The sequence below is a fragment of the Dasypus novemcinctus genome, chromosome X (genome assembly GCF_030445035.2).
Source record: "Dasypus novemcinctus isolate mDasNov1 chromosome X, mDasNov1.1.hap2, whole genome shotgun sequence".
NCBI lineage: Eukaryota > Metazoa > Chordata > Mammalia > Cingulata > Dasypodidae > Dasypus > Dasypus novemcinctus.
Window position 1 is genome coordinate 124,811,807 of NC_080704.1, and position 144,179 is coordinate 124,955,985.

The 144,179-nt window shown below is 39.1% G+C and overlaps 1 long non-coding RNA gene across 1 annotated transcript; it reads left to right on the forward strand.

The window, feature by feature from the left end:
• Window positions 1-19,275: 19,275 nt before the first annotated feature.
• On the forward strand, window positions 19,276-106,538 carry LOC139438043 (uncharacterized). The gene is made up of 3 exons (XR_011647914.1): window positions 19,276-19,591; window positions 101,476-101,576; window positions 105,255-106,538. It is a non-coding gene; the product is annotated as an uncharacterized lncRNA (long non-coding RNA).
• Window positions 106,539-144,179: the final 37,641 nt, after the last annotated feature.

Below are 144,179 nucleotides of genomic sequence, written 5' to 3' on the forward strand. Positions count from 1 at the left end.
GCGGCCCACACGCCAGAGACTCACACCTCTTGAGGCCTTAATACCTCAGACTGTCCATCCCTGAATCCACCACGCCCTGAGGTTCATCTGACATCTGAGGCCCTTGAATATCCTAGCCCTCAAAGTTTGCATTTTTTCTTCTTTGTTTTACTTTGTTTTGTTTTTATTTTTATTCTATTTCTATTTTTTTTTATTCCAGTTTTTTAATGTTCTGATTCCTGGCATTGCATTATCCCCTAGTCTTTTCTCCCAGCGTATCCCCCAAAGTCTCTTTTTCTCTCTCTTTTTTTTAATCCTCTCTTTCTTGTCCCCGAGCTTCTTATTATTCTATTTTATCTTAACAATACAATAGGTCCTGCAGGAAACACCTCACATTTGCAGGGTTTCCTCATTCTCCACTGCCTCATTTCTCTGTGAATAGATTTAGGTTACCTACACTATCCCCTTTCCCCTACAACTTGATATCCTCCACCATCTGCTATCTCTCCTACATTCCACCTCCCTTTCTTTGATCCACTAAGCATCTAACCCTTAATTTCTAATACCTTTGTTTATTTTTCCATCTGGTATCCGCCCTTGAAACTATTACCTTTCTTTTGTCTTTCCCTCTCTCACGAAAACAATAGCTTCTTAGTACGTACCATATCCCTCCCATATTCATTCGTCTACCTCATTATAGGTACTTTCCTACTACTATAACTCTACACAATTTACATTATCTAACCTCCATCCTCCCAGAACTCATATTGATGCTTTGTTAACATATATCACCAATACTGCTTTACACTTTTTCCTTCCTTACACAATTGCCTTTCCCCAGCACTAATACTTTCCTTTAAAGTGAACTTAACCAGCAATAAGTAATTGGAATAGGAAGAACAAAGTGACAAAGAGAAGATATAACACTTATACAAAAACAACAGTTAATTAATCTCCAAGACTAGACAAAGAAGCTAAGGAACTGATTAAACCCGTCAAGATAAAATGATGACAAGACAGCAACAAAAATCTACAAACCAAACCAGTAATCAGGAAAACATGGCTGAATCCAATCAACAAACTAAAAATCAGGAAGGGGAGCAGAACTTCGCACAAGCAATGAAAGATCTCAGAACATTTATCACCGACAAATTTGACGAAGCAATGAAAGAGGTTAACAACATGAAGACATCACTTGGAGGGGAAATTGCAGACATGAGCAAAAAAATAACAGATATGATGGAAATGAACACCACAATTCAAGAAATCAAAAATACACTTGCAGCAAATATCAGCAGACTAGAAGAGGAAGAGCAGAGAATTAGTGATGTGGAAGACAGTACATCGAAAATCAAACAGATAGTAGAAGTGGTCAATAAAAAGGTAGAAAAAATCCAGATAGGACTTAGGGACCTGAATGATAATGCAAAACACTCAAACATACGTATTATAGGCATTCCAGAAGGAGAAGAGAAGGGAAAGGGGTCAGAAGGAGTGTTGCAGGAAATAATGACTGAAAACTTCCCAAATCTACTGAAAGAGACAGATGTACATATCCAAGAAGCACAGCACACTCCACTGGTCATAACCCCCAACAGGCCCACCCCAAGACATATACTTGTCAAATTATCCAATGCTCAAGACAAAGAGAAAATTCTAAAAGCAGCAAGAGAAAAGAAAACCATCACATACAAGGGAAGCTCCATAAGATTAAGTGCTGATTTCTCATCTGAAACGATGGAGGCAAGAAGGCAGTGGTATGATATAGTCAAGATACTAAAGGAAAAAGTTTTCCAACCAAGAATACTCTATCCAGCTAAACTAGCATTCAAAAATGATGGAGAGTTCAAAATATTCACACATAAACAGAAACTGAAAGAGTATATCAACAAGAAACCTCCCCTTCAAGAAATTCTTAAGGAAGTTCTGCAGGAAGAAAGGAAAAAACAGGACAGTCAGAGATGGAGGAGAGTGTAAGATCAACAAAAAAGACAAAAATAGAAGGGGAAAATAAAATAATACAAACAAAATATAACAAACACAAACCCAACCAAAATATGGCTACCACAAATAATTCTCTGAACGTAATAACACTGAATGTCAACGGATTAAACTCACCTATCAAAAGATTCAGACTGGGACACTGGATAAGGAAATATGACCCATCTATATGCTGTCTACAAGAGACACATCTTAGACACAGAGACGCATGGAGATTGAAAGTGAATGGCTGGAAAACAATCATACAAGCAAACAAGAACCAAAAAAAGGCAGGAGTACCTATATTAATATCAGACAAAATAGACTTTAAATGCGAAACAATTGTGAGAGACAAAGAAGGATACTACATTTTAGTGAAAGGGACAATCTGTCAAGAAGATCGAACAATCATAAATATTTATGCTCCTAACAAGGGTGCCTCTAAATACGTGAGACAAACGCTGGAAAAACTAAGTGAAAAAATAGATGCATCTACAATTACAGTGGGGGATTTTAATACACCACTATCAACTCTGGACAGAACATCTCAAAAGAGAATCACTAAAGAAACAAAACATTTGAACAGTATATTAGAAGAGCTGGATCTAGTAGACATATATAGATCATTACACCCAAACACAGCAGGATATACATTTTTCTCAAGCGCACATGGAACATTATCCAAGGTAGACCATATGCTAGGCCACAAAGAAAGGCTTAATGAATTCAGAAAGATTGAAATCATACAAAACAATATCTCTGACCACAGTGGAGTGAAGCTGGAAATTCACAGGGGACAGAGGCTCAGACTTCACACCACAATTTGGAAATTAAACAGCACACTCTTAGAAAAACAGTGGGTCAAAGAGGAAATCTCAAAAGAAATCAATGACTACCTTGAAACAAATGATAATGAGAACACAACATACCAAACTTTATGGGGTGCACCAAAAGCAGTACTGAGAGAGAAATTTATAGCGATAAATTCACATATCAAAAAAGAAGAAAGAGCAAAAATTGAAGAACTAACTGCACTTTTGACGGAATTAGAAAAACAGCAACAAAGTAACCCAACAAGAAGAAGAAGGAAGGAAATAACAAAGACAAGAGCAGAACTAAATGAAATAGAAAATAAGAAAGCACTTGAAAAAATAAACAAGACCAAGAGCTGTTTTTTTGAGAAGATCAACAAAATTGACAAACCTTTAGCGAGACTAACAAAGAAAAAAAGAGAGAAGATGCAAATACACAAAATAAGAAAAGAGAAAGGTGATATCACCACTGAACCCACAGAAATAAAGACTATCATAAGAGGATACTTTGAAAAACTATATTCCAACAAAAATGACAATTCAGAGGAAATGGACAAATTCCTAGAAACACATAAGCAGCCCATATTGACGAAAGAAGAAATTAATGATCTTAACAAACCAATCACAAGCAAAGAGATAGAATCAGTCATTAAAAATCTCCCAACTAAAAAGAGCCCAGGGCCAGACGGCTTCACAGGTGAATTCTACAAAACATTCCGGAAAGAACTAACACCAATCCTATTGAAACTATTCCAAAAAATCAAAACAGAAGGAACATTGCCGAACTCCTTCTATGATGCCAACATTATCCTAGTACCAAAGCCAAACAAAGACACCACAAGAAAGGAAAATTACAGACCAATTTCTCTAATGAACCTAGACGCAAAAATACTTAACAAAATACTTGCTAATCGTATTCAGCAACACATTAAATGAATTATACACCATGACCAAGTGGGATTTATTCCAGGTATGCAAGGATGGTTCAACATAAGAAAATCAATCAATGTGATACACCATATAAACAGATTCAAGGGAAAAAAATCACATGATTATATCTATAGATGCAGAAAAGGCATTTGACAAAATACAGCACCCCTTCTTGATAAAAACACTCCAAAAGATCGGAATACAAGGAAACTTTTTGAACATGATAAAGAGTATAGATGAAAAACCTACAGCCAACATTGTTTACAATGGCGAAATCCTGAAATCCTTCCCTCTAAACTCAGGAACAAGACAAGGATGCTCATTGTCTCCCCTTCTATTTAACATTGTCTTGGAAGTACTTGCTCGAGCACTGAGGCAAGAACCAGATATAAAAGGTATTCAAATTGGAAGGGAAGAAGTCAAAATTTCATTATTTGCAGATGACATGATCCTATATATAGAAAACCCTGAGAGATCTACAACAAAGCTTCTAGAAGTCATGAGTTTAATGAAGTTTAATATGAGTTTAATAAAGTCACAGGTTATAAGATCAATGTGCAAAAATCAGAAGCATTTCTGTACACCAATAATGACCAAGATCAGGAGGAAATCAAGAAACAAATACCATTCACAATAGTAAATATAAAAATCAAATACTTAGGAATAAATTTAACTAAAGAGGTAAAAAACTTACACACCGAGAACTATACAAGACTGTTCAAGGAAATCAAATAAGACCTAAATAAATGGAAGAATATTCCTTGTTCATGGATAGGAAGACTGAATATTATTAAGATGTCTATCCTACCAAAATTGATCTATACATTCAATGCAATCCCAATAAAAATCAACACAGCCTTCTTTAAGGAACTAGAAAAACTAACTATGAAATTTATTTGGAAAAGAAAGAGGCCCCGAATAGCCAAAGACATATTGAAAAAGAAAAACGAAATAGGAGGAATCACACTTCCTAACTTCAAAACATACTACAAAGCTACAGTAGTGAAAACAGCATGGTATTGGCATAAGGAGAGACACACAGACCAATGGAATTGAATTGAAAGTTCAGATATAGAACCTCATATATATCGCCATATAATATTCGATAAAGCCATCAAACCCTCTCAACTGGGAGAGAATGGCCTATTCAACAAATGGTGCCTGGAGAACTGGATAGCCATATGTAGAAGAATGAAAGAGGATTACCATCTCACACCTTATACAAAGATCAACTCAAGATGGATCAAAGACCTAAATATAAGAGCCAAGACCATAAAGATCTTGGAAAGCAGTGTAGGGAAACATCTACAGGACCTTGTAATAGGAAACGGCTTCATGAATATCATACCAAAAGCACGAGCAGCAAAAGAACAAATACATAAATGGGACTTCCTCAAAATTAAAGCCTTCTGCACCTCAAAGGAGTTTGTCAAGAAAGTAAAAAGGGCCGGCTGGCAAGATGGTGGCTGCGTGAGCTTGCCTGGTAGTGTCTCTGCAGGGGGCGGCTGGGCAGCGTTGAAGGCTCTTTAGGACCGCGCTGTTTCGGGGATTTTTGCTGGTTGGAAGGTGTCTGGACGTCAATTCAGTGGGAAGGTAACAGAGAGGATACGTCTATATTATATAAACGGAGATCCCAGCTGGGCGCGGGAAGTTCCCTCCTTGGGTGGGCGGAGCCGCGGTAGCGGGCGCTCTTGCAGCTCCGGAGCTGCGGCGGCCAGGGTTTTTGTTTTTTTTCCCTTTATCTGGAGGCTTTGCGGTGCTGAGAAATTCACGGATACTGTGCTGGCTGGTGGGGGATTGTTGGGACAAGACTCCTTGGCGGATTGATTTGGGGAGACAGACGGTGTTTTCTTGTGAAGCGGGGGACGTTTTAGTCACCGGACAGGGGGGGAAGCGCTTCCGCCTGGAGCCCCATCCCCACAGGTCCGGCTGCCGATCTGCAACGGAATTGGATTTTGAGCAACAAGGGGACACAATTGGGAGACTGTTGTAGGGTGCAGTGAGGGAGGAGGACACGTCTGGAAGCTGATTGGGGAATATTTTGCGAAGTTTGGGATTTCGGATCTTAGAGTCTGTTTTCCGCGTTTCCAGCTGAAGCCCACCCCACCCGGTGGGGCTTGGGATCTGGGTCATTGAACGGGCCGTGGTGTAGAGGCGCCCTCAAGTGGCCGTTGCGTGGGAGCACAGGGAGCGAGCTGTCCAAAGGCTGATACCCTGAGGAGTAGGTGAATTTCAGGGATTAGACATTCAATTTAGAATTCGCGGATCTGGCTTCCCCCACGGGGCTGGCACCCAGCTACGGGGATCCCTGAGGGCTGTGTTGCACTCCAGGGCTCCTAAGCTTTCCGTGGACCAGATTTGAGGTTCCCAGGTCTGGGTCCCCTGGACTCTGGCGGTCCACACCCCAGACTCACACCTCTTGAGTCTTCAGTGTCTCAGACTTTCCACCCCTGAATCCATCACGCTCTGGGGTCTACCTGGGATCCTTGAGTGCTTTGGACCTTAACGTTTGTGTTTTATCTATATTGGTTCATATTGTTTTGTTTTTATTTTCACTTTATCTTATTTTTTACTCTTTTTGATGCCCTGATTGCTAATATTGCATTATCCCCTAGTCTTTTCTCCTAGCGTGTCCCCCAAAGTTCTTTTTTTTTTTATATACAGATATTTAGGGGTTTTTTTGGTTGTTGTTTTAGATAGTGTTGCAAATGTCACACGTGTATACCTGTATCACTCTTCCCCCTATCTGTTCCCCACCGTTTGCTTATCCTCTTTTTCTTTCTTCCTTTCTTCTTGTCTTTCTTTTTTTCTTTATTATAATTAGTTTTTTTTTTCGGTTTTCTCTTTCCCTCTTGTCCCTCATTTTCCACTTATTTTATTTTAATTCAAGTACACAATAGGTGCTACAGGGAACACCTCACATTTGCTGGGTTTTCCCATCCTCCACTGCCTAATTTCTGTGTGAATTGATTTAGGTTACCTACACTATCCCCCTTCCCCTGCACCTTGATATCCACTACCATCTACTGTCTCTACTATATTCCAACCCCCACCTCCCATTCTTTGATCCACAAAGTGTCTAACTCTTAATTTCTAATACCTTTGCTCTGTTTTCTGTCTGTTATCCACTCTTGAAACTATTACCTTTCTTTTCTTTTTCCCTCTCTCATGAAAACAATAGCTTTGTAGTTCATACCATATTCCGCCCATATTCAGTCATCTACTTCATAAAAGGTACTCTACCTACAGCTATAACTCTGTACAATCTACATGAATCTAAGCTCCATCCTCCCAGATCTCATATTCTTGCTTTGTTAACATACATTACTAATACTACTTTACACTTTTCCCTTGCTGACACAATTGCCTTTCCCCAACACTAATACTTTCTTCTAAAGTGAACTTAACCAACAACAAGTAACTTGAATAAGAAGAAAAAAGTGACAAAGAGAAGATATAACATCTATGCAAAAATAACAACTAATTAACCTCCAAAAGCAGACAAAGAAGCTAAGGAACTGATTAAATTCGTCAAAATAAAGAGATGACCAGAAAGCAACAAAAATCTACAAACCAAACCAATAATCAGGAAAACATGACTGAATCCAATCAACAAATCAATAATCACGAAGGGGAGCAAAACTTGGCACAAGCAATGAAAGAACTCAGAACATTTATCACCGACAAATTTGATGCAGTAATGAAAGAGGTTAACAACATGAAAACATCACTTGGAGGGGAAATTGCAGACATACGCCAAAACATAACAGATATGATGGGAATGAACACCACAGTTCAAGAAATCAAAAATACACTTGCAGCAAATATCAGCAGACTAGAAGAGACAGAGCAGAGAATTAGTGATGTGGAAGACAGTACATCAGAAATCAAACAGATAGTAGAAGGGGTCAATAAGAAGATAGAAAAAATCCAATTAGGATTTAGGGACCTGAATGACAATGCGAAACACTCAAACATACGTATTATAGGCATTCCAGAAGGTGAAGAGAAGGGAAAGGGGTCAGAAGGAGTGTTGCAGGAAATAATGGCTGAAAACTTCCCAAATCTACTGAAAGAGACAGATGTACATATCCAAGAAGCACAGCGCACTCCACAAGTCATAAACCCCAACAGTCCCACCCCAAGACATATACTTATCAAATTATCCAAAGCTCAAGACAAAGAGAAAATCCTAAAAGCAGCAAGAGAAAAGAAAACCATCACATACAAGGGAAGCTCAATTAGATTAAATGCTGATTTCTCTTCTGAAACCATGGAGGCAAGAAGACAGTGGTATGATATAGTCAAGGTACTAAAGGAAAAAAATTTCCAACCAAGAATACTCTATCCAGCTAAACTAGCATTCAAACATGAAGGAGAGTTCAAAATATTCACAGACAAACAGAAACTGAAAGAGTATACCAACAAGAAACCTCCCCTTCAAGAAATTCTAAAGGGAGTTCTGCAGGAAGAAAGGAAAAAACAGGAAAGGCAAAGTTGGAGGAGAGTATAAGACCAACAACAACAACAAAAAAGACAAAAAAATATATACAAACAAAATATGACAAACACAAATCCAATCAAAATATGGCTAACACAAATAATTCCTTGATAGTAATAACACTGAATGTCAATGGATTAAACTCACCTATCAAAAGATTCAGACTGGGACATTCGATAAGGAAATATGACCCATCCATATGCTGTCTACAAGAGACACATCTTAGACCCAGAGACGCATGGAGATTGAAAGTGAATGGCTGGAAAACAATCATACAAGCTAACAATAACCAAAAAAAGGCAGGAGTAGCTATATTAATATCAGACAAAATAGACTTTAAATGTGAAACAATTGTGAGAGACAAAGAAGGATACTACATTTTAGTGAAAGGGAAAATCTGTCAAGAAGATTGAACAATCATAAATATCTATGCCCCTAACAAGGGTGCCTCTAAATACGTCAGGCAAACGCTGGAAAAACTAAGTGATAGAATAGATACATCTACACTTATAGTGGGGGATTTTAATACACCACTATCAACTCTGGACAGAACATCTCAAAAGAGAATCACCAAAGAAACAAAATATCTAAATAGTATATTAGAGGAGCTCGATCTAATAGACATATATAGATCGCTACACCCAAACACAGCAGGATATACATTTTTCTCAAGCGCACATGGATCATTCTCCAAGATAGATCATATGCTAGGCCACAAAGAAAGGCTGAACGAATTCAGAAAGATTGAAATCATACAAAACATTATCTCTGACCACAGTGGAGTCAAGCTGGAGATTTGCAAGGGACAGAAGCCCAGATTTCACATCACGATTTGGAAATTAAACAGCACAATCTTAGAAAAACAGTGGGTCAAAGAGGAAATCTCAAAAGAAATCAATGACTACCTTGAAACAAATGATAATGATAACACAACATACCAAAATTTATGGGATGCAGCAAAAGCAGTACTGAGAGGGAAGTTTATAGCCATAAATTCATATATCAAAAAAGAAGAAAGAGCAAAAATTGAAGAACTAACTGCACATTTGAAGGAATTAGAAAAACAACAACAAAGTAGCCCAACAGGAAGAAGAAGGAAGGAAATAACAAAGATAAGAGCAGAACTAAATGAAATAGAAAATAAGAAAGCACTTGAACAGATAAACAAGACCAAGAGCTGGTTTTTCGAGAAGATTAACAAAATTGACAAACCTTTAGCAACACTAACAAAGAAAAAAAGAGAGAAGATGCAAATACACAAAATAAGAAATGAGAAAGGCAATATCACCACTGACCCCACAGAAATAAAGACTATCATAAGAGGATATTTTGAAAAACTATATTCCAACAAAAATGACAATCTAGAGGAAATGGACAAATTCCTAGAAACACATAAACAGCCCATATTGACGAAAGAAGAAATTGATGATCTTAACAAACCAATCACAAGCAGAGAGATAGAATTGGTTATCAAAAATCTCCCAACTAAGAAGAGCCCAGGGACAGATGGCTTCACAGGTGAATTCTACAAAACATTCCGGAAAGAACTGACACCAATCCTGCTGAAACAATTCCAAAACATTGAAACGGAAAGAACATTACCCAATTCCTTCTATGATGCCAACATTACCCTAGTACCAAAGCCAAACAAAGACATCACAAGAAAGGAAAATTACAGACCAATTTCTCTAATGAACCTAGACGCAAAAATACTTAACAAAATACTTGCTAATCGTATTCAACAACACATTAAACGTATTATACACCACGACCAAGTGGGATTCATCCCAGGTATGCAAGGATGGTTCAACATAAGAAAATCAATCAACGTAATACACCATATAAACAGATTGAAGGAAAAAAATCACATGATTATATCTATTGATGCAGAAAAAGCATTTGACAAAATACAGCACCCTTTCTTGATAAAAACACTCCAAAAGATTGGAATACAAGGGAATTTTTTGAACATGATAAAGAGTATATATGAAAAACCTAAAGCCAATATTGTTTACAATGGAGAAATCCTAGACTCCTTCCCTCTAAACTCAGGAACAAGACAAGGATGCCCACTGTCTCCGCTTCTATTTAATATTGTCTTAGAAGTACTTGCACGAGCACTGAGGCAAGCACCAGAAATAAAAGGCATTCAAATTGGAAAGGAAGAAGTCAAAATTTCATTATTTGCAGATGACATGATCCTATACATAGAAAACCCTGAGAGATCTACAACGAAGATTCTAGAACTCATAAATGAGTTTAGTAAAGTCGCAGGATATAAGATCAATGCGCAAAAATCAGTAGCATTTCTGTACACCAATAATGAGCAAGATCAGGAGGAAATCAAGAAACAAATACCGTTCACAATAGTAAATAAAAAAATCAAATACTTAGGAATAAATTTAACTAAAGAGGTAAAGAACTTATACAACGAGAATTATACAAGATTGTTCAAGGAAATCAAAGAAGACCTAAATAAATGGAAGACTATTCCTTGTTCATGGATAGGAAGACTGAACATTATTAAGATGTCTATCCTACCAAAACTGATCCACACATTCAATGCAATCCCAATAAAAATCAACACAGCCTTCTTTCAGGAACTAGAAAAACTAACTATGAAATTTATTTGGAAAGGAAAGAGACCCCGAATAGCCAAAGACATACTGAAAAAGAAAAACAAAATTGGAGGAATCACACTACCTGACTTCAAAACATACTATAAAGCTACGGTGGTGAAAACAGCATGGTATTGGCATAAGGACAGACACATAGACTAATGGAATCGAATTGAAAGCTCTGATATAGAACCTCACATATACAGCCACATAATATTCGATAAAGCCACCAAACCCTCTCAATTGGGAGAGAGTGGCCTATTCAACAAATGGTTTCTGGAGAACTGGATAGCCATATGTAGAAGAATGAAAGAAGATTACCATCTCACACCTTATACAAAGATCAACTCAAGATGGATCAAAGACCTAAATATAAGAGCCAAGACCATTAAAACCTTAGAAAGCAGTGTAGGGAAACATCTACAGGACTTTGTAATAGGAAATGGATTTATGAATATCTCACCAAAAGCACGAGCAGCAAAAGAACTAATAGATAAATGGGACTTCCTCAAAATTAAAGCCTTCTGCACCTCAAATGAGTTTGTCAAGAAAGTAAAAAGGGAGCCCACACAGTGGGAGAAAATATTTGGCAATCATATATCTGATAAGAAACTTATAACTTGCATATATAAAGAACTCCTATATCTTGAAAATAAAAAGATAAACAACCCATTTAAAAAATGGGAAAAAGACTTAAACAGACACTTCTCCGAAGAAGAAATACAAATGGCAAGATAGCACATGAAAAAATGTTCCAAATCTCTAGCTATCAGGGAAATGCAAATCAAAACTACAATGAGATACCATCTTACACCCATAAGATTGGCAGCTATGGAAAAAACAGAAGAATACAAGTGCTGGAGAGGATGTGAAGGAAGGGGAACACTCATCCACTGCTGGTGGGAATGTGGAAGGATCCAACCATTCTGGAGGACAGTATGGCGGTTTCTCAAAAAACTAGCCATAGATATGCCATATGACCCAGCAATACCACTGCTGGGTATATACCCAGCAGAACTGAAAACAAGGACACAAACCGATATATGTACACCAATGTTCATAGCAGCATTGTTCACTATTGCCAAAAGTTGGAATCAACCCAAATGCCCATCAACAGATGAGTGGATCAATAAAATGTGGTATATACACACAATGGAATACTACTCGGCTGTAAGAACAAACACACTACAAACACATGTGATAACATGGATGAATCTTGAGAACCTTATGTTGAGTGAAGCAACCCAGACATTGAAGGACAAATACTACATGACCTCAATGATATGAAATAAACAAGCTGCCCTAGATAGCAAGAGACTGAACGATAGGCTTACAGGAAATCGGAGGGTGGAGGAAGGATATGAGCCGATGTCTGCAGGGGTCGAATTTAAGACGAGATGGTGGTAAGTATGAACACAAAGAAGAGATAAAATGGGGGCAAGGGGTTGCCTTTGGTTGGGGCTTTACGGGTTTGAGGGTGGCTGGGGAGGGATGGTTGGGTAACGTTGCCCAAAAGTGGGGGGAGGGTAGGGGAGCATACGAACACAGGAGAGGGTCAGGAGGTGGTGGAGAGTAAAATGCCGAGAAAATCATATCAAAATATAATAAAGAGGGTTACCTGTTTAGAATGCTCGGAGGGGAGGGTCCGATGCAGGACGGGCTCCTGGGGAATGCCTAAATGCTCATTCTGCCAGAGTGGGTGACACCATGGGGTAAAATCCCAAGTAGTGAGAGTGGGGGTGGACCCACATCCTGGGGAGGACTAATGCCACCAAATAGAGGGAACTGTATCCCTCGAGAGAAAGGGTGACTCCCAGGGCATTGGGGCAGTTGAGCAAGTTAGGCCCTGAACACTACTCCATCTATTTCTGGAAGTGGCTCCTCAGGAAACGAAGGTTGGCTGTCACTGTGGGCACCAAGGTGGAAGGGAAAATGGACGTCAAATGTGTGGAACCAAAGTAAAAGGGGGGCAAGAGAGGAGTTTTTTGAGAGTATACAAGGATGGATATAAAACATGTAATATTACACCATAACATATAGGAGATGACAGACTGATAATGTAAACCATAATGTAAAACATAGGATAACTAAAAATGTAAAGAACTGTGTATCCTAAAGTATGCACCATAATGTAAGCACAGATATTACCTTGTTAGAAAGCTAATATCTCAGACTCTGTACATCACCTTAAGTAAATATGATGTGAAAAGGGTGTAAGAGTATCGCTCTGGAAGGAAAAAGGTTTTGTGGTGGATGTATGGGAGTGCTGTATATTATATATATGCATTGCTGTGGTCTAGGACTCCTGTGAAGAAATGCTGAATAATTAGGGGGGGGAAAAAAAAAAAAAGGATAGGATGTGGAATTTTTTCAAGTCAACATTCTTTATCTAAGTTCTTTATCTAACTTTATCCAAGTTCTTTATCCATCCTTTAAACCCATCGCTATATACCATTCCCTAGTAAGGGACCATGGCATTATATTGGGCTTCAAATTTCGGGGAGTTCTGGACCACAGAGTGTTTCAACAATGGCAATGGAGGGATACTGGTATGGGATACCAATGACAGGTGATATATGGCTGACAGGGAGCTGTACAGAACATATGTCCAGGGGGAATGGTAATGATTGGATATACTCATAATGGCAACAATTAAAAACCACAGCAGGGGGGGTACTGGGTTCCTGGCCAGTGGTGCTCTGCCGCGGTCCCTAGGGGAGCAGCGACAGTCTCCCAGGTACAGCGGCGGGGACCTGGAGGGAGTGAGGGTTCAACAGTGAGCCCCTGATGCTAATGACTATGCTTGTGAGCTGATAAACCTAAAATAAGAACAAGGCCTAGAGCAACATTGTGCCTGGGAATTTCCTCCTGTCAGCCTTCATGTTACTCAAATGTGGCCAGTCTCGAAGCCAAACTCAGCATGTAAATGCAATGCCTTCCCTCCAGCGTGGGACATGACACCCGGGGACGAGCCTCCCTGGCAATGAGGGACCACTATCAAATACCAACTGATGATGCAACTGGAAAAGGACCTTATACGGAAGGTTCAATGCGGATCAGCAGAATATCCATGTCTACATAAAATAACATGACTTTAAAATGCTGTTTGACCTAAAGTAAGGGGGAAATGGAAAGGAGAAATGAGTTTATATGGCTACGAGTTTCTAAAAAAGATTCTGGAGGCTGGCAGAAGGATTGCCCTCATGCACAACTGAGCAGAGTCAGAGAGACAGATAAAGCAGATACAACCCCCAGATATTGGTTCCTTTGAAGGCTAAAGAGACCCATGAGAGTTATGGCCGTGGCCGATGGGGTTAACTACCAGGGCAGATGGCCCCTCTTTGGAACTGGTGTTTATGTGTGATGAATCCGGACTCAGATGGGATCTCCCTTCATAAGACTTTCATGCTAATGTGCTGGAGGTGCAGTTAACGTTGGGATTTAAGATATATTTAGGGGATTTGAATCTCTGGACTGACAATGTGATAGCCAGGTCCTGAACCTCAACAGACTCCAGCACCTACAATCTGATTTATTGGACTTACCACACTCAGCTAAGATGGAGTTGAAGAAGGACAATCACCACACCATGGAGCCTAGAGTGATTACAACTGAAAATGGGAGGATTGCATCCAGCATCCATGTGGAATTTGAGCCTCCTCTTGACATAGAGGTGCAATGGACACAACCAATCCAATGTCCACATAGAAGAGGTGGTATTGGATTGAGAAAAGTGGACATGGTGGACGATGGGTATGGGGAAAGGCAGGAAGAGATGAGAGGTGGAGGTGTCTTTGGGACATGGAGCTGCCCTGGATGGTGCTTCAGAGGCAATCACCGGACATTGTAAATCCTCACAGGGCCCACTGGATGGAATGGAGGAGAGTATGGGCCATGATGTGGACCATTGGCTATGAGGTGCAGAGGTGCCCAAAGATGTACTTACCAAATCCAATGGATGTGTCATGATGATGGGAACGAGTGTTGTTGGGGGGCTGAGGGGGGTGGGGGAGCGGGGTTGAATGGGACCTCACATATATATTTTTGATGTAATATTATTACAAAGTCAATAAAAAAAAAGAAAGTAAAAAGGGAACGCACACAATGGGAGAAAATATTTGGCAACCATATATCTGATAAGAGTCTTATAACTTGCATATATAAAGAACTCATATATCTTGAAAATAAAAAGATAAACAACCCATTTAAAAAATGGGAAAAAGATTTAAACAGACACTTCTCCAAAGAAGAAATACAAATGGCTAAAAAGCACATGAAAAAATCCTCCAAATCTCTAGCTATCAGGGAAATGCAAATCAAAACTACATTGAGATACCATCTTACTCCCATAAGATTGGCAGCTATGAAAAAAACAGAAGAATACAAATGCTGGAGAGGATGTAAAGAAAGGGGAACACTCATCCACTGCTGGTGGGAATGCAGAAGGATCCAACCATTCTGGAGGACAGTAGGGCGGTTTCTCAAAAAACTAGCCATAGATTTGCCATATGACCCAGCAATACCACTGCTGGGTATATACCCAGCTGAACTGAAAACAAGGACACAAACCGATATATGTACCCCAATGTTCATAGCAGCATTGTTCACTATCGCCAAAAGTTGGAATCAATCCAAATGCCCATCAACAGATGAGTGGATCAATAAAATGTGGTATATACACACAATGGAATACTACTCGACTGTTAGAACAAATACACTACAATCACACGTGATAACATGGATGAACCTTGAGAATCTTATGTTGAGTGAAGCAACCCAGGCATTGAAGGACAAATAGTACATGACCTCAATGATATGAAATAAGTAAACTGCCTCAGAGAGCTAGAGTCTGGAAAACAGGCTTACAGGAAATCAGGGGGTGGAGGAAGGATATGAGTTAACGTCTGCAGTGGTGGAATCTGTGATGAGCTGGTGGTAAGTATGAGCACAAAGAAGGGACAAAATGGGGGCAAGGGGTTGCCTTCGGATGGGGCTTTGTGGTTTTGAGGGGGGCTGGGGATGGCAAGAGGGGTAATATTGTCCAAAAATTGGGGGGAGGAAGGGGCAACATACGAACATGGGAGAGTGTCAGGTGTTAGTTGAGAACAAAATGTTGAGAAAATCGTATCAAAGTATAAGTAGGAGGGTTACCTGTTTAGGATGCTCAGGGGGTATGGTCTGATGTAAGACGGACTCTGGGGGAATAGCTGAAGGCTCGTGTTGCCAAGGTGGGTTGTACCATTGGGAAGAGACCCAAGAAGTGAGAGTTGGGATGGACCCACATCCTGGGGAGGACTAATGCCGTCAAATAGAGAGAACTGTATCTCTCGTGAGAAAGGATGGCTCCCAGGGCATTAGGGCAGTTGAGAAAGTCAGGTCCTGAATACTGCTGCAAGTATCTCTGGACATGGCTTCTTGGGAAATGGAGATTGGCTGGCATTGTGGGCCCCAAGGGGAGGGGAAAATGGATGTGGAATGGATGGAACCAAGGTAAATATGGGGGCAAGAGAGGAGTTCTGTGAGAGTACACGAGGATGAATATAAAACATGTAATATTACATCAAACACATATAGGGGACGACAGACTAATAATGTAAACCATAAGGCAAAACATAGGATAACTAAAAAATTTAGAAAACTGTACAATCTAAAGTATGGACCACATAGTAAGCACAGATGTCACCTTGTTTGAAAGCTATTGTCTTGGAATCTGTACAACAGTTTCAGGAAATATGATATGAATAAGCTAAAAGATTATCGCTGTGGAAGGGAAAAGGTTTTATGGTGGATCTGGGGAAGTACTGTATATTGTATATATGAATTTCGGTGATCTAAGACTCTTGTGAAGCTGACATTATGTTCGGATTCACTTTACAGGAAGTTTTGGATCACAGAGTGGTTCAACAATGGCAGTGGAGGAATACTGATATAGGATGTTATTAACACGATATATATGGCTGACAGGGAGTTATACAGGGCATATGCCCAGGGTATATAGTAATGTCTAGATATACTCATAGTGGAAACAATTAAAAACAACAGATGGGGGGGTACTGGGCCCCTGGCCAGGGGGTCACTGTCGTGGACCCTGGGGGAGCAGCGGCAGTCCCTCAGGTTCAATGGCAAGAACCAGGAAGGAAGGAGGGCCCAACAGTGGGCTCCTGATACTAATGGCTATGCTTTTGAGCTTATACACCTGCAATAAGAACAAGGCCTAGAGTAGCACTGTGCCTGGGAGTTTCCTCCTGATAGCCTTCATGTTACTCTAATGTGGCCACTCTCACAGCCAAACTCAGCATGTAGATGCAGTGCATTCCCCCCAGCGTGGGACATGACACCCGGGGATGAGCCTCCCTGGCACCGAGGGATCACTACCACATACCAGCTGAAGATGCAACTAGAAAATGACCTTGAATTAAAGGTTCAATACGGATCAGCAGAATATCCCTGTCTAATATATAATAATAGGACTTCAAAATGCTGTTTGACCTAATGTAAGGGGGAAATGGAAAGGAGAAATGAGATTATAAGGCTATGAGTCTCTAAAAAAGAGTCTGTAGGTTTTCAGAAGGAGTGCTCTTATGCACAACTGAGCAGAGTCTAAGAGACAGATAAAGTAGATACAACCTCAGGTATTGGTTCTTTTGAGGGATAAAGAGACCCACGGGTTCTATGGTCATGGCAGATGGGGTTCACTGCCATGGCAGATGGCCCTTCTTTGGAGCTGGTGTTTCTGCATGATGGAATTGGACTCAGAGGGGATCTCTTCTCACAAGACTTGCATGCTACTTTATTGGAATTGTAGTTGGTGCTGGGGTTTAAGATATATTTAGGGGACTTGAATCTCTGGACTGATAATATGACACTCAGGCCCAGAGCCTCAACAGACTTCAGCTCCTACACTTTGATTTATTGGACTTACCCCACTCAGCTAACATGGAGTTGAAGAAGGTCAACCACCACACCATGGAGCCTAGAGTGTCTACAACTGAAAGCAGGAGGAGTGCATCTGGTATCCATGTGGAATCTAAGCCCCCACTTGACATAGATGTGCAATGGACACAACCAATCCAATGTCCACCGAGAAAAGGTGGATTGGGTGTGGGAAGGGTAGTCTACTCATAGCCTTTTGGTCAGAACTAGTCACATGGTCCAAACCTAATTCCAAGGGAGTGTGGCAGAACAGGAATAGTTGTTTTTAAATAATTCTGCCTCTGCTACTTGTACTCATTTACATTTTTTTAGAGAGAAAGCTGAATGCTTCAGTCATGTGTGACTGTTTTACTTCTGGGACTCCTCAGCAAGTGTGCTACAAGCCTTTTGGACCCCCTGCTAAGGTCTTGTCCAGATTACAAGAGTGTGCAAGACATTAGGAAAGGATACCTGGGCTGCAGGAGGGGGTCAGGGTTGTAGATAGAATCTTGTTTATATCATTGTGAAAATATTTTTCTCCAAGTATTATATTTCCATGTTTCCATTTTTTTCTCCTCTTCATTGATCATTTTTCATAAATTAAAAAAAAATAGTGTTTAATTGGTTTATAGTTTGTATAGCTTTTTATATATTACTTCTTATAATTGGGTATTATTCTGTTGACAAATAAATTATCTTTATTTTATCTTTATTTTTTGGTTGATCCTGAAAAATACACTATCACCATCACTAAGTAACATGGGAATGATAGCTGTCTAGAGATTGTCTATTTGGCCCACCTTTTCCAGGTAGATGAGCCAAAAGTCTCTAATTACTTCCAAATCACCTTTAAACTCATAATCTTTAAACTCTTGAGCTCAGCTATGATATGTATATAACACAAAGAGTAAAGGATGTCATGTGAATAGAGGGTGTCAGAACTGAACTTGGTCAAGATGCACCTCAGTGAAGTTTATGGTTTTTGTAATTGGTTACTTCTACCTCAGGCATAGTTCTGTGTGTGTGTGTGTGTGTTTGTGTGTGAATGAGGATATGTATATCTATGTGCAATGGATGTGTGGGGGATGTGAAGGGGGGAAGAATTACATCACAATTACCTGCTTTCTACCTTTGTAATTACAGAAATAGCTGAAGCCACAATTTCAGGATTTTCAGAGAGAACTAAAAACCTTAGGTTTGCAGGATCAGTGATTTTACAGAGGACCCTAAATGTGCCTTATAATAGTACTATTTAAATAGAGAAGGAAAATATCTCCTTTTTAACATGAGGCTCAGAGAGGTTAATGCTTTGCCCAAAACCACACATCTCATAGAATATGTCTTTCTTTCCTCATCCAAGTCAGTATTGGAACAAGTGGTCATTCTCTTGTAACCCTTGTTTTGTTCCTCCTTCCCGACTTTATTGAACACACCTCTAAGAACACTGTGAAACTTCAGCGATACTGGCAGGCAGCCAAGCCTGGGATAATGTCTAACAATGATGTTCCTTTGTATTCACAGGTCTTTTTGCTTGTGGTATTAATGAGGCACCTTCCCAGACTTGTCCTGCATATAAGAAGAGTACCTTTCACAACAAGGAATTTTCCCTTTTTTCCCTTTTCCCTAATCTATTATAGCAAGGATGACCAATAAATAGTTTTCTTTCTTGAAGCCATCATCTATGGTTAACTTCTTGACCACTGACATTGGCATTTTCCTCAACTCAATCTGGTCTTTCAGTGTGAAAGGAAAAGCAGAAGACAGATGAACCAGCACTTGAATGCTGATGGCACCTTACCTTACCCTTAAGTGGCAGACTTCCTGGGCCTTCTTGGTTGATGCTCCATTAAACTGAACTGGTGAGCCAATCTTTTGCATATAACTTTCATAACTCCTCCCAGATCAACTCACAAATGTGTTCAAGAAAGCCTTGCTTTGTTTTGTTCTGTTGTTTTTCTTCTCAAGTTGGTGTGTCTGTGCTGGAGCTGCCTCTTCTATCTTCATCTTTATTTTGTGGAAATATGATTATTTATTATTTTATACAGATTCAAAGCCTCTATCCAAATGTCAACTCTGATTTCTATCTTCTTACAGTCTGTTGTAGTACATCAATAGATGTATTAGAACACCTAGTGGGATTTCCATTATTGTTTTTTTCTGTTTATAGATGGATATATTAATTTTGCAGTGCAGGAGGAAAGGATCAGTGTGGATGTGCGGAGAGGCTAAGTGGATGGTCAATTAGTAGAAAGTCTGGATGTGGATCCTGGAGTCTCCTATAGGTACTGGTAGATGGAATGCCTCTATCAGACTTCCATTTCTAACATCGAAGTTTTAAAAACTCTGTCCTTCTTTGGTAATTGATCTCTACTCGTTTGCTCTCAACTATTAATGGACTACTTATATAAGTATCTCTTCTTCTCTATTTGTACTGAAAAGTCCACTCTCCCTCTTTTTTTAAATTTATTTTTTATTTCTCTCCCCTTCCCCCTCCCTGCAGTTGTCTGCTCTCTGTGTTCATTAGTTGTGTGTTCTTCTGTGACCGCTTCTATCCTTATCAGCAGCACCGGGAATCTGTGTTTCTTTTTGTTGCATCATCTTGTTGTTGTGTCAGCTTTGTGTGTGTGTGGTGCCATTCTTGGGCAGGCTGCACTTTCGCGCCGGGCAGCTCTCCTTATAGGGTGCACTCCTTGTGCATGGGGCTCCCCTATGCGGGGGACACCCCTGCATGGCACAGCACTCCTTGCATGCATCAGCACTGCACATGAGCCAGCTCCACATGGGTCAAGGAGGCCTGGGGTTTGAACTGTGGACCTCCCATGTGGTAGGTGGATGCCCTATCCATTGGGTCAAGTCCTCTTCCCCCATTCTCTCTTAAATATCTGTAAATATCTTGGTAGGAGTGGTTGTAAGATAAGACTAGATCCAACTCCCATGCTAATACCCACGCTCGTAAGTTTTTATCCTAGATAGAATTCTGGGACTGCCTCTCTTTTCAATGGCATACAGCAGTCCCAATGCAGCCACAAAAAATGGCAAGACTGGTGAATATGAGTTCAGGTGATTCTCAGCCAGAATACTGATTGTCCCAAGAATTAGAGGAATGATCAAATTAGGATCTTTAGAAGCTCTGACTAGCATCGTAGTATGATGACTCAGTGAGAGTACACTGGGTTCTGGAGCCAACTTTTGGGAAGTTGAAGAATAAGACTGGGTGGAAAGAGTAAAGACTCAGGACCCACAATTTGTGAGCTAAAGCAGTCATTTGCTACAGTGCATATTTTTCAGCTGCAGTAATATGTTGGTGGTGGCAGCAAGCTACCTTTCTCTTCTAATTGGCAGAGAAAACATCAAAGAACAATTAAATATCACCAGACTAGTTTGGAACTTGCTGAGCAGGAATGGCCCAAAAAAGTGGCAAAGAAAGAAGACAATGTTTCACTCAATTAATTCCCTGCAATATTACTGTATGTCCTGGTGGGCAATATCAGTGTAGTAGGTATGGAAATGGATTGTTCAGAATGGCATGTTGCACATGGAGATAGAGTGAGACTCCTCTAATTGAGGATTAAGTCAGCATTAATTAAAAACCATTGTTTAATCAAGCATTCTTTTTTAGCTGAAAAAAAAAAATCTGTGCCACTGCCAAAGAGTTGTTAAATACATACACCTGTCCTGCTGGCGAATGACGCAAATCAGGATGTAGTGCTAAGCTTCCAACTAATTTAACCCATGATAGAGCTGACAGGGGCAGAATCATGGCCGAATGGGAAGACAGAGATATTGGATTTTATCCATATTGATAGTCCCAACTAACTAAATAATTTGTTTTGCAAATAAGTTTAGTTTGTACTATCTTAGTGGCCAAATGTTTGCTTCAAAAAAAGTGCACTTCATTGAGTCATGGTTAAGGAATATAATAACTATTTCCTTTATAGTTATTAAAATAAACATATCTTTATAGTGCAGCTGTTAAAACAGCCAGATACTTTCAGAACATTTCTGCTTGACTTTCAGGTGGAAAAGACTCCAGTCAAAATAAAATACACAAAACTTTGCCCATTTCAAATATGATAAAATTGGGATTACAGTTGGGTGGTAGTAAAGGGGTATTTCACTTTGTTTTAAATACTTCTTTCCTGTTTTAATCTTTACAATGAGCATATACTATATTTGAAATTTAGCTAAAGATATACATACAGATATAGTTATAGATGCAGATAAACTTACACTGAGTCAATAAGTGTAGTAGTTAATAGCAAGTCATGTGGAATCTGACAGACCTTGGTTCATATTTCACCTCTGCTATTTATTAATTATATGGCCTTGGGCAAATTTCCTAACCTCTTTCATAAAATGCAGATAATAATACATACCTTGGAAGATTACTGAGAGGTTGATATATGAAAATGCGTGCAAAGTGCTTAGTGCAGTGCCTAATGCAAAAATGTATCTGATTAATGAGCATTATTATTTGTTTTATTATTAATTACATAGTGCTTTAAGCTTTTCTAACTTTTTTTTTAATCAGCATCAATAGTAGATGGAATAGAAAAATAACCAAAAGGGGGAAATGACCAAAAGGGGGAAAGGGTAAAGACAAATGAGTTTATATGGCTAAGAGACTTCAATGTGAGTTGGGAGGTCATTCCAGAAATTAAATTTTTTCACATCTTAGCAGGATCTCACTAACTGCCAAAGTGAATATTGCCTCGAATAGCAGGGCTCCTGAGGATGTGGAGAGATAGGAATGCTTATTCACTGATGGTGAGAACGTAGAATGGAATAGCCACTGTGGAGGACTGTTTGGCAGTTCCTAAGGAAGTTGAATATAGACTTGCCATGGAATCTGGCAATACCATTACTAGGTATATACCCAGAAGAACTCAGAGCAGTGACAATAGATATCTCCATAATGATGTTCATAGCGACGTTATTTATGATTGCCAAATGTTGGAAACAACTCAGGTGTCCATCAACTGATGAATGGATAAACAAATTGTTATGTATACACATGATGGAATATTATGCAGCAGTAAGAAGAAATTAAGTCATAAAGCATGTATCAACATGTACCAACCTGGAGGACATTTGTTGATTGAAGGAAGCCAGACACAAAAGGACAAATACTGTGTGATTGTACTATTGTGAACTAAATATATTATGTAAACTCATAAAATTAATAATTAGAATATAGGTCATCAGAAAGGAGAATGAGGGTAGAGAATGAAAAGCTGATTGTTAATCTGAGGAGAATTTTTTAAAAGGTTGCTTATAAATCTTTGGAAATGAATGGAAATGGTGAGGAAATATCATTGTGTTCATGGCTAGCAGAGCTATTATATGGGTATGAGAGTGCTCCAAAGAGAAAGTCTAAGGACTGTATATTACTAGAAGGAAAGATAAAAACTGAAAAAAGGGACGGTATAACACAGTGAAATCTCATGTAAAATACAAATATGGGTGATGTTGCATGTGAAAGACTATTTTATAAAATACAAATACAAATATACTAGAGAGTAGGAAGCAGAATAGCAACTATGTACAGAAAGGGAAGCAGAGAGATTGAAAGGTGATGAGTTTTGTTTTATTTTGTTCATTTATGTTTTTTATTATTATCACTGGAAAAATGAAAATTCTTTAAAATGACTGAAATGATGAGTGCACAACTGTGTGATTATGCCAAATAAATTGACTGTACACTTTCTTTGGTTGGATTTATGTTTTAATAAATCAGATTTTTTTTTAAAATGTCTAAGATTTTTTAAAATGTCTAAGATGTCTAAAAAATGTCTAAGATTTTAATCTTAGAGGTTGCTGCCATGGCCTAAATCAATAAAAAGATTATAAGTTAATAATAAAATAAGTTGATAAGTTGAGTGGCAAGAGGGTGTCCACCTTGTTGGTTTTCAACCTGTGGAACCTGGAAACCACAAGACTATCTGTAGGTAGATGCTGTCATCATTAATAAAACATTAATCAATTTTAAAGTATTACTAAATTTATTTAAACTTTTTTCATATTATTTTTCATCTCCTGGATACTGGAAGCTCACTACAGTGATATGGGGTTCCCGGAAATTTTGATGTGCAAAGAGGATCCTAATATTTTAAAAGTTTGAGGGATTTCCTATCTAGTCCAAGTTCTTCAGTTCACAAATAAGATAAAAAACATCGTTGAATGAGGTTATCAAAGTTCAGAGAGGAGAGGTAAATTTCTTGAGATCTCCTGATTGCTAATATGTGTATATATACATATTTCTATACACATTCATCTATGCACATCTCAGTACTGGCATGTGCTCAATACTGAGCTAAGCACTTAGGATGGTGGTGGGGGGATACATTTAAGTAGAAGGAGAAATGGTACTTGTCTGTAGGAGCTCACATTTCTAGTTTTCATATAAGATCCTTATATTATATTATCACTGTGTGATGCAGACTGCAATGTTTTAGGACTTCACAGTCCACAAATTTGAGGAGCTAGGATTTCAAATCTGATCTGCAATGGGGCAGCATAAGATAGTGTTTAAAAGCTTAATCGCCCAGTTGGGACCACAAACTGTGAACCTGTCCTGTGGTAGATCCTCCATCACAAACATGGCCTGGGAGGATTACATCTGGATCCAGGCACCAGTGATGCTTAAAGGCTTCCACAAGTGAATGAGAGTGCTTCTTCATCATGAAAACACAATGGATAATATAGTTTTCTCCCCATGGCACCAAGTCACCCATCTCTTGCTTAGAGCTGGAGCTGCTTCTTTGTGAGGGAGGGAGGAAAATTTGAGTCTTTTGGATTCCTGTCTCCCTTCTTTAGACTTACCAGTGGGTGCATGGTGTAGCTTGGCTGTAATAATCTTTGAACAGTATGTCTTTGAATCTCAATGTTGATTTTCCCAGAGGGCATTGGGTCAGTTATACGTTTGGGAGTTGGATAGCAGACATGGGCCCATCAACATGCCCATGATGTTAGCCCATTTTTGCTTCTTGCTGTGGCCTTTCAGAATTTTTATCAGGGAGGTAAGGGTGTGACTCATGAATTTAACTATAAAATGAATGAATTTATATTAAATTTTCCTGAAACTAAAAAAAACAAACAAAACCCCTCAAACACTAGAGTCAGACTGCCTGGCTTGAATACCATCTCTGCCACTTCTTAACTATGGGATTTTGGGGAAATAGATTCAGGCTCTCTGTGCTTCAGTTTTTTCATCTGTGAAATGGGGATGATTATATAATATTGACAATGATAATATAGCAATTTTTAGGTTTGTAATGAGGAGCATATGAGGTAATATTTGTAAAATACTTTGAAAAGTGCAGAGCACATAGTAAGGGCTATTTAAGTGCATGCTTAATAAATAAAGTGATTTCTAAAACCCTATTATTTCTATACTACTTAACTGATTCTCTAATAAAAAAGTGTTACACCTCTGCTTTGTTTATTTTTCTGTCCAAACAATGCTCTTACACCTTTGCTTTTTTTTATTACTTCTCACTTTTATCTAGTTAATACTTTTAAAATTCCAATTTCCATTGTACTTTCCTTTGCCTAACATGTATTGCTCATTTGGGAAGCAGGTAGGAGAACAGAGGGTGAAGAATAAAAAATCAATAGGACAGAAATCATAGATAATATGGCCTATATGAGACTGAGAGAATTCCCTGAGTTCTTGATTTTTTGATTTTCTGCTCTCAAGATCCACACAATACCCTTATATGCTTGCAGTAAATGTTATCATTTTTTGTTTCTGTTCTTTGAAACTAAAGGATGCCTCCTAACATATTCATAATGGTAAATCAAAGTTTTTAGTAACTGTTAATTCTATTTAAATAATCTTTACTGAGGATTTAACTTTGGAAGGCACTACAACAAATCTCTCCAATTTTTAAAAATGTTACTTAACAAGGAGCAAAAAGTCAGTAAACCATTTTCATTGAGCACCTAGTATGTACCTGACACTGCTTTATGTACTCTTCATACATTATTCTAATATTTTTTATCTGGATTTAATTTTTTTAGGATAGAACTGAATAATAATCACCAAAGGGTTATTATGGACCTATACTTAGGATAATTTTCTTACTGTGTCCTACCCAATTGAATATTTCATGAGATAATTGAGGGAAGACAGAACACAATGCATGGCAAATATTTAACACTTCATAGCTATTTGTTGAATGAATAAATGAATGTTGCAAAAGCATAATGACTTTGTAAATAGGAGTTAAACCAATTTATCAATTCAGAAAAAATATGTTTTAATATCTACACTGTGTCATGCACTATACATGCTACATGCTACAGATGTAGCATAGATACATTAGACAAAATTGATAAACTCCATGGTGTTTTCATTTTAGTAGGTGTCAACAGATAATAAAGAAATAAAGAAATATGCCAGATAATAAGTTCTACAAAGAACAATAAACCAGAATAAGGGGAAAGAAAATGACAGAGGTGGGGATGTTAGTTTATATTTGGTGTTCAGGGGAAGCCTCTCTGAGAAAGAGACATTGAATAGAATGAAGTGAAAGCATGAACCAAGAGAATGTCCTAGGGTGAGGTATTCCAAGCAATAAGATCAGCAATGTAAAGGCTCTGATATCTGCTTAGAGGGAGGAATGACATGAAGGTCATTGTGGTTAGTGAAGGCTAAACAATGAATGGGAAAAAAAAAGAATGATAGGCTATGACATAATCAGGTTAACAGATGCCAGGTCACATAGAGCATTTTAGGCTCTCAAGAAATTTTTGTGAGTGAAAGGAGACTCTTGCAATACAAACAAAAATAGACTTTTGGTCAATGGCTTGAATTTGTTGTTTTAATTAAGATGTTTGATATTTTTCAGTCACTTATTACATTGAATCCTGAAAATTTCAACATCATAAATATCCCATTTTATATCCTCCCCACCAAGGACAACTCTAGAAGAACTTTAAGATCAACATTTTGATTGCCCAATAATTTGATTAAAGACTGTCTTGTTGAGGGTGAATCAAACAGATACCATTTTCCCTAGTATGGTAGCAGTCATGCCACTGGAATTTCTTTGCTTTGCCTACCACCTTTTTTTTTTTTTTTTACTTTTGTTTGTTTTTCTCACTGTATGGCATGAATTTAACAGCTTAAAGACCTTAACTGGAATTTCTTTTTTTTCCCTACTGTATTTTTTTTCTTTTTTTTTTTTTTTGGAGCATTTATTTTCTGTTGTATTTTTTAAAGATACATAGATCACAAAAAATGTTACATTAAAATATATACAAGATTCCCATGTACCCCACACCTCACACACCCACTCCTCCCACATCAACAAGCTCCTTCATCATTGTGGCACAACCATTGCATTTGGTGAATACAGCTTGGAGTACTGCTGTACCACGTGGATTATAGTTCACATTTTAGTTTACGCTCTCCTCCAGTACATTCAGTAGGTTATGGCAGGATACAGAATGTCCAGCTTCTGTCCCTGTGATATCATTTAGGACAACTCCAAGTCCTGAAAATGCCCACACATCACATCTCTTCTCTCTCCCTGCCCTCAGCAACTACCGTGGCCACTTTCTCCACATCAATGCTACAGTTTCTTTCATTACTAGTCACAATAGTTCTATAGTAGAATACCAGTGAGTCCACTCTAACCCATATTTTATTCCTCCATCCTGTGTACCCTGGGATGGTGATGTCCGCTCCACCTCTATATTGAGAGGGCTTTAGATCCCACATGGCTGATGGATGGAATTCTCCTGCTTGTAGATGTAGACTCTCTTGGTACCTTGATGTGGTGATTGACCATCCTCATCCTTTTAACTGACCTGAGTAAGTCCAATGAAATGGAGAGTAGGAGTTGTCACTCTGCTGAGGCTCAGGGCCCAGCTGGCATATGGCCAGTCCAGAGATTCAAGTATCCTGGGTATACACCAACCCCAGCACCAACCACTGGTCCAGTAAAAGTGACAGAAGAGGCATGTGTAGAAAGGTCACTTCTGAGTCCAACTCCGTCACACTCAGGAACACAAATTCCAAAGTAGGTCCCACTGACAAGGCAGTGAACTCCAGAGTCAACTACCATGACCATAGAACCTGTGTGTTTCTGTAGCCCTCAGGAGCACCAGTACCTGGTGTTGTATCTACCTTGTCTGTCTCTGGGATCCTGCTGAGGCATGTGTAAGGACAACCACTCTGATTGCCTCCCTACTCTTTTTTGAAAACTCTTAGCCATAAAAACTCATTTGTCTTTACCATTTCCCCCTTTTATCCATGATCTTTTTCTAGTTGAATCACCAGTTAGTGATTGGTAGTAATCCCTCTGAACCAGGGAGCCTCATCCCTGGGAGTCATGTCCCATACTGGGAGGAAGGTAATGCATTCACATGCTGAGTTTGGCTTAAAAAGTGGTCACATTTGAGCAACATGGAGACTGTCCGGATGTAGCTCTTAGGCACCTTGCAGCTCTAGGCCTAGTTCATATTTCAGGCACACAGGCTCAAAAGCATAGAGACAGATAAAGTAGATATGACCCCAGGTATTGGTTCTTCTGAGGCCTACAGAGACCCACAGGTTTTATGGTCATGGCAGATGGAGTTCACTGCCATGTCAGTTGGCCCTTCTTTGCAGCTGGTGTTTCTGTGTGAACGAGCTGGACTCAGATGTGATCTCTTTTCACAAACCTTTCCTGTTACTTTACCAGAATTGTAGTTGGTGCTGGGGTTTAAGATATATCTAGGGGATCTGAATCTCTGGACTGACAATATGATAGGCAGGCCCTGAGCCTCAACAGACTTCAGCTCCTACACTCTGGTTTATTGGACTTACCCCACTCAGCTAACATTGAGTTGAAGAAGGTCAACCACCACACCATGAAGCCAAGAGTGCCTACAACTGAAAGTAGGAGGATTGCATCCAGCATCCATGTGGAATCTAAGCCCCCTCTTGATATAGATGTGGAGTGGACACAACCTACCAAAGGTCCACAGGATGGAGGAATAGAATATGGATGAGAGTGGACTTACTGGTATTCTATTCATGAACTATTTTGATTAATAATCAAAGAAAATGTGGCATTGGTGTGGAGAACATGGCCATGGTGACTGCTGGGTGTGGGGAATGGGAGAAGAGAGGCGATGTGGAGGGGTTTTTGGGACTTGGAGTTGTCCTGGGCAGTGCTGCAGAGACAATTACTGGACATTGTAGATCTTCCCATGGCCCACTGGATGGAATGTGGGAGAGTGTGGGCTATGATGTAGACCATTAACCATGAGGTGCAGCGATGCTCAGAGATGTATTCACCAAATGCAATGAATGTGTCATGATGATGGAGGAGAGGAGAATGTTGCTATGGGGCGAGTAGTGGGGTGAGGGGGATGGGGGGCACATGAGGACCTCATATTTTTTGAATGTAATATTTAAAAAATGAATTAAAAAAAGGGCTCATCATTGGACCATTCCTCTTCACTGGTCTTTGTCCTTGCACTTGGGGAATTGTTGTTTTTCCATTGGGGAATGTGACAGAGCTCCCCTGGCTAGGAACTCAGCACTTCTTCACTTGTCATTTGTAACTGTAAGTACTATGAAAATACCCAACAAATTGGAATTTCTTTTCCTAAGCAATGCCAACTGATATATTGATTTTTTCCCAGGGACATTTCCTCAAATAATGGAAGTAGAAAATTCTTTTGGGGAATTCTGACAAATTTGAAGAATTCCTGATGAGACAAAAACATACCGTGATTGAAGAAATGATGAAAATGGAATCACTTTCACTTCCAAAATTTTATTGTTTTGATGCTTATTGGTAATTTAGCATTTTTGGAAATAAAAAATAAACTGGTGAAATATAATAAAGTAGTAGTGAAAATGAACTAATATTGTAACCCCACTACAGAATGTCAAATCAAAATTGTAGTATGGATAAGATCATATCCTCTTTGTAGAAATTCCATTGAGATCAATTTAGTAGATATTTTCTATTATGTTTCTGTTAGAAAGTTAGGTACTGTGAGCAATGTGGGCAGAAATGCATTTAGGGAGAGTGGACATTCCATTAAGCAGGGCAGATGAGGTGTCTGGTTCTTCTGAAATAATTTCAGTGGAATTTTTGGCCCCAGTCTCAAGTGTTAAAAGTATTACGTAGGAGGCAACAGTGATAATCTTTCTATTACAACAGTTCTGGAGTATGATTGGGCATTTCTCCTTGCTTGCTGCATAATTATTTGCTAGTAATTTGACACCTGTACATGGTTCCTGGTCTTCCCACAGATTCTATGAGTTATCAAATATATTTTACTTAATCTCGTTCTCATTTAACTAGCTGAAGTAGATTTGGTTGTTAGTACCTAGAAACCAGATGAAAATATATGCAACCAGCCTTCATTAATTATCATATTTGTCCAAATTAACTAGTTGATATATAAGCCCCTTAGAGGATTCAGGTTAGGTAGTTTGAAAAAAAGAGGCGATAAACCCTCATGAATCTGAGGTCAGATAAATCAAGTCCAAATTCTGCTCTACCTATCTCTCTTGCCTATACCTGTATTACACCCACATTTAGATGTGGTTTCATGGTCTTGCCTACAAATGGTAGTAGATGGTGTATTAGTCAGCCAAAGGGATGCTGATGCAAAATATCAGAAATCATTTGGCTTTTATAGAGTATTTATTTGACGTAAAATCTTGCAGTTATAAGGCGCTAAAGAGTCAACTCAAGGTTGCTTTCTCACCCAAGATGGATGCTGGTCTCTGCAAGGGTTCAGCCTTCCTCTCTCTCAGGTACAGGTTGGAATAGGGCTTATCTCTCAGGGCTTCCTTTTTCTCTTAAGGTTCCATTGGTCCAGCTTCTTCACGATTTCAGCTATAAGCTATTTGGCAAATGTCTCATTTCTCTTTCTGGGGCAACAGATCAAAGGTCTCTCCTATTCTATGTCTATGGAGCTCTCTCTCTCTTCCTGTGGGTCTTCTGTGTTTTCTTGAGTGAGTGCCCATTTATATCAGCCTACCAAGGGAACAGGGACTTAACCTGGCTTACACCCTACTGATATGGTTGAATCAAATCCTCATTCTTAACATAATTTAGTCAAAGGCATCTCAGATGAATCTAATATAATCAAAGGGTATCATGCCCAGAGGAACAGACTAGTTTACAAATAAAATTCTTATCTTTTGGGGGGTTCATAAGTAATCTCAAACTGCCACAGATGGCTAGACTAGTTATAGGCATTCTTCATCAAATTTATAACTGACCCAGTTATGCCACTTTGAGGGTAGTACTCAACTCTATGCAGACTATGAAACCAAACTATGAAAAAGTTGGAAAAGTTAGTCCCTTTCAGAGAAATTTCTAACCTGCTACTTATATCAAGAAATAACTTACAGGCTTATCTGTATGCTGAAAGGACTGACAGTCCTTAGATACCCTTAGATCATATGCAGGGGATATATAATCATCATTGACATCATCATCATCTTAGCTTCAAAAATTTTAAAATATTTTTCCAGGACCCAAATCCCTCCTTAAAGGATGTGGATATTTTCTTATTTTGTAAATTCAAAGAGTATACCATAAGAACTTCTGTACATCAAATGATACATTAAGAGAATGAATGGACAAGCTAAAGTGTGGTACAAGGTAGATATGGTACATTAATCTGACAAATAATTTATGTCCATAATATATAAAGATCTTCAACATATCAATAAGGAAAAGAGAAGACAGCAATTTTTAAGATGGGAAAAGGAACTTGTAGCAGTTTGATATGGCTATGAATTCCAAAAATAGATACTGGATTATGTTTGTAATCTGGTCTGTACCTGGGCATGATTAAGTTATGATTAGGGTTTTGATTGGGCCACATCATTAGGGCATTGAGTCCCCACCCCTTGGAGGATGGGGCCTCACAGATAAAAGATATGGCAAAGGACAGAGTTGGAGTTCTTAATGTTGGAGTTTTAATGTTGGGTTTGATGCTGAAATCTTAAGCTGGAGTCCCAGTGAGAGAGACAGAGATGTTTGCCTGATAGTCCACAGATGACCTTGTGGAGCAAACGGAGGAGCTGAGCCCAGAGGAAGCCAGGAAGCCTGAACCCTCACAGACATCAGCAGCCATCTTGCTCCAACAGGTGGAAATAGACTTTGAGGAGGGAAGTAAATTATGCTTTATGGCATGGTATCTGTAAGCTCCTACCCCAAATAAATACCCTTTATAAAAAGCAATGAATTTCTGGTATTTTGCATCCATGCCCCTTTGGCTGACTAATACAGGACTTCTGGGAAAATGGTGATGGAGTAATAAGGCAGAGTCTGACCCTCTCATCAAACAGTGGAGAGAAGACAAGTACCTATCCAAAGGAGGTATGTTGGATATATATAGAATATGAGGATGCTCTGAGTCATCTATGTGGGTTCTGGAAAGATAAAGAAGAAAACCATGAGTTGATTACCCCTGTGGCTATAAATGGCACATATACCTTCTTTCAGGACAAGTAGCCTTGATGCCACTGGGTGCTGCTGCAAGGGACTAGGAGGGGTCATTCCCTGGGAGGAAGAGGGTTCTGGCAGAGGGTGGAGAATGGTTTCTTTGTGGTGAATTTGGCCAGCTGAGCCCCTGTGAATCTTTGAAGGGACACCAGACTGATGGGGAGAGAGGAGTGGTGATCCACTCAGGGAGGCTGTAACACTCAGCCACCTGCCCAGGAGAGAAAGCAATTATATTAGAGAGGGAGTGGGGCAAGGTGCCTAAACTGTAGGATTCTAGCAAGCTATAGAAGCCTATAAATAGATGGGAGAAAGGAGGCAGATAGCTCTTTGAAGACCATTTAACCAAAGGAGAAAATTTAGCTAGTAGAATAATTCCATCCTTGTATATATGAGGCCCTGGTTTGATTTCCAGGTCGGCCAAGAGAGTGATCCCCCTGGTTATCAGGCATCCAGCTGATACTTTATGACAGGGAACATACTTAGACATTCTTTTTGTTTTAGGCTGTTTAAATTTACTTTTTTATTTTATTTTTAAAATTTTAATCTCTAAAAACTGATAAATCACCAGCAGAGGGCAAGCTGCAGGAAGATTTATTGATAATCACCAGCAGCCTGAGAAACACCTTAGGGGCCTATAGGGAAGGCTGATATTACGTGGCTGTTTTTGTGTGTGTGTTTTTGTGCTGTTGATCCTGCTGCTTTGCTCCTTGTTTTCTGTATTTCCCCTTTCTTTGTTTCTCTCCTTTCATTTCTTTTACTGATTTTTTCTACCTACAGTATTAATTTATTACCTTCATTTTTCTATCTTCTGTTTTCCATTGTTCTTCATTAATTCTATCACTATTTGTTTGGTCTTCAGTTTTTAAAAGATTTTATTTCTCTCACTCTTTTATTCTGTTTTCTTTGCTTTTCTTCTCTTTTTAGTCTTTTCTTTTTTTCTTTTCCTCTTCTCATCATTCCAATCGTTTAATTCATTCCATGTATTTTTCTCTATTGTGTTTCTCATTTCAGTTTTAAAATATCATTCCTCTTTACTACTTTTTCAGACTTTTTTATTATCTCTTTTTAAAGATACATAAATCACTCAAAATATTACATTAAAAATATAGGAGAAGCTCCCATATATCCCACTCCCCATACCCGCACTCCTCCCCCATCGACAACTTCTTTCATTAGTGTGGTATATTCATTGCGTCTGATGAGTACATTTCAGAGCATTGCTACGCAGCATGGATTATAGTTTATGCTGTAGTTTACACTCTCTCCCAATTCAGTCAGTGGGTTATGGTAGGGTGCGGTCACCCCTCCGGCTGAAGTGTGGTTTGCTGGCCTGGCAGGGGAGCGGCCGCAGTAGGCCTAATTCCGCTGCCCCCATAATAGGGTGGCTGGTCGGGCCCACCGCTACCCCTGAAGGAAGCTCGGCATGGGCGCAGAGTGCCCTCGGGTCTCCCCTTCTCGGCAGCCATGCTTCCGCGGCTGCCCCTCCTCCCAGATGGCGCCACCCGATGCCTTGTGGGGCGGCACCCTTCTTCTTCCTTCTCCCTGCGCAGGCGCAGGGCAGAAAATTCCAGTCTGCCCTTTTCCCTTCCCCCGACAGCAGCAACAGCCAGGTGTGGGCGGAAAAATCCAGCCCGCCCTTTTCCCTTCCCCCGACAGCAGCAACAGCCAGGCGTGGGCGGGAAACTCAAGTCTGCCCTCCACCCCAGCAACAGCAGCCACCAATCCCGAAACCCTGCCCCTTCCCCCAGCAACAGCGACAGCCAATCCCTAACCACCACCCCTCCCCCGCCCAGTACCGCCCACTGACCTTTCGCCGGCAACCAATCGGAACAGGGCGTGGCTTCGACCAATCAGCCTTCCCCAGCCCCTATAAAACTGTTGCCTCTCCCTCAGTAAAGTGGACTTGCGTGTTTACCTTGTCTCCGCGGTAGTTCTTCTGCCGTGCGCCCTCCAGTCCTGAGAGCCCCCGACAAGGGCCTGGCCTCCCTTGTCCCCAGTTCGTCGCCTGCTTCTCCGGGCGACCCCTTCGTCGCCGGCTTCTCCGGGCGACCCCGTCAGCCGAACCGCGCAACCCCTTGTGAGACCGATCCCTCGTCTGCTGCCGGACCGACCCCTCGTCCCAGGTGGGACCGACCCCTCATCCCAAGCGGGACCGACCCCTCGTCCAGAGCTGGACCGACCCCTCGTCCGCAGCCAGACCCCACCTCTACCGACCGAGCAAGCCGCCTCAGTAGGGTATATAATAACCTACATTTGTCCCTGCAATATCACTGAGGGCAACTCCAAGTCCCCAAAATGCCCCAATACCACACCCTTTTTTCCCTCTCCCTACCTTCAGTAACTCCCATGGCCATTGTCTCCACATCAATGATATAATTTATTCCATTGCTAGAGTCACAGTAATTCTCTAGTTAGAATACCTGTAAGTCCACTCTAATCCATATTTTATTGCTCTATCCTGTGGACCCTGGGATGGCAAAGTCCACTCCACCTATAAACTGAGAGTGGGCTTAGATTCCAAATGGCTGATGGATGGAATTCTCCTGCTTGTAGATGTAGACTCTCTTGGTTCCTTGATGTGGTGATTGACCATCCTCACCCTTTTAGCTGACTTGGGTAAGTCCAAAGAACTGGAGAGTAGGTGTTGCAACTCTGGTGAGGCTCAGGGCCCAGCTGGCACATAGGCAGTCCAGAGATTGATGTGTCCTGAGCATACACCAACCCCGGCACCAACCACACATTCAGTAATAGTGATAGAAGTATACCAGAAGTCCACTCTAATCCATATTTTATTGCTCCATCCTATATAATTATTGTGACTCTATCAGTGGAAGAAATTGTATCATTGATGTGGAGACAGTGGCTGCAGGAGTTGCTGAAGGAAGGGAGAGGGGAAAAAGAGGTGTGATACTGGGGCATTTTCAGAACTTAGCATTGCCCTGAATAATACTGCAGGGACAGATGTAGGACATTATATATCCTGCCATAACCCACTGAATGGACTGGGAGAGAGTGTAAACTACAACATAAACTATAATCCAGTCTGTGTAGCAATGCTCCAAAGTGTACTCTACAAATGCTATGAATGTACCACACTAATGAAAGAAGTCATTGATGTGGGAGGAGTGGGGTGTGTGTGTGTGTGTGGAATAGGGGTATATGGGAACCCCCTATATTTTTTACTGTAGCATTTTGTTTGATTTATGTATGTTTAAAAAATAAAATAAAGTGACAGAAGGGTCATGAATAGAGAGGTCATATCTGAGTACAGCTCCATCACACTCAGGAGCACAAATTTCAAAGTAGGGACCACTGGCAAGGTACTGAATTTCAGAGCTATCTATTATGATCATAGAACCTGGATGTTTCTTGTTTCTGTAGTCCTCAAGAGCACCACTACCTGGGGATGTATCAACTTTGGCTCTCTCCAAGTTCCTGCTGAGATGTGCATGAGCATGACTCCTTTAATGACCTCCCGACTCGTTTTGAAGTCTCTTAGCCATATGAACTCGTTTGTCTTTTCCATTTCCCCCTTTCATTCAAGGTGCTGTTCTAGTTGCATCACCAGGTGGTGCTTGGTAGCAATCCCTCAGCACCAGGGAGTCATGTCCCATGCTGGGGGTGGGGGGGAGGTAATGCATTTACATGCTGAGTTTGACTTAGAGTGTGGCCATATTTGAGCAACACGGGGGCTCTCAGAGGGTAACTCTTAGGCAAACTGAAACTCTAGGCCTAGTTGAAATTTCAAGCACACAGGCTCGTAAGCATAGTCCTCAGTATCAAGGGTCCATCATTGGACCATCCTTCACTGGTATTTGCCCTTGCACTTAGGGGACTATTGCTGCTCCACTGGGGAGTGTGACAGGGTTTCCCAGAATGGGAACTCAATAGTCCCTCAATTGTTGTGTGAAACTCAACCCCTATGTCAATACCCAATGAATCTCCGAACATATCCATATGCACTATATGCATGCCTTGGAGAACTCCCTCCCACCCATGCATCCCCCATCAATGACACCCTACAACAGTGCTCCTTCCCTGCAATAGTTGAACCCCCTTTTTTAAAATTTTATTTTATTTACTCATTTTTTTAAAAAATATTACATTAAAAAAGTATGAGGTCCCCACTCACCCCCACCGCCCCCAACCTACAACTCTCCCTACAGCAACACTCTCCCCCAATCATCATGACACATCCACTGTATCTAGTGGGCACACCCCCAGGCACCGCCGCACCCCATGGCCAGCTGTGCACACGATAGCCCATACTCTCCCATGTTCCATCCAGTGGGTCATGGGAGGACATACAATGTCCAGCAATTGTCCATGCAGCACGACCCAGGACAACTCCAAGTCCTGAAACTGCTTCCACATCTCATCTCTTCCTCCCATTCCCCACACCCAGCAGCCACCATGGCCACTTTTTCCACACCAATGTCACATTTTCTCAATTATTAACTACAATAGTTCATGAATAGAATATCATTAAGTCCACTCTAGTCCTTACTGAATTCCTCATTCCTGTGGACCTTGGCTTGGTTGTGTCCATTCCACATCTATGTCAAGAGGGGGCTTAGATTCCACATGGATACTGGATGCAATCCTCCTGCTTTCAGTTGTAGGCACTCTAGGCTCCATGGTGTGGTGGTTGACCTTCTTCAACTCCATGATAGCTGAGTGGGGTAAGTCCAATAAATCAGAGTGTAGGAGCTGAAGTCTGTTGAGGTCAGGGCCTGGCTATCATATTGTCAGTCCAGAGATTTAAATCCCCTAGATATATCTTAAGCCCTAGCATGAACTACAATTCCAGTAAAGTAGCATGAAAGTCTTGTGAAAAGAGATCCCATCTGAGCCCAGCTCCATCATGCAGAAACACCAGCTCCAAAGAGGGCCAACTGACATGTAGTATGTTTTGAAGTCCGGTAGTGTGATTCCTCCATTGTCTTTTTTCTTTTTCAATATGTCTTTGGCTATTCGGGGCCTCTTTCCTTTCCAAATAAATGTTATAGCTAGTTTCTCTAGTTCCTTAAAGAAGGCTGTGTTGATTTTTGTTGAGATTGCATTGAATGTGTAGATCAGTTTTGGTAAGATAGACAACTTAATAATATTTAGTCTTCCTATCCATGAACAGGGAATATTCTTCCATTTATTTAGGTCTTCTTTGACTTCCTTGAACAGTCTTGTATAGTTCTCGGTGTATAAATTTTTTACATCTTTAGTTAAATTTATTCCTAAATATTTGATTTTTTATTTACTATTGTGAATGGTATTCGTTTCTTGATTTCCTCATTATTGCTCATTATTGGTGTACAGAAATGCTATTCATTTTTGTGCATTGATTTTTTAACCTGCGACTTTACTAAACTCATTTATGAGTTCTAGAAACTTTGTTGTAGACTTCTCAGGGTTTTCTATGTATAGGATCATGTCATCTGCAAATAATGAAATTTTGACTTCTTCCTTTCCAATATGAATGTCTTTTATATCTGGTTCTTTCCTCAGAGCTCGAGCAAGTACTTCTAAGACAATGTTAAATAGAACGGGAGAGAGTGGGCATACTAGTCTTATTCCTGACTTTAGAGGGAAGGATTTTAGGATTTCTCCATTGTAAATGATGTTGGCTGTAGGTTTTTCATATATACTCTTTATCATGTTCAGAAAATTTCCTTGTATTCTGATCTTTTGGAGTGTTTTTATCAAGAAAGGGTGCTATATTTTGTGAAATGCTTTTTCTGCATCTATAGATATAATCATGTGATTTTTTCCTTCAATCTGTTTATATGGTGTATTACATTGATTGATTGTCTTACGTTGAAACATTCTTGCATACCTGGAATGAATCCCACTTGGTCGTGCTGTATAATTCATTTAATGTGTTGTTGAATACGATTAGCAAGTATTTTGTTAAGTATTTTTGCATCTAGGTTCATTAGAGAAATTTTTCTGTAATTTTCCTTACTTGCGGTGTCTTTGTTTGGCTTTGGTACTAGGATAATGTTGGCATCATAGAATGAGTTAGGCAATGTTCCTTCTGTTTCCATTTTTTGGAAGATTTTCAGTAGGATTGGTGTTTCTTCTTTCCAGAATGTTTTGTAGAATTCAAATGTGAAGCCGTGTGGCCCTGGGCTCTTCTTAGTTGGGAGGTTTTTCATGACTGATTCTATCTCTTTATTTGTGATTGGTTTGTGGAGATCATTAATTTCTTCTTTCTTCAATATAGGCTGCTTATGTGTTTCTAGGAATTTGTCCATTTCTTCTGAATTGTCGTTTTTGTTGGAATATAGTTTTTAAAAGTATCCTCTTATGATCTTCTTTATTTCGTGGGGTCAGTTGTGATATCTCCTTTCTCATTTCTTATTTTGTGTATTTGCATCTTCTCTCTTTTTTTTCTTGGTTAGTTTTGCTAAAGGTCTGTCAATTTTATTGATCTCAAGAAACCAGCTCTTGGTCTTGTTTAGCTTTTCAAGTGCTTTCTTATTTTCTATTTAATTTAGTTCTGCTCTTTTCGTTGTTATTTCCTTCTTTCTTCTTCCTGTTGGATTACTTTGTTGTTGTTTTTTCTAATTCCTCCAAATGTGCAGTTAGTTCTTCAATTTCTGCTCTTTCTTCTTTTTTGATATATGAATTTATGGCTATAATTTCCCTCTCAGTACTGCTTTTGCTGCATCCCATAAATTTTGGTATGTTTTGTTACCATTATCCTTTGTTTTAAGGTAGTCATTGATTTCTTTTGAGATTTCCTCTTTGACCCACTGTTTTTCTAAGAGTGTGCTGTTTAATTTCCAAATCATGGTGTGAAATCTGGGCCTCTGGCCCTTGCAGATTTCCAGCTTCACTCCACTGTGGTAGAGATATTATTTTGTATGATTTTGATCTTTCTAATTCATTAAGCCTTTCTTTGTGGCCTAGCATATGGTCTATGTTGGAGAATGATCCATGTGCACTTGCAGAAAATGTATATGCTGCTGTGTTTGGGTGTAATGATCTGTATATGTCTATTAGTTCCAGCTCCTCTAATATACTGTTCAAATATTTGGTTTCTTTAGTGATTCTCTTTTGAGATGTTCTGTCCAAGGTAGATAGTGGTGTATTAAAATCCCCCACTATAATTGTAGATGCATCTATTCTTTCACTTAATTTTTCCAGCATTTGCCTCACGTATTTAGAGGCGCCCTTGTTAGGAGCATAAATATTTTTGATTGTTCATTCTTCTTGCTGGATTGTCCCTTTCACTAATATGTAATATCCTTCTTTGTCTCTCACAATTGTTTTGCATTTAAAGTCTATTTTGTCTGATATTAATATAGCTACTCCTGCCTTTTTTTGGTTATTGTTTGCTTGTAAGATTGTTTTCCAACCATTCAGTTTCAGCCTCCATGAGTCTCTGGGTCTAAGATGTGTCTCTTGTAGACAGCATATAGATGGGTCATATTTCCTTATCCAATGTCCCAGTCTGACTCTTTTGATAGGTGAGTTTAATCCATTGACATTCAGTGTTATTACTTTCAAGGAATTATTAATGTTAGCCATATTTTGATTGGATTTGTGTTTGTCATATATTGTTTGTTTGTTTGTTTCCTTCTCTTTTTGTCTTTTTTGTTGCTCTTACAGTCTCCTCCAACTCTGCCTGTCCTTTTTTTCCCTTTCTTCATGGAGAACTCCCTTTAGAATTTCTTGAAGGGCAGGTTTCTTGTTGGCATACTCTTTCAGTTTCTGTGTATCTGTGAATATTTTGAATTCTCCATCATTTTTGAATGGTAGTTTTGCTGGATAGAGTATTCTTGGTTGGAAATTTTTTTATTTTTTTACCTTGACTATATCATACCACTGCCTTCTTGCCTCCATGGTTTCAGATGAGAAATCAGCACTTAATTTTTGGAGCTTCCCTTGTACGTGATGGTTTTCTTTTCTCTTGCTGCTTTTAGAATTTTCTCTTTGTCTTGAGCATTGGATAGTTTGACAAGTATATGTCTTGTGGTGGGCCTGTTGGGGTTTCTGATGTTTGGGGTGCGTTTTGCTTCTTGGATATGTACATCTGTCTCTTTCAGTATATTTGCGAAGTTTTCAGCCATTATTTCCTGCAACACTCCTTCTGATCCCTTTCCCTTCTCTTCTCCTTCTGGGATGCCTATAATACGTGTGTTCATGTGTTTTGCATTGTCATTCAGGTCCCTAAGTCCTAGCTGCATTTTTTCTATCTTTTTTTTTTTTTTTTTTCAAATTAAACATTTTATTGTAAATAGCTCCTCATAGGTATTCCTCGTGCTTCATTCCCCACCCACCCTTTGTTTTTTTGTTTTGAGTTTTTAAAATGATGTTTATTATCAGGACTAGTGTTTCCATGGGGTGTGGTGTTACATTAAAATGACACCCCTGCACAGCAGGGGTAGAATGTTTCATTGTAACTTTGGTTCCATGCCCAAAACACATCTCTTCTTGATCTGCTGAAACTGATTCCATTGTTGAATTTTTTTCTTTACTCAATATATGTTTATAGTTCTTTTCTTCTGGTTTGACATATACATGTTTCATTAAATGCAGCATATATTGTAGATTTTCGTTTTTCTATCTTTTTATCAATCAATTCTACTATCTGTTTGATTTCTGATGCAATGTCTTCCACATCACTAATTCTCTGCTCTGCCTCTTCTAATCTCCTGCTATTTTCTGTGAGTGTGTTTTTGATTTATTGAACTCTGGTGTTCACTCTCATCATATCTGTTATCTTTTTGCATATGTCTGCAATTTCCCCTCCAAGTGTTGTCTTCATATTTTCAACCTCTTCCTTTATTTCATTAAATTTGTCTGTGATATGTGTTCTGAGATCTTTAATTACTTGTGCGAAGTTCTGATCCCCTTCCTGGTTTTTAGTTTGTTCATTGGATTCAGCCATGTTTTCCTGATTACTGGTTTGGTTTGTAGATTTTTGTTGCTGTCTGGTCATCATTTTATCTTGACAGGTTTAATCAGTTCCTTAACTTCTTTGTCTAGTCTTGGGGATTAATTAGGTCTTATTTTTGCATAAGTGTTATATCTTCTCTTTGACACTTTTTTCTTCATATTCTAATTTCTTATTGCTGGCTGAGTTCACTCTGAAGGAAAGTATTAGGGCCAGGGAAAAGCAATTGTGTAAGAAAGGATAATGTGTAAAGTAGTATTGGTAATAAATGTTAACAGACCAACAATATGAGATCTAAGTGGATGGATATTAGATTCATGTAAGTTGTGTAGAGTTATAGCAGTAGGTCAAGTATCTATAATGAGGTAGTCGACTGAATATGGGAGGAATATGGTATGAATTAAAAAGCTAGTGTTTTCGTGAGAGAGGGAAAGAGGAAAGAAAGGCAATAGTTTCAAGAGTGGTTAAAAGACAGAAAACAAAACAAAGGTATTAGAAATTAGGAGTTAGACACTTTGGGGATCAAAGAAAGGGAGTTGGAATATAGGAGAGACAGTAGATTATGGAGGATATCAAGATTTAGGGAAAAGGGAATAGTGTAGGTAGCCAAAATCAATTCAAACCGAAATGAGGCAAGGGAGGATGAGGAAACCCAGCAAATGTGAGGTGTTCCCAGCGGCACCTATTGTATAATTAAGATAAAATAAAATAAGAAGAAAATGAGGGACAAGAGAAAAGAAAAAAAAAGAGAGAAGAAAGAACGAAAAAGGGAGGTGTGTAAAGAAAAGGGAGGGGAACAAGTAAGGAAAAGAAAAGAAGATGTAGAACACCAACAACAGAAACAACACAAAGATCCTAAATAAATGAAAAAAAAAAGACCTTGGGGGATACAATGTGAGAGAAGACTAGGAAATAATGCAGTATTCGCAACCAGGACAATAAAAAATAAAAAAAAATTAAAATTAAAATTAAAATAAAAAATTAAATGCATACGTTGAGGGCTAAGACATTCAAGGACTTCAGATGGACCTCAGGGCATGATGGATTCAGGGATGGAAAGTCTGTGATATTGCAGACTCAAGTGGTGTGAGTCTCTGGGGTTTTGGCCACCAGGGTTTTGGGGACACAGACCTGCCAACCTCAAATCCGGTTATCAGGGAGCCTGGGAGTACTGCAGTGCAACACAGCCTTCAGGGATCCCCGCAGCTAGGTGCCAGCCCTATGGGGAAGGTCACATCCGCAAACTCTGACCTGTGTCAGAAATCTCCAATTCCCCCTCTCACTAGGGTCTCTTCTGTGGCTGTATCACCAATTCAACTTCAGGACACCTCCTGCCCTGCAAGCCCCCGAAACAGCTAGTTGGGGGCACCTCTATACTGCAGCCAATTTAAGGACACTACAGATCTGCAGCCACGCCTAGGGGGCGGGGCTCTAGCCGGAAGCACTGTAACAGTGCCCAAAACCAAAAATCCCATGCCTCGCAAAAGATTCCCCTAATCGGCTTCCAGATGCCTCCCACCCTGCAAGTCCCTGAAATAGCCTTCTGGTGACATCTCTTTACTGCGAGCCATTTATGGCCGCTGCAGATCGGCAGCCGGCCTTGGGGGCTGGGCTCTAGCCAGAAGTGCTATTATTCATGTTAGAAATCAAAAATTCCCCGCCTCGCAAAAAACTCCCATATGTCTCACCAAATCGGTTTGCGAAGACCTCCTGCCCTGTAAGCCCCTTAATAGCCCACTCAGGGCTTATGAATTCCCCAGTTCCACAGAGCCTCCAGGATTCACCACTGCGGGACTTGTGCTGCAGTTCCACCCACCCCAGGGGGGAGCGTCCCCCATGCAGCCTCTAACTCTGTGTAAGAGAGCCTCAATTTTATCTTTTACACAAATTTTCTCTGTTACCTTCCCACCAAATCAATGTCCAGACACCTCCTGCCCTGCAAAATCCCAAAACAGCCTGGTCCTGAAGAATTTCTAATGCTGCCCAGCCACTTCTTTGCAGGAGAGACTATAAGGTGCACTCACTCAACCACCATCTTGCCCTGCCTCCTTCAGTTGAACCCCTTTGTGATTCAAAACTTCAAAAAATGAATTCATATATTGCCAAAGTCAATTAATAAGAAAATTAAACACTGATTATAGGTTTAAAGATTATAAATAATACATAAACATTTAGAAAAACTAAAATAAAGTAAAAATAAATTGTGGTATTAAAAATGAAAAAATCATAAATTTTTTTGACATTTTGCTTTTCATCACTGTAATAGGTGTTGCCCTGTATGTTAAGCAGCAAGGCAATTTCTTCCATTTCTTATTCAGTTTCTACACATTTTTTAAAAATATTAGGTATTCAAAAATGTTTTAGGTCACAGAAAAATCACATATAAGCTATTGGGATCTCCCATATACCCAACATCAAACATTTATACCCTTCCCTAGCAATGATCTTTTTACATGTGGATGCTACATTTGCAGAAACTGATGTACAGATATTTAAACATATCCACTAACCATGGTTCCATTATGGTTTACATTATTGTTTACATTTTAGACTACACACCTTTATATATTTTTGGTGAAATTTAACATGACCTGTATCCATCATTGCACAATCCTATGGAACACTTCCATTGCCCCTTAGACACCCCCTCTTCCAATTATTCTGTATTTCTCTCCCCCTCCCCTCATGGTCCACAGTAACAACCAAGTTTCACTGCTTGAAGTACAAGATTCATAGATACTTGCAATAATGTTGAGGATTTGACACACTAGTCTTTCTACCCTCATTGGGAGCCACCCATGCTCTTGAGAGACAAACTCTCCTCACTTAGCAAATATCAGGCTACACCAGAATGAGGTCTTAACACATTCCAGCTCATTGTCTGCGTCTGTACCCACTGATTTAACACATTAAAGCATGATAAGCACTCACACACTCCCTAGAAGCCTGTCACAGTGGCATCTTGTGCCAGATGCCCCCATCAAACCCCTTAAACTAATAATCCTTCCTTATTATATTTTCTAAAGCATTTTTCAACATTACAATTTCAACAATATACCCAACAATCTTCCACATTCACTTGCTCTCCCCCAACCTCCCCCCGATTCCTTGAACAATCTGACCCATCCTCCCAACCCAGGACCCCCTCAAGCATGCAAAGCCCAACCCAATAGTACCTCTATGTCCCTGTCTTATCATGTCACTGCACAACTACTTACTCCACTTTATCATAGGTTTTTCCCATATGGGAATTGGCTCAAAAACTTTCTCTCCCCCTATTTCTTGTAAGTCTAACATAAAGTCTCTAGCTCTCTGAGACAGCTTAAATTGCTGAATTCATATTAGAGTGGAAATGTAGTGTTTGTCCATCATTCTCTGGCTTGCTTCACTGAATGCAAGATCCTCAAGATTCATCCATGTTATCCCATTTGTTAGTACTGTATTCCTTCTTACAGCTGAGTAGTATTCCATTGTAAGTATATACCACATTTTATGTATCCATTCATCTGTTGATGGGCATTTCAGCTGATTCCAACTTTTGGCAATAGTGAATAATGCCACTATGAACATTAATGTGCACATATCTGTTCATGCCTTTGTTTTCAGTTCTCCTGGGTATATACACAGAAGTGGAATTTCTGGGTCATATGGCAAATCTATAGCTAGTTTTTTGAGGAACTGCCAAACTGTCCTCCACAATGGCTGGATTCTTCTATGTCCCACCAGCAGTGGGTGAGGGTTATCATTCTTCTACATTCTTTCCAACACTTGTAGTCCTTCTGTTTTTTAATAGCCACCAGTCTAATGGGTGTAAGTTGGTATCTCATTGTAGTTTTGATTTGCATTTCCCTAATAGCTAGTGATGTTGAGCATCTTTTCATGTGTTTTTAGCCATTTGTATTTCTTCTTTGGAGAAACATTTGTTCAGACTTCTGGCCCATTATTAAAATGGGTTTTTTGTCTTTTTATTTTCAAGATATGGAATTTCTTTTTATAGGCTGGATATTAGGCTCCTATCAGATATGTGATTACCAAATATTTTCTCCCATTAGGTGGGCTGTCTTTACCCTTTATTGATAAACTCCTTTGAGGTGCAAAAGGCTTTAATTTTGAGGAGGTTTCATTTATCTATTTTTCCTTTTCTTCTCTTGCTTTGGCTGTGAATTTTATGCAGTCATTTCCTATTACAAGGTCCTGTGGATGCTTCCTTTTATTGTCTTTCAAGGTCTTTATGGTCTTGTCTCTTATATTTAGATCTTTGAACAATCTTGAGGTTTTTTTTTAAAGGTGTAAGATGGTAATTCTTTTTCATTCTTTTGCAAATAGATATCCAATTCTCCAACCACCACTTCTTGAAGAGGCAATTCTCCCTCAGTTGAGTACTTGGTGGCCTTGTCAAATATCAGATGACTGTATATGTGAGATCTATACCAGAACTATCAATTTGGTTCCTATGGTCAGTTTGTCTATCCTTGTTCATTACCATGCTGTTTTGACCACTATAGCTTTGTAGTATGTTTTAAAGTCATGTAGAGTGAGTATTCCGATTTCATTTTTCTTTTTCAATATATCTTTGGATATTTGGGGGCTTTTTCTCTTCCAAATAAATTTCATATTTAGTTTTCCCAGTTCATTAAAAAATACTGTGTTGTTTTTTATTGGGATTGCTTTAAATCTGTAAGTCAGTTGGGTAAAATAGATATCTTAATGATATATAGTCTTCATATTCATTAACAGGGAATATTTTTCTATTTATTTAAGTTTACTTTGATTTCCTTTCATAGTTTTGTGTAGGTTTCTGTGTATAGACTTTTACATCTTTAGTTAAATTTATTCCTAGGTATTTGATATTTTAATTTAATATAGTAAATGGTATTTGCTTCTTGATTTCTTCCTCAAATTGCTCATTGCTGGAGTACAGAAATGCTACTGATTCTTGCACATTGATCATATAACCTATGACTTTACTGATCTCATTTATAAGTTCTAGAAGCATTGTTGTAGTTTTTCAGGACTTTCTATGTAAAAGATCATGTCTTCTGCAAACAATGAAATTTCGACTATTTCCTTTCCAATTTGGATGCTTTTTATATTTGTATTTTGCTTCAGTGCTTAAGCAAGTACTTCTAACACAAGGAAAAATACGAGGGGTGATAGTGGGCATTCTTGTCTTGTTCCTTATCTTAGAGGGAAAGATTTTAGAATTTCACCATTGTAAATGAGGTTATTTGTGGGTTTTTTCATATATACTCTTTTTAAAAAATATTTATTTATTTTTATTTCTTTCTTTCTCCTTCCCCACCCTCCCAGTTTTCTGCTCTGTGTCCATTTACTGTGTGTTCTTCCATTATCTACTTGTATTCTTTTCAGCAGCACCCGGAATGTGTGTCTTGTTTTTTGTTGCATCATCTTGCTGCATCAGCTCTCCATGTGTGGTGCCATTCCTGGGCAGGCTGCACTTTTTTCCCACTGGGTGGCTCTCCTTACGGGGCACACTCCTTGTGCATGGGGTTCCCGTCTGTGGGGGACACCCCTACATGGCATGGCACTTCCTGTGTACATCAGCACTGTGCATGGGCCAGCCCATCACATGGGTCAGGAGGCCCTGGGTCTGAACCCTGGACCACCCATGTGGCAGGCAGACACCCCATCCTTTGGGCCAAATCTGCTTCCCCATATATACTCTTTATCTTGTTTGGAAAGTTTCCTTCTATTCTTATATTTTGTAGTGTTTTTGTCAGGAAAGTGTCCTATATATTGTTTAAAGCTTTTTCTACATTTATAGATATGATCATGTGATTTTTTACCTTTGATCTGTTTATATGGTGTATTACATTGATTTTCTTATGTTGAATCATCCTTGCATACCAGGTATGAAACCCACTTGCTCATGGTGTATAATTCATTTCATGTGTTGATGAATATGTTTAGCATGAATTTTTTTGAGGCTTTTAGCATCTAGTTTCAATAGAGAGATTGGTCTATAACATTCCTTCCTTGTGCTGTCTTTGGCTTTGGTATTAGGTGAGGTTGGCATCATAGAATGAGTTATTCAATGTTTATTTATTCTGATTTTTTTGGAAGAGCTTAAGCAAGATTGATGTTAGTTCTTTCAGGAATGTTTGGTAGAAGGCACCTGTGAAGCTTTTTGGTTGAGGCTCTTCTTAGTTGGGAGGTTTTAATGACTGATATCTCTTTACTTGTGATTTGTTGATTGAGATAATCAATTTCTTCTTTCATCAGTTTAGGCTGCTTATGAGTTTCTAGGAATTTGTCCATTTCCTCTTAATTATCCTTCTTATTTGTATATAGTTTTTCAAAGTATCCTCTTGTTATGGTCTTTATTTCTGTGGTCAGTGGTGATACCTCCTTTCTCATTTCTTATTTTGTGTACTTGCATCTTCTCTCTTTTTGTCTTTGTTAGTTCAGTTAAGGGTTTTTCAGTTTTATTGATCTTCTCAAAGAACCAGCTCTTTCTTTTGTTTATTTTTGTTTGTGCTTTCTTATTTTCTATTTTGTTTAGTTCTGCCCTGATCTTTGCTATTTCCTTCTTTCTTCTTCTTTGGGGTTAGTTTGTTGTTTTTTACTGCAAGAGTGCAGTTACGTTTTCTATTTTAGCATTTACTTTTTTTTTTAAGATTTATTTTTTATTGATTTCTCTCCCCTTTCCCACCCTCCCACTCCCCAGTTGTCTGCTCTCTAGGTCCATTCACTGTGTGTTCTTCTGTGTCTGCTTGTATTCTTGTCAGTGTCACTGAGAATCTATTACTCTTTTCATTGTGTCACATTGCAGCATCAACTCTTCATGTGTGTGGCTCCACTTCTGTGTGGGCTGTGCTTTTTTCACGTGAGGCAGCTCTCCTTACAGGGCACACTCCTTGCGTGTGGGGCTCCCCTATGTGGGGGAAACCTCTGATGGGCATAGCACTCCTTCTGCACATCAGCACTGTGCATGGGCCAGCTTACCACACAGGTCAGGAGGCCCTGTTTTTGAACCCTGGACCTCCCATGTGGTAGGCAGCTGCTCTATCCATTGAATCAAATCCACTTTCCCTTACTTTTTTTTTTTTTTGATGGATGAATTTATGGCTATGAATTTCCCTCTCAGTATAGCATTTGTTGCTTCCCATAATTTTTGGTAAGTTGTGTTGTCATTGTCATTATTTTCAAGGTAGTTACTGATTTCTTTTGTGATTTCCTCCTTTTCCCACTGTTTGTCTAAGAGTGTGTTGCTTAATTTCCATATATTTGTGCATAATCTGGTTTTCTGGCCCTTGCATATTTCCAACGTCATTCTATTGTGTTCAGAGAAGTTATTTTGTATGATTTCAATCTTTGTGAATTCATTTAGACTTTCTCTGTGGCCTAGCATGTGGTATATTTTGGAGAATGATCCATGTGCACTTGAGAAGAATGCGTATCCTGCTATATTTGGGTACAGTGTTCTCTTAGGTCTGTTAGTGTAGATTTTCTAATATATTATTCAAAGTCTTTGTTTCTGGATTCTTTGTTGAGATGTTCTGTCTAATTGTGACAAACGTGTATTACAGTCCCCACTATATTTGTAGAAATATCTATTCCTCCACTTAGTGTTTCCTGAGTTTTCCTCACATATTTTAGAGATGCCCTGGTTAGGTGCATAAATGGTTATGATAGTTCTTCTTGAAATATTACCCCTTTTAATAATATGCAGTATTCATCTTTGTCTCTCACAATATTTTTGCATTTAAAGTCTATTTTCCTAATGCAATGAATGTCCCATGAAGATGAGATTGGGAAGAGTGGGGTGAGAGGGTGGGAGGTGTATGTGGACCTCTCATATTTTTTAAATGTAGCATTTAAAGAAAATAAAGAGAGAAAAAAATAAAGTCTATTTTTCCGATATTAATACAGCTACTCCTGGTTATTGCTTGCTTGTAGGATTGGTTTCTAGACATTCATTTTCAACCTCCCTGAACCCCTGAATCAAGGGTGGGTTTCTTATAGACAGCATATAGGTGGGTCATATTTACTTATCCATTCTGCCAGACTATGTCTCTAAAAGGTGAGTTTAATCCATTAGCATTCAGTGTAATTACTCTCAAGGAATTACTTACATTAATCATACTTTCTTTGATTTTGTGTATGTCATATGTTGTTTTTATTTCTCTTTTTGTCTATTTATCAGTTCTTACATTCTCCTCAAATTCTGTTTCTCCTGGTTTTTTTTTTCTTTCCTCCTGCAGAACTCCCTATAGTATTTCTTTTTAAAAAAATTTTTTTATTTAATTCATTTTTTAAAAAAATATTACATTCAAAAACATGAGGTCCCATTCAACCCCACCGCCCCCACCCCCCACTCCCCCCACAACAACACTCTCTCCCATCATCATGACACATCCATTGCACCTGGTAAGTACATCTCTGGGCATCGCTGTACCCCATAGTCAATGGTGCACATCATAGCCCACACTCTCCCACGTTCCATCCAATGGGCCCTGGGGGGATCTACAATGTCCCATAGTTGTCCGTGAAGCAACACCCAGGACAACTCCAAGTCCCAAAAACGCCTCCCCATCTCATCTCTTCCTCCCATTCCCCGCACCCAGCAGCCACCATGGCCACCCTTCCCACACCAATGCCACATTTTCTCTGTGGACATTGGATTGGTTGTGTCCATTGCACAACGATGTCAAGTGGGGGCTTAGATTCCACATGGATACTGGATGCAATCCTCCTGCTTTCAGTAGTAGGCACTCAAGGCTCCATGGTGTGGTGGTTGACATTCTTCAACTCCATGTTAGCTGAGTGGGGTAAGTCCAATAAATCAGAGTGTAGGAGCTGAAGTCTGTTGAGGCTCAGGGCCTGGCTATCATATTGTCAGTCCAGAGATTCAAATCCCCTAAATATATCTTAAACGTCAACACCAACTACAATTCCAGGAAAGTAGCATGAAAGGCTTGTGAAAAGAGATCCCATCTGAGTCCAGTTCCATCACGCAGAAACACCAGCTCCAAAGAAGGGCCATCTGACATGGCAGTGAACCCCATCTGCCATGACCATAGAACCCTTGGGTTTCTTTATCCCTCAGAAGAACCAATACCTGGGGTTGTATCTACTTTATCTGTCTCTGAGACTCTGCTCAGGTGTGCATAAGGGCAATCCTCTGACAACCTCCAGACTCTTTTTTAGAGACTCATAGCCATATAAACTCATTTCTCCTTTCCATTTCCCCCTTACATTAGGTCAAAGAGCATTTTAAAGTCATGTTATTATATGTAGACAGGGATATTCTGCTGATCCGCATTGAACCTTTAATTCAAGGTCATTTTCTAGTTGCATCTTCAGCTGGTATGTGGTAGTGATCCCTCGGTGCCAGGGAGGCTCATCCCGGTGTGTCATGCCCCACACTGGGGGGAATGCACTGCACCTACATGCTGAGTTTGGCTTCGAGACTGGCCACATTTGAGTAACATGAAGGCTGTCAGGAGGAAACTCCCAGGCACAATGCTGCTCTAGGCCTTGTTCTTATTGTGGGCATATAGGCTCATAAGCATAGTCATTAGTATCAGGAGCCCACTGTTGGACCCTCATTCCTTCCTGGTTCTTACTGTTGCACCTGGGGGACTGCTGCTACTCCCCTAGGGACCACGACAGAGCACCCCTGGCCAGGAACCCAGTACCCCCCCCAGCTGTTGTTTTTAATTGTTCCCACTATGAGTATATCTAAACATTACCATGCACCCTGGACATATGCCCTGTATAACTCCCTGTCAACCATATATAGCCTGTCAATAACATCCCATACCAGTATTCCTCCGCTGTCATTGTTGAACCACTCTGTGATCCATATAGTATTTCTTGAAGGGCAGGTTTCTTATTGGCATACTCTCTTAGTTTCTGTTTATCTATGAATATTTTTGCGGCGGCTTGCTCGGTCGGTAGAGGTGGGGTCTGGCTGCGGACGAGGGGCTGGTCCAGCTCTGGACGAGGGGTCGGTCCCGCTTGGGACGAGGGGTCGGTCCCACTTGGGACAAGGGGTCGGTCCGGCAGCAGACGAGGGATCGGTCTCACAAGGGGTTGCGCGGTTCGGCTGACGGGGTCGCCCGGCGAAGCCGGCGACGAAGGGGTCGCCCGGAGAAGCAGGCGACGAAGGGGTCGCCCGGAGAAGCAGGCGACGAACTGGGGACAAGGGAGGCCAGGCCCTTGTTGGGGGCTCTCAGGACTGGAGGGCACACGGCAGAAGAACTACCGCGGAGACAAGGTAAACACGCAAGTCCACTTTATTGAGGGAAAGGCAACAGTTTTATAGGGGCTGGGGAAGGCTGATTGGTCGAAGCCATGCCCTGTTCTGATTGGTTGCCGGCGAAAGGTCAGTGGGCGGTACTGGACGGGGGAGGGGTGGTGGTTAGGGATTGGCTGTCGCTGTTGCTGGGGGAAGGGGCAGGGTTTCGGGATTGGTGGCTGCTGTTGCTGGGGTGGAGGGCAGACTTGAGTTTCCCGCCCACGCCTGGCTGTTGCTGCTGTCGGGGGAAGGGAAAAGGGCAGACTGGATTTTTCCGCCCACACCTGGCTGTTGCTGCTGTCGGGGGAGGGGAAAAGGGCAGACTGGAATTTTCTGCCCTGCGCCTGCGCAGGGAGAAGGAAGAAGGGTGCCGCCCCACAAGGCATCGGGTGGCGCCATCTGGGAGGAGGGGCGGCCGCGGAAGCATGGCTGCCGAGAAGGGGAGACCCGAGGGCACTCTGCGCCCATGCCGAGCTTCCTTCAGGGGTGGCGGTGGGCCCGACCAACCACCCTATTATGGGGGCAGCGGAATTAGGCCTACCGCGGCCGCTCCCCTGCCAGGCCAGCAAACCACACTTCAGCCCGAGGGGTGACCGCATATTTTGAGCTCTCTGTTATTTTTGAATGCCAGCTTTCCTGGATAGAGTATTCCCAGATGGACATTATTTTCTTTAAGTACCTTGACTATGTCATACCACTGCCTTCTTGTCCCCATGGTTTCTGATGGGAAATCAGCATTTAATCTTTTTGAGTTTCACTTGCATGTGATGGTTTTCTTTTCTTTTGATATCTCCAATAGTTTCCCTTTGTCTCGAGCATTGGTTAATTTGACAAGTCTATCTCTTGAGATAGACTTGTTGGGATTTATACTGTTTCAGGTTCATTTTGCTTCCTGGACATGTATACCTTTCTCCCTCAATAGCTTTGGGAAATTTTCAGTCATTATTTCTTCCAACACCCCTCCTGTTCCCTTTCCCTTCTCTTCTTCTTCTGGGATGCCTATAATGCATATGTTTGTGAGTTCTGTGTTGTCATTCAATTCCCTATGTCCCTGCTGGATTTTTTTTCTTTATTTGTTTTTAATGTTACATTAAAAAAATATGAGGTCCCCATATGCTCCCCACCTCCCTCACCCTACTCGTTCCCTATCAACAACCTCTTTCATCATCATGGAACACTCATTGCATTTGGTGAATACATTTTTGAGAACTGCTGCAACACATGGATAATAGTTTATGTTATATTTTACCATTTCCCCCATTCCACCCAGTGGGCCATGGCAGGAAATTTCTTCTATCTTTTTTTTTTTTAATTTTATTTTTTAAAATTCATTTTAAAAAAATATTACATTAAAAAAATATGAGGTCCCCATTCACCTCCCACTGTACCCACCTGACCACTCCGCCCACAGCAACACTCTCCCCCATCATAATGACACATCCATTGCATTTGGTGAATACATCTCTGGGCATCGCTGCACCTCATGGTCAATGGTCCACATTATAGCACATACACTCTCAAGGTCCATCCAGTGGGCCATACGAGGATCTAAAATGTCTGGTAATTGTCACTGCAGCACCACCCAGGACAACTCCAAGTCCCGAAAATGCCTACACATCTCATCTCTTCCTCCCATTCCCCACAACCAGCAGCAATCATGGCCACTTTTTCCACACCAATGCCACATTTTGTCAATTACTAACCACAATTGTTCATGAATAGAATATCAGTAAGTCCACTCTAATCCTTAATGTATTCCTCCATCCTGTGGACCATGGATTGGTTGTGTCCATTCCAAATCTATGTCAAGAGGGGGCTTAGATTCCATATGGATACTGGATGCAATCCTCCTGCTTTCAGTTGTAGGCACTCTTGGATCCATGGTGTGGTGGTTGACATTCTTCAACTCCATGCTAGCTGAGTGGGGTAAGTCCAATAAGCCAGAGTGTAGGAGCTGAAGTCTGATGAAGCTCAGGGCCTGGTTATCATATGGTCAGTCCAGAGATTCAGATCCCCTGGGTATATATTAAAACCCAGCACCAGCTATAATTCCAGTAAAGTAGCATTAAAGGCTTGTGAAAAGAGATCCCATCTGCGTCCAGCTTCATCACGCAGAAACACCAGCTCCAAAAAGGGCCAACTGACATGGCAGTGAACCCCATCTGCCATGACCACAGAACCTGTGGGTCTCTTTAGCCCTCAAAAGAACCAATACCTGGGGTTGTATCTATTTTGTCTGTCTCTGAGATTCTGCTCAGGTGTGCATAAAGGCAATCCTTCTGATAACCTCCAGACTCTTTTTTAGAGACTCACAGCCATATAAACTCATTTGCCCTTTCCATTTTCACCTTGATTTAGGTCAAAAAGCATTTTTAACTCCTGTTATTATATGTAGACAGGGATATTCAGCTGGTTGGAGTTGAACCTTTTATTCAAGGTCATTTTCTAGTTATGACATCAGCTGGTACTTGGTAGTGATCCCTCAGTGCCAGGAGGCTCATTCACGGGTGTCATGCCCCACGCTGGGGGAAGGCATTGCATTTACATGCTGAGTTTGGCTTCAAGACTGGCCACATATGAGTAACACAGAGGCTGTCAGGAGGGAACTCTTAGGCACAGTGCTGCTCTAGGCCTTGTTCTTATATCAGGTGTATAGGCTCACAAGCATAGTCATTAGTATCAGGAGCCCACTGTTGGACCCTCATTCCTTCCTGGTCTTTACCGTTGCACTTGGGGGACTGCCGCTGCTCCCCTAGGGACCATGAAAGAGCCCCCCCAGCCAAGAACCCAGTACCCCCACAGCTGTTGTTTTTAATTGTTTCCACTATGAGTATATCCAAACATTTCCATGCACCCTGGACACATGCCCTGTATAACTCCCTGTTAACCATATATCGTCTGTCAATAACATCCCATACCAGTATTCCTCCGCTGCCATTGTTGAACCACTCTGTGACCCAAAACTTCCTGAAAAGTGAAGCCAAATATAATGTCAGGTTCCCTTCCTAGTAAAATGGAATATAGCGATGAGTTTAAAGGTTAGATATAGAATACATATTGATTTGGAAAAATTCTACAACCTATCTTTTTCTTTTCTTTTTTCCTAATTTTTGAGCTTCTCTTCAAAAGAGCCTTAGATCACAGTCATTCATCTATACAATATACAGTACTCCCACATAGCCATTATAAAACCTTTTCCCTTCCACAGCGATAATCTTTTAACTTATTCATATCATGTTTACTGAAACTGATGTACAGATATTGAGACAATAGCTTTCAAACAAGGTAACATTTGTGTTTACATTGCGGTTTATACTTTAGGCTATACAGTTTTCTAAATTTTTTAGTTATCCTATGTTTTACATTATGGTTTACATTATTAGTCTGTCGTCCCTTATATGTTTTTGGTGTAATATTACTTGTTTTATATCCATCCTGGTGAACTCTTGTGAAACACTTCTTTTGCTCTCACAGTTATTTTGGTTTCATCTATTCAATATCTATTTCCCCCTCCCCTTGGGCCCCACTGTGACAATCTTCATTTCTTGAGGAGCCATGTTCAGAGATACTTGCAACAGTGTTGAGGGCTTGACTTGCTCAACTACCCTAATGCCCTGGTAGCCACCCTTTCTCTTGAGAGTTACAGTTCCCTCTATGTGATGGCATTAGTCCTCCCCAGGATGTGGGTCTACCTTCATTCTCATTATATGGGTCTCTACCCAGTCGTATAACCCACTCTGGCAAAATGAGCATTCAGATATTCTCTAGGAGTCTGTCCTGCGTCAGATTATCCCCTTTGAGTATCTTAAACAAGTAACTTTCCTAATTATATTTTGAAAAGGTTTTCTCAGCATTTTACTTTCAACCAACAGCTGATAATCTCCTATGTTCATATGTTGCCCCTTCCTACCCCCAATTTCTTGGGCAATATTACTTATCAGCCCATCCCATCCCTAGCCCCCCTCATTCCTGCAAAGCCCTACCCAAAGGTAACCCTATGCCCCCATTTTATCCCTTCCTTGTACACATACTTACCTCCAGCTTATCATAGATTTCACCCATGTAGATGTCAGCTTACATTCTTCCTCTACCCCCCGAATTCCTGTAAGCCTATCTTCCAGTCCCTAGCTCTCTGAGGCAGCTTGCTTATTTCATATCATTGAGGTCATGTAGTATTTGTCCTTCAATGCCTGGGTGGCTTCACTCAACATAAGGTTCTCAAGATTCATCCATGTTATCACGTGTGTTTGTAGTGTATTTGTTCTTAAAGCCAATGAGTATTCCATTGTATGTATATACCACATTTTCTTGATCCACTCATCTGTGGATGGGCATTGGGGTCATTTCCAACTTTGGCAATAGTGAACAATGCTGCTATGAACATTGGTGTGCATATATCGGTTTGCGTCCTTGTTTTCAGGTCTGCTGGGTATATACCCAGCAGTGGAATTGCTGGTTCATATGGTAAATCTATGGTTAGTTTTTTGAGAAACTGCCAAACTGTCCTCCAGAATGGTTGGATCCTTCTACATTCCCACCAGCAGTGGATGAGTGTTCCCATTTCTTCACATCCTCTCCAGCATTTGTATTCTTTTTTTTTTTCATAGCTACCAATCTTATGGGAGTAAGGTGGTATCTCAGTGTTGTTTTGATTTGCATTTCCCTGATAGCTAATGATTTGGAGCATTTTTTCATGTGTTTTTTACCCATTTGTATTTCTTCTTTGGAGAAGTGTCTGTTTAGATCTTTTTCCCATTTTTCAAATGGGTTGCTTATCATTTTATTTTCAAGGTATAGGAGTTCTTTATATATGCAATTTTTAAGTCTCTTATCGAATAAATGGTTGCTAAATATTTTCTCCCATTGTGTAGGTTCCCTTTTTACTTTCTTGACAAACTCCTTTGAGGTGCAGAAGGCTCTAATTTGAGGAAGTCCCATTTATCTATTTGTTCTTTTGCTGCTCGTGCTTTTGGTGTGATATTCATGAAGCCGTTTCCTATTACAAGGTCTTGTAGATGTTTCCTTACACTGCTTTCCAAGGTCTTTATGGTCTTGGCTCTTATATTTAAGTCTTTGATCGATCTTGAGTTGATCTTTGTATAAAGTGTGAGATGTTAATCTTCTTTCATTCTTCTACATATGGATATCCAGTTCTCCAGGCACCATTTGTTGATTAGGTCATTCTCTCCCACTTGAGAGGGTTTGGTGGCTTTACGAATATTATATGGCTATAGATGAGGTTCCGTATCAGAACTTTCAATTCAATTCCATTGGTCTGTGGGTCTCTCCTTATGCCAATACCATGCTGTTTTCACTACTGTACCTTTGTAGTATATTTTGAAGTCCTGTAGTGTGATTCCTCCAATTTCGTTTTTCTTTTTCAATATGTCTTTGGCTATTCAGGGTCTCTTTCCCTTCCAAATAAATTTCATAGTTAGTTTTTCTAATTCCTTAAAGAAGGCTGTTTATTTTTATTGGGATTGTATTGAATGTGTAGATCAGTTTTGGTAGGATTGACATCTTAATAATATTTAGTCTTCCTATTCATGAACAGGGAATATTCTTCCATTTATTTAGGTCTTCTTTGATTTCCTTGAACAGTGTTGTATAGTTCTCAGTGTATAAGTTTTTTACATCTTAAGGTAAATTTATTCCTAAATTTTTGATTTTTTAATTTACTATTGTTAATGGTATTTGTTTCTTGATTTCCTCCTGATCTTGCTCATTATGGGTGTACAGAAATGCTACTGATTTTTGCGCATTCATCTTATAACCTGTGATTTTACTAAACTCATTTATGAGTTCTAGAAGCTTTGTTGTAGACCTCTCAGGTTTTCTATGTGTAGGATCATGTCATCTGCAAACAATGAAATTTTGACTTCTTCCTTTCCAATTTGAATGCCTTTTATATCTGGTTCTTGCCTCAGTGTTCGAACAAGTATTTCTAAGACAGTGTTAAATAGAAGGAGAGAGAGTGGACATCCTTGTTGTTTCTGAATTTAGAGGGTAGGATTTTAGGATTTCTCCACTGTAAACGATGTTGTGTTTGGATTATTCACATATTCTCTTTATCATGTTCAAAAAATTTCCTTGTATTCTGATCTTTTGGAGCGTTTTTATCAAGAAAGTGTACTGTATTTTGTCAAATGCTTTTTCTGTATCTATATATATTTAATCATATGATTTTTTCCTTCAATCTGTTTATATGGTGTATTACATTGATTTTCTTATGTTGAATCATCTTTGCATACCTGGAATGAATCCCACTTGGTTGTGGTGTATAATTCATTTAATGTGTTATTGAATACGATGAGCAAGTATTTTGTTAAGTATTTTTGCATCTAGGTTCATTAGAGAAATTGGTCTGTAATTTTTCTTTTTTGTGATGTCTTTTTTTGGCTTTGGTACTAGGGTAATGTTGGCATCATAGAAGGAGTTAGACAATGTTCCTTCTGTTTCGATTTTTTGGAATAGTTTCAGCAGGATTCGTGTTAGTTCTTTTCAGAATGTTTTGTAGAATTCACCTGTGAAGCAGTCTGGCCCTGGGCTCTTCTTAGTTGGGAGGTTTTTCTTGACTGATTCTATCTCTTTGCTTGTGATTGGTTTGTTAAGATCATCAATTTCTTCTTTCATCAATATGGGCTGCTTATGTCTTTCTAGGAATTTGTTCATTTCCTCTTAATTGTCATTTTTGTTGGCATATAGTTTTTCAAAGTATCCTCTTATGATAGTCTTTATTTCTGTGGGGTCAGTGGTGATATCTCCTTTCTCATTTCTTATTTTGTGTATTTGCATCTTCTCTCTTTGTTTCTTTTTTATTCTCTCTAAGAGTTTGTCAGTTTTATTGGTCTTCTCACAGAACCAGCTCTTGGTCTTGTTTGTCTTTTCAATTGCTTTCTTTTTTTCTATTTCATTTAGTTCTGCTCTTATCTTTGTTATTTCTTTCTTTCTTCTTTCTGTGGGATTACTTTGTTGTTTTTTTTTACTAATTCCTCCAAATGTGCAGTTAGTTCTTCAATTTTTGCTCTTTCTTCTTTTTTGATATATGAATTTATGGCTATAATTTTCCCTCTCAGTACTGCTTTTGCTGCATCCCATAAGTTTTGGTATATTTTGTTATTCTTATCATTTGTTTCAAGTTAGTTATTGCTTTCTTTTGGGATTTCCTCTTTGCCACACTGTTTTTCTAAGAGTGTGCTATTTAATTTCCATATCTTGGTGTGATATCTGGGCATTGGCCCTTGCAGATTTCCAGCTTGACTCCACTGTGGTCAGAGATATTATTTTGTATGATTTCAATCTTTCTGAATTCATTAAGCCTTTCTTTGTGGCCTAGCATATAGTCTATCTTGAAGAATCATCCATGTGCACTTGAGAAAATTGTATATCCTGCTGTGTTTCAGGGTAATGATCTGTATGTCTATTTGATTGAGCTCCTCTAATATACTGTACATATATTTTGTTTCTTTAGTGATTCTCTTTTGAGATGTTCTGTCCAGAGTTGATAGTGGTGTATTAAAATCCCCCACTATAATTGTAGATGCATCTATTCTTTCACTTAGTTTTTCCAGTGTTTGCCACACATATTTAGAGGTGCTCTTGTTAGGAGCATAAATATTTTTGATTGTTCGTTCTTTTTGAGAGTTTGTCCCTTTCACTAATATGTAGTATCCTTCTTTGTCTCTCACAATTGTTTCACATTTAAAGTCCATTTTGCCTGATATTAATATAGCTACTCCTGCCTTTTTTGGTTATTGTTTGTTTGTAAGATCGTTTTCCAACCATTCACTTTCAGCCTCCATGAATCTCTGGGTCTAAATGTGTCTCTTGTAGATGGCATATAGATGGGTCTTATTTCCTTATCCAATGTTCCAGTCTGAATCCTTTGATAGGTAAGTTTAATCCATTGATGTTCAGTGTTATTACTTTCAAGGAATTATTTATGTTAGCCATATTTTGATTGGACCTGTGTTTGTCATATTTTGTTTGTTAGTTTTTTCTTCTCTTTTGTCTCTTTTGTTGCTCTTACACTCTTCTCCAACTCTGCCTGTCCTGTTTTTTCATTTCTTCCTGCAGAACTTCCTTTAGAATTTCTTGAAGGGGAGGTTTCTTGTTGACATACTCTTTCAATTTTTGTTTATCTGTGAATATTTTGAACTCTCCATCATTTTTGAATGCTAGTTTAGCTGGGTAGGGTATTCCTTTTTGGAATTTTTTTCTTTTAGTTCCTTGACTATATCATACCACTGCCTTCTTGCCTCCATGGTTTCAGATGAGAAATCTGCACTTAATCTTATGGTGCCTGCCTTGTTGGTGATGGTTTTCTTTTCTCTTGCTTCTTTTAGAATTTTCTCTTTGTCTTGAGCTTTGGATAATTTGATATGTGTATGTCTTTGGATGGGCCTGTTGGGGTTTATGATGTTGTCATTCCTGGATGTGTTCATCCATGTCTCTCAGTAGATTTGGGAAGTTTTCAGCCATTATTTCCTGCAACACCCCTTCTGTCCCCTTTCTCTTCTCTTCTCCTTCTGGGATACGGATAATACATATGTTTGTGCATTTTGCTTTGTCATTCTGGTCCCTAAGTCCTAGCTGGATTTTTTCTATCTTTTTATCGATCAATTCTACTATCTGTTTGATTTCTGATGTACTCTCTCCTATGTCACTAATTCTTTCTTCTCCCTATTTTAATCTGCTTCTATTTGTTGTGAGTGTATTTTTGATTTCTTAAAATGTGGTGTTCATTCCCATCATATCTCTTATCTTTTTGCATTTGTCTGCAATTTCCTTCCAAGTGTTTTCTTCATATTGTTAAACTCTTCCTTTTCTTCATTAAGTTGGTCTCTAATATATGTCTGAGATCTTTAATTACTTGTCCGATTTTTTGTTCCTCTTCCTGGTTTTTAGTTTGTTCATTGGATTCAGCCATGTTTTCCTGATTATTGGTTTGGTTTTTAGTTTTTTTGTTGTCTGGTCATCATTTTATCGTGACGGGTTTAATCAGTTCCTTTGCTTTTTTATCTAGTCTTTGGGATTAATTACTTTTTATTCTTGTGTGTTATGTCTTATCTTTGTCACTTTGTTTTTCTTATTATAATTACTTGTTGCTCACTGAATTCACTTTGAAGGAAAATATTAGGGCCAGGGAAAGGAAATTGTGTAAGAAAAGAAAATGTGTAAAATATTATTGTTAATAAATGTTAAGAGAGCAACATTTTGAGATCTGGAAGAATGGATATTAGACTCATGTAATTGTGTAGAGTTATAGCACTAAGTAGAGTACTATAATGAGATAATCAACTGAATATGGGGAGGAATATAGTATGAATTAAAAAGCCAGTGTTTTCATGAGAAAGGGAAAGAGAAAAGAAAGACAATAATATCAAGAGTGGATAAAGGACAGAAAACCGAACAAAGGTATTAGAAATTCAATGTTAGACCATTTAGGGACCAAAGAAAGGGAGGTGAAATGTAAGAGAGACAGTAGATGATGGAGGATAACAAGATGTGGGGTAAAGGGGATAATGTAGTTGGCCAAAATCAATTCACACAGAAACAAGGAAATGGAAGTTGAGTAAACCCAGCAAATGTGATGTGCTCCCTGCTATACCTGTTGTATAAATAAAATATAATAAAATAAGAAGAAAAAGAGAGAAAAGGGAAAAAGAGAAGAAAAAAGGGGTTGGGCAAAGAAAAGGAAGGGAAACAAGTAGGAAAAAGAAAAGAAGAAAGAAAAAAACCTAAATAAATGAAAAAGGACTTTGGGTCATAAAATGGGAGAAAAGGACCAGGAGATAATGCAATATTAGCAACCAAGGCAATAAAAAAAAAAAAGAAAAAATAGAAAAAGGAATAAAAACCACAAACGCCAATGGCTAGGACAATGAAGGACCTCAGATGATCCTCAGGGTGTGGTCGATTCAGGGATGGGAAGTCTGTGATATTGCAGACTCAAGAGGTGTGGGTCTCTGGGGTGTGGACCACCAGGGTTTAGGGGACATAGACCTGGGAACCATGCATCTGGTTAACAGGGAACCTGGGAGCACAGCAGCACAACACAGACTTCAGGGATTCCTGCACCTGGGCACCAGCCCTAGGGGGAGGGGTCACACTCACAAACTCTGAACTCTGTGTCAGAAGCCCAAAATTCCACCTCTCACAAGAGTGTCTTCTGTCACTGTCTCACCAAATTGACTTCAGGACACCTCCCACCCTGCAAGCCCCTGAAGCAGTGTGCTGGGGGCGCTGCTGTACTACAGACTATTCAGGGACTGCCGTAGTTGGTCCGCCAGACCTAGAGGGAGGGGTTCTAGCCAGAAGCTCTGATCTCTGTGTCAGAGACCCAAAATTCCATGTCTCGCAAAAATCTCCTCCATCTCTGTCTCATCAAATTGTCTTCCAGACAACTCCCAACCTGCAAGCCCCCAAAACAGCCTGCTAGGGGCTCTGCTGTACTACAAATAGTTTGGGGACACCACAGATGGGCCGTCTGTCCTAGGGGGTGGGGCTCTAGCTGGAAGCTCTAATCTCTGTCAGAAACCCAAAATTCCACATCTTGCAAAAATCGCCTCCATCTTTGTCTCACCAAATTGACTTCCAGACACCTCTCACCCTGCAAGTTCCCGAATAGCCTGCTCAGGGCTTGGGAACTCCCCAGTGCAGCAAAGGCTCCAGGAGTTGCTGCCGCCAGGCCATCAACCCCAGGGGGAAGCATCCCTTGCACAGCTCTGATCTCCGTAAAAGAGACCGAATGTTCTACCTTTTATAAGAATCTTCTCTGTCACCATCCCACTAAATCGATGTCCAGACACCTTCTGCCCTGCAAGCACACGAAACAGCCTGGTCCAGCAAAATTCTAACCCTACTCAGCCACTTCATTTGCAGGAGAGACTATAAGGTGCACTCACTCATATGCCATCTTGTTATTACTGTAAAGGCAGTACTTACTTTAGCCATCTTCTCCTTTGGTTTTTATATGCCACATATTTTTGTCTCCTTTTTCCTTTATTGCAATCTCCATTTCTGTATAGTTGATCTTTTGTAATGCATCTGACTGATCCCTATCTCATTTCTGTACATTTTTAAAATACTATCTTTGTTTTTACCATGGGGTTTATATTACACAACCTGAAAATATAACAACTTAGCTTCTTTAGCATACCTGTTTAGGAATAGAATTTTATATTGAGGATACAGTAGTATTGGGTTCTGCTTGTACCCTTTTAGTTATCTTTAGTGAAGATCTTCAGCTCTTCACACTGTCCCAAGCTGTTAATTCCTGTCTTTTCCTTTCAACCTTCAGAACTCCCTTTAGTAATTCTTGTAGGGCAGGACTTTTGCTGACAAATTCTTTCAATTTTTTATCTATGAATATCTTAAACTTTCCCTCATTTTTTAAGGACTGTTTTACTGCATAAAGAATTTTTTGTCTGACAAGTTTTCTCTTTTGTTACCTTAAATATCTCATGCCATTGCCTTCTCACCTCCATGGTTTTGGATGAGAAATTGGTATTCAGTCTTAGTGAGGCTCCATTGGATATGACAAATTGCTTTGTCTTGCTGATTTCCAAATTCTCTTTTTACCTTTGGCAATTGACATTTTGGTTAATATGTATCTCTGAGTAGGTGTCTTAGGATTTATTCTGTTTGTAGTGCATTACATTTCATATATATTGGTATTTATATCATTCATTAGATTTGGGAAATTTTCAATCATTATTTCCTCAAATATTCTTTCACTTTCAGTCTCTTTTCTCTTCTCTTCTCCTTCTGGAAACTTATGATGCATAGATTTGTGAACATCATGATGCTATTCAAATCCCTGAAACCCTGTTAAATAGTTTCTATTCTTTTCTTTATCTGTTCCTCTGACTGTATGATTTCATTTTCCTGTCTTCTAGTTTGCTGAATATTTTTTCTCCCCATTAAAATCTGCTACTATATGTCTCTATTGTATTTTTAATAACAATTTTTGTTCTTTCATTTACATAATTTCTATGATATTTCTTTTTAAACATTGACATTCTTTTTTAGGCTCATGCATTATCTTGTTAATGTCCTTTAGCTCTGTGTTCACATTTTCTTTCATCTACTTAAGTGATTTAGGAGAGTTGTATGAACTTTTTTCCTTATTCCAAATCTTTGTTTTCTTTACTGGGACATATCTTCCTGTATCTTATTATGGCATCTCATTTTTGCTGATGTCTGAGCATTTGAATATTTTTATGAGTTAACTCTCAAAATCTGTTTCTCCCTTTTGTCTAGGTTTTAATTTTTGATTGGATCTGTGTTCATTCTCCACTTTAGTGCTTGCTACAACTTAGTATGGGCCTTTAGATTATTTTGTTTTAACTGTCCTGATTTTCTCAGCAATTTCTTTTTATCTGATTCACTCCCTGGATGTGTGGTACAATTTGTAAGATTTCACTTTTTGTGTAAATGTTTTATCTCAAGAGATCAGTTTCCTTTCCTCTGTCCTCCTCCAGGAGTCTTTTTCTCTCCTGTTTATTTTTGTGCAGAATTTTCTTCCCAGTGCCTATGATTTATTTTAATTCTGCTGTTCACTAAGTGTCTCCTTTTCCTTACACTTTTCAGTTTTGTGACCTGTCTTGTCTTAAAACAGCTCTGTTTTCCCCCTCCTCTCTTTTGTCCTGTGAGGCTTCTATTTCCTTCTCCATTAGTTTATCATATTCTGGGATTCCAACACAAAAGGTAGGCCTAAGCCTTCCTTTATTTTGTTCCAATATCAATGCCAGAAAAGTGTCACCAGAGGATGTACTTTTAAAAATATTGAAAAGGCATTACTTCCATCTCTTCTGTCAGAAGTTTTCCTATCCCTCTTACAAGTAAAATATAAATGTCAAATAGAGGACATCCAGTAAGATGGTGGCAGACTAAGGAGCTCTTAGAGTCAACTTGTGCTACAGGGTAGTTAGTAATCACCCACAGCTATCTAAAGCACCTGTTTGGAGGCTCCAGGAAACCAGAAGATCATCCTGAAACATCCTTGGAAGAATGGAAAGAAGACAATGCCCATCTTCAGAGATTTGTAAGTAGAGCACTCCATGCCATGAAGGCCAGTGCCTATCCTGAATGGCAGCACAAGCTCACTCAGGAGCTATTCTGTGGATGGAACTGGAAGTTCCATTTCCCCAAAATAGGGTGGAAGAGACAGTTGGCCACCAGCTTCAGCTACTGAATAATAAATTCAGCTGACTTAAGTATAATCCTAAGAACAGCTAAAGTTTGAACATTTCCAAGTCAGAAAGAGGCTGGCAGCTGCCATTTTATCTCCACTGCCAGCATGAGGGGAAGGTGGGTGTATTGAATATTCATGTTCTGGTAGGGAACAGCTTCTTTCCATCCAGATTGAATTGCAGCTTGACCCTAAGTCCCAGCCCCAATTCTGGCAGTGAGACATGCACCAGCCTATCCAGATACTGCAGGTACATTCTGTTGGGAATGTCTGAAAAGTTGAAAGTCTGCTAGGGTAACCACAGTCATTTTGAAACTGCACAGCACAAATTGCTGCCTATACTTACTGCTACGTCCCTACCCAAGGTAGGAAGGGCCATAATGCTTCATCCGTCTCTCTGGGCAACTATAGTCAAGACCTGAATGACTTGCATTTCTACACAGGGCTATGGCTCTGTCACCCAACTGGCAAAGGAGATAGGTGGGAGAAACTTCTTTGGTCCCTTGGACAATGCAGGCAGATTGAGCCTTTGTAGCTTACAACATCAACAATATCCTTGGCTCCTAACATCAAATCAGAAATGGAGAAAAAGCAAGAGGGCACTAAATTAAAGAGAGAAACTTCACTCAGAATAAGTACATCTAGTAAACTGGATGCCAAGATGCCAACAAAAGATTGCAATTTGTAACAAGAAACAGGTAGATAAGGCCCAGTTAAAGGAAGAAGATAAGCCCCCAGATGACATAAAGGAGTTGAGGAAACTAATCATAGACATTCAAGCTAGCAGATTTTATGGAAATAAAAGAATCAATCAATAAAATAAAAAAAATATATTGGAGGTTCTGAGAAGAGGGCATCATTGTAGGTGGGCACTTGCCAGCTCTTTCACAAGAAATGGCTGAGATGGGACAAAAGCCTACCTGTGGGAGCTGGGTTTTGTGTTTTGTTTTTCTTTGTTAGGTCAGTATATTATTCAGGTATGGAGGGAAGAGAAGTGGAATGGGAGAAAAGAACAGAAAATAACAGAGCAGGGGTCCCAGGTAGTGAGGAAGGAGATGAAAAGGGATGAAGAGGGCTAATTTACTAGCTACAATTCACCATTATAGATTATAAGTCCCCAGGTTTACTTTCATGAACACATGGCAGAGGAAAAATGTCAAAAGTGGTGCAAAGAGGGCAGGAAACAGGTCCAGAGGCAGGAAAGCAGTGTGAGAAAGCTAGGTAAAGTGAGCTCTTTTGGGAACACACAGAGCCAGAGTCTTCAGGGCATTGATTTGGGGGGAACTGGACAAAGAGATAAAGAGCCCAAGGGAAAACTGGAACATAGATAACAACAAGGAAATAGAATAATAGGAATGAACTGTCAAAGTGAAAACTCATCACACACACAAAAACAAAATGAAACCATAGAATAAAGAGAGAAGTTAATCAACTGAAAAAACCCATCAAGATAAATGGAAGTCTAAACATAAAATATTATAAACCATACTAAGAAACAGGAAGACATGGTGTGTACTAATGAACAAACTAAAAACCAGGAGATGAAGAGCATGGAACAACTAATCACATATGTCCAGACAATTATCATGCATCAACTTAATGAAATGAAGGAAAAGATTGAGAATATTAAGAAGACACTGGGAGAACACCCTGGAGAAACTGTAAACATATGTAAAAACATAACTGATATGATGGTGATGAATGATACAATGCAAGAAATAAAAAATAAACTGGAAGCACATAAAAGCAGATTTGAAGAGGCAGAGGAAAGAACCAGCAATGTGAAAGACAGTACAGCTGAAATCAAGCAGATTGTAGAACAGATAGATAAAAAGATAGAAAAAAATCCAGCAGGGACTTAGTGATTTGAATGACAACCCAAAAGGCACAGGCATATGCATTATGGGCATCCCAGGGAGAGAAGAGAAGTGAAATGGGAGAGAAGGTGTGTTGGAGGATGTAATGGCTGAAAATTTCCCAACCCTATAGAGAGATATGGGCGTACACATCCAGGAAGCACAGCACACGCCAAAGACTATAAGTGTAAGTGCTAACAGGCCTACTCCAAGGCACATACTTGTCAAATTGTCCAATGCTCAAGACAAGGAGAGAATACTGAAAGCAGCAAGAGAAAAGAGAACCATCACGTACAAGGGAAGCTTGATAAGAATATGTGTTGATTTTTCATCTGAAACTATGGAGGCAAGAAGGCAGTGGTATGAAATAGTTAGGGAGCTAAAAGAAAGAAAAAAAACCTTCCAGCAAGAATTATCTATCCAGCAAAGCCGGCAATCAAAAATGAGGGAGAGCTCAAAATGAAGTTGAAAACAAGAAAGCACTAGGAAAAATAACCAAAACCAAAACCTGGTTTTTTTGAGAAGATTAATAAAATTGACAAACCCTTAGCTAGGCTAACAAAGAAAAAAAGAGATAAGATGCAAATACATAAAATAAGAAATGAGGAAGGAGATATCCCCACTGACCTCACTGAAATAGACTATTATAAGATGATACTTTGAAAAAATTTTATGCCAACCAGATGGATAATTTAGAGGAAACGCACAAATTCCTAGAAACACACAGCCTATATTGACAAAAGAAGAAATTGATGAACTCAACAAACAATCACGAACAAAGAGATTGAATTAGTCATCACAGATATGAATTAAGGAACTTTAGCATAAACTCAGAAACAGATTCTGGAAGAAAGGATTACAAGAAATGGAAAGGGAGAAGATGGTTGTGAGCTGATGTATATATGGGCAAAATCTATGAAAACATGAAAATATGTAGTTGTGCAGTGAAGGGATATGGCAATAGCATACTGATATTAGATTGGACAGTGCTCACTGTCTGTGGGATAGGGAGGGGAGGCTGGGTTAGACTGTCCATGGAACTGAGGGGAGGGGAGGGAACAGGTGAACACTGGGATTTATGGGTATGTGATTGCACAATATTGGAAATATTCTTTCAAAAATATGGCAAGGAAGGATTACTGGCTTAAGATATTGAAAGTGGGGGGCATTCAGGTCAGGGTGCACCTGGGCAGACTTCTAGGGAGTATGTGAGTGCTCATCTTGTCATACTGTGTTGTATCTGGGGGTGGATACCCACATAATGAGCAGTAGGTGTTGGACCCCCATCCTGGGGAGTCCTGCTACATTCTCAAATAAAGGTGAAGGAGTCTCTTGAGAACCTAGGCAGTGCCTAATAGGGGAGGACAGTCCAGTATGTCAAGTCCTCAATGTTGTTGCAAGTAACTATGAATCTTGTTTCTCCAGGAGAGAAGCCTGGAGTTTGCCATGGCCCTGAGGGAGGGAGGAAATAATAGATGGATCATGGGGCATTTTGGGAGCAATAGAAATGTTCTACATGATCTTGTAATGATGGATACAAACCATGTTAAATTCCATCAAAATTTATAAAAGTGTATGGTTCAAAATGTAAATCATAATGTAAACCATTGATCATGTTTGGTAGTTATGTTTCAATATTTGTACATCAATTGTAACAAATGTACCATCCACATATAAAATGTTATTAATAGGGGAATGGGGAAAAGAGGGAGGATGTTGGGTGTATCAGAATCCCCTATATTCTCTACGTTACTTATCTGTAAACTAAAACTTCTTTTAAGACAAAATGAAAATAGTAAAACACAGAGAATAGACAGAAGAAAATACCATGGTCCATATAGCACAACAGATCTTACAGTGATGAAAGACATAATATCAAAACATTTTTAAATATTTCCATTAGTTTTCATTATTCCAAAATTTTTATTTATTTTAAAAATTTTTGTATTTTATTTCTTATTTTGAAAACAATCATTACTATTTCATTTTCTTATTGTATTTGGTTATTTTGTTAACTTCATTTTTGAAGAAGTTTTTGATCGCAGAAGGGTTCCAAATATGACAAGGAAGGATAATTTGATGTGTTTTCCCTACACATGGCTCTTCTGGCCCTTGTACTTGTAATTTGTACTATAGTTGATAGGCTTATGTCCAAAGACTTAAATTTTGGGGATGTCTGTCTGGTAGCTGGGCTCTGATTCTCAAGGAGTTGCAACACCTACTCTCTAGTTCATTGGACTCACTCAGGACAACTAACAAGAGATGATGAAGGACAGTGACCTTTTCAAGGAAATGAGAGTCTACAACTGCAAGCAAGAGAGTCCCATCCATCAGTCCCATGGGATCTAAGCCCCCTCTCAATTAGACGTGGATTGGCCATCGCCATCCCAGAGTTGTCAAGATTTGGGATTGGTCTATGGATTAAAGCAGAATTACTGGTATTCTACTATAGACTTGTGATTAGGTCAATGGAAAAACATATCATTAATGTGGAGGCAGTGGCCCTGGAGGTTCTGAGGGGAGGGAGAGGGAAAAATAGGAGTAATATGGGGACATTTTCAGGACTTGGGAATTGTCCTGAATGACATTTCAATGACAGATAAAGGCCATTAAATATGTTGCCACAACATACAAAATTGTGTGGGAGAGAGTGTAAACTACAATATAAAGTATAATCCATACATAGTGGCAATGCTCCAAAATGTGTTCATCAATTGTACGAAATGAACCACAATAATTAAGCATGTTGTTAATATGGGAAAATTTGGGATGTGTAGGGAGCAGGATGTATGGGATTGGTGAGCTTGAAGGAATTGCCTCTAAAAGCAAACATACAAAAGAACAGATGAAGAAAAAAGTAGGAAAAAATTAAACAAGGTCTCAGGGAACTAACGACGGCAATAGATGTGCATATATACATATCATGGGTGTCCCAGAAGGAGAAGAGATAGGAAAGGGGGCAGAAGGATTATTTGAAGAAATAATGGTAGGAAATTTCCCAACCATATTGAAGGACATAGATATCAATGTTCGAGAAGTGCAACATACTCCCATCTGAATAAATTGAAATACACCAATACCAAGACACTAATCAGAATGTTAAATGCCAAAGACAAAGAGAATTCTGAGAGAAGCAAGAGAAAAGCAATACATAACACATAAGGTATACCCAATAAGATTAAGTGTTGATTTCTCATCAGAAACCATGGAGGCAAGAAGACAAGAAGATATTGCAAGAGAAACATTCCAACTCAGAAACATATCTGCCAAAATTGTCTTTTGAAAATGAGGGTGAGTTTAGAATAGTCACAGATAAACAGAAACTGAGAGTGTTTGAAATCAAGAAATCAGCATTGCAGGAAATAATAAAGGGTGTGCTACAGTCTGAAAAGAAAAGACAGGAGAGAGAGGTTTGGATGAGAGAGCAGAAATTAATTTTATAGGTTGAAGTAACTAAAACTCTCAAAAGAAGGGTGAAAATAAAATATGACAGATAAAACCCTATGGTCAAAATGGGTGAAATAAGAACTGCATTAGTAGTAATAACATTGAATGTTAATGGATTAAACCCCCTAATAAAAAGACCTAGATTAGCAGAATGGATAGGAAAATATGAACCAACTATATCCTGTCTGCAAGAGACCTACCCTAGTCCCAAGGATACCAATAGATTTAAAGTGAGGGAAGCGGACTTAGCCCAGTGATTAGGGCATCCGGCTACCACATGGGAGGTCTGCGGTTCAAACCCCAGGCCTCCTTGACCCATGTGGAGGTGGCCCATGAGCAGTGCTGATATGCACAAGGAATGCCATGCCATGCAGGGGTGTCCCCGTATAGGGGAGCCCTATGTTCAAGGAGTGCACCCGGTAAGGAGAGCCACCCAGCGTGAAAGAAAGTGCAGCCTGCCCAGGAATGGTGCCGCCCACACAGAGAGCTGACACAACAGGATGATGCAACAAAAAGAAACACAGATTCCCATGCCACTGACAACAACAGAAGCAGACAAAGAAGAACATGCAGAAAACAGACACAGAGAACAGACAACTGGGGCGGGGGGGAGGGGAGAGAAATAAATAAATAAATCTTAAAAAAAATAAAGTGAAAGCTTGGAAAAAGATATTCCACGCACTCAGTAACAAAAACAACAAAAAAGCCAGAGTAACCATACTTATATCAGATGAAATAAACTTTAAAAGACACTAGTAATGTGAAATCTGAGGAGGAAGTCAGGAAAAAATCCATTTACAATAGCAACTAAAAGAATAAAATATTTAGGATAAACTTAACCTATTATGTATGGCATTTGTATTCAGAAAACTACAATGCACTGTTAAAAAAATTAAAGCAACCTAAATAATTGGAAGAATATTTCATGCTCACAATTGGAAGACTACATTTCATTGAGATGCCAATTCTACCCAAATTGATGTACAGATTCAATGCAATCTTGATAAAAATTCCACCAGAATTTTTTTAGCTCAATGGAAAACTCAATCATCAAATTTATTTGCAAGGGTAAGGGGTACCAAAAAATCAGAAATATCTTAAAAAGGAAAAGTGAAGTTGGAGGACTCTCACTTCCAGACTTTAAATCATATTGCCTAGCTACAGTTATAAAAACAGCCTGGTACTGGCATGAAGACAGACACATCAAACAATGGAACCAAATTGATGGTTGAGAAACAGATCCTCACATGTATGGTCAGGTGATTTCTGACAAGTCTGTCAAACTCACCCAGCTTGGGCATAACAGTCCATTCAACAAATGGTTGAATATAGATATAGATATATCTATATCCAAAATAAACCCAGCTGCGGGGATCCCTGAAGGCTGTGATGCACTGTGGTGCTCCCAGGCTTCCTGTTAACCGGACTTGAGGTTGCCAGGTCCGAGTCCCCTAAACCCTGGTGGCCCAAAACCCTGGTGGCCCACCAAAATAAGACAAAGGAGCCTTATTTCACACCTTATCCAAAAATTAACTCAAAATGGATAAAAGCAAGAACCATAAACTTCTAGAAGAAAATGTAGGAAAACATCTTAAAGATGTGGAAGTATGTGACGGATTCTTTAAGAAGGTAAGAGGACTGAGATGGACTACTGATGCTTAATGTATGTTGAAGTTTTAATTAACTTTACTGCAAAATATGAAAAGGTACAGAGTTGATGGTAACACATTATATGAGTAACAGCTGGTTTATAAATGGAAATGTGTCTTGAAAGGGTAGTCTAGGGATATAAATGTCAACTGAAAGAGAGCTGGAGAATCATCTTTGGACTGAATAACAGTAAACCCAGAGGTGGATGAGAATTGTGGTTTATGGTACAGATGCAAGAGGGTCCTTTGTGAGCTAGAGAAGATATACGCCACTATTGCAACAAGGTGGGGATGTGGAGAAGCATGGGAAAAATACAACTGGAGTGACCTATGGACTGTGATTAACAGTAATAATATAATTATTCATGCCTCTATGCCAAAGATGTACTGTGTTCATAATTGGGGATTATGGAAAAAGTGTGCCAAGTGTACACTATGGCCATAGTTAATGGTAATAGCCTGATTATATTATCTCATAATCTGTAACAAATGCTCTGCCATGGTGTTGCTTGTTCAATAGAGGGCTGCTGTATTGGAATTTTGCATATATGCATGAATATTTTGTAAGTTCATAAATTCTGTCATAAAAATATTTAAAAAATAATAACAGGGTGAGTTGGGGGAAAATACACCAAATATAAGATATGGACTATAGTTAGTAGTAGATTTTGAAGATATTCTTTCATAATTTGTAACAAATATTTTACAACAATGCAAAGTATTGGTAGTGGGTTGGTATATGGGATCCATGTATGATGTTACTCATGTTTGCTTTGTACATTCACAATTTTTACTATACACTTATTGTTTATGTATGTTCATGTATAAATGGCATAATAATAATAATAGGGTGAGTTGGGGTGAAATACACCAAATACAAGGTGCTTTGGATAGTAGCAATATTTTGAAGATGCTCTTTCATCATTAGTTAAAAATGTTTCACAATTGTGCCAGGTATTGATGGTAGAGTGATATGTGAGAACCCTGTATGATGTTATGTATGTTTGTTTTGTAAGTTCACAACTGTTTCTATATACTTATTTTTATGTATGTTTTTGTATGAGTGATATACTTTCATAAATTTTATAAAAATTAAAAATATAAAAAGTCAATATATATGCATATATATGTATACATATATACATATCTATGTGTGTGTATATCTATATCTACCATATCTATATCTATATCATCTACAAATATATCTATAAATGCCAGGGATAACCTAATCTGCCAAAGTGAAAGCTCTATTGAAAGGAAAGAGAGTTTGTTTCTGTCTCTGTTTGTTATTCTGTCACAGTCCCCACCACCTCTACATATGTGTGTCCACATATCCATTCCATCATCAGCCTTGTTTGGGAGAACTCCCTTTTCTTCTCTGCCAATTAGAGCCCCACCCACTGTCCAATTTCATTTCCATCTTGTCTCCTCCAGGTAGCCCCCTCTGACTTTCAGCCCACACTGATTTCAATTCTTCCTGAATTCTTGGAACACTCCAGTTTATGTCACAGAGTTTAGTATTTCCTTGTTGTGAGGGTATTGGGTTCATATTAGACATGTCTTTAGGCATTCTGTCTTATGCTTCTGTATCTTCCAGCCACACCGTCATCAACCCCTTAATTCCTGCCAGCACCTAGGAGTGATTCATGAAATACTTGTGGTTTGATTGACTTTACATTCTTCATTCTTGACGTGAGTAGTAGGCAAATGGGTGGGGCATCCTAAGGAAAGAATATGAAAGTCTGTTCTCCTTGAACTTTGCTTTGTTAGCCATATAAAAATGTGGGGAGCTGAACACAGTGGCTTCCATTATGCTAAAATCAAATAAGAGCCAACATCACTTTAATCCTGTCTTGTTTTTCTTTTGAGTACTGTAAAGCGCAGTGCATATACGTTTGAGAAAAATATACTATCAAGCAAATCTGATAAACCAAAAAGGCTGTGACCCTAGTAACTTAGTTATTTTCTTTACTAGACATACATGAATGAGTTACATTTGCATTCATGGTAAGGGTGTTAAGACTTGGTGTACTTCCTGAGATCTCCATACAGTCTCTCTGTCTTTCTGCTTAGATATGAAGCATTTGCACTGCATCAATGCTTTTTGCTTTTCTTTGTGTTCACAGCTACTGCATTAGTGCAGATCACCATGATCTCATACTTATATTATTGCAACATCCTCCTGATTTCCCTGATTTAGTTTTGGTTGTTTGCAATCTAGTCTCCACACTGTAACCAGAGTAATCAATCTAAAACAACTCTGATCATGACACCCTCCTGTTTAAAACTCTTCTTTGGCATACTATGTTCTTAGGATAATGTCTAATGCCTTTGCTGTTCTTAAAAAAAAAAAAACTTCATGTTTTGTTCTGGACTAGCCCTTCAACCTCATCTCTTACTATTCCCTACCCCCTTCTTCTGTGCACTCTAAGCTCCAGCCACCATGAAATATTTGTAGATCCACAAGTGTGCTGTGTGCTTTCTCACATCCAAGTTCTTTTGCATATGTCATTCCTTCTGCCTGTATTGCATTCTTACCTTCCTCTCAACCCTACCTGATGAACTTTTCTCCATCTTATAAAACTCTTCTGAAACCTCAACATTTAAGTGAATCATTCCTTATCCAACCATCCATAATTATTTGTTCCTTCTTTTGTTTGCTGAATTATATCTCTTTGCACATTGCATTTTAATTATTTGTTTATATATTTATCGCTACAATCTTCCTGTGATGTTCTTGAGTGTAGAAACTACAGCTACCACTCCTTTCATTCTCTCATGCTAAACACATTGTAGGTGCTCAGGAATGTTGTTTAAATGAATAAATTATTATATTTCCTAAAGTAAAAAGCTAATTTTGAAATTGACTTTGGAGGTGCAGTAAAATTACCAGTTTTTCAGATATCCTCAAGTGTTTGGACTGGATTAGGCATAGTTCTTTCTTGAAAAAGAATAAATTTAAATGTCTTGTCCAATTTCCTTCTCAGTTTAAGATTTTTTAAATAAACAGGAGATTGGAGTAAGATCCTCAGTAATACAAAAGCTCTAAAGTCTCCTTTTCTCTGCTCTATTCCTCTAAATATTTTTCTAAAGATATTGTTTCCTCTAGGCCTTTTTTTTTTATATTAATCACCTATAACAAGAAATGCCTGGATGATTGTTGCCCCATCTCAATTTTAACCCAATCAAAACTCTTTTTCCTTATCATGTATACAGATAGACTCACACATGTACACAATATGTTATTTAATTCTCACAAATATATTATGAGGTCATTACTATTTATCCTTATTTTATAGATGAGGAAAATATAGCTCAGAGAGGTTAAGTGACTTGTCCAAGGCTTTGTAACTAAAATGTGCTAGAGCCTGGACCTAAATTCAGCTCTCTCTGATTCTAGAACATATATTTTAACCATTAGACCACACTTCTCATCTATTTTTATTTTATTTTATTTTATTTTTTTTTAAAAGATTTATTTGTTTATTTAATTTCCCCCCCTCCCCTGGTTGTCTGTTCTTGGTGTCTATTTGCTGCGTCTTGTCTCTTTGTCCACTTCTGTTGTCGTCAGCGGCACGGAAAGTGTGGGCGGTGCCATTCCTGGGCAGGCTGCTCTTTCTTTTCACGCTGGGCGGCCCTCCTCACGGGCGCACTCCTTGCGCGTGGGGCTCCCCCACGCGGGGGACACCCTTGCGTGGCACAGCACTCCTTGCGCGCATCAGCACTGCGCATGGCCAGCTCCACACGGGTCAAGGAGGCCCGGGGTTTGAACCGTGGACCTCCCATATGGTAGTCGGACACCCTAACCACTGGGCCAAAGTCCGTTTCCCGTTCTCGTCTATTTTTAAAGGCTAAGTTGAACTAGATCATCCTTGAGAATGATGTCTGAAGATTTTGTCTCTTTCGTTACCCTAAAGGCTTCTATTGGAGTGAAGCAAATGCTGTGTTCTGCAGATCTGTGAGCTGAAGCAAATAGATATGAGATTCCAAATATTCTCTCACTCTTTTAATATAATAAACTTTCTTTTTTTAAAAAAAGTTTAAATTGATTTTTATGAAGACATATAGATCAGAAAAAATGTTACATTAAAATATATAAGAGGTTCCCATATATCCCACCCCCCACCCCCCACTCCTTCCACATCAACAACTTCTTTCATCATTGTGGCACATTCACTGCATTTGGAAAGAGGTATTAGATTACAGCATAGTTATGTCAAATGTATGAGGGATTCCCACGTACCCCTCCATCTTCCACATCATTCTCAAATTTTAAAAATGTAGCAGTACAATTTATTATGATGTATTTGTAAAATCCAGTCATTAAAAAATAATGCACATTTTAAAAATGACTCACTTGTGGTAAGGACTAACCTATCTGCAGTCATAATCTAAAATTAAAAACAACATTGTGACATTTATCAGCATTTCACACATTTAACAATTACTGAAGGAGGCAATTACCATTGTTATAACTTTTTAAAGCCAAAAACATAAGCACAAATCAGAATTAAGATAAACTTCAGAATGTTCACATTTGCATGCATTTTTGGCTGAATTTTCAATGATTCCACATATAACAAATCCACAACTTTGAATCAAAATGAGTATTTAAGCCTTGTGAATAACATACTCAACAGAAGCAAGGAAAACAAAGTGAATAATAACAGTAGTATATTTCTAAAAGAGAAAGAAATCACTTATTTCATTTATCATAAAAGAAAAGTCAATCAACCAAAATTTTAATAACACTGACCAAGTTATTTACTATTCAAGAATTTGTTTTTCAAGTTGTAGCCTTAATATATATTCATCCATATATATTTGGATTACATAAAATTTATGCTTCAGAAACATTTTGCACAAAATTCTAAATTTAAGTATAAATCATAACTTAACAAAGCATAGTCCAAATACTATACAATAATGCTAACACAGATTTATGCTTCATTGGAAAAGTTTATCTTACAAACAAGACTTTTGCCCTGTTTCTCCAGAATAAATGTCCCTATGTCTAAAACTTTATATGATAATCAAAAAAAAAAAAAGACAGATTCAAGTAATTCATGCTATGCATTTTCCTTCACTGATCTTTTTAAAAAAAGATTTATTTATTTATTTATCTCCCCCCTACACACACCCCGGTTGTCTGTTCTCTGTGTCTATTTGCTGTGTCTTCTTTGTCCGCTTCTGTTGTTGTCAGTGGCATGGGAATCTGTGTTTCTTTTTGTTGCATCATCTTGCTGTGTCAGCTCTTCGTGTGTGTGGCACCATTCCTGGGAAGCCTGCACTTTCTTTCATGCTGGGCGTCTCTGCTTACAGGGTGCACTCCTTGCATGTGGGGCTCCCCTACATGGGGACACCCCTGCATGGCAGGGCACTCCTTGTGCATATCAGCACTGCTCATGGGCCAGCTCCACATGGGTCAAGGAGGCCCGGGGTTTGAATCACAGACCTCCCATGTGGTAGACAGACACCCTAACCACTGGGCCAAGTCTGCTGCCATCCTTCATTCATCTTTGATAAAAAGAGCCATCTGGTGTTGGATCACCATCTTCCTTCTCAGTTACAGTTTCTACAGTCCCAGAAGCAGACACAATAACTATTGTTTTATTTGTTGAAGCTGTCTTCTGTTTCTCATCAATAGCTGCTCAAACAGAGACAATCTCATCACTTTCAAAATCATAGCCAGGATCTGACTTTGGTGAGAAATCTGTTACTTCTGCTGATGATTCACTCTTTTTAATCCTTGATGCCACTTTCTGCTTCACCTGGAGTGTTCTTACCCAAGAAAGATCTTCCTTCCATATTTCAGGGTTCATTGGATAGATATGAAGGTCTGCTTGAAAACTTTGAATTGCTTCATCCATTTTGTCCTTTGACTCTCTGTTGTCATGTTGTTCTGTTGTCTGTCTTCTTATCCTTTAGTTTACCATTCCTAGTAAGCTTCATTTTTAAACTCCTTTCCAAACCTTTGACTCTTGCTTTTTCCTTTCATGCTGCACTACTCCCTTTAGTATCTCTTGCAAATCTGGTCTTTTGGTAACATATTCTATTATGTTTGTGCAAAAGGAATTATGGTTTCAGACTGTGGATTTTAAATTATTATAATGAGATTCAGACACATCTTTATTAATAAAATTAGGAACCATTACAATTGGCACATTTTGCCAATGAGAAATAAGTTTGTTTACTCCTCTAGCATAAAAATCTGTGCTTCAGGTTTCAGCAAACAGTTGGATAGCATTTTCTGCATCCTGCTGGTTGTGGAGGCATTTCCCCCACAAAAAGTTGTTGAAGTGCTTGAAGAAGTGGTAATCAGTTGGCAAGAGGTCAGCTGAATATGACAGATGAGGTAAAACTTTGAAGACAAATTCATTTAACTTTTGAAACATTGGTTGTGTGACATGCAGTCAGGCATTTTCGTGGAGAAGACTTTGACTCTTTCTGTTGACCAATGCCCGATTAAATCTTTGGGTTTTCAGTACATCTCATTGATTTGCTGAGCATACTTCTCAGGTGCAATGATTTAACTGGGATTCAGAAAGCTGTAATGGAGACCAGAAGCAGACAACAAAACAATGACCAAGATATGACCTTTTTTGGTGCAAGTTTGGCTTTGGGAAGTGCTTTGGATCTTCTTGGTCCAACCACTGAACTGGTCATCACCAGTTGTATAAAATCCACTTTTCCTTGCACATCACAATCCAAGCTTTGTTATTGCATAGAATAAGAGAATAATAGTCATAATGACTATTTTTTTAAATTTATTTTTAACCACCTCATGAGGCACCCACTTCTCAAACTTTTTTCACCTTTCAAATTTGCTTCAAATGTTGAAAGACCATAGAATGGTCAATGTTGAATTCTTCAGCAACTTTTCTTGTAGTTTAAGATCATCTTCTGTCATTGCTCTCAATTAGTCATTGGCAACTTCTGATGGCTGGCCACTGTGCTCCTCATCTTCAATGCTCTCATTTCCTTTGCAAAACTTCTTGATCCTCCACTGCACTGTATGTTTGTTAGCAGTTCCTGTTCAAATACATTGTTGATGTTGTGAATTGTCTCTGCTGCTTTATGACCCAGTTTGAACTGAAATAAGAAAATTGCTCGAATTTGCTTTCTGTCTAACATCATTTCCATAGTCTAAAATAATTATAAAATAAACAGCAAGTGTATTAGTCAGCCAAAGGAGTGCTGATGCAAAATACCAGAAATTGGTTGGTTTTTATAAAGGGTGTTTATTTGGGGTAGGAGCTTACAGATACCAGGCCACAAAGTATAAGTTACTTCCCTCACCAAAGTCTATTTTCACGTGATGGAGCAAGATAGCTGCTGATATCTTTAATGATTCAGGTTTCCTGGGCTCCTCCATTCCAGGGTCTTGCTTCTCTTTGTGTTCAAGTTTCCTTTCTTCCTGGGGCTTGCCTCTCTTTCCTCTGCGTGCTTACTTCCTGGGATGACAGCTTAAGACTTTAGCATCAAACTCCAACATCAAAACTCCAACATTAAGAACCCTCAAATCTGGTCTTTACCATGCCTTTTATCTGTGAGTCCCCACCCACCAAGGGGTAGGAAGTCAATACCCCAATGATGTGGCCCAATCAAAACCCCAATCATAACTCAATTATGACCAGGTACAGACCAGGTTACAAACATAATCCAATATCTATTTTTGGAATTCATAACCATATCAAACTGCTACAGTAAGTAATATGTCATTGTCAAAAAAATACATAAAATGAGAAATTCACATTTAACTGATCTATAACGTAACAACATTTACTTAAGAATATATGCCAATATCAAACAGCAAATTTCAACAATGTAAAATCACATTTACTTTTGCACCAAGCTAATATCAGTTTTTGAGAAGACTTTGAAACTACCCTCATTTTTGAAGGACAACTTTGCCCAATACCAAATTTTGACTGGCAGATTTTTTCTTTCAGTATCTTAAATACATCATACCACTTTCTTCTCTCCTCCAAGGTTTCTAATGAGAGGTCAGCAATTAATCTTATCAAGATTTCCTTGTATGTGATGATTTCCTTTTCTCTTGCTGCTTTCAGAATTCTCTCTCTCTGATATGTGTTATATCTCAGGGTAGAGCTATTCAGATTTATTCTCTTTGGGATGCATTTTCCATCTTGGATATTGATATTTATGTCCTTCATAAGGGTTGGGAAATTCTCAGTCATTATATCCTCAAATATTCTTTCTGCCCCTTTTCCATTCTCTTCTTCTGGGAATTGATAATGTGAAAGTTTGTGAGGTTTGCATTGTCATTCAATTCCCTGAGACTCCATTCCACTTTTTCCATTCTCTTCTCCCTCTGTTCTCCTGTCTTTTCCAGTTCAGATGTTCTGTCTTCAAAATCACTAATTCTGTCTTTTTTTTAAATCTTTTTTTTTATTGACTTTGTAATAATATTACATTAAAAATATATATGTGAGGTCCCATTCAACCCCACCCTCCCACCCTCCTCTCCCCCCCCCAACAACACTCGTTCCCATCATCATGACACATTCATTGGATTTGGTAAGTACATCTTTGGGCACCTCTGCACCTCATAGTCAATGGTCCCCATCATGGCCCATACTCTCCCCCATTCCATCCAGTGGGCCCTGTGAGGATTTATAATGTCTGGTGATTGCCTCTGAAGCACCATCCAGGGCAGCTCCATGTCCCAAAGACGCCTCCACCTCTCATCTCTTCCTGCCTTTCCCCATACCCATCGTCCACCATGTCCACTTTTCCCAATCCAATGCCACCTCTTCTATGTGGACATTGGATTGGTTGTGTCCATTGTACCTCTATGTCAAGAGGAGGCTCAGATCCCACATGGATGCTGGATGCAATCCTCCCATTTTCAGTTGTAATCACTCTAGGCTCCATGGTGTGGTGGTTGTCCTTCTTCAACTCCATCTTAGCTGAGTGTGGTAAGTCCAATAGATCAGATTGTAGGTGCTGGAATCTGTTGAGGCTCAGGACCTGGCTATCACATTGTCAGTCCAGAGATTCAAATCCCCTAAATATATCTTAAACCCCAACATTAACTGCACCTCCAGCACATTAGCATGAAAGTCTTATGAAGGGAGATCCCATCTGAGTCCAGATTCATCACACATAAACACCCTTTCCAAAGAGGGGCCATCTGCCCTGGTAGTTAACCCCATCGGCCATGACCATAACTCCCATGGGTCTCTTTAGCCCTCAAAGGAACCAATATCTGGGGGTTGTATCTGCTTTATCTGTCTCTCTGACTCTGCTCAGTTGTGCATGAGGGCAATCCTTCCGCCAGCCTCCAGACTCTTTTTTAGAAACTCGTAGCCATATAAACTCATTTCTCCTTTCCATTTCCCCCTTACTTTAGGTCAAACAGCATTTTAAAGTCATGGTATTTTATGTAGACATGGATATTCTGCTGATCCGCATTGAACCTTCCGTATAAGGTCATTTTCCAGTTGCGTCATCAGTTGGTAGTTGATAGTGGTCCCTCGTTGCCAGGGAGGCTCATCCCCGGGTGTCATGTCCCACGCTGGGGGGAAGGCATTGCATTTACATGCTGAGTTTGGCTTCGAGACTGGCCAAATTTGAGTAACATGAAGGCTGACAGGAGGAAATTCCCAGGCACAATGTTGCTCTAGGCCTTGTTCTTATTTTAGGTTTGTCAGCTCAGAAGCATATTCATTAGCATCAGGGGCTCACTGTTGAACCCTCACTCCCTCCCGGTCCCCGCCGCTGTACCTGGGAGACTGTCGCTGCTCCCCTAGGGACCACGACAGAGCACCACTGGCCAGGAACCCAGTACCCCCCCTGCTGTGGTTTTAATTGTTGCCACTATGAGTATATCCAAACATTACCATGCACCCTGGACATATGTTCTGTACAGCTCCCTGTCAGCCATATATCACCTGTCATTGGTATCCCATACCAGTATCCCTCCATTGCCATTGTTGAAACACTCTGTGATCCAGAACTCCCCGAAATTTGAAGCCCAATATAATGTCATGGTCCCTTACTAGGGAATGGCATATAGCGATGGGTTTAAAGGATAAAGAACTTGGATAAAGTTAGATAAAGAACTTAGATAAAGAATGTTGACTTGAAAAAATTCCACATCCTATCTTTTTCTTTCCCCCCCCCCCCTAATTATTTCAGCTTTTCTTCACAGGAGTCCTAGACCACAGCAATGTATATATATAATATACAGCACTCCCACACATCCACCAGAAAACCTTTTCCCTTCCACAGTGATACTCTTACGCCCTATTCATATCATATTTACTTAAAGTGATGTACAGAGTCTGAGACATTAGCTTTCTAACAAGGTGACATCTGTGCTTACATTATGGTGCATACTTTAGCATACACAGTTCTTTACATTTTTAGTTATCCTATGTTTTACATTATGGTTTACATTATCAGTCTGTCATCTCCTATATGTTATGGTGTAATATTACATGTTTTATATCCATCCTTGTGTACTCTCAAGAAAATCCTCTCTTACCCCCCATTTACTTTGGTTCCACACATGTAACGTCCATTTTCCCTTCCACCTTGGTGCCCACAGTGACAGCCAACCTCCGTTTCCTGAGGAGCCACTTCCAGAGATAGATGGAATAGTGTTCAGGGCCTAGCTTCCTCAGCTGCCCCAATGACCTGGGAGCCACCCTTTCTCTCGAGGGATACAGTTCCCTCTATTTGATGGCATTAGTCCTCCCCAGGATGTGGGTCCACCCCCACTCTCACTACTTGGGTTTCTACCCCATGGTGGCACCCACTCTGGCAGAATGAGCATTTAGACATTCCCCAGGAGCCCGTCCTGCATCAGACCCTCCCCTCCGAGCATTCTAAACAGGTAACCCTCTTTATTATATTTTGATATGATTTCTCGGCATTTTACTCTCCACCAACACCTGACCCTCTCCTGTGTTCGTATGCTACCCCTCCCTCCCCCCACTTTTGGGCAAAGTTACCCATCCGTCCCTCCCCAGCCACCCTCAAACCCGCAAAGCCCCAACCAAAGGCAACCGCTTGCCCCCACTTTTATCTCTTCTTTGTGTTCATACTTACCACCATCTCGTCTTAAATTCGACCCCTGCAGACATCGGCTCATATCCTTCCTCCACCCTCCAATTTCCTGTAAGCCTTTCGTTCAGTCTCTTGCTATCTAGGGCAGGTTGTTTATTTCATATCATTGAGGTCATGTAGTATTTGTCCTTCAATGTCTGGGTTGCTTCACTCAACATAAGGTTCTCAAGATTCATCCATGTTATCACATGTGTTTGTAGTGTGTTTTCTTACAGCCGAGTAGTATTCCATTGTGTGTATATACCACATTTTATTGATCCACTCATCTGTTGATGGGCATTTGGGTTGATTCCAACTTTTGGCAATAGTGAACAATGCTGCTATGAACATTGGTGTACATATATCGGTTTGTGTCCTTGTTTTCAGTTCTGCTGGGTATATACCCAGCAGTGGAATTGCTGGGTCATATGGCAAATCTATGGCTAGTTTTTTGAGAAACCGCCATACTGTCCTCCAGAATGGTTGGATCCTTCTGCATTCCCACCAGCAGTGGATGAGTGTTCCCCTTCCTTCACATCCTCTCCAGCACTTGTATTCTTCTGCTTTTTTCATAGCTGCCAATCCTATGGGTGTAAGATGGTATCTCATTGTAGTTTTGATTTGCATTTCCCTGATAGCTAGAGATTTGGAACATTTTTTCATGTGCTTTCTTGCCATTTGTATTTCTTCTTCGGAGAGGTGTCTGTTTAAGTCTTTTTCCCATTTTTTAAATGGGTTGTTTATCTTTTTATTTTCAAGATATAGGAGTTCTTTATATATGCAAGTTATAAGTTTCTTATCAGATATATGATTGCCAAATATTTTCTCCCACTGTGTGGGCTCCCTTTTTACTTTCTTGACAAACTCCTTTGAGGTGCAGAAGGCTTTAATTTTGAGGAAGTCCCATTTATCTATTAGTTCTTTTGCTGCTCATGCTTTTGGTGAGATATTCATAAATCCATTTCCTATTACAAGGTCCTGTAGATGTTTCCCTACACTGCTTTCTAAGGTTTTTATGGTCTTGGCTCTTATATTTAGGTCTTTGATCCATCTTGAGTTGATCTTTGTATAAGGTGTGAGATGGTAATCCTCTTTCATTCTTCTACATATGGCTATCCAGTTCTCCAGACACCATTTGTTGAATAGGCCACTCTCTCCCAGTTGAGAGGGTTTGGTGGCTTTATCGAATATTATGTGGTTGTATATGTGAGGTTCTATATCAGAGCTTTCAATTCGATTCCATTGGTCTATGTGTCTCTCCTTATGCCAATACCATGCTGTTTTCACCACCGTAGCTTTATAGTATGTTTTGAAGTCAGGTAGTGTGATTCCTCCAATTTCGTTTTTCTTTTTCAGTATGTCTTTGGCTATTCGGGGTCTCTTTCCTTTCCAAATAAATTTCATAGTTAGTTTTTCTAGTTCCTTAAAGAAGGCTGCGTTGATTTTTATTGGGATTGCATTGAATGTGTGGATCAGTTTTGGTAGGATAGACATCTTAATAATGTTCAGTCTTCCTATCCATGAACAAGGAATAGTCTTCCATTTATTTAGGTCTTCTTTGATTTCCTTGAACAATCTTGTATAGTTCTCGGTGTATAAGTTCTTTACCTCTTTAGTTAAATTTATTCCTAAGTATTTGATTTTTTTATTTACTATTGTGAATGGTATTTGTTTCTTGATTTCCTCCTGATCTTGCTCATTATTGGTGTACAGAAATGCTACTGATTTTTGCGCATTGATCTTATAACCTGCGACTTTACTAAACTCATTTATGAGTTCTAGAATCTTCATTGTAGATCTCTCAGGGTTTTCTATGTATAGGATCATGTCATCTGCAAATAATGAAATTTTGACTTCTTCCTTTCCAATTTGAATGCCTTTTATTTCTGGTTCTTGCCTCAGTGCTCGAGCAAGTACTTCTAAGACAATGTTAAATAGGAGCGGAGACAGTGGGCATCCTTGTCTTGTTCCTGAGTTTAGAGGGAAGGAGTCTAGGATTTCTCCATTGTAAACAATATTGGCTTTAGGTTTTTCATATATACTCTTTATCATGTTCAAAAAATTCCCTTGTATTCCAATCTTTTGGAGTGTTTTTATCAAGAAAGGGTGCTGTATTTTGTCAAATGCTTTTTCTGCATCAATAGATATAATCATGTGATTTTTTTCCTTCAATCTGTTTATATGGTGTATTACGTTGATTGATTTTCTTATGTTGAACCATCCTTGCATACCTGGGATGAATCCCACTTGGTCGTGGTGTATAATACGTTTAATGTGTTGTTGAATACGATTAGCAAGTATTTTGTTAAGTATTTTTGTGTCTAGGTTCATTAGAGAAATTGGTCTGTAATTTTCCTTTCTTGTGATGTCTTTGTTTGGCTTTGGTACTAGGGTAATGTTGGCATCATAGAAGGAGTTGGGTAATGTTCTTTCTGTTTCGATGTTTTGGAATAGTTTCAGCAGGATTGGTGTCAGTTCTTTCCGGAATGTTTTGTAGAATTCACCTGTGAAGCCATCTGGCCCTGGGCTCTTCTTAGTTGGGAGATTTTTAATAACTGATTCTATCTCTCTGCTTGCGATTGGTTTGTTAAGATCATCAATTTCTTCTTTTGTCAATATGGGCTGTTTATGTGTTTCTAGGAATTTGTCCATTTCCTCTAGATTGTCATTTTTGTTGGAATATAGTTTTTCAAAATATCCTCTTATGATAGTCTTTATTTCTGTGGGGTCAGTGGTGATATCGCCTTTCTCATTTCTTATTTTGTGTATTTGCATCTTCTCTCTTTTTTTCTTTGTTAGTGTTGCTAAAGGTTTGTCAATTTTGTTAATCTTCTCAAAAAACCAGCTCTTGGTCTTGTTTATCTGTTCAAGTGCTTTCTTATTTTCTATTTCATTTAGTTCTGCTCTTATCTTTGTTATTTCCTTCCTTCTTCTTCCTGTTGGGTTACTTTCTTGTTGTTTTTCTATTTCCTTCAAATGCGCAGTTAGTTCTTCAATTTTTGCTCTTTCTTCTTTTTTGATATATGAATTTATGGCTATAAACTTCCCTCTCAGTACTGCTTTTGCTGCATCCCATAAATTTTGGTATGTTGTGTTCTCATTACCATTTGTTTCAAGGTAGTCATTGATTTCTTTTGAGATTTCCTCTTTGACCCACTGTTTTTCTAAGAGTGTGCTGTTTAATTTCCAAATCATGGTGTGAAATCTGGGCTTCTGTCCCTTGCAAATCTCCAGCTTGACTCCACTGTGGTCAGAGATAATGTTTTGTATGATTTCAATCTTTCTGAATTCGTTCAGCCTTTCTTTGTGGCCTAGCATATGATCTATCTTGGAGAATGATCCATGTGCGCTTGAGAAAAATGTATATCCTGCTGTGTTTGGGTGTAGCGATCTATATATGTCTATTAGGTCGAGCTCCTCTAATATACTATTCAGATGTTTTGTTTCTTTGGTGATTCTCTTTTGAGATGTTCTGTCCAGAGTTGATAGTGGTGTATTAAAATCCCCCACTATAATTGTAGATGTATCTATTCTTTCACTTAGTTTTTCCAGCGTTTGCCTGACGTATTTAGAGGCACCCTTGTTAGGGGCATAGATATTTATGATTGTTCGATCTTCTTGACAGATTTTCCCTTTCACTAAAATGTAGTATCCTTCTTTGTCTCTCACAATTGTTTCACATTTAAAGTCTATTTTGTCTGATATTAATATAGCTACTCCTGCCTTTTTTTGGTTATTGTTAGCTTGTATGATTGTTTTCCAGCCATTCACTTTCAATCTCCATGCGTCTCTGGGTCTAAGATGTGTCTCTTGTAGACAGCATATGGATGGGTCATATTTCCCTATGCAATGTCCCAGTCTGAATCTTTTGATAGGTGAGTTTAAACCGTTGACATTCAGTGTTATTACTATCAAGGAATTATTTGTGTTAGCCATATTTTGATTGGATTTGTGTTTGTCATATTTTGTTTGTATATTTTTTTTGTCTTTTTTGTTGTTGTTGTTGGTCTTATACTCTCCTCCAACTTTGCCTTTCCTGTTTTTTCCTTTCTTCCTGCAGAACTCCCTTTAGAATTTCTTGAAGGGGAGGTTTCTTGTTGGTATACTCTTTCAGTTTCTGTTTGTCTGCGAATATTTTGAACTCTCCATCATGTTTGAATGCTAGTTTAGCTGGATAGAGTATTCTTGGTTGGAAATTTTTTTCCTTTGGTACCTTGACTATATCATACCACTGTCTTCTTGCCTCCATGGTTTCAGAAGAGAAATCAGCACTTAGTCTAATTGAGCTTCCCTTGTATGTGATGGTTTTCTTTTCTCTTGCTGCTTTTAGGATTTTCTCTTTGTCTTGAGCATTGGATAATTTGACAATATATGTCTTGGGTTGGGCCTGTTGGGGTTTATGACTTGTGGAGTGCGCTGTGCTTCTTGGATATGTACATCTGTCTCTTTCAGTAGATTTGGGAAGTTTTCAGCCATTATTTCCTGCAAAACTCCTTCTGACCCCTTTCCCTTCTCTTCACCTTCTGGAATGCCTATAATACGTATGTTTGAGCATTTTGCATTGTCATTCAGGTCCCTAAATCCTAACTGGATTTTTTCTATCTTCTTATTGACCCCTTCTACTATCTGTTTGATTTCTGATGTACTGTCTTCCACATCACTAATTCTCTGCTCTGTCTCTTCTAGTCTGCTGATATTTGCTGCAAGTGTATTTTTGATTTCTTGAACTGTGGTGTTCATTCCCATCATATCTGTTATGTTTTTGCGTATGTCTGCAATTTCCCCTCCAAGTGATGTCTTCATGTTGTTAACCTCTTTCATTACTGCATCAAATTTGTCGGTGATAAATGTTCTGAGATCTTTCATTGCTTGTGCCAAGTTTTGCTCCCCTTCGTGATTATTGGTTTGTTGATTGGATTCAGCCATGTGTTCCTGATTATTGGTTTGGTTTGTAGATTTTTGTTGCTTTCTGGTCATCTCTTTATTTTGACGAATTTAATCAGTTCCTTAGCTTCTTTGTCTGCTCTTGGAGGTTAATTAGCTGTTATTTTTGCATAGGTGTTATCTCTTCTCTTTGTCACTTTTTTCTTCTTATTCTAGTTACTTGTTGTTGGTTAAGTTCACTTTAGAGGAAAGTATTAGTGTTGGGGAAAGGCAATTGTGTAAGCAAGGGAAAAGTGTAAAGTAGTATTGGTGATTTCACACCACGATTTGGAAATTAAACAGCACACTCTTAGAAAAACTGTGGGTCAAAGAGGAAATCTCAAAAGAAATCAATGACTACCTTGAAACAAATGATAATGAGAACACAACATACCAAAATTTATGGGATGCAGCAAAAGCAGTACTGAGAGGGAAGTTTATAGCCATAAATTCATATATCAAAAAGAAGAAAGAGCAAAAATTGAAGAACTAACTGCGCATTTGAAGGAATTAGAAAAACAACAACAAAGTAACCCAACAGGAAGAAGAAGGAAGGAAATAACAAAGATAAGAGCAGAACTAAATGAAATAGAAAATAAGAAAGCACTTGAACAGATAAACAAGACCAAGAGCTGGTTTTTTGAGAAGATTAACAAAATTGACAAACCTTTAGCAACACTAACAAAGAAAAAAAGAGAGAAGATGCAAATACACAAAATAAGAAATGAGAAAGGCGATATCACCACTGACCCCACAGAAATAAAGACTATCATAAGAGGATATTTTGAAAAACTATATTCCAACAAAAATGACAATCTAGAGGAAATGGACAAATTCCTAGAAACACATAAACAGCCCATATTGACAAAAGAAGAAATTGATGATCTTAACAAACCAATCGCAAGCAGAGAGATAGAATCAGTTATTAAAAATCTCCCAACTAAGAAGAGCCCAGGGCCAGATGGCTTCACAGGTGAATTCTACAAAACATTCCGGAAAGAACTGACACCAATCCTGCTGAAACTATTCCAAAACATCGAAACAGAAAGAACATTACCCAACTCCTTCTATGATGCCAACATTACCCTAGTACCAAAGCCAAACAAAGACATCACAAGAAAGGAAAATTACAGACCAATTTCTCTAATGAACCTAGACACAAAAATACTTAACAAAATACTTGCTAATCGTATTCAACAACACATTAAACGTATTATACACCACGACCAAGTGGGATTCATCCCAGGTATGCAAGGATGGTTCAACATAAGAAAATCAATCAACGTAATACACCATATAAACAGATTGAAGGAAAAAAATCACATGATTATATCTATTGATGCAGAAAAAGCATTTGACAAAATACAGCACCCTTTCTTGATAAAAACACTCCAAAAGATTGGAATACAAGGGAATTTTTTGAACATGATAAAGAGTATATATGAAAAACCTAAAGCCAATATTGTTTACAATGGAGAAATCCTAGACTCCTTCCCTCTAAACTCAGGAACAAGACAAGGATGCCCACTGTCTCCGCTCCTATTTAACATTGTCTTAGAAGTACTTGCTCGAGCACTGAGGCAAGAACCAGAAATAAAAGGCATTCAAATTGGAAAGGAAGAAGTCAAAATTTCATTATTTGCAGATGACATGATCCTATACATAGAAAACCCTGAGAGATCTACAACGAAGATTCTAGAACTCATAAATGAGTTTAGTAAAGTCGCAGGTTATAAGATCAATGCGCAAAAATCAGTAGCATTTCTGTACACCAATAATGAGCAAGATCAGGAGGAAATCAAGAAACAAATACCATTCACAATAGTAAATAAAAAAATCAAATACTTAGGAATAAATTTAACTAAAGAGGTAAAGAACTTATACACCGAGAACTATACAAGATTGTTCAAGGAAATCAAAGAAGACCTAAATAAATGGAAGACTATTCCTTGTTCATGGATAGGAAGACTGAACATTATTAAGATGTCTATCCTACCAAAACTGATCCACACATTCAATGCAATCCCAATAAAAATCAACGCAGCCTTCTTTAAGGAACTAGAAAAACTAACTATGAAATTTATTTGGAAAGGAGACCCCGAATAGCCAAAGACATACTGAAAAAGAAAAACGAAATTGGAGGAATCACACTACCTGACTTCAAAACATACTATAAAGCTACGGTGGTGAAAACAGCATGGTATTGGCATAAGGAGAGACACATAGACCAATGGAATCGAATTGAAAGCTCTGATATAGAACCTCACATATACAACCACATAATATTCGATAAAGCCACCAAACCCTCTCAACTGGGAGAGAGTGGCCTATTCAACAAATGGTGTCTGGAGAACTGGATAGCCATATGTAGAAGAATGAAAGAGGATTACCATCTCACACCTTATACAAAGATCAACTCAAGATGGATCAAAGACCTAAATATAAGAGCCAAGACCATAAAAACCTTAGAAAGCAGTGTAGGGAAACATCTACAGGACCTTGTAATAGGAAATGGATTTATGAATATCTCACCAAAAGCACGAGCAGCAAAAGAACTAATAGATAAATGGGACTTCCTCAAAATTAAAGCCTTCTGCACCTCAAAGGAGTTTGTCAAGAAAGTAAAAAGGGAGCCCACACAGTGGGAGAAAATATTTGGCAATCATATATCTGATAAGAAACTTATAACTTGCATATATAAAGAACTCCTATATCTTGAAAATAAAAAGATAAACAACCCATTTAAAAAATGGGAAAAAGACTTAAACAGACACCTCTCCGAAGAAGAAATACAAATGGCAAGAAAGCACATGAAAAAATGTTCCAAATCTCTAGCTATCAGGGAAATGCAAATCAAAACTACAATGAGATACCATCTTACACCCATAGGATTGGCAGCTATGAAAAAAACAGAAGAATACAAGTGCTGGAGAGGATGTGAAGGAAGGGGAACACTCATCCACTGCTGGTGGGAATGCAGAAGGATCCAACCATTCTGGAGGACAGTATGGCGGTTTCTCAAAAAACTAGCCATAGATTTGCCATATGACCCAGCAATTCCACTGCTGGGTATATACCCAGCAGAACTGAAAACAAGGACACAAACCGATATATGTACACCAATGTTCATAGCAGCATTGTTCACTATTGCCAAAAGTTGGAATCAACCCAAATGCCCATCAACAGATGAGTGGATCAATAAAATGTGGTATATACACACAATGGAATACTACTCGGCTGTAAGAACAAACACACTACAAACACATGTGATAACATGGATGAATCTTGAGAACCTTATGTTGAGTGAAGCAACCCAGACATTGAAGGACAAATACTACATGACCTCAATGATATGAAATAAACAACCTGCCCTAGATAGCAAGAGACTGAACGATAGGCTTACAGGAAATTGGAGGGTGGAGGAAGGATATGAGCCGATGTCTGCAGGGGTCGAATTTAAGACGAGATGGTGGTAAGTATGAACACAAAGAAGAGATAAAAGTGGGGCAAGGGGTTGCCTTTGGTTGGGGCTTTGCGGGTTTGAGGGTGGCTGGGGAGGGACGGATGGGTAACGTTGCCCAAAAGTGGGGGGAGGGAGGGGTAGCATACGAACACAGGAGAGGGTCAGGTGTTGGTGGAGAGTAAAATGCCGAGAAAATCATATCAAAATATAATAAAGAGGGTTACCTGTTTAGAATGCTCGGAGGGGAGGGTCTGATGCAGGACGGGCTCCTGGGGAATGTCTAAATGCTCATTCTGCCAGAGTGGGTGCCACCATGGGGTAGAAACCCAAGTAGTGAGAGTGGGGGTGGACCCACATCCTGGGGAGGACTAATGCCATCAAATAGAGGGAACTGTATCCCTCGAGAGAAAGGGTGGCTCCCAGGGCATTGGGGCAGTTGAGCAAGTTAGGCCCTGAACACTATTCCATCTATCTCTGAAAGTGGCTCCTCAGGAAACGGAGGTTGGCTGTCACTGTGGGCACCAAGGTGGAAGGGAAAATGGACGTTAAATGTGTGGAACCAAAGTAAATGGGGGGTAAGAGAGGAGTTTCTTGAGAGTACACAAGGATGGATATAAAACATGTAATATTACACCATAACATATAGGAGATGACAGACTGATAATGTAAACCATAATGTAAAACATAGGATAACTAAAAATGTAAAGAACTGTGTATGCTAAAGTATGCACCATAATGTAAGCACAGATGTCACCTTGTTAGAAAGCTAATGTCTCAGACTCTGTACATAACTTTAAGCAAATATGATATGAATAGGGCGTAAGAGTATCACTGTGGAAGGGAAAAGGTTTTCTGGTGGATGTGTGGGAGTGCTGTATATTATATATATATACATTGCTGTGGTCTAGGACTCCTGTGAAGAAAAGCTGAATAATTGGGGGGGGGGGGCAAAGAAAAAGATAGGATTTGGAATTTTTTCAAGTCAACATTCTTTATCTAATTCTTTATCTAATTTTATCCAAGTTCTTTATCTATCCTTTAAACCCATCGCTATATGCCATTCCCTAGTAAGGGACCATGACATTATATTGGGCTTCAAATTTCGGGGAGTTCTGGATCACAGAGTGTTTCAACAATTGCAATGGAGGGATACTGCTATGGGATACCAATGACAGGTGATATATGGCTGACAGGGAGCTGTACAGAACATATGTCCAGGGTGCATGGTAATGTTTGGATATACTCATAGTGGCAACAATTAATAACCACAGTAGGGGGGGTACTGGGTTCCTGACCAGTGGTGCTCTGTCGTGGTCCCTAGGGGAGCAGCGACAGTCTCCCAGGTACAGCGGCGGGGACCGGGAGGGAGTGAGGGTTCAACAGTGAGCCCCTGATGCTAATGACTATGCTTCTGAGCTGACAAACCTAAAATAAGAACAAGGCCTAGAGCAACATTGTGCCTGGGAATTTCCTCCTGTCAGCCTTCATGTTACTCAAATGTGGCCAGTCTCGAAGCCAAACTCAGCATGTAAATGCAATGCCTTCCCCCCAGCGTGGGACATGACACCCGGGGATGAGCCTCCCTGGCAACGAGGGACCACTATCCACTACCAACTGATGATGCAACTGGAAAATGACCTTATACGGAAGGTTCAATGCGGATCAGCAGAATATCCCTGTCTACATAAAATACCATGACTTTAAAATGCTGTTTGACCTAAAGTAAGGGGGAAATGGAAAGGAGAAATGAGTTTATATGGCTACGAGTTTCTAAAAAAGAGTCTGGAGGCTGGCAGAAGGATTGCCCTCATGCACAACTGAGCAGAGTCAGAGAGACAGATAAAGCAGATACAACCCCCAGATATTGGTTCCTTTGAGGGCTAAAGAGACCCATGGGAGTTATGGTCATGGCCGATGGGGTTAACTACCAGGGCAGATGGCCCCTCTTTGGAAAGGGTGTTTATGTGTGATGAATCTGGACTCAGACGGGATCTCCCTTCATAAGACTTTCATGCTAATGTGCTGGAGGTGCAGTTAATGTTGGGGTTTATGATATATTTAGGGGATTTGAATCTCTGGACTGACAATGTGATAGCCAGGTCCTGAGCCTCAACAGACTCCAGCACCTACAATCTGATCTATTGGACTTACCACACTCAGCTAAGATGGCGTTGAAGAAGGACAACCACCACACCATGGAGCCTAGAGCGATTACAACTGAAAATGGGAGGATTGCATCCAGCATCCATGTGGAATCTGAGCCTCCTCTTGACATAGAGGTGCAATGGACACAACCAATCCAATGTCCACATAGAAGAGGTGGCATTGGATTGGGAAAAGTGGACATGGTGGACGATGGGTATGGGGAAAGGCAGGAAGAGATGAGAGGTTGAGGTGTCTTTGGGACATGGAGCTGCCCTGGATGGTGCTTCAGAGGTAATCACCGGACATTGTAAATCCTCACAGGGTCCACTGGATGGAATGGAGGAGAGTATGGGCCATGATGTGAACCATTGTCTATGAGGTGCAGAGGTGCCCAAAGATGTACTTACCAAATCCAATGGATGTGTCATGATGATGGGAACGAGTGTTGTTGGGGGGGGGGGGGAGGGCGGGCGGGGGGGTGGGGTTGAATGGGACCTCACATATATATTTTTAATGTAATATTATTACAAAGTCAATAAAAAAAAAAAGAACTTCCATTTCTTCATTGTTAAATTGGAGAAAAATACAGGATGTACCACAAAGGGTTTTTCCTAGTATTAAATAAATTAAATCATGTTATTACTTGAAATACATTTCTAATGTGGGAAAACTGTGGGGGGGGGGAGTGGATGGGGCACATGGGAATCCATTATACTTTTTTTAAATTTTTTTAATATTATATTAAAAAAATATGAGGTCCTCATACACCCCCCACCCCCCTCATGCCACTCTTCCCCCCCATAACAACAATCTCCTCCATCATCATGAGACATTCATTGCATTTGGTGAATACATCTCTGAGCACCACTGCACCTCATGATCAATGGTCCACACCATAGCCCACACTCTACCACGTTCCACCCAGTGGGCCATGGGAGGACATTCAATGTCTGGTAACTGTCCCTACAGCATCACCCAGGACAACTCCACGTCCCGAAAACACCTACACATCTCATCTCTTCCTCCCATTCCCTACCCCCAGCAGCCATCATGGCCATTTTCTCCACACCAATGCCACATTTTCTTCAATTGTTAATCACAATAGTTCATGAATAGATTATCAGTAAGTCCACTCTAATCCATACTTTATTCCTCCATCCTGTGGGCCTTGGAATGGTTGTGTTCACTCCACATCTGTAAAAAGATGGGAGTTATGGTCATGGCCGATGGGGTTAACTACCAGGTCAGATGGCCCCTCTTTGGAACTGGTGTTTATGTGTGATGAATCTGGACTCAGATGGGATCTCTCTTCATAAGACTTTCATGCTAATGTGCTGGAGATGCAGTTAGTGTTGGGGTTTAAGATATATTTAGGGGATTTGAATCTCTGGACTGACAATGTGATAGCCAGGTCCTGAGCCTCAACAGACTCCAACACCTACAATCTGATCTATTGGACTCACCACACTCAGCTAAGATGGAGTTGAAGAAGGACAACCACCACACCATGGAGCCTAGAGTGATTACAACTGAAAGTGGGAGGATTGCATCCAGCATCCATCTGGAATCTGAGCCTCCTCTTGACATAGAGGTGCAATGGACACAACCAATCCAATGTCCACATAGAAAAGGTGGCATTGGATTGGGAAAAGTGGACATGGTGGCTGATGGGTATGGGGAAAGGCAGGAAGAGATGAGAGGTGGAGGCGTCTTTGGGACATGGAGCTGCCCTGGATGGTGCTTCAGGGGCAATCACTGGACATTGTAAATCCTCACAGGGCCCACTGGATGGAATGGGAGAGAGTATGGGCCATGATGTGGACCATTGACCATGAGGTGCAGAGGTGCCCAAAGATGTACTTACCAAATGCAATGGATGTGTCATGATGATGGGAATGAGTGTTGCTGGGGGGGTGGAGAGGTGGGGTGGGGGTGATGGGGTTGAATGGGACCTCATATATATATATATATATATATATATTTTTTTTTAATGTAATATTATTACAAAGTCAATAAAAAAAACACATTAAAAAAAAAAAGATGGGGCTTAGATTCCACATGGATGATGGATGTAATCCTCCTGCTTTCAGTTGTAGGCACTCTTGGCTCCATGGTGTGGTGGTTGACCTTCTTCAACTCCATGTTAGCTGAATGGGGTAAGTCCAATAAACCAGAGTGTAGAAGCTGAAGTCTGTTGAGGGTAAGGGCCTGGCTATCATATGGTCAGTCCAGAGATTCAGATCCCCTGGATATATCTTAAACCCCAACACCAACTACAATTCTGGTAAAGTAACAGGAAAGTTTGTGAAAAGACATTACATCTGTGTCCAGCTCCATCACACAGAAACACCAGCTCCAAAGAAAGGCAAACTGACATGGCAGTGAACTCCATCTGCCATGACCATAGAACCTGTGGGTCTCTGTAGCCCTCAGAAGAACCAATACCTGAGGTTGTATCTACTTTATCTGTCTCTGAGACTCTGCTCAGGTGTGCTTAAGGGCAACCCCTCTGATCACCTCCAGGCTCTTTTTTAGAGACTCATAGCCATATACACTCATTTGTCCTTTCCATTTCCCCCTTGATGTAGGTAAAAAAGCGTTTTTAACTCCTGGTATTATATGTAGATAAGGATATTCTGCTGGTCCAAGCTGAACCTTTAATTCAAGGTCATTTTCTAGCTATGTCATCAGCTGGTACTTGGTAGTGATCCCTCGGCGCCAAGGAGGCTCATCCCCAGGAGTCATGTCCCACACTGGGGGGAAGGCAATGCATTTACATGCTGAGTTTGGCTTCAAGGCTGGCCACATTTGAGCAACACAGAGGCTCTCAGGATGTAACTCTTAGGCACACTGCTGCTCTAGGCCTTGTTCTTATTTCAGGTGCACAGGCTCACAAGCATAGTCATTAGTATCAGGGGCTCATTGTTGGACCTTCATTCCTTTTTGGTCTTTGCCGTTGAACTTGGGGGATTGTTGCTGTTCCTTTAGGGACTCTGATAGAGCTCCCCTGGCTAGGAACTCAGCACTCCCTCAGTCATTGTTTTTAATTGTATCCACTATGCAAATATCCAACCATTTTTATGTCCTGGATATATGCCCTGGAGAATTCCCTGCCAACCATGTGTCCCCTGTCAATAACATCCCACACCAGTATTCCTCAGTTGCTGTTGATGAACCTTCCTGTGATCTAAAAATTCCTGAAAAGTGAAGCCAAATATATTTGCCATGCATGCCATTACCACCCCCCTTCACCTCAATACCTAAACAAGCCTTAATCCAGATAGTCATTCAGTTTTTGATGACTGATTATAGGTGTTTTAAAAATTTTCCTTGAACGTGAATGAAGCTCCAAGTATTGTATAGACATTGTAAAAAACATGGCACATGATGAGAGAATAAAATAGTTGTGACTGTTATTTGTGTAAAAAATAAAATAAAGTCTGCATGTGTAAATAATCAGAGACCATCAAACATATAGGATAAACCGAAGGAATACAAGATTTCCTAGCAAACTCTGGGACTTTATAATCAAGAAACATCTGTCCAAGTCTGAAGGAAATTTCAAAGCAAATGAATGATATAGTAATTTAGTAGAATTTGAATTTAAGAAATTTGTTACTTTGAAGTGATACAGGCTGTAAGTTTGTCTGTATAGTCTATCTTACCTGACCCATTTCATATTTCCAATAGACTTTCTTCTCCTACACTATATCTTCATCTATCATTCTTCTGAAAACTTTCATATATCCCCTTCCATGGTTATCTGGGATATAGTTTCAACCTCTTAAGGCTTATAACCATTGGGAACATAGTTCCAAAGAAACATTTCTTTAATTTGCCTGCATGAAATCAAGGGGGAGTGAGCCTCAGAGATATAGGACTTTAACAAGCCATGCAATGAGAATAGGGAGATTTGGTAGAAAACACATTCAAGTTTTGGATCTAGAATAAAGAAGTAAAGCCATGGTGAAATGGAGACTTAAATAGGTGACCAGAGCCCAGATAAGGAGGATAAAGAGGGTAATGCTTTTCTTATTTTGATTGATATTAATAACCATAAACCAGACACTGTGCAAGGCACATTACATGCATTACCTCAGTTAATCAGCAAAATTTTATGCAATAGGTACTATTATCACATCCATTTTACAGACAAGAAAACTGATTTTCAGAGATTAAGTGATTTTACCAAAGTCACATAGCTAGTAGGCAGTAGGAATAGGATATAAACCCACCCACATTCATATAACCCCATATAATCACTTTAGTATACCCCCAAAGACAGACTGATCTCTCTTGGGACCCTAGGTGTTCATAAATGGGCAGAATAAATGACCATAACTGTCTGTGGACCCAGAATATTATAACCTGAGGAGGGGCAAGAATCATTGATACTATTGAGATAAACTTTTGAGGCCTGTCTTTAAAACATCTCATTCTAGATGTTTTGTTTAGGTACAGCCACCATGAGTAAGCCATGAAGAAGAAAATGGGTAGAGCAGAACATGTTGTGGAAGCTGATCATAATGATGAGAGTAACTGTTGCCATATTTATTAAGACAGATGAAGAAATGTGGAATGATTAGCTCAAAAAGAAAAGCCTATACACACATGACACCAGTTTTAAAGTGTTTAATAGACTGTCACATAGAAATAGCATTAGATGTATTCATTTTATATATAGAAGAGAAATGTAGGAACAATGGGGAGATGTTTAGAGGAAGGTAAATTCTGGAGCAATAGAAAACAACTTCACAAATATAACAGGGTTTCATAACACTGTTTTGTGCATTATACTCTTTGGACATGTGGTAAAACCTATGAACCCTTCTCAGAATAATGTTTTTAAGTACATAAAATAAAATACATAAAATTACACAGGAAAATGAAATATATCAAAATATAGTTATTGGGAAGTGACTGTGGCTCAATCAGATGAGCTCCCGTCTACCATATGGCAGGCCCATATTTCACATTCAGGGCCTCCTGAAGTCAGGCTCACACGCAGACACCGTGGAGAATCAACTCAGCAAGGTGATGTAACAAAAAGAAGGAAGACATGCGAGAATGCAGAAGAGTTCAGAGCGAATGGATACAGAGAGCAGACAGCAAGCAAGCCACAAGGGTGGAGGGGAAGAATAAAATAAATAAATACAGACACAGAAGAATGTGCAGTGAATGGACACAAGTGCAGACAGCATGTAAAAAGCTGCAAGTTGGGGGAATAAAAAATAGTTATAAAAATTGTTAAAAATTTTAGGACATCTGTAACGATTTTATGGTGATATGAAATTATCTGTTTTTTTGCTATTGATAATATTACTGGAGTTTGTTACCTATATTCATGATAGAACAAATGGTAAATTTCAGTTAGAAATTAGGGAAAATAAAGATATAATATTTCTTTCCATTCAAGTTCATAGTATCTCTAAGGGGTCTGTGAATTTCATGTTAGGATTTTCTGATTTAGAGGTATCAAATAGTGAAATGCATTATCACATAAAGTTGTTGTTTCTCTATCACAGAAAATATTTTTGAGTGGTGCTCAGAGATGTATTCACCAAATGCAATGAGCGTCTCATGATGATGGAGGTGATCGTTGTTATGGGGGGAGGAGTGGGGTGAGGGGGGTGGGGGTATATGGGGACCTCATGTTTTCTGAATGTAATATTAAAAAAATTAATGAAGACAAAAATAAAAATTAAAAAAAGAAAGTATTTTTGATGAAAGAATGTCAGAGAGATTTAAACGGGATTCTTACTGGATCAGATAAACACTCTAGGACATTAATTTCAATATTCTATGCTCAAAATTCTTTAATGACTTCATTAAACTTGGCAGGTATCTTCAAAATTTTTAAGCAGCAAAAGACCTTCCTCAAAATAAAATTTTACCTAATTCCTCAACATCTCAAAGAGCAAAAGTGAAATCTATTTGATTAAAGTGGGACTGAAAGACCTAGGTGCCTGTCTGCTCAGCCTCTCCTTTTACCACCCTACACATTTCCCAAATTCTCTTTGTTTTCAAATGTGGCAACCCCTTGGAGTAGCCCTAAGACTCTGAAACACAGCCACAGGCTCAAATATAAGTTCATTAGATTCATATTCATAATCATCTAAAATAGTACCTTTCAAGGAATAAAATATGAATTAGAGTGGACTTACTGATAGTCTACTATGAAACTAATGTGACTAGTAATAGAAGAAATTGTAACATTGAAGTGGAGAAAGTGACCACAGTAGTTGCTGAGGGCAGGGAGAGGGAAGAAGAGATGAGATGTGGGGGCATTTTTGGGACTCAAAGTTGTTCTTAATGATATTTCAGGAAGAGATGCTGGACTTTATATATCCTGCCATAACCTACTGATTGTACTGGGGAAGAGTGTGAATTATAGGGTAATCTATTACTCATGTGGTGCATCACTGCTCCAAAATGTGTTCACCAAGTGCGATGAGTGTGCCACAATGATGGAGGAGGTTCTTGGTGTGAGAGGAGTCGGGCGGGGGGTGGAGGGTATATGGGAACCTCTTATATTTTTTAATGTAACATTTTTTTGTGATATATATGTTTTCAAAAATGCAATTTATGAAAATGATAGGGTGGGGAGGGTGGGGATTTGGGTATATGGGAACCTCTTATGTGTTTTTAAGGTTTTTTTTAAAATGTAACATTCTTTGTGATCTATTAACCTTAATTAAAAAGTGTAAAAAAATACCTTTCAGCTGCTGCTCTACAGAGTACTCATTGCTTCCAAACAACCTACAAACATTCCTGTAACCACACCTATGTTCACACTGCTCCCTCATATGGAATGCCCTACACACCCTCCTCCTTTTCACCATTTCCCTAAATTACGTCCTCCTTCCAGTTCAGGTTAGATTCCACATCTTACAAGAAGTCTTCCTGATTAATCACCCTGAGTAATTGCTCCTGCCATCTGATCCACTTACAATGTAAGTGATGTTGCTTTGGCTTTCTTCCTGTGTATGTTCTGTCTCTCCATCCAAAGAGTAGGCAACCAGAGCTCCTAGTCTACTCAGGATCTCTGTATCCAAGTAAAGTATCCTGCTCACAGAAAATGTCAAAATAAGACATTATCTATGAAATTCATTTTTCAGGTTTGTCCCACTTCCCTATGGAAATTGTAAGCAGGGATTCACTTAGACTTTCTATCTGCCACAATCTCTCCAGGACCTAGCATAATCCAGAGTCTATATTATACTTGAACTGGTCATGGTTGAATTTGGACAGGAAAGATGTTTGATAAAGGCAATTTAGAAAGAATGAAAACCATTATTTGAGGTGTAAAGAGAAGTATCTGCTTTGCTGGGGAAGAAGATAGATGGTAGGAATGAGGTGTGGAGTATCTCTGAGAGGGAAGTAGCAGGTTGAGGCATGTTTAGGTAAAGCAAAGAACAAGACATAAGCAAAGAGATTATGTGAGTCACAATGAAAGGATTAACATGGAAATTTGCTTTCAGACAGAAAGTAGGAATGGGATGCTTTTCTTGCCAATCATTCACCAGATTTAAAGAGAGTTATGCAGTACAATTACCAAGAAAGTCTGTCCTTGTGTTTGGATACTAGGTTAGCCCTCTGGGCTTTTGAATTGATACTCAAAAAATATTTGAGATTTACAAATTCTCATTTGAAAATGTGTAGACAGAGGAGGTATCTCTGAGTCACTGATGTATGAATGTCTGTTGTTTATGCCACATGTTCAAAAATCTAATTTAATAATAGATATTATTTATTGAAGACTTACTATGTGCAAACCACTGTAATAAGCACTTTTGATGAGAGGGAGTTTCAGGAAGAGAATGATAATTAGGATAAAATACTTACAGAAGTGTGAGAACTCAATAAATATCAGTAGCTCACAATACCAAGTGATTGGCCTGTAACTGACACTGTTCTTGATTTCATTTAATCTCATAACAACCCTTTGAGATATGTATTATTATCCACATATTATAGATGATAAAATTGAGGTCCAGAGACATTAAATGACTTATTTTAAGTCACACAGCCAGTGTGAGTGGCAGAGTGGCAAAGTCAAAATTTGAACACAGGTCTGTCTGACTCTTTCCTGTAGCTTATACTGCCTGAGTTGCTATCACACATCATGCACAGCAGTTTGGAAGGAAAGAAAAAAATGCATTCAGTGCAATTGCTAATTATATGTTGAAACAGGAACCAGAGAATTTGAGTATACAAGAAAGCCAGAAAATTACCAAACCTCACTCGAGTCAGACATTTCAGTGTCTTACTCCAACATATTTTAAACCCTTTTCAAGAAATAGCAAAGAAATCACCGTTATGATTTTATTCCTTTCTTTTTTTCTGTTGCAGGTGTTGGGAACAAGAAACTAACTGGAGAGTGCAACAGAGAGTTGGGAAGAAAGAAGATGGGTTATTTAAAGATAGGAGAATTTGATTGGAATAATCAGAAGGTGACTATTGTTTAGACTGTAGGATGCTCCAACAAGGGAGGTTTATGATTTACAATGGGTTAAAGCAGGAACCAAAGGTCAAGAAGGGAAAGGAGTCTGCATTTTCTGTTTCTGCACATCATGTTCAGACAGAAGCTTTATCTTATCACGAGGCCAGAGATATTGTTGGAATTCACCTCAGGATCTGAGTTAGGAAAAAACATAATTTACCTCAAGGAGTGATACACAAGTATTGACTAAGTGATACTTTCAATACAAGAACATATTTAAAGGGTTTATACAAAGCCAGTTGGCCTCAGGGCCAGATAATTTGGTATTATGTCTCCAAATTCCATACCTAGGCACTTTCTTCTTATTATTATTCTTTTAAAAATTTATTTTATTTCTCTCCCCTTCCCCCCTCCCCAGTTATTTGTTCTCTGTGTCCATTTGCTGTGTGTTCTTTTTGTCCGCTTCTGCTCTTGTCAGTGGCATGAACATCTGTGTCTCTTTTTTTGTTGCATCATCTACTTGTGTCAGCTCTCCATGTGGGCAGCGCCATTCCTGGGCAGGCTACACTTTCTCGCTGAGCGGCTCTCCTTACGGGGTGCATTCCTTGCGCATGGGGCTCCCCTATGTGGGGGACACCCCTGCAGGGCACGGCACTCCTTGCGTGCAGCAACACCACACATGGGCCAGCTCCACACAGGTCAAGGAGGCCTGGGGTTTGAAACACGGACCTCCCATGTGGTAGATGGACATCCTAACCACTGGGTCAAGTCCACTTTCCCTCAGGCACTTTATACCAATGGTTTTCCATCACAAGAAGTCACTTTTTCCTGATCTTTTCCTACTTAAGCATACCTGTGGATTTTCTTCTTAATGTATCATGCACATGCATGTGCCTTTCCAGGTCTGTAATCTTGCCTGGAATGCATACTTTTTCCCCCCAAGTATTTACCACCATGACCTGGTCTTTTCTTACTTTTCTCCCTCCCCTTTATTAATATTCTTTCTTCATTTTCTGACTAACACACATTCACCTCACCAATCAGTACCTTGATGGCATACTACTTCATCTTTGACATCAAGGTTAAAGCACACACTCATTTAAAAATAAAACCATCCTTTTTCAACCTAAGAATATGCCCATGTTGCTGCTGGGAGGAGAGGGGAGAGTAAAAATTTCTCAAACCTGGAGTTGTCTGCTTTTTTTCAAATCAACTTTTTTTGAGGTAAAATTTGCAAAAATAAAAATGCACCTATTTTAAGTATGCCATTCAATCTGTTTTCAGAAATGTATATATCTGAGTAACCATCATCTCACCCAAGATATAGAACATGACAACATTGCATCTATGGCCAATTGATTTTTGAAAAGAATGCCAAATCACTCAATTGGGAAAGAATAGTGTCTTTAACAAATAGTGCTAGGTATCCTGCATCTCCACTTGTAAAAAAAAAAAAAAAGAGGACACCTACCTCACACCACATACAAAAGTCAACTCAAAATGGAATGGATCAAAGACTTGAATATAAGAACCTGTACTGTAAAACTCCTACAAAAAACATAGGGAAGCGTCTTGAAGACCTTGTTTTAGGCAATGGTTTCTTATACTTTCCATTGAAAGCACAAGTAACAGAGAAATAGGACCTCATCAAAATTAAAATCTTTTGAGCAGCAAAAGACGTTAACGTGAAAGTATAACACAACCTACTCAATGGGAAAAAATATTTGGAGACCACATATCCAATAAGGATTAAAAAAATAACACTTTTAAATTAAAGTTAATAGATCACATAGAATGTTAGATTAAAAAAAAAAACATAAGAGATTCCCATATAACCCACATCTCACCCCCCCACCCCCATCATGTTCGTAAATTGTATTTCTTGAAGATACATATATCACAAAAAGGTTACATTATAAAAAACATAAGGTTCCCATATACCTCCCACCCCACCCCGCACCCTCACTTCTCCCACACCAACAACCTCCATTTAAAATCCAGAATATAGAGAGACAACCTTCAACTCAACAATAAAAAGAAAACAAACCAATGGACAGAGAATTTGACCAGATATTTCTCCAAAGAAGATATACAAATGACAAAAAAAGCACATAAAAAGATGTTCAACACCATTAGCTATCAGTGAAATGCAAATCAAAACCACAACAAGATACCATCCCACACACACTAGAATGCTACTGTTTAAAAAAAACAAAATTTCAAGTTTTGGAGAGGATGTGGTGAAATATGTACTGTTGATATTGTAAAATGGTGGTGCATTCACTATGGAAGACAGTTTGGCCCTTCCTCAGAAAATTAAATATAGAATTACCATATGATTTGGCAATCCTAACTTCTAGGCATATATCTAAAAGTTTTGAAAGCAGGGACTTGAACAGGTATTTGCACATCTGTGTCCATAGCAGCATTATTCATAATTGCCAAAAGATGGAAACAATGCTAAAGTCCATCAACCAATGAACTGGGTAAATAAAATGTGGTATATACATACAATGTAATATTATTCAGCCATAAAAAGGAATGAAGTTCTGATACATGTATGTGAGAACATGGGTGAAACTTGAAGACATCATGTTGAGTGAAATAAGTCAGACACAAAATGGCAAATATTGTACAATCCCCCTGATATGACATAATTATGATAAGGAAACTCATAGTGTCAGAATCTAGAATATATGTGACCAGGGACCTGGAGGCGTTGAGAATGGGGAGTTAATGAATAACTCTATTTGGGTTGGTTGCAGGTTTTGGTAATGGATGGCAGTGATGGTAGCACAAATGTGTGAATGTAATTAAGAGCACCAAATTATGTTATGAATATGGTTAAAAGTGGGAATTTTAGGTTATGCTTATGTTACTATGATAAAAAATTTTGGATAAGTTCAAGTGTTCATGGAGCATTGTCTTGATGGGTGGAGACCCACAAAATAACTGAAAGAATGTTGAATTCCCATCCTGAGGAGTCCTGATACATTCTCTGATAGAAAAACAAGAATTCTCTGAATACAAAGGCAGTGCCTAGTGAAGAAGACAGACCATTACACAAGGCTCTTGATATTGATGATTTTACTTATGAACCTTTCTTGTGAAACTGAAACTTAGCCAAATATTATATATTGCCTAAGAATTACCTCCTGAAAGCCTCCTCATTGCTCAAATGTGGTCTCTCTCTAAGCCAAATTCAGCATATAAATGCATTGCCTTTACCCACTAGCATGAGACATGACTCGTCGGGATGAGTATCCCTTGCACCAAGGGATTATTATAAAGCACCAGCTAGAATGCATCTGGAAAAAGACATTGACCAAACAGTGGAAATATTAATTACAAGTGAGTTTTTATGGCTAAGAGATTTCAAAGTGAGTTGGTAGGTCATTCCACAGGTTAGCAGGATCTCATTGACTACCACAGTAAACAGTGCCTCAAACAGTGAGGCACCTGGGCTCTAAGGACATCCAGACACTATATGCAGGACAGACAAGCTCAGGAATTCAGTATGCTGTCAGTGAGTCTTACTCTGGAATTTATGCTTATTTATAGTTTCCCTACACATGGCTCTTCTACCCCTTTTATTTGAACCTAAAATTAACAGTATACTTGTTAAATACGTATCATGGAGACTTAAATCTTTGGTCTATTTACATGTCACTTGAATCTTGAATCTCAGCTGAGATGCAAAACCTACTCTACAGTTCATTGGACTCACCCCAGACAACATGGAGATGATGGTGGAAAATGCCCATCCCAGGGAACAGAGAGTGTCTGCAACTGCAAGCAAGATAGTTCCATCCATCTGCCCTAAGGGACCTAGGCCCTCTCTCAATTAGGAACAGAGTGGACATCTACCATCAACAAATCCTTAAGATTGGGAAATGAACAATGGACTAAAATAGACATTATTATTCTATTATTGACTTAATGTTATTCTTGCAATAGAAGAATTTTTATCATTGATATAAAAGCATTGGTCACCAGAGGTTCTGAGGGGAGGGAAAGGGAATAATATGTGTAACAAGGGGGCACTTTCAGGGCTTTGGAATTGTCCTGCATGATATTGCAATGACAGATACAGGCCATTATATATTTTGTCATAACCTGTGTGGGATAGAGTGTAAAGTATAATGCAAACTATAATTCATGCTTATTAGCAAGGCTTTAATATGTGTTCATCAATTTTAGCAAATGTACCACACTAATGAAGGTTGTTATTGATATGGGAAAGTGTGGGAGGGGGCAGGAGTGAGGCATATGGGAATCCCCTATATTTTTAATGTAACATTTATGTAATTTAAACCTTTTTAAAAAATTAAACTTTAGAAAAACTACATAGGAGTGTAAAACACAACAGTGAATCCTATTGTAATAATGGACTTTAGTCAATATTACAATTATAAAAATGTTCTTCCATCAATTGTAATAAATGTACCACACTACTGCAAGTTATTACTAATAAGGTGGTGTGGCAGTTTGATATTGTTTATGAATTCTAAAACTAGATATTGGATTATGTTTGTAAACTGACTTGTCCCTCTGGGCATATTAGATTATACTGGATTCAGAAGATTCCCTTTTATTTGATTAAATAATGATTAAGGTTTTGATTGGACCACATCAGTAAGACTTGCATTCCAACCCTCTTGCTGGGTGGGGACTCACAGAGAAACCACACCACGGAGAAGGGAGTTTTGAGTTTTGGAGGAGGAGCCTGGGAAGTAAGTACACAGAGAAACGCAGAGCAGCTTAGTCTGGAGAGAACCAAGCTCTGGATAGAGAGACAAAACCCAGAGAGACTGATGGCCTACAGCTGATATTGGAAGAAGCTGGGACCAGGAAGCCTTAAGAGGAAGAGGAAGGTTGAATCTCCACAGACATTGGCAGCCATCTTGGTCTGAAACATGGCAACAGACTTCGATGAGGGAAGTTACTTATGCTTTATGGCCTGGTACCTGTAAGCTTCTACACTGAATAAATACCCTTTATAAAAGCCAATACATTTCTGGTATTTTGTATAAGCACACCTTTGGCTGACTAATACAGTTATTATGAATAAAACTGCTGTTAACAAAAATGTACCAAACTTTTTATGAACATAAATAAAATAGAAATGGAATTATTGCTGCCATAAGGTAGCTGTACTTTTAATTTCATAAGAAACTGCAAAAATTTTTTTTCACAAGTGGATGCACCACTTTACATTCTAAAGAACAATGTTTGAGAATTCCAATTGCTTCATATTCTCACCAACCCTAGATATTGACAATCTTTCTAATTTTAGCCAGCTTGTTGCATATGTATTTTTATCCCCTTTTGGTTTAATTTCCATTTCTCTCATGTCTAAGGATGTTGGGCATCTTTTCATGGGCTTATTGGTCATCCATATATCTTCTTTTGTAAAGAGTTCTGAAGTATTTTTAACCATCTCCCTTAACCTGTTATCCCATTGTTTCTTACGTTGAATTGTAGGGATCATTTTCATATTCTGTGTAGTGATACTTATTCAGATATATGTATTTTGAATAGTTTTTCCAGTTTCTGACTTCTATTTTTATTTTTGTTTTGATGTCTTTTGAATAGCAGAATATTTTAATTTCCATGAAGTTCAATTTAACATTTTTTCTCTTGTGATCATGTTTTGTGTTCTAAGAAATCAAGGTTATGAACATCTTCTTTGATGCATTCTTCTGGAAATTTTATAACTTCAGATTTTTGTTTAGATATATATTCTGTTTCACATTAATATGTGCAAATGGTATGAGGTAAAAATCCATTTTTCTCATTTGGATTTCCAGTTTATTCATTATCAAATGTTGAAAAGATTATAATTTCCACATTGATTGAATCTGAAACCTTTGTTTAGACAGTTGATCATATATGAGTGGCACTATTTCTGAACTTCATTCTATCACATTGATCTACTTGGATTTAAATCAGTACTACACTGTCTTGGTTACTGCAGCTTCATATTAAGTCTTTTTTTCATATAATAGACTTTATTTTTTTAAACAAAGTTTTAGATTACATAAAAGTTACATTAAATGTAAAGGGGAAGGGGGGAGGTGGGGCAAGATGGCATCTGGGTGCAACATATGGTCTCTCCTGCAAAGAGGAGGCCAAGCAGGATTGGAGTCCTGCTGGAGTAGGCTGTCTTGGGGGCCTGCATGGCGGAGGGTGTATGGACATTGATTTGTAGAGACAGTGACGGAGGTGGTGCTTGCTAAAGGTAGAATTGCGGGTTACAAGTACAGAGGTTGGAAGCTGTGGGATGCTGGGACCCTTCCCCCTAGGACTGGCAGCCACAGTGTTCTCTGAGACCAGTCAGTTGTGCAGCGGCCTTCCTGGGCATGATGGTTCCCGGATGTGTGGTCCACAGGTCTGTGTCCCCTGAGCCCCTGTAGCCCTTGTTCCACGGACCTATGTATCATGGGTCTGCAGTGTCCCAGACTTCATTTTTCTGAGCCCAGCACTCCCAGATGTTGGGGATTGCCCTAGCCCTCCAGTTTGGGACTGATTCTGTGGGTGGGACGGATTTGGTGGGGGGTGCAACAGGGAGGCATGGGTAATACGGGTTCAATTCTCTGGTGTTTCCCCCACTGTTTTTCTTTTCCTTTTTTTTTTTTTTTTTTCACTTGAAGGAACATACCAGCTGGCTTGGGGAGAGCCTGGGAAGAAAGGAGTGGTGAATCTGCTGAGAAAAGCCTGATTCACTTAAATACCCTAGAATAGGAAACTTGGTCTGGGAGAAGGTGGAGTCAGAAAATCAACTAGCCCTCTTGTAGCATACCTAAAGGAAAGGGACTGTAGGAGGTGCTTTCTAAGCTTCCAATAGCATACTTGGGGTTCCTCGTGAGGTGTGGGTGCTTTCTCTCTGGAAATTAAGTCATTGTTTTCTGTGTGGAGCTGGTTCCACAAGTACCTACTTGAATCTCCTACTGGACCTCTCAGGCAGCTTTCCTGCTGCCCTGGCAGAGAAAGAAGTAATGAAGGAAGAAAGGGGAACATCAGATCTCTAAGCATTTTATTTAACTGCAAAGAGGATTCCTTGCTTGAAACTGTGTCTGGTTTTTTGATGGTTTGTGTTCTTGCTTTTCCTTCCTCTTTCTCCCCTAAAGGCTTTTTTTCTTTCTTTTTTCTCTTTCCCTTTTTCTTGCTTGCTCCCCCCCCCTTTTGTCCTTTTTTCCCCATTCTCTTTCTTTCTCTTCTTTTTTATTCTTTTTATATCAGGTGCTACAGGGAACGATTCACAATTGCTGTGTTTCCTAATCCTTGATTTCCTCTTTTCTGTGTGTATTGATTTTGGGCACCAATACTTTCCCCTTTCTTCTACATCTTTCTATCCTCCATCATTGACTGTTTCTCTTACATTACACCTCTCTTTGTTTGCTCCCTTATTTTTCTGACTTTTTACTTCTAATATCTTTGTACTGATTTCTGTCTTATATTCACTCTACATTATTGTCCTTTCTTTTCTCTTTCCCTCTCTCCTGAATACATCATCCTTTTAATTCACACTATATTCCTCCCCATATTCAGTTTACTGTTTCATTATACATACTGTACTTTTTTTACTGTTATAACTCTGCATGACTTACATGAGTCTAATATCCATTCTCCTAGATCTCACATGGTTCCCCTGTTAATATATACTCTCAATACTACTATTATTCATTATTTTTCTTACTCCTTATGCTTTCTCTAACCCTAATATTTTCCTTCAAGTGAACTTAGTCAACAATAAGGAAAAAGAATAAGCAGAAAAAAGTAACAAAGGGAAGACTTAACATGCACACAAAAAAGCTAATTAAATCCCAAACAAGACAAAGAAGTTAAGTAACTGATTAAACCTGTTAAGATAAAATGATGACAATGTAGCAACAGAAAACTACAAACCAAACCAATAATAAGTAAAACATGCCCCAATCCAAAGAACAAATCAAAAAACCAGGAAGAGAAGCAGAACATTGAGCAAGTAATTAAAGCTTTCAAAACATATATTAGGGACCAGAGCCATCCATTGTGAAAGAAAGTGCAGCCTGCCTAAGAATGGTGCTACACACATGGAGTGCTGACACAACAAGATGATGCAACAAAAAGAAACACAGATTCCTGGTGCCACTGATAAGGATAAAAGTGGTCACAGATGAACACACAGAGAATGAACACAGAGAGCAGACAACTGGGAGGGGAGGGGAGAGAAGTAAATAAAAACTAATTCTTTAAAAAAAAGATAGTGGATATGATGATGATGAACAGCACAATTCAAGAAATCAAAAATACACTCTCAGCAAATAACAGCAGACTTGAAGAAGCAGAGGAGAGAATTAGTGATGTGAAAGACAGTACATCTGAAATCAAACAGATAGTAGAACTGATCGATAAAAAGATAGAAAAAATCCAGCAGGGGCTTAGGGACCTGAATGACAGTGCAAAACATGCAAACATACACATTACAGGCATCCCAGAAGGAGAAGAGAAGGGCAAGGGGACGGAAGGTGTGTTGGAGAAAATAATGATTGAAAACTTCCCAAACCTATTGAGGGAGTTGGATGTACATGTCCAGGAAACACAAGACATGCACTCCAAACAGCATAATCCCCAACAGGCCTACCCTGAGACATATACTTGTCAAATTATCCAATGCTCAAGACAAAGAAAAAATACTCAAAGCAGCAAGGAAAAGAGAATTATCACATACAAAGGAGGACTTATAAGATTAAGTGCTGATTTCTCATCTGAAACCACAGAGGTGAGAAGACAGTGGTATGACATAATCAAGATACTAAAAGAAAAACATTTACAACCAAGAATACTCTACCCAGTTAAGCTAGCATTCAAAAATGATGGAGAGTTCAAAATATTCACAGATAAACAGAAACTAAGAGAGTATGCCAAAAAGAATCCTGCCCTTCAGGAAATACTGAAGGGAGTTCTGCAGGAAGAAAGAAAAAAAACAGGAGAGCCAGAGTTGGAGGAGTGTAAGAGCAACTAAAAAGACAAAAACAGAAAAAGAAAATCAACCAAAATATGACAAACACAAATCCAAAGAAAATATGGCTAATACAACTAATTCCTTGAAAGTAATAACACTGAATGCCAATGGTTTAAGCTTACCTGTCAAGAAACACAGACAGGAAGATTGGATAAGGAAATATGATCCATCTATATACTATCTACAGGAAACACATCTTAGACCCAGGGATTCAAGGAGGTTGAAAGTGAATGACTAGAAAACAATTTTACAAACAAACAATAACTGAAAATGGGCAGGAGTAGCTATATTAATATCAGACAAAATAGATTTTAAATGCAAAATAATACTGAGAGACAAAGATGGACACTACATATTAGTGAAAGGGATAATCTTTCAAGAAGAAAGAACAATCATAACCATTTATGCCCCTAAAAAGCATGCCTCCAATTATGTGAGGCAAACACTGGTGGGGGGGACTAAGTGAAGGAACTTTAATACAACACCATCAACTTTGGACAGAACATCTCAAAAGAGAATTAAAAAGAAACAAAGACTTTGAACAATATATTAGAGTACCTGGACCAAATAGACATATACAGTACATTACACCAAAAGACAGCAGTATATACATTCTTCTCAAGTGCACATGGATCATTCTCCAAGACACACTAAATGCAAGGACACAGAAAAAGTATCAATGCATTCAGAAAGATTGAAATCATACAAAAAATGTCTCTGATCCCAGTAAATGAAGGTGGAAATCTGCAAGAGCAAGACACTCAGTTTGGCACCAAGACTTGAAAATTAAACAACACACCCTTAGAAAAAGAGTGGGTCTAGGAGGAAATCTCAAAAAAAAAATCAATAACTACATTGAAATTAATGAAAATGATAACACAACATATCCAAATATATTGGACACAGCAAAAGGAGGACTGAGAGGGAAATTTATAACCATATATTGATACATCAAAAAGAGGAAGGAGCTAAAATTGAAGAACTAACTGCACACTTGGAGAAATTAGTAAAGAAACAACAAACTAACCCCAAAGGAAGAAGAAAGAAAGAAATAACAAAGATCAGAGCGGGACTAAATGAAATAGAAAATAAGAAAACACTTGAAAAAATAAACAAAATCAAGAACTTGTTCTTTGTGAAGATCAATAAAATTGACAAACCCTTAGCTATACTAACATGGAAAAAAAGAGAGAAGATGCAAATACACAAAATAAGAAATGAGAAAGGAGATATCACCACTGACCCCACAGAAATAAAGACTATTATAAGATGATACTTTGAAAAACTATATTCCAACAAGAAGGACAATTTAGAGGAAAAGAACAAATTCCTAGAAACACATAACCAGCTTACATCAACAAAAGAAGGACTTGATGATCTCAACAAATCAACCACAGGTAAAGAGATAGAATCAGCCATTAAAAACCTCCAAACTAAAAAGAGCCCTGGGCCAGATGGCTTTGCTTGTGAATTCTACCAAACATTCAGGAAAGAGCTAACACCAATCTTGCTTAAACTCTTCCAAAAATTTGAAACAGAAGGAACATTGCCTAACTGATTCTATGATACCAACATTACTCTATAATCAAAGTCAAACGAAGACACCACAAGAAAGGAAAATTAAAAACCAATCTCTCTAACGAATGTAGAGGCAAAAATCCTCAAAAAGTACTTGCTAATCATATTCAACAACACATTAAACCAATTATACACCATGACCAAGGGGAGTTCATTCCTGGTATGCAAGGATGGTTCAACATAAGAAAATCAATTAATGTAATACACCATATAAAAAGATTGAAGGAAAAAAATCACGTGACCATATATATAGAAGCAGAAAAAGCATTTGATGAAATACAGCACACTTTCTTTTTTTTTCTTTTTTTTCTTTTTTAGTGATTTTTTGTTGTTGTTTTTGCTTTTTTTTATTTATTCATTTAAAAAAATATTACTTTCAAAAAATATGAAGTCCCCATTCACCCACACCGCCCCCACCCTACCACTCCCCCCACAGTAACACTCTCCCCCATCATCATGACACATCCATTGCATCTGGTGAGTACATCTCTGGGCATCGCTGCACCCCATGGCCAATGTTCCACACCATAGCCCACACTCTCCCACGTTCCATCCAGTGGGCCATGGGAAGACATACAATGACTGGCAATTGTCCCTGCAGCACCACCCAGGACAACCCCAAGTCCCAAAAATGCCTCCACATCTCATCTCTTCCTCCCATTCCCCGCAACCAGCAGCCACCATGGCCACTTTTTCCACACCAATGCCACATTTTCTCGATTATTAACCACAATAGTTCATGAATAGAATATCATTAAGTTCACTCTGATCCTTAATGTATTCCTCCTTCCTGTGGACCTTGGTTTGGTTGTGTCCATTCCACATCTATGTCAAGAGGGGACTTAGATTCCACATGGGTACTGGATGCAATCCTCCTGCTTTCAATTGTAGGCATTCTAGGCTCCGTGGTGTGGTGGTTGACATTCTTCAACTCCATATTAGCTGAGGGGGGTAAGACCAATAAATCAGAGTGTAGGAGTTGAAGTCTGTTGAGGCTCAGGGCCTGGCTATCATATTGTCAGTCCAGAGATTCAAATCCCCTAGATATATCTTAAACCCCAGCACCAACTACAATTCCAGTAAAGTAGCATGAAAGTCTTGTGAAAAGAGATCCCATCTGAGTCCAGCTCCATCACACAGAAACACCAGCTCCAAAGAAGGGCCAACTGACATGGCAGTGAACTCCATCTGCCATGACAATAGAACCTGTGGGTCTCTTTAGCCCTCAAAAGAACCAATACCTGGGGTTGTATCTACTTTAGCTGTGTCTGGGACTCTGCTCACGTGTGCATAAGGGCAATCCTTCTGACAACCTCCAAACTCTTTTTTAGAGACTCATAGCCATATAAACTAATTTGTCCTTTCAATTTCCCCCTTAATTTAGGTCAAACAGCATTTTAAACTCCTGTTTTTATATGTAGACTGGGATATTCTGCTGGTCTGCGTTGAAACTTTAATTCAAGGTCATTTTCTAGTTACGCCATCAGCTGGTACTTGGTATTGATCCCTTGGTGCCAGGGAGGCTCATCCCTCGGTGTCATGTCCCACGCTGGGGGGAAGGCATTGCATTTACATGCTGAGTTTGGCTTCGAGACTGGCCACATTTGAGTAACACAAAGGCTTTTAGAAGGGAACTCTTAGGCACAGTGCTGCTCTAGGCCTTGTTCTTATATCAGGTGTATAGGCTCACAAGCATAGTCATTAGTATCAGGGGCTCACTGTTGGACCCTCATTCCTTCCTGGTCCTTGCTGTTGCACCTGGGGGACTGCTGCTGCTCCCCTAGGGACCTTGACAGAGCCCCCCCTGGCCAGGAACCCAGTACCCCCCCAGCTGTTGTTTTTAATTGTTTCCACTATGAGTATAGCCAAACATTTCCATGCACCCTGGACACATGCCCTGTATAACTCCCTGTCAATCATATGTCCCCTGTCAATAACATCCCATACCAGTATTCCTCCACTACCATTGTTGAACCACTCTATGATCCAAAACTTCCTGAAAAGTGAAGCCCAATATAATGTCAGGTTCCCTTACTAATAATATGGAATATAGCAATGAGATTAAAGGTTAGATATAGAATACTTATTGATTTGGAAAAATTCTACATCCTTTTTCTTTTCTTTTTTCCTAATTATTGAGCTTCTCTTCACAGGAGCCCTAGATCACAGTAATTCATATATACAATATACAGTACTCCCACACATTCACCATAAAACCTTTTCCCTTCCACAAAGATAATCTTTTAACTTATTCATATCATATTTACTGAAAATGATGTACAGACTCTGAGACAATGGCTTTCAAACAAGGTGACATCTGTGCTTACATTGTGGTCCGTACTTTAGGATATACAGTTTTCTAAATTTTTTAGTTATCCTGTTTTACATTATGGTTTACATTATTAGTCTGTCATCCCCTATATGTTTTTTTGTGTAATATTACATGTTTTATATTCATCCTTGTGTACTCTCGTGAAACTCCTCTCTTGTCCCCACATTTACCTTGGTTCCATCCGTTCAACATCCATTTTCCCCTCCCCTTGGGGCTCAAAGTGACAGCCATTCTCCATTTCCCGAGAAGCCACGTCCAGAGATACATGCAACAGAAAGATTTGTATTATTTTTACTTTATTTATTGTTTCTTCAATTTAACCCCCCTCCCCAGATGGTTCTTTTGTCTGTCTGCTCATTGTTTTGCTTTGCCTTCTCCAGGAGGCACCAGGAAAGAACCCAGAACCTCCCACGTGGGAAGCAAATGCCCAACAGTCTGAGCCAAATCCACTCCCACAGCACCCTTTCTTGATAAAAACACTGCAAAAGATCAGAATAGAAGGAAACTTTCTGAACATAATAAAGAGTATATATGAACAGCCCTAAGATAACATAATTTACAATGGTGAAATCCTAAAATATTTCCCTCTAAGATCAGGAACAAGACAAGGATGTCCATTATCACCCCTTCTATTTAACATAGACTTCGAAGTACTTGCTCGAACACTGAAACAAGAATGAGACATAAAAGGCATCCAAATTTGAAAGGAAGAAGTCAAAATTTCTCTATTTTCAGATGATAGGATACTATCCAAAGAAAACCCTGAAATTCTACAACAAAGCTTCTAGAACTTATAAATGAGTTCAGTAAAGTCGCAGGTTACAAGATCAATGCACAAAATCAGTAGCATTTCTATATACCAATAATGAGCAAGCTGAGGAGGAAATCAGAAATCAAATACCATTTACAATAGTAAATAAAAAAATCAAATACCTAGGAATAAATTTAACTAAAAATGTAAAAGACTTATACACAGAAAACTATACAACATTGTTCAAGGAAACCTAAGAAGTCCTAAATAAGTGATAGAATATTCCCTGTTCATGGATAGGAAGAATAAATATTATTAAGATGTCTATCCTACCAAAACTGATCTACACATTCAATGCAATCCCAATAAAAATCAACACATCATTCTTTAATGATCTAGAGAAACTAACTATAAAATTTACTTGGAAAGGAAAGAGGCCCTGAATAGCTAAAGACATACTGAAAAAGAAAAATGAAATTGGAGGAATCACACTACCTGAATTCAAAACATACTACAAATCTACAGTAGTGAAAACTGTATGGCATTCACACAAGGATACAAACACTAAAAAATTGAACCCAATTGAGAGTTCTGATATAGATTCTCATACATACAGCCATATGGTATTTGACAAGGCCACCAAACCTTCACAGCTCAGAGAGAATGGCCTTTTCAACAAATGGTGCCTGGAGAACTGAGTATCCATATGTAAAAGAATGAAAGAGAATTACCAATTCACATCTTATCTGAAAAATCAACTCAACATGGATCAAAGACCAATATATATGAGTGTAGACCATAAAGACTTGGAAAGCAATTTAGGGAAGCAGCTACATGATATTCTAGTAGGAAATTGCTTCATACACTCTACACCCAAAGCATGAGCAGCAAAAGAACAAATAGATGAATAGGACTTCTTCAAAATTTAAGCCTTCTGCACCTCAAAGGAGTTTGTTAAGAAAGTGAAAAGAGAGCCTACACAATGGGAGAAAATATTTGGTAACCATATATCTGATAGGGGACTTATATGTTGCATGTATGAAGAATTTCTATATCTTGAAATAAAAAGACAAGCAGCATATTTTAAAAATGGGAAGAAGATATAAAACAGAGATCTCTCTGAAGAAGGTATACAAATGGCTAATAAACACATGAAAAAATGCTCAAAATCACTAGGTGTTAGGGAAGTACAAATTAAAACAATGAGATACCATCTTACTCCCATCAGACAGGCAGCTATCAAAAAATCAGAAGACTACAATTGTTGGAGAGGATGTGGAGAAATGGTAACTGTCATGCACTGCTGGTGGGAATGTAGAAAGTTCGAGCCATTCTGGAGGACCATTTGGCGGTTTCTCAAAAAACTGGTTATAGATGTGCCTTATGACCCAAGAATTCCACTGCTGGGTATATACCTAGTAGATCTGAAAACAAGAACACAAACCAATATATGCACACCAATGTTCATAGCAGCACTATTCACTATTGCCAAGATTTGGAATCAACTGAAATGCCCATCAACAGATGAATGGATAAATAAAATGTGGTATATACATACAATGGAATACTACTCAGCTATAAGAAGAAATACAGTACAAACATATGTGATAACATGGATGAATCTTGAGAACTTTATGTTGAGTGAAGCAACCCAGGCATTGAAGGGCAAATACTACATGGCCTCTCTGATATGAAATAAGTAAACCAAGCTGTCTTATAGAGCTAGAGACTGGATGATAAACATAAAGGAATTTGAGGGGTAGACAATGGTTGCGAGCTGACACCTACATGGGTGAAATCTCTGATAAGCTGGAGGTAAGTATTTGTACAGGGAAGTGATAAAATGGTGGCATAGAGGTAACTTTGGGTGGGGCTTTGTGTGCTTGAGGGGGGTAGGGATGGTTGGATAGGCAGATTGCCCATGAAATTGGGAGGAGGGTGGGGGGAACATCGGAACATAGGAGATTGTCAGATATGTGGTTGAAATTATAGTGTAGATAAAATTCTTTAGAAAATACACTAAGGAAGGTTACCTGTTTAAGATGCTTAACAGGTGGCATCCGACACAGGGCAAACTCCTAGGGAGTTTGTGAGTGCCCATTTTTTCACAGTGGGTTATATCATTGGGTGGAGGACCATACAATGAAAGTGAAGGTATATCCATATCCTTGGGAGGACTGATGTTCTCAGACAGAGGGAATCATATCTCTTGAGAGAATAGGTGGCTCCAAGTGGGCTAGGGCAGTCAAGTATGTCAAGCCCTCAACATTGTTGCAAGTGTCTCTCAACATGGATCCTTCAAGTAATTAAGATTGATTGTCGTGTTTGCCCTGAGGGGAGGAGGAAAGAAGTGTTGAATAGATTATATCAGTGTAACGTGTGGGGCAATAGAAGTTCATGCAATGATGGATACAGGACATATTAATCTACACCAAAAATGTATAAAAGTATATAGGCTAAAATGCAAACCATAATATAAAATAAATGATAACTAAAAATTTGAAAAATTGTATAGTCAAATATATAAACTATAATGTAAACTCAAATGGAACCATGTGTGAAAGCTGTTGTTTCAATATGTGTACATCAGCTGCAGCAAATAAAGTAGGAACATGTAAAAAGATAATTGCTGGGGAAGTTACAAAGGGTTTGATGTTGCATATGTGGGAGTACCATATATTGTATATGTGAATGACTCTGATCTAAAACGTATGTGAAGACAAACTTAATAATTAGAAAAAAAGAAAGGATGTAGATGCTGAGGAAGAAATGGAAGAAATTATCTTGCCACTGTACATACAGGGCAGCACCTATAGCAGTGATGAAAGGCAAAATGTCAAAAACAAAGCTTTTTCATTTTTTCATTTTTTGATACCCCAATTTATTTTTCCTTTATTTAATTTTTCTAAATTACTATGTATTCTATATCTAACCTGTAAGCCAACCACTATATTCCAATTTACTATTAATGGAAACTGGCAATATATTAGGCTTCTTCTTTAAAAAAAAGAGATTTATTTATTTATTTATTTCTCTCCTCTCACCTCCCCACCCAAGTTTTCTGTTCTCTGTGTCTATTTGCTGCATCTTCTTTGTGCACTTTTGTTGTTGTCAGTGGCAGGGGAATCTGTGTTTCTCTTTGTTGTGTCAGCTTGTTTTGTCAGCTCTGTGTGCAGCACCATTCTTGGGCAGGCTGCACTTTCTTTCACACTGGGCAGCTCTCCTTACGGGGCACACCCCTTGCACATGGAGCTCCCCTATGTCGAGACATCCCTGTGTGGCACGGCATTCCTTGCGTACATCAACAATGCACATGGGTCAGCTCCACATGGGTCAAGGAGCCCCGGGGTTTGAACAATGGACCTCCCATATGGTAGATGGACACCCTAACCACTGGGCCAAGTCTGCCACCTAGGCTTCCTTTTTAAAGATGTTTTGGTCTGCAGTGAGATTCAACTATGTCAGGGAAAACACTGGTGTGGGGTGTTATTGATAGGGGCACATGGTTGGGAGGGAGTTCTCCAGGGCATGTATACAGGGTACATAAAAGTGTTTGGATATTTTCACAGTGGTTTCAGTTAAAAATGGCAACTGAGAGAGTGCTTAGTTCCTAGGCAGGGGAGCTCTATCACATTCCCCAATGGAACAGCAACTATCCCCCAGGTACAATGGCAAAGATCAATAAAGATGGATGGTTCAACCATGAGCCTTTGATCCTGATGGATCTGATTATGAGCCTGTGTGCCTGAAATATGAACTATGCTTAGATCTGCAGGGTGCCCAAAACTTACTTCCTGAGAGCCTCATGTTGCTCAAATATGGCCACTCTCTAAGCTAAACTCAGCCTGTAAATGCATTACATTTCCCCCAGTGTGGGACATGACTCCTGGGGATGAGCCTCTTTGGCACTGAGGGATTACTACCAAGCACCAGCTGATGATGTAACTAGAAAAAGACCTTGAATAAAAGGGTCAACTGAGACCAGCAGAATATCTCAGTCTTCATGTAATATCAGGTGTTAAAAACTGCTGTTTTTAAAGGAAAATATGATCCATGTATATTCTGTTAAGAAGAAACTCAACTTAGCAAAAGGACACAAACAGGTTGCAGTTAAGTGGCTGGGAAACTATTTTACATGCAAACAGTAACCAAACTGGGCAGATTTAGCTATGTAAATATCAAACAAAAATGACTAAATGCAAAACTGAGACAAAGAAAGACATTATAAATAAAAGGGATAGTATACCAAAAAGAAAGAACAGTCAAATATTTATGCACCTAATCAGAGTGCCCCAAAATACCTGAGGCAATACAGAGCACTCTGAGCAGGAAATCAAGAAACGAATTCCATTTACAATAGCAAACTTAAGAATCAATTATTCAGGAATATACCTAAGAATGTAAAGGACTTGCACACAGAAAACTACAGTCCATTGCTAAAGAATATTTCATGTTCATGTATAATCTCTAATATTGTGGCATTCATGCCTGTAATTTAAAAACTGCTTTTTGACCTTCAATAAAAGGGAGAAATCGAATGGACAAATGAGTTTATATGGCTTTGAGTCTCCGAAAAAGAGTCAGGTGGTCATCAGAGGTGTAATGCTTATGCATGCCTCAGCAGGGTACCAGAAACAGCCAAAGTAGACAGAAATCCAGGTACTGGTTCTCCTGAGGGCTATGGATACCTACAGGTTCTATGGTCATGGCAGATGGCTCTGGAGTTCAGGGCCATGTCATTTGGCCCTACTTTGGAATTTGTGTTCCTGAGTGTGATGGAGTTGGACTGATATGACCTTTCTACACATGCCTCTTCTGTTACTTTTATTGGACCTGTTGTTGGTGTTTGGGTTCATGTATACTCAGGAGACCTGAATCTCTGGACTGTCCATGTGATAGTCAGACCTTGAGCCTCAGCAGACTTGCAACTGTTACCCTCTGGTTTATTGGACTTACCCTGGCCATCTAACAGGAAGGTGAAGAAGATCAACCACCACACCAGGAATCCAAGAGTGCATACAAATGGAAGCAGGAGAATTTCATTCATCATCCATGTGGAATCTAAGTCCCCTCTTGATGTAGATGGGGACTGGACTTAACCATCCCAGGGTCCATAGGATGGAGAAATAGAGTATAGTTTAGAGTGGACTTACTGGTGTTCTACTGAGGTACTATATTGTTTAGTAAGGGAAGAAATTGTAATAATGATATGGAGAAAGAGGCCATGGTAGCTGCTGATGGTAGGGAGAGTGAAGAAGCGATATGATATGGGTGCATTTTCAGGATTTGGAGTTATCCTGGGTGGTGCTGCAGGGGCACATGCTGGACATTGTGTGTCCTGCCATGTCTCCTGGGTGGAATGGGGGTGAGTGTAGACTACAATGTAGACCACTGTCCATCTGATGCAGCAGTGCTCCAAAACATATTCACCAGGTGCAGTGAACGTACCACAATGATGGAAGAGTTTGTTTATGTGGGATGAGTTGGGTAGAGGGAGTGGGAGCTATATGGGGACCTCATAGTTTTTGAATGTAACAATTAAAAGAAAATAAAGAAGAAAAAATATTCAAAAAAGAAAAAGAAAAAAGTATAGGGGAAGAAAGTAGATGTGGCTCAACTTATTGGGCTCCCATCTACCATATGGGAGGCCCTGGGTTTGCTTTCTAGGGCTTCCGTGTGAAGGCAGGCTGGCCAGCACCCTCAGAGCACTGGTGGCCCATGCCCATGAAGAGCTGGCACAACAAAACGATGCAACAACGGGAGACAGACACAGAAGGGCATGTAGCAAATGGACACACAAAACAGAGAGCAAGCAAGTGGCAAGGGAGGGATAAATAAATAAAATAAATATTTTAAAAAAGGTATAGTGGATTCGCTTTTACCCCACCCAATCCTCCTCTCACATTTTCCCCTATTAAGAATTCTTACATTAACGTGATACACTTGTTACAACGGATTAACAAATATTCAGACATTGCTAGTAAACAAGGTCTATAGTTTACTTTATAATTTACACTCTGCATGATGCAATTGTATAGGTTTTGACAACATATATAATGGCCTGTATCCATCATTGCAATATCATGCAGAAAAATTCCAATGCCATAAAAATGTCCTATGTTTTTCCTAATATTCCCTGCCTCTCACCTCTGTACCTCTGGAAACTTCTAGCTTGATATTAGTGTTACAAGTTTTTCAATTACTACAGTAATTATTCTACTTTGGTCCATGGTTGCAATCCCCTATAATTTTTGTTGTAGATACTTTTTGTATTTGGGGATGGGGGTTGTTCATCATCACTGATTTGTTAGTTGTCCTGGGTGAATCTGATGAACTGGAGAGTAGTTTTTTGCAGCAATCTGCTGAGATTCAGGGCTCAACCAAATATGTAAGTCTCTGGGACATATATTTAAGTGATATATTGCTTACTATAGATTCAAATAAAAGGTGTAGAGCAATCATTTTCAGGGAAATGAAAAGAAATCTAACTCTGGTAACCTGAGGAATTATGTTTTCTATCATATATTCGAAGGTAATGCCCACAAATGGAGTGTTGATTTCATGGTCTTGTGGGCCCTGCATATTATGCCCAGATGTCTCTAGAACCCTCAGGAGCACCCCTATGAGAGGTTGTGTTTACTGTGACAGGGAGATCTGCCTGAGACTTGCATAAGCATAACCTCTGGAATGACCTGTCAAATCACTCTGAAATCTCTTAGCCATAAATTTTTTTTTGTTAATTCATTGTTTTTTTCTCTTTCTTCAAGGTCTGTTTCCAAATATATTGCTCATTGGTACTTGGTATTAATCTCCTTGTGCCAGGGAGGTCATTCCTGGAAGTCATATCCAAAGCCAGGGGGAATATAGTGAGTGTGATTTAAAGAGAGGCCACATGTAAGTAGCAATGAGATTTTCAGGAGGTAACTCTTAAACAATAGATATTAAGATATTAGGATAAATTTCAATTTTACGAGAATAAGTTTCATAAGTACAAGCATTAATATCAAGGTCTTGTATTGGTCTGTTTTCTTTCATTAGACACTGCCTATATATTCCAGAATTTCTTGCCACTCTATTTGATACAGTATCAGGACTTCCCAGGAAGGGAATTCAGTATTTTGTTGGTGTTAGCGTGAGTGATCAAATGAACACATACATATTCCATAGAGGCATGCCTCAGGTGCATCCTTCCCTACATTTCTCCTCTCCTCTGACAACATGCACCTCCTCTACCATAGTTGCCAAAATAACACTCCCACATTCCTCTACCTCCTCAGATTCACCTGTTCCTTCCTCCAGCCCTCCCCCAGCTGTATGGAGAGCCCACACCCCCAAACATGCCCAACTCACACTCCAGTATCATTGACACCACTCACATCAATGCACCACCATCACCCTCATCCACTGCCAAACAACCCCCATCCACTTTATCCTATATTCTGCCCCAATTTGGCATCAACTCACAAATCTCTACTAGTTAAACCTACACAAACAGGAGATCTCAAGCTACAGTTTTATGACTTACCTAATATACCCAAATAGTATTATTATTGCTTTCTAAGCCAAACTCAGAATGTAAATGCATTACCTTTCCCCCAGCATGGGACATGACTCCTGGGGATGAGCCTCTCTGGTGCTCAAGGATTACTACCAATCACTAACTGGTGGTGCAAGTAGAAAAAGGCCTCGAATAAAAGGGGGAAATGGTGAAGACAAATGAGTTTATAGGGCTAAGAGTCTTCAAAAAAGATTTCGGAGGTCATCAGAGGGGTTGTACTTATGCACACCTCAGCAGGATCCCAGAGACAGTCAAAGTAGATGCAACCCCAGGTACTGGTGCTCCTGAGGGCTATGGGAACACACAGGTTCTATGGCCATGGAATATGGCTCTGGAGTTCAGTGTCTTGTCAGTGGGCCCAATTTTGGAATTTGTGTTCCTGAGTATGATGGAGTTGGACTCAGATGTGACCTTTCTACACATGCCTCTTCTGTCACTTTTACTGAACTTGTGGTTGGCACTGGGGTTGGTGTATACTCAGACTTGAATCTCTGGACTGACCATGTGCTAGCTGGACCCTGAGCCTCAGCAGAGTTGCAACTCCTACTTTCCTGTTCATTGGACTTATCCAGTTCAGCTAACATGGAGGTGAAGATGGTCAACAGAGAACAGAGGGTGCCTACAACTGTCAGCAGGAGAATCACATCCATCAACTATGTGGGATCTAAGCTCCCTCTCAATATAGAGGTGGAGTGGTCATCACCATCCCAGGGTCCACAGGATGGAGAAATAAAATATGGATTAGAGCAGACTTACTGGTATTCTACTACAGAATTATTTTGACTAGTAATAGATGAAATTGTAGCATTGATGTGGAGAAAGTGTCCATTGTAGTTGCTGTGGGCAGCGAGAGGGAAGAAGAGATGAGATGTGGGGGCATTTTTGGGACTTGGAATTGTCCTAAATGGTATTTCATTGACAGATGCTGGACATTATGTATCCTGCCCTAACAGAATGAATGTACTGGGATGGAGTGTAAACTACAATGTAAACTTCTATCCATGCAGAGCAGCAGTGCTCCAAAACATATTCACCAAATGCAATGACTATTCCACAAAGATGAAAGAGGTTGTTGATGTTGGAGGAGTGGGGGTGTGGGGTATATGGAAACCTTTCATATTTTTTAATGTAACATTTTTTTTGTAATCTATGTAGCTTCAAAAAATACAATTAAATAATTTAAAAAAAAAGAATCTAAATGAGCTAGGATCCAAATCCGGTCCTTCTAAACATTAATGCTATTTTTTTCTGTTATAGTATATTGGTCCTCCATTTGAGTGACTTTCTAGATATACTTATTTGATTCATCTTGAAGGGGAACCCTTACTCAATGCTTTTCTTTCACAGTCTAGCATAGGCACCTGAAGACTTTCTATCTTAAGGTCCTTTTAAAATTATAAAACACATAGAGACATAGCTGCACATGTTTTAGTAGGGATTAACTGTTTCATAGTAGACATGGAGAGAACTTAGATAGTTATCCAAAACAGCTCTTTTATTTAAAGGGAAGTAAACCAGGAAAATGAAATAATATTCTTAAAGTTAAACAGCTATCCAGTAGAGGATCCAGGAATTGAACCAAGTTCTTCTCTCCCTGATGTTCTTACCACCAGACTCAGATGTCTCTATCACTGCTTAGAGTAAGCCTCTTGGGTAATGGAGCCTATCCAGTTGCCTAGGAAAGTGTAAAGCATGTCACAGTCATAGTTTCTCCACATCTTTGAAAGGGTGATGATGATATCATATCCTAGTCTTGTCACTCTCTGAGAAGTTTCTGTTTTCAGTTCACAGAATATTAGCTGAGACCAAGCAGGAAATTTTATCATAATTAAATGAATGTGAGATGTGAACAACAACTTCCTTTCAGGAAGTAGCTCCCTCTCTGCACAGGGGTGACAGTAGTGTGATTGGGTTTGAAATTTACAAATAGAAGGGGTTTTTAAATAGGAAAAAAAACACGCTTTCATACTTTTTAATTGCTATAGTTTCAGTTGCTGTTATTGCAAAGTCTTCTAGAGAATTTGATAAAAAATATCTTGGAAACTGTTGTGAAAAAAATGAGGTTAACTTCACTGGAGATTTCTTCTGCCTAGCTTTGACCAATTCATGTATTAAAGGCAGGCAGATAAATAGACGTGGCCTCTCTTATTTATTTATTTATTTATTTATTTATTTATTTATTTATTTATTTATTTATTTCTCTCCCCTTCCCCCCACCCCTGTGGTCTGTTCTCTGTGTCCATTTGTTGTGTGTTCTTCTGTGTCTGCTTCTATTCTTGTCAGTGGCATCGGGAATCTGTGTATCTTTTAATTTCGTCATCTTGCTGTGTCAGCTCTCTCTGTGTGTGGTACCACTCCTGGCCAGGCTGAACTTTCTTTCATGCTGGGCGGCTCTCCTTATGGGGCACACTCCTTGCATGTGGGACTCCCCTATGACGGGGACACCCCTGTGTGGTACAGCACTCCTTGCGCCCATCAACACTGCACGTGGGTCAGCTCCACATGGGTCAAGGAGGCCCTGGGTTTGAACCATGGACCTCCTATGTGATAGGTGGATGCTCTATCCACTGAGCCAAATATGCTTCCCTAGGTGGTTTCTCTTGATCCTAAATTTATTTGTTCTCCATTTTTTTATAGGCAGTGTCACAAACCCTGCTATAATATGTCTTTCCATCTTCTAGAATTTTTTCTTGTTTTTCTATGTCCTAGTCAGGGAAAGTAAAGCTAAATTCCTATCCAGCTAAGTTTGATTTAGGGCATCTGCTAAAATTACTTCAGGTGTTCTCATTTTTGGGTGTGGCCAACTGACACAAAGTATACATAAAGAAAATACCCATCAGTCATCAACACCAAAGGTGAGGTTGTGAATTTCCTTCCTCTTTTGAGTTTCTGTTAGCAACAAAGAAGACACAGTTTTTATCAACAGACCAAAGACTAGCTTGTGATATCTCACTTTCCAAGACCAGATTCATACAAATTACCTAGTGAGAGACTGCTTGGTATGCTTTGGCTAGAATATGGGACCCTGTAACCTATACTAAAGTGTCATTTTCTAGTGCTTTAGACAATAAAGAGTCTGAGGAATATTCATTTGCTTCTTTGTACTCCTCAATCTTTAATTAGAGAAGAATAAATATGAAATTTCCAAAGACCTAATGATTCAATTATCAACAACTATAATAGCAAGAACTATAATAATAGCTTACATTTATTATGTTATGTACACTGCTCTAGGCAATTTACATGCATTCATTGTTTAATCCTTGCAACATCTCTATGAGGTAGGTGCTATTATTCCATTTTACAGATGAAGAAATTCAGTTAAGGTGTGGTAAAGAGACTTGCCAAGACCACAGTACTTATTATGTGGCTAAGTCCAGATTTGCACCTAGGCAGTCTGCATTCAGAACCATACTCTTAATCAGGCAGGAGGAGCAAGCATTATCTGAATCTGTTCCCATATCCAAACTATGACTTGCATTCTAAGTCACTGTTGTTTGCAGTACTTAAAATTACAGAAGGAAAAGACATTTTAAGAAATTGTGATTCTTTTAAATTTTAAGCTCAATATGGTTCTTTGCATTTAATTTAATGACTTAATTATAAAGCAGGTGTGGCAAGATTGGGTGGTTGGTGACCTGCGTTCTAGCCTCAGATCTTCTATTAGCTAGTTTTGTCTTTAATCATCCTAGAAGTCAGTTTCCTTATTTGCGAGTTCATCATATGGTGAGTACCTACTATGTGACAGGCACTGTATGTGCTGTTAGAGAAAGAATGATTAAAAATATTGCAAAGCCACAGTAATCAAAATAGCTTAGTGCTCAAGCTGACCCACATGGCAAGGTGGCCCATGTGGAGAGCTGACCTGCACATTAAGCTGGCACAACAAAAGAGCCAAACAGGGGAAACAATGAGAGACCCAACAAACCAGGGAGCTTAGATGGCTCAAGCTATTGAGTGCCTCTCTCCCACATTGGAGCTCCCAGGATCAGTTCCCAGTGCCTTCTAAAGAGAAGATGAAACACAGAGAGCAGACAATAAGTGCAAACAAGGGGTGAATGAATAAATAAAAACAAACCTTTAAACAAAACCCAAAAACCAAAAAACCCAACAACAACCAAGAAACAGCCTGGTACTGGCACAAAATCAGACATAAAAATCAATGGAATCAAATTGAGAGTTCAGAAATCAACTCTCACACCTATAACCAATTGATTTTGGGTAAGGCTGCCAAGTCCACTCAACTGTAAAAATGGTCTTTTTAACAAATGGTGCTGCAAGAATTGGATGTTCACATGCAAAAGAATGCAGATGGACCTTTACCATATACATACATAAAAATCAACACAAAATTGATCATAGTCCTAAATATAGGGACCAAAACTATAAAACTCCTAGAATAAAATATGGGGAAGCATCTTTAGGGACTTGAGTTAGACAGTAGTCTCTTAGACTTTACACTAAAAGCATGAGAAACAAAAGAAAAAATGACAAAAGGGACTTCATAAAAATAAAAATTATTTTGTGCATTAAAGGACTTTGTCAAGACAGTGACAAGACAACGTACAGATTTGGAGAAAATATTAGGAAACCATATATCCAATAAAGGTTTAATGCCCAGAATATGTAAAGAAATCCTACAACTCAATGGCAAAAAGTTAAATACCCAATTAAAAAATGGACTAAAGACTTGAATAGACGTTTCTCCAAAGAAGATATAAAAATGGTCAAAAAGCAAATGAAAAGAAGCTCAACATCATGAGCAATAAAAGAAACACAAATCAAAACCGCAGTGAAATACCATTTCACAACTACTAGAATGGCTATTTTAAAAATGGAAAATAAGTGTTGAGAGGATGTGGAGAATTAGGAACAGACTTTCATTGTTGGTTGGAATGTAAAATGGCACAGTTGCTGTGGAAGGCATTTTAATGATTCCTATGAGGTGCAGAGGTGCCTAAAGATGTACTTACCAAATGCAATGGATGTGTCATGATGATGGGAACGAGTGTTGCTGGGGGGGGGGGGGGGAGAGGTGGGGTGGGGGGGTGGGGTTGAATGGGACCTCATATATATATTTTTAATGTAATATTATTACTAAGTCAATAAAAAAACACAAAAAAAATAAATTTAAGAAAGGAAAATAAAAAGAATTAATAAATGATCTGGCAATCCAAATTATAGTTATATATCCCAAGATTTGAGAGCAGGGACTCAAACATATTTGCACACTGATATTTATAGTGGCATTATTCCCAATTTCTAAAAGATTGAAGCAAATAAGTATCCATCAGCAGATGAATGGGTAAAAAATAGTGACATATTTATATAATAAGATAATATTCAGCTGTTAAAAGGAATGAAGTTCTGATGCATGCCACGGCATGGTTGAACCTTGAAGCCATCATGTTGAATGAAATAAGTCAGCCACAAAAGACAAATATTGTATGATCTCACTGATACAAAATAATTAGAATAAGAAAATTCATAGAGTCAGAAACTAGAATACAGGAATGGGGGTAGGGACTGGGGAGTTAGTGCTAATTTGTACAGAATATCTGTTTGGGATGTGGAAAAGTTTTGTTAATTAACATCACTAAATTATATACTTTAATGTCTTTAAAAGGGGGAAATTCCAGGTTGCATATATAGTACCATAGGACTGTACAACACTGTGACCCCTAATGGAAACTATGGAGTATAATTAATAGTGCAATTGTAATAATGTACATTCATCAATTTTAACAAAGATGCCATACTGATGTAACATGTTAATAATAGGGGGGTAAATGGGGCTCTATTTCCTGCATGATTTTTCAGTAAACCTACCACTTTTCTAATTAAGAAATAAATAAAAATGCTAAGGAATGTGGGAAGATGGTGATGGACTAACAGGCAGAGCTGAATGCTCTCACCAAAACAAAGAAGAAAGAGCCAAAACTGTCCAATGGACCTGCTTTGGGGTTTAGCAGATGAGAACAGTGCTATACAATTCCCAGGAGGGTGATGGACAGAAAGACCAAGAAACCAAAATGAGAAAGGTGAGTTTCCAAGAGCCCATGGTGACTGGGATAGGCTCCCCTCCCACATCCCCAAGATATTAAGCTGGGGTAAAACACCTGGCTTACTGCAGCTGACTGAGAGGGAAACCCATATCTTCCTCCCTGGCAACAGTTTCAAGGGAAAAGGGAAGTGAGGTCACGATACTTTCTTTCACTGAATTTGGCAAACAGAGACTGCTATGAATCTCCACTCTGGAGGTTCAACCCAGGAACATAGGGAAGCCCAGAGTGAAACACCTCCATGGAAAGGTGCACTGACTAGCACCATCTGCTGGCTGGTCTGATAATTGCAAGGACAAAAATTGTTCTCAGTGGTCTCTGTTTCCAACCCTTGGGAGAAAATCTGCAACCCACTAGTGAGTCCCTAGCATAATTTTGAAAATGTAAGCTGGGCAATTTTAAAGACTGAGAATAACTTGAACCAAATATCAGAGAGGAGCTGTGGAAATAGAATTTTGAAAAAAAATAAGAGAGAGAAATTAACCATCAGAGTAAATTCAGCAACATATTCAGATGCCTGAACATCAGCAAAATATTACAAGTCATATTAGGAAAGAGGAAGAGATGACCCAGCCAAAATAAACCAAATATCCTGAAGAGATACAGGATTTAAAATATTTGACCAGTGAAAATCACAAAATTCCCCTAAATCACTTCAAAGAATTTAAAGAAAATATGACCAAAGAAATATAGTATAATAAGATGACACTGGGAAAGCATTAAGAAAAATTTGAAAGCTTGTAAAGAAAAGTAACAGAACTTATGGGAATAAAAGACATGGTGGGTGAGATTAAAAATACATTAGAGGCACATAGGAGCAAATTTAAATTGCTTGAAGTCAGAATTAGTGATTTTGAAGACAGAACATCTGAACTAGAAAAGACAAGAGAATAGAAAGTGGAGAGAATGGAAAAGAATGGAACAGAGTCTCAGGAAATTGAAAGATAACATGAAACACATATTCACATTATTGGCGTCCCAGAAAGAGAAGAGAATGGAAAAGGTGTAGAAAGAATATTGGAGGAAATATGACTGACAACTTCCCAACCCTTATAAAAGTCATAAATATCAATATCCAAGTAGGGCAATGCACCCCAAACAGAATAAATCTGAATAAACCTACCTGTGACTCCTACTATTCAGAATGACAACCATCAGAGATAAAGAGAATTCTGGGTGGGGGACTTGGCCCAGTGGTTTGAGCATCCATCTACCTCATGGGAGGTCTGTGGTTCAAACCCCGGGCCCCCTTAACCTGGGTAGAGCTGGCCCATGTGCAGTGCTGATGCACACAAGGAGTGCCCTGCCACACAGGGGTGTCCCCCGTGTAGGGGAGCCCCACATGCAAGGAGTGCACCCCTTAAGGAGAGCCACCCAGCACAAAAGAAAGTGCAGCCTGCCCAGGAATGGTGCTGCACACACGGAGAGTTGACACAACAAGATGATGCAACAAAAAGAAACACAGATTCCCATGCCACTGACAACAGAAGCAGACAAAGAAGAAAATGCGGCAAATAGACACAGAACAGACAACCGGGGGGGGGAGGGGAGAGAAATATAAATAAATAAATAGATAGATAAATAGATAAATAAATCTTTTAAAAAAAAGAGAGAGAGAATTCTGAAAGCCAAAGAGAAAAGCAATGCATCACATACAAGGGAAAAGCACTAAGATTAAGTGCCAGCCTCTCATCAGAAACCATGGAAGTGAGAATAAAGTGGTATAATGTATTTTAGGTACTGAAATAGAAAAAATTCCTGCCAAGAATTATGTATCTGTCACAGCTGTCCTTCAAAAATGAGGGTGAGTTCAAAGTCTTCTCAGACAAACAAAAACTGATAGAATATATTACCAAAAGTCCATATATACAAGGATACTAAAGGGGAGGGTGGTGCTGCAGCCTAAAAGGAAAATAAAATTGTGATTTAAGTTTCTTGGATATAACATCTATCAAGTATAGTACTAACTCTAGGTTTGAATAGAAGGGATAGAAAAGCCAGCTGTAGGGAAACATCAAACGAGTCCAACTCTTTCACACTGGGGAGCAAAAAGTCCAAAGTAGGGAACACTAGCAGGGTGCCAAACTCCTGATCTGTCTGCCCTGCCTAAAGTGTCTGGATCTCTCTGGAGCCCTCAGGATTTCTGCTATTTGAGGAAATATTTAATGTGGCAGTCAATGAGATCCTGCTTAGAAGTGCATAAGCATAACTTCTGGAATGACCTCCTGACTTTGAAATCTAATAGACATAAAAGTTCATTTGTATTTACCCTTTCCCCCTTTGGGTCAAGGTCTTTTTCCAGGTGCATTGATAGTGCTTAGTAATAATCCCTCAGTGCCAGGGAGGCTCATTCCTGGGAGTTACATTCCATGCTGGGGGGAATATAATGCATTTATATGCTGAGTTTGGCTGAGAGAGAGGCCACATTTGAGCAACAAGGAGGCCCTCAGGAAATAACTCTTAGGCAACATATAATACTAGGCTAAGTTTCAATTTAAAAAGAAAAGGGTCATAAGTATAGCCATCAATATTAAGGGCCCATCACAGTGTCCATCCTCCATCACTAGGCACTGCCTCTCTATCTGGGGGATTCTTGCTGTCCCAATGTTGTACGTTTAACCACAGACTTGCAAATCCCCAGAGTTCACCTGCTCCTTCTCCTGACCCTCCCTTCAGTTGCATGAATAGTCCACCCCAAACTCCTCACCCTAACCACTTCACAGACCAGTTCCATTGAACCCAGTAGCACCACTTTACCACTGTCATGCCCATCCACTGCACAACTCCACACTTCCACCTTATCATAGATTTTGCACATATGGGCATTGGCTCACAATCCTTTACCCACTTTGTGTCTCCTGTAGACCAATCTTCCAGACTCTCTTTGAGTCTGCTGAATTTGCTTAATACATATCAAGGAGGTCATGTAATATTTGTCCTTCAGTGCCTGGCTTGCTTCACTCAACATAATGTCTTCAAGATTCATTATGTTATCCTGTGAGTTAATACTGCATTCCTTCTTTCAGCTGGGTAATATTCTATTCTATGTATATACCTCAGTGTGCTTATCCACTCATTTGTTGATGGATATTTGGGTTGCTTCCAACTTTTGACAATAATAAATAATGTGGCTATGAACATTGGTGTGCATATATCTGTTCATGTCCCTGCTTTCAATTCTTCTGGGTATATACTCAGTATCAGGATTGCTGGATCATATGGCAGTCCTATAGTTAGCTTCCTGAGTAACTGCCAAACTGTCCTCCACAATGGCTATAATATCCTACATTCTTAACAGTAGATAAGTGTTCACTTTCCTCCACATCTTCTTCAGCACTTGTAGTCCTCTGTTTTTTTGTAAATAACCACCAGTCTAATGGGTGTAAGATGATATGTCATTTTAGTTTTGATTTGCATTTCTCTAATAGCTAGAGATGTTGAGCAGCTTTTCATGTGATCTTTAGCCATTTTTATTTCTTCTTTGGAGAAGTGTCTATTCAAATCACTTGCCCATTTTAAAAATTATTTGTTGGTCTTTATATTCCTGAGATGTAGGATTTCTTTATATATGCTGGATATTAGGGTTCTGTCAATAGATATTTACCAAATATTTCCTCCCATTGAGTTGGCTGCCTTTTCACTTTCTTGATACACCCTTCTGAGGTGCAAAAAGTTTTTTTAATTTTGAGGGGGGACCATTTATCTAAATTTTTTTGGTTGCTTGTTCTTTGGGGGTCAAATTCATGAAAACATTTCCTACTATAATGCCTTTCAGATATTTCACTACATTATCTTCCAAGATCGTTATGGTCTTGGCTCTTATACTTAGATATTTGATCCATCTTGAGTTAATGTTTGTATAGGGCATGAGATGGTGTTCTCCTCATTCTTTTGGATATTGATATCCAGTTCCCCCAAGATCATTGCTGAAAAGGCCATTCTTTTCCAGTTGATTGGACTTGGTGGCCTTGCCAATTATATGTTGATGATATATGCAAAGATCTGTATTAGAACTCTGAATTCTCTTCCATTGGTCAGTATATCTATCCTTGTACCAATACCATACAGTTTTGACCACTGTTGCTTTGCAGTATGCTTTATTTAAAGTCACATAGCATGATTCCTCTGATTTCATTTTTCTTTTTCAATATGTTTTACCTACTCAAGTCCCCTTGCCCTTACAAATAAATTTCATAGTTAGCTTTTCCAATTTTGTGGAAAATGCTATTATAATTTTATTGGGATTGTGTTAAATCTGTAAATCAGTTTGTTTAGGAGAGACATCTTATTGGTGTTTACTCTACCTATCCATGAACAGGGAATATTCTTCCATTTATTTAGGTCTTCTTTGATTTCCTTTAGCCATGTTGTACAGTTTTCTGCATAAACGTATTTAAGATCTTTAGTTAAATTTATTGCTAGGTATTTGATTCTTTCAGGTGCTATTGTAAATGGATTTTTTTTGCTTGATTTCCTCCAAGAGTGATCATTATCAGTGTACAGAAATGTTATTGATTTTTCACATTAATCTTATTAGGTGTGACTTTATTGAACTCATTTACAATCTCTAGAAGCTTTTTATTTTTATTTATTTATTTTTTAAAATATTTATTTATTATTATTTTTTAATTACATTAAAAAAAAAATATGAGGTCCCATTCAACCCCACCGCCCCCGCCCCCCACTCCCCCCACAGCAACACTCTCTCCCATCATCGTGATACATCCATTATACCTGGTAAGTTCATCTCTGAGCATCACTGCACCCCATAGTCAATGGTCCACATAATAGCCCAGACTCTCTCACGTTGCATCCAGTGGGCCCTGGGGGGATCTACAGTGTCCCGTAATTGTCCGTGAAGCACTATCCAGGACAACTCCACGTCCCGAAAACGCCTCCACATCTCATTCTAGAAGCTTTTTAGATTTCTCAGAGATTTCTATGTAAAGGATCATGTCATCTACAAATAGTGAAATTTTTAGTTTTGCCTTTCCAATTTTTATTCTTTTTATATCTTTTTCTTGCCTAAGTGCTCAAGTAAGTAAGTCTAACATAATGTTAAATAAGAGTGGTGACAGTGGGCATCTTTGTCTTGTTTCAGATCTTAGAGGGAAAGCCCTTAGTGTTTCATCATTGTAAATGATCTTAGCTGTGGATTTTTCATATATACCCTTTTCATACTGAGGAAGTTTCCTTCTATGCCTATCTTTTGAAATGTTTTTTATTAGGAAAGGGTGCAGTATTTTGTCGAATGCTTTTTCTGCATCTATAGAGATGATCATGTGATTTTTTCTTTCAATCTGTTTATGTTATGCATTACATTGATTGATTGTCTTATGGTGAACTTCCCTTGCATACCAGGGATGAAACCTACCTGGTCATGGTGTATAATTCATTTGATGTCCTGTTGAATACAGTTAGGAAGTATTTGTTGAGGATTTTAGCATCTAGGTTCATTATGGTGATTTGTCTGTAGTTTTCCTTTGTTGTGGCATCTTTGAGTGGCTTTGTTCTTAGGGTGATGTTGGCATCATAGAATGAGTTAGGCAATGTTCCCTCAGCTTCTAATTTTTGGAGGAATTTAAGCAGAACTGGTGTTAGTTCTTTCTGGATTGTTTCTTAGAATCCAACTGTGAAGACATCTGGTCCTAGGCTCTTCTTAGTTGGGAGATTTTTTATGACTAACTCAATCTTATTACTTGTGATTGATCTGTTTAGTTCATCAATTTCTTCTTTCATCAATGTAGGGTTCTTGTGTTTTTCTAGGCATTTGTCCATTTCCTCTAAGATACCCATCGTTTTGACATACAATTCTTCAAAGTATTCTCTTTTGATAACTCTTTATTTCTGTGGGGACAGTGGTGATAACCCCTTTCTCATTTACTTTTTGTGTTTTTGCATCTTCTTTCTTTTTTCTTTGTTAGCCTACCTAAGGGTTTGACAATTATATTAATCTTTTCATAGAACTATCTTTTGGTTTTGCTTATTTTTTCTAATGCTTTCTTATTTTCAATTTCATTTAGCTTTGCTCTAATTTTTATTTCCTTCATTCTAATTGCATTGAGATTAGTTTGTTTTTCTTTTCCAAATTCCTCTAGATGTGCAGTTAGGTCTTTGATTTTATCTCTTTCATTTTTTAAATTATAGGCATTTATGGCTATGAATTTCTTTCTCAGCACTGATTTTGCTGCATCCCATTGGTTTTGATGCATTGTATTGCTATTTTCATTCTTTTCAAATTATTTATTGACTTCTTTTGTAATTTCCTCCTTGTCTAAGAGTGTGTTGTTTCACTTCCATATCTTTGAGCCTAATTTGGTTCTCTGTCCTTTACTGATTTCCAGATTCATTCCATTGTGGTCAGGGAAATTGCTTTGTACAATTTCAATTGTCCTGAATTTGTTGAGTGTTGTTCTGTGGCCTAGCATGTGGCCTATTCTGAAGAACGATCCATGTGAGTTAGAGAAGAATGCACAATCTGGTGTATTTGGTTTGAATGTTCTGTACATGTCTATTAGTTTATGATCTACTTATGTATTAGTCAATGTCTCTGTTTTTTCCTTAATACTCTGTTGCACTGTTCTGTAAATGGTGGTAATGTTGTACTAAAGTCCCCCTCTATAATTGTAGAATCATCTATTTTTCCACTTAGTTTTTCCAATGTTTGCTTCATGTATTTTGAGCCTCCCTGATTAGGTGTGTAAATGTTTATCATTGTTATTTCTTCTTGAAGGTTAACCCTTTTATTAATATATAGAGTCCTTCTTTGTCTCTTACTATAGTTTTGCTTTTAATATCTATTATGTCCAATATTAGTATAAGTACTCTTGCCCTTTCTTGATGATTGCTTGCATGTAAAATTGTTTTCCAACCATTCACTTTTAGCCTCCTTGTGACCCTGTGTTTAAGGCAAGTTTCTTGTAGACAACATATAGATGGATCATATTTCCTTATCCATTCTGCCAATCTGTGTCTCCCGATTGGAGAGTTTAATCCATTTAGCATTCAATGTTATTACTCTCAAGGGATAACTTACATTAGGCATAGTATCTTTAGGTTTATTTATGTCATATATTGTTTTTATTTCTCTTTTTATCTTTTTAGTTATTGTTACCAATAACTTGCTTTGCTACACTCTCCTCCAATCATTCCCTTCTGTTGTTTTTTTATTTTCCTTTCAACCCTTAGAATTCCCTTTAGTATTTATTTAAGGGCACGTTTCTTGTTGACGAACTCTTACTTGATTTCTATTTATCTGTGAATAATTTGAACTCACTTTCATTTTGAATGCCAGCTTTGCTGGATATAGAATTCTTGACTGGTAGTAATTTTCTTTTAGCATATTAACATGGCATATTTCTGAATTCTTACCTCCATTGTTTTAGATGAGAAATCAGCACTTAATCTTATTGAGTTGTATGTGATGGATCTCTTTTATCATGCTGCTTTCAGCATTTTCTCTTGAGCACTGGACAATTTGACAAGTATAGGTCCTGTGGTAGACCTGTTAAAGTTTTGTACAGTATGTGGTATGCTGTGCTTCCTGGACATGTACATCCATGTTCCTCAATACATATGGGAAATTTTCAGCCACTATGTCCTCCTACACTCATTCTGCCCATATTCCATTCCCTTCTCCCTCTGGGATGCCTATAATATATATGTTTGTGTATTTTGTGTTGTCATTCAAATCCCTATGTCCCTGTTGGACTTGGACTTTTCTGTCTTTATATCTATCTATTCTACTATTTGTATGATTTCAGATGTACAGCCTTCTACATTGATTCCTCTGACTGTTCAAATCTGCTCTTACATAATGCCAGTGTACTTTCGATTAATTGAATTCTGTCATTCATCACCATCATATGGTTTATATTTTCATTTATGTTTATAATTTCGTCAATACATGCTCCCAATATCATCTTAATATCCTTAATCTCTTCCTTCACATCATTAAGTTGATTCATGATATTTGTTTGAACATCTCTGATTAGTTGTTACACATTTTCCATCTCCTTCTGTTTTTTCAAAAAATTTTGTCTATTAATATTTTAATGTTATATTAAAAAAATATGAAGTCCCTATATACCCCGCACCCCCATCACCACACTCTTCCCCACATAACAACATCTTCCTCCATCATCATGAGACATTCATTGCACTTGGTGAATATATCACTGAGCACCACTGCACCTCATGGTCAGTGGTTCACACGATGGCCCACACCCTCCCACAGTCCACCCAGTGGGCCATGGGTGGACATACAATGTCTGGTAACTGTCCCTGCAGCATCACCTAGGACAACTCCAACCCCGGAAAATGACCCCACATCACATCAGTTCCTCCCACTTCCTACCACCAGCACCCACCATAGCCACTTTCTCCACACCAATGCAACATTTTCTTCTATTACTAATCACAATAGTTGATGAATAGAATATCAGTAAGTCCACTCTAATCCATACTCTATTCCTCAATCCTGTGGACTTTAGAATGGTTGTGTCCACTACACATCTATATCAAGAGGGGGCTAGATTCCACATGGATGCTGGATGCAGTCCTCCTGCTTTCAGTTGCAGGCACTCTTGGCTCCCTAGTGTGGTGGTTGTCCTCCTACACCTCCATGTTAGCTGAGTGGGTAAGTCCAATAAACCAGAGAGTAGGAGTTGCAAGTCTATTGAGGCTCAGCGACTGGCTATCACATGGTCAGTCCAGAGATTCAGGTCCCCTGGGTACACATTAAAACCCAACACCAACAACACTTCCGGTAAAAGTAACAGGAGAGGCTTGTGGACAAAGATCACACCTGACACCAGCTCCATCACACAGAAACACAAACTCCAAAGTAGGGCCAACTGACATGGCACTGAATTCCATCTGCCATGACCATAGAACCTGTAGGTCTCTGTAGCCCTCAGAAGAACCAATACCTGGGGTTGTATCTACTTTATCTGTCTCTGAGACTCTGCTGAGGTGTGCATAACTCAACCCCTCTGAAAACCTCCTGGCTCTTTTTGGAGACTCATAGTCATATAAATTCATTTGTCCTTTCCATTTCCCCCTTTTATTCAGGTCAAAAAGAATTTTAACTCCTGGTATTAAATGTAGACTGAGATATTCTGCTGGTCCTAGTTGACCCTTTTATTCCAGGTCATTTTCTAGTTACATTATCAGCTGGTGCTTGGTAGTAATCCGTCAGCACCAGGGAGACTCATCCCCAGGAGTCATATCCCATGCTGGGAAAGGCAACACATTTACATGCTGAGTTTGCCTTTGAGACTGGCCACATTTGAGCAACATGGAGGCTCTCAGGAGGTAACTCTTAGGCACACTGCAGCTCTAGGCCTTGCTCTTATTTCAGATGTAAGGCTTACAAGCATAGTCATTAGTATCAAGGGTTCATTGTTGGACCTTCCTTCTGTTTTGGTCCTTGTCATTGCATTTGGGGAATTGTTTCTGTTCCTTTAGGGACTATGATAGAGCTCCCCTGGTTAGGAACTCAGTACTCCCTCAGTTGTTTTTAATTGTAACCAGTATGAAAATATCCAGACATTTTTATGTACCCTGGATATATGCCCTGGAGAACTCCCTGCCAACCATGCGTCCCCTGTCAATAACATCCCACATCAGTATTCCTTCCCTGCCATTGTTGAACCTCTCTATGATCCAACACTTCAAAAATGAAGCCCAATATATTGCCAGGTTTCATTAATAATAAATTAGCATATAGTGATGAGTTTAAATGTGAGATATAGAATACATATTAATTTAGAAAAATTAAGGTAAAAATAAATGGGGGTATCAAAAATTAGAAGATGCAAAAGCTTTGTTGTTTTATTTTATTTTTTTATTCATTTTTTTAAAAAAATATTACATTCAAAAAATATGAAGTCCCATTCAACCCCACCGCCCCCACCCCCCACTCCCCCACAGCAACACTCTCTCCCATCATCATGACACATCCATTGCATTTCATAAGTACATCTCTGGGCATTGCTGCATTATATGGTCAATGGTCCAAATCATAGCCCACACTCTCCCACGTTCCATCCAGTGGGCCCTGGGGTGATCTACAGTGTTCCATAATTGCCTGTCAAGCCCCACCCAGGACAATTCCAAGTCCCAAAAATGCCTCCACATCTCATCTCTTCCTCCCAACCCCACAGCCAGCAGCCACCATGGCCACCCTTCCCACACCAATGCCACATTTTCTCTGTGGACATTGAATTGGTTTTGTCCATTGCACATCTATGTCAAGAGGGGGCTTAGATTCCACATGGATACTGGATGCAATCCTCCTGCTTTCAGTTGTAGGCACTCTAGGCTCCATGGTGTGGTGGTTGACATTCTTCAACTCCATGTTAGCTGAGTGGAGTAAGTCCAATAAATCAGAGTGTAGGAGTGGAAGCCTGTTGAGGTCAGGGCGTGGCTATCATATTGTCATTCCAGAGATTCAAATCCCCTAGATATATCTTAAACCCCAGCACCAACTACAATTCCAGTAAAGGAGCATGAAAGTCTTGTGAAAAGAGATCCCATCTGTGTCCAGTTCCATCACACAGAAACACCAGCTCCAAAGAAGGGCCAACTGACATGGCAATGAACCCCATCTGACATGACCATAGAACTCGTGGGTCTCTTTAGCCCTCAAAAGAACCAATACCTGGGGTTGTATCTACATTACCTGTCTCTGAGACTCTGCTCAGGTGTGCATAAGGGCAATCCTTCTGACAACCTCCAGACTCTTTTTTAGAGACTCATAGCCATATAAACTCATTTCTCCTTTCCATTTCCCCCTTACATTAAGTCAAACAGCATTTTAAAGTCCTGTTATTATATGTAGACAGAGATATTCTGCTAATCTGCATTGAACCTTTAATTCAAAGTATTTTCTAGTTGCATCAGCAGCTGGTATTTGGTAGTGATCCCTCAGTGCCAGGGAGGCTCATCCCCGGGTGTCATATCTCACGCTGGGGGGAATGCATTGCATCTTCATGCTAAGTTTGGCTTCGAGACCGGCCACATTTGAGTAACATGAAGGTTGTCAGGAGGAAACTCTCAGGCACAGTGCTGCTCTAGGCCTTGTTCCTATTTCAGGCGTATAGGATCACAAGCATAGTCATTAGTATCAGGGGCCCATTGTTGGACCCTCATTCCTTCCTGATTCTTACCGTTGCACCTGGGGGACTGCCAGTGCTCCCCTAGGGACCACAACAGAGCACCCCCGGCCAGGAACCCAGTACCCCCCCAGCTGTTGTTTTAATTGTTTTCACTATGAGTATATCCAATCATTTCCATTCACCCTGGACACATGCCCTGTATAACTCCCTGTCAACCATATATCACCTGTCAATAACAGCCCATACCAGTATTCCTCTGCTGCCATTGTTGAAGTACTCTGTGATCCAAAACTTCCTGAAAAGTGAAGCCCAATATAATGTTAGGTTCCCTTACTAGTAAAATGGAATATAGCAATGAGATTAAAGGTTAGATATAGAATACTTATTGATTTGGAAAAATTCTACATCCTATCTTTTTCTTTTCTTTTTTCCTAATTATTGAGCTTCTCTTCACAAGAGCCTTAGATGACAGTAATTCATATATACAATATACAGTACGTCCACACATCCACCATAAAACCTTTTCCCTTCCACAAAGATAATCTTTTAACTTATTCATACCATATTTACTGAAACTGATGTACAGACTCTGAGACAATAGCTTTCAAACAAGGTGATATCTGTGCTTACATTGTGGTCCATGCTTTAGGTTATACAGTTTTCTAAATTTTTTAGTTATCCTATGTTTTACATTATGGTTTACATTATTAGTCTGTCGTCCCCTATATGTTTTTGGTGTAATATTACATGTTTTATATCCATCCTTGTGTACTCTCCTGAAAATCCTCTCTTGCCCCCACATTTACCTTGGTTCCATCCATTCAAGATCCATTTTCCCCTCCCCTTGGGGCCCACAGCGACAGCCAATCTCCATTTCCCGAGGAGCCACGTCCAGAGATACTTGCAACAGTGTTCAGGGTCTGACTTGCTCAGCTGCCCTAATGCCCTGGGAGACACCCTTTCTCTCGAGAGATACAGTTCCCTCTATTTGATGGCATTAGTCCTCCCCAGGATGTGGGTCCATCCCCACTCGCACTACATGGGTCTCTACCCAATGGTACAACCGACCCTGGCAAAATGAGCATTCAGACATTCCCCAGGAGTCTGTCCCACGTCAGACCATCTCCTCTGAGCGTCCTAAACAGGTAACCCTCCTAATCATATTTTGATACGGTTTTCTCTGCATTTTACTCTCAACCAACACCTGACAATCTCCTATGTTCATATGTTGCCCCTCCCTCCCCCCAATTTTTTGGGCAATATTACCCATCTGCCCATCCCCAGTCCCCCTCAAACCCACAAAGCCCCACCCAAAGGCAACCCCATGCCCCCATTTTATCTCTTCTTTGTGCTCATACTTACCGCCAGCTCATCATAGATTCCAACTCTGCAGACGTCAGCTAACATCCTTCCTCCAACCCCCAGTTTCCTGTAAGCCTATCTTCCAGTCTCTAGCTCTCTCAGGCAGCTTGCTTATTTCATATCATTGAGGTCATGTAGTATTTGTCCTTCAATGCCTGGGTTGCTTCACTCAACATAAAGTTCTCAAGATTCATCCATGTTATCACGTGTGTTTGTAGTGTATTTGTTCTTACAGCCGAGTAGTATTCCATTGTATGTATATACCACATTTTATTGATCCACTTATCTGTTGATGGGCATTTGGGTTGATTCCAACTTTTGGCGATAGTGAACAATGCTGCTATGAACATTCGTGTGCATATATGGGTTTGTGTCCTTGTTTTCAGTTCTGCTGGGTATATACCCAGCAGTGGTATTGCTGGGTCATATGGCAAATCTATGGTTAGTTTTTTGAGAAACCGCCACACTGTCCTCCAGAATGGTTGGATCCTTCTGCATTCCCACCAGCAGTAGATGAGTGTTCCCATTTCTTCACATCCTCTCTAGCATTTGTATTCTTCTGTTTTTTTCATAGCTGCCAATCTTATGAGTAAGATGGTATCTTATTGTAGTTTTGATTTCCATTTCCCTGATAGCTAGAGATTTGGAGCATTTTTTTTCATGTGCTTTTTAGCCATTTGTATTTCTTCTTTGGAGAAGTGTCTGTTTAAATCTTTTTCCCATTTTTTAAATGAGTTGTTTATCTTTTTATTTTCAAGATATATGAGTTCTTTATATATGCAAGTTATAAGTCTCTTATCGGATATATGGTTGCCAAATATTTTCTCCCATTGTGTAGGTTCTCTTTTTCCTTTCTTGACAAACTCCTTTGAGGTGCAGAAGGCTTTAATTTTGAGGAAGTCCCATTTATCTATTTGTTGTTTCGCTGTTCGTGCTTTTGGTGTGATGTTCCTGAAGACATTTCCTATTGCAAGGTCCTGTAGATGATTCCCTACACTGCTTTCCAAGGTCTTTATGGTCTTGACTCTTATATTTAAGTATTTGATCCATCGTGAGTTGATCTTTGTATAAGGTGTGAGATGGTAATCCTCTTTCATTCTTCTACATATGGATATCCAGTTCTCTGGGCACCATTTTTTGAATAGGCCATTCTCTCCCAGTTGAGGGGGTTTGGTGCCTTTATCAATTATTTTATTACTATATATGAGGATCTATACCAGAATTCTCAATTAGGTTTCATTGGTCTGTGTGTCTCTCCTTGTGCCAATGCAATGCTGTTTTGATGACTGTAGCTTTGTAGCATATTTTGAAGTCCAGTAGTGTGATTCCTCCCATTTCGTTTTTCCATTTCAGTATGTCTTTTCTTAATCGAGCACTCTTTTCTTTCCAAGTAAATTTCATACCTAGTATTTTTAGTTCCTTAAAAAATTATGTGTTTATTTTCATTGGGATTGCATTGAATGTGTAGATCAATTTTGGTAGGATAGACATCTTAATTATATTTATTCTTCCTATCCATGAACAGGAAACCTTCTTCCATGTATTTAGGTCTTGTATGATTTCCTTGAACGGTGTTGTGTAGTTCTCTGTGTATAAGTTTTTTACATCATTAATTGATTTTATTCCTAGGCATCTTATTTTTTATATAATATTATAAATTGTTTTTTTTCTTGTTTTCCTTCTGAGCTTGCTCATTATTGATGTACAAAAATGCTACTGATTTTGCACATTGATCTTTTAACCTGCGACTTTACTCAACTCATTTATGAGTTCTAGAAGCTTTGTTGTAGACCTGTCAGTGTTTTCTATGTATAGGATCATGTCATCTGCAAATAATGAAATTTTGACTTCTTCCTTTCCGATTTGAATGCCTTTAACATCTGGTTCTAGCCTCAGTGCTTGAGCAAGTTCTTCTAAGACAATGTTAAATAAAATAGGTGATAGTGGGCATCCTTGTCCTGTTCCTGATATTAGTGGGAAAGATTTTAGTATTTTACCACTGTAAATGATGTTGGCTGTGTCTATTCAATATATACTCTTTATCATATTTAAAAAATTTCCTTGTATTCCAATCATTTGCAAGGTCTTTATCAAGAAATTGTGCTGCATTTTGTCATATGCTTTTTCTGCATCTATAGATATAATCGTGATTTTTTTCCTTCAATCTGTTTATATGGTGTATTACATTGATTGATTTTCTTATGTTGAACCACCTTTGCATACCAGGAATGAATCCCAATTGGTCATGGTGTATAAATCGTTTAATGTGTTGTTGAATATGGTTAGCAAGTACTTTTGTTGAGCATTTTTGTGTCTATGTTCATTACAGAAATTTTTCTGTAATTTTCCTTTCTTGTGGTGTCTGTTTGTCTTTGGTACTAGGGTAATGTTGGCATCAGAGAAGGAGTTAGGCAATTTCCTTCTGTTTCGATTTTTTGGAAGATTTTCAGCAGGATTGGTGTTAGTACTTTCTGGAATGTTTTGTAGAATTCTCCTGTGAAGCTGTTTGGCCCTGGGCTCTTCTTAATTGGGAGGTTATTAATGACTGATTCTATCTCTTTACTTCTGATTGGTTTGTTGAGATCATCAATTTCTTCTTTCATCAATATAGGCTGCTTATATATTTCTAGGAATTTGTCCATTTCCTCTGAATTGTCATTTTTGTTGGAATATAGTTTTTCAAAGTATCCAATTATGATAGTCTTTATTTCTGTTGGGCCAGTGGTGATATCTCCTTTCTCATTTCTTATTTTGTGTATTCGCATCTTCTCTCTTTTTTTCTTTGTTATTCTTGCTAAGGGTTTGTCAATTTTATTGATCTTCTCTAAAAACCAACTCTTGGT